This window comes from Diadema antillarum, unplaced genomic scaffold (genome assembly GCF_040938485.1).
Source record: "Diadema antillarum isolate AM-2024a unplaced genomic scaffold, OU_Dant_1.0 seq00000312_RagTag, whole genome shotgun sequence".
NCBI lineage: Eukaryota > Metazoa > Echinodermata > Echinoidea > Diadematoida > Diadematidae > Diadema > Diadema antillarum.
The window spans coordinates 287,679-427,807 of NW_027271332.1; the positions used below are offsets into that span (position 1 = coordinate 287,679).

General features: G+C 38.2%; 1 protein-coding gene across 1 annotated transcript; it reads right to left on the bottom strand.

Annotated features, from left to right (window-relative positions):
- Nucleotides 1-33,643: 33,643 nt before the first annotated feature.
- On the bottom strand, nucleotides 33,644-99,776 carry LOC139730443 (rho guanine nucleotide exchange factor 3-like). Its single transcript, XM_071641282.1, has 10 exons — nucleotides 99,759-99,776; nucleotides 99,074-99,175; nucleotides 41,307-41,471; nucleotides 40,769-40,928; nucleotides 38,687-38,763; nucleotides 38,107-38,196; nucleotides 37,504-37,674; nucleotides 37,070-37,240; nucleotides 36,619-36,805; nucleotides 33,644-33,792 (listed from the first exon to the last, which is right to left on the bottom strand). Exons 1-10 carry the CDS (start codon nucleotides 99,774-99,776, stop codon nucleotides 33,644-33,646), a joined length of 1,290 nt encoding a protein of 429 aa, XP_071497383.1.
- Between the last annotated feature and the right edge of the window lie 40,353 nt (nucleotides 99,777-140,129).

Genomic DNA, 140,129 nt, shown 5'->3' on the forward strand with positions numbered 1-140,129 from the left:
TTTTTTTTTCCTCCCGAAAGGGAAACCTACTTGCCTAAAACTAAAAAAAAAAAATCATTTCTCATTAATCTCAACCAATAAGGCGTTTTATCGCATTTGAAGTTTATCATTGTGAATCAGAGGTCGCAAGGGCTGTGATCAAGTTTATGGATTTGAATATCATTGGGTCAAATTGGAACAGAGCAGACGACTTTAATTATTTTCCTTTTTGATTCCTCAAAGTAGAAATACAGAAGATGAGGAAGCCCTGGTTCTGATGTCCGTGATTTTGATGATGACTTTATTCAATGCTCCTTGGACAAGATGTCTGTTTTTGTTCGATAATCACACAACCTGTATGATACCTCAAAAGCTAGTACGAGCCGGTATCTATATACAGGGTGGCCCAGAGAGAACCGAGCACCTAAGATCTTTTATTTCAGCAATGTTGTGCAAATATGTCATTATTTTGCATATCATTGGAAACGGCCATTCTTTTTTCAATAGAATGACACCAAGTTCTTTAATTTTGGTTAATGCGTTATGATTTTAGGACCATTTTTGTCAACCCTTGCAATTTTCAAAATGTGATCATTTTGTTCTCTCAGAGACACCGAAACCAGTGAGAATTCGGCTTGCCCTATAGAACCAGTAGCGTTCACAATGTGTGGAATGTGGGGCGGACGGTGTGATTGTCATTGTCCGTTATCATTGTGAATGAGACGACCTGTTTGGCTCAATATTGAGATGCTACATTTAGCTATAAAATAGCGAAGTTTATTCAAAGGCATGATTGGCAGTGACGTGAGTTCATGAGTGGCTTGGGAATAAGGCCCGTACTTTCAATTAAGTGTACACTGAAGAATACTATTCTATTGGAAAAAGAATGGCCTTTCCAATAGTATGCAAAATAATGACGTATTTGCAATAATATTGCTGAAATTAAAGATCTTATAGGTGTTCCGTTCTTTCTGGGCCACCCTGTTTAACGCAGCTCCGGGCCGTCAACAGCCCAGCACTGTTCCTGAAACTTACAAACTAAAATAATGGCGCGCTGTGTTCGTTGCATCCTGGATTTGTTCACGAGAACGTCACCTTTTGTGGATTATGATTGATTTTTCATGTGAACAAATTGCACTCATTATATTGGCTCGCTTTCGTGAAGAGTCCCCCCCCCCTCACTATTTCCATCTCATTTTTCACTTTAAATTGTGCTTGCCGATAAGATTGGTGAATTTTATTATTTGATTTTACTTACCCTTCATAAAATTGGTATATAGCGAGCAAGCGCTAGTGTCGAGCCCAGAAATATATATATCGATATAGATAAAGATATAGATATGTATATATATGACTGGTTTTTTTACCATTGCATTGGCAGCTGACAGCCTATGTTTTTGTCAGACTTTCTAGAAACCTTTCACATGGTATGAATCTGTGTATGTCAGAAAGGTTCTATTATTGCAAAAAGTGTGAAACACAAAAGATTCGTGTGTACCTATTTTCATCATTTTTTTTTCTATTATATCATCCGTCCACACAGGTAGCCATGACAAGTTGATTGCAATCAGATTACCTGATGTCTTTCACGTTGCCTTCTTCAAAGAAACACTCTTTCGAAGCCATCAAAATACATTTTGTGCCTTGTTGATTTAATCAAGAGTAGATGTGAAAACACCATCGATTACTGACTTCATTCAAGCATCGAGTCATGATATCATGAAACTGAAATTTTGGGTCGCAAATTGCCTTAACTCCATATCGCCATAGGGCCTCCAGTTGCGTCCTACTTTTGTACTGTAACGATTTCATGTTGAAATAAAAGCTTTATATACTCGAAGGGAGGAAAAAAAAACGATGCCTGTTCCGTTGCTTATTCATGTGTGTGTGTGTGTGTGTGTGTGTGTGTGTGTGTGTGTGTGTGTGTAGGGGGGGGGGGCAATTCGTTAAATGATGTAATGAGTAGCATTGACTTCATCTCTCTTGACAAATTCGGTAATGAGAAGTTAGACGTGGACCATCGGCATGGACACACATTCATCAGCCCATTTCAGACTTTCAAACTGCTTCAGGTCTTTTTAATCTATTTTAATGATGATGATGATAATTACAATATGGTTTTATTTACATCTTCGGCTTTGACGCTTCTTCACCAAAGCGTCCAATACGTTCATTATCATCCCATGTACTAGTATATGCCTTGATAAAAGACTAAAAAGGGTGAGGGCATAAAGGCAAAACATTGTGGGCAAAATATCCTGTCCACAAATGAACACACCAGCCAGAATTCGAATCCTAGACCTCCTAATTCTGTTACACGATTTCAGAGTATTGTAACAGCGACTAGTATTGGTCGAAAATGGGCAGAATATATTTCCTATTCTGTGAAAGTCCCCAAATAAAGTCCCGTTATATGTTGAAGTTTATTGCCATTGGATGCCAAGAGTCAGGGAGAAATTGCAGTCATCAGGCGGAAATCACGGTTAAGAAGTTTACTATGACGAATCACTCCAACACATTTACAGGAATGGATTTTAAGAATGTCTCGCCCGGCATGAGAGGTGACACACGGTGGAGGAATCATGACTGGCTGATACAATAAGCTAACATGACTGAAGACCGTTTCTGGACTGGTTGACTCTCTATCTCTTTTGTTGGCTACTCTCTCGCTGTTCAAACACGGGTTTCACTCTTAGCTGACAAACTCTTCACTCCATCTCCTCTCGATAACTTCTCTCAAGATAAGAATAAAGTCTGTCTTATATACTGCTTTCAAACAAGCTCGGCTTGTTCGAGAGAGATAGAGAGGACCAGTTATGAAGGTCACGAGAAAGACGTTTGTTGCGCTGCGGAGTATATAGGAGAAGGACGTCTTTGAGCACATAGATATGGAGCTCAAAGTCATCGGGAAAGCGAGGACACAAGGGCAGGAGAAAGTCAAGATATAAGAAGCAAGCAGAAAGGGCTGAAGGATAGTGAGAGTTAAGGGCCAAGTGTAAGGGCAAGGACTCTGAATGTTAAGACAAAGTTGAACTTAGGAGAGCAAGGCAAGAGTTTTGAAAGACCAAGCAAAGTCAAAGTGAGAAGGGACAGAGCGAAAATACTGAAGGGAGAGCAGGGTCAAAGCGAGGGAAGCACAGAATAGACATGTGAAGGTCAAGGTTGTGAAGGTTTGCGTTGTCTGCGAGAACTGGAGGATTAAAAATCAATTTATCTATCTATTTATTTATTTATTTGAGTTTTTATTTATTTATTTTATTTATATACTTATCTATTCATCTATTTATCTATCTATTTATTTATTTATTTATTTATTTTTATTTATTTATTTATTTATTTATTTATTTATTTATTTATTTATTTATTTATTTATTTATTCATTTATTTATTTATTTATTTATTCATTTAATTATTTTGACTGCAGTTAGTGAAGCTCAAGCACAGCCGGCGTGCGAGAGGTGTGCATAATGGGGAACAGAGGAGATTTGAGTTTAGCTCATGTTTGACAACACATTAATTTGCATATCTTTGGACAAGATGATATCAAATTCAATTTAATTCAATTCTTAGTATCCATCAATAAAACAGTAATACTTGATAAGAGTATGCATTTGTCATTATGAAAGACATCAACATATTTTTTTTCGAAACACAACAAATTACACAGCTATCTGCTATCATGGATGAAGATGTAATAACACAAGGTTATATCTTACAACGAAACCAAAGCTTGGAGTCCGTTGCACCCTTTGTGCATTAATTGAAACTTGACCTTCCGTCAATTAATATTGTCAAAATTCTGCAACTTTATTTCTCTATTGCGCGAACTAAACGCCCCCCTTTTCCCCTTAATCATTATTATTATTATTATTATTATTATTATTTTTATTCAAGTTCCATATTCCACATTCCATATTCAGGTTTCATATTCCATTTGATTTCGGAGTAAAATATGTATAACACAACATTCAATTTTAGACATAATTTCACAAATGTATAAGGACATGTAATAAAATTATGTGTAAATATGAGGAACCTACTAAAAAGCAATGCTTGCAGGATGTAGGTTCCAAAGAAATAATATCAGCGTTTAGTACAACATGCTAATTACGAAAGATGACGAAACACAAGCGAAAATCGGTATGTCGAGATTATAATAAACTCTACGGAATGTACAAAATAGTTTATGATGTTCAAGTTAAAACTCAGGGATTCAATGCTCCATAAGATTGCACTATTGGTCAAAGAAATGTGGTCAAATGAAGTCACCCGAGCGAGGCATCATTGCGAATAAGAACAGATATATCAAAATGGTCACAGCAAGTAACTATACATAAGATTTAAAAAAATTGGCTTTTAGACTTTGCTTAAAGGAACTTAGAGAACTTGATTGCAGCCGAACAGAATCTAACTCATTCCAGAAAGAAGGACCGGTAGAAGTAATTGTCTTAAGGGATAAATCTGTACGAACGGGGGAAAAGGTGATATGATCCACTATGTCTTGTAGGGTAATTATGAATTTCACTGTTTTTAACAAACATTGAGGAAAATAAACTAGGAAGATCGCCAATGCTCAACTTATACATAAAAATTCCAACGTGAAACAAATACAAATCAGAAACTTTTAGTAATTTACTGGAAACAAACAATTCATCTGTATGATCCAAAAAATGTGAACGATTTATAATCCGCAAGGCCTTTTTCTGAATCAAAAATAATGAATCAATTTTAGTCTTAGAGCAATTCCCCCAGGCCAATATTCCGTAATTTAAGTAAGGTAATAATAGAGTTGAATAGAGGGAATGCAATATTGGCTTGGGGAAGAGGTACTTCAATTTGTGAATAACTCCAACGTTTTTACACAACAACTTACATAAATAGTCAACATGAACCTTCCAAGAAAGATTACTATCAATATAAATACCTAAAAATTTTGTTGAATCTATTTGATTTAACTGCAAACCATTCACTAATACTGAACCTGGAAGAAACTTTATTGTATTACTAAAGACCATATAATTAGTCTTGTTTATATTGAGCGATAATTTATTCGCCTGTATCCATTCAAATACCAGTTGCAGTTCGTTATTCACAGAATCAAGCAACACATAAGGATCTGAGTGAGAATAAAAAAGACTTGTGTCATCTGCAAACAGAAGAAAAGACAGCAGAGAGGATGAGTTGCGGAAGTCATTAATATAAAGAATAAATAAAAGAGGACCTAAGAGGGAGCCCTGTGGAACGCCACAGCAAATCGAACCTATTTCTGAGTCTCTTTGTCTCTAATTTCTCATCACAGAGACAAAGAGATACATACACACCTTTTTACCAAACTGAAATAGATATGATGTTAGATGTCCACCCTACGTTCTCTCCTTTCCCCGACACTGCGTGGGACCAGGGAGGTGAGACGAACTCTTGCACACTCAAAGGTCAACTCCAAAGTAAGATATAATAAAAATGCGTACTGCTCCACTTCCTTACTGGAATGACCTTTAAATACTGCTACTCCGGACAACAGGATGTCTAATTTTATCCACAATCCTAAGATTTCATATGAGTTTTGGGATTATTATTAGTAAAATCATTAATTAGTGCAGATGGTGTTCATTAGTCGGAGCTTCTCATAAACTCTCACTTGTCACGCAACTCAGTTTTAAAGTAAAGTTTAAAATGTATGGATCCGGTGCATGATCTGGACAGCCCAGATGTTTTCTGGTTGGCATCGAGAGAAATAATAACTTATAGACCACGCCCTTCTCGGCAGCCTGTACTTATCGCTCTAACTATACATGTATACGAAATATGCCATAAGAATGTAAGAAGAAGAAGCGCATGTACAAAATATAACCCTTCTTCTCAACCGCTTGGCCGCTAGACTCTGTCAGATGTAGACGATGTAGACCAAAAATCCAAAAAGAAATGTTTGTTCTCGATACGGCTGGGGGCTGGGCCTCGAAATATGGATATATACATGAGCCAAAGTGGAAATCGGTTTGAAAAAAAAGCAAACATACAAACAAACACCTAGATCTGTCGTTCTTACGACATAACACATAATAAGTTTGGAATTCATAGTCGAATTATTATTTTTTAGTTAACCTCTGCACAAGATTTGAGGAGAACGAAATAGAGATTAAAGAAAGAAAGAAAGAAGATAAAAGAATCAGCACAAATACAGAAGGTGATCCGAGAGGATGCTCGGATCACCTAAACACAAAGCACGCAGATCTAAACGATTGCCTGTTTTCATCTCTGTAAGTATATAATTGACATACTTGTTGGAAATTGATACGATATTAACATCTTTTGGTCATATTAGTATTATAAATCAAGCCCTGCGAATTTCATTCTTCTTCTTCTTCTTCTTCTTCTTCTTTTTTTTTTTGGGGGGGGGGGGGGAAGGATGACAAATTTACTTCATCTGTTATCAACCGATTTAATGTTCTTAGTCAATCATTGTATACATCTTTATCAATGACATCATGATCTTAAGCCCCGGTCACACAACACTCCACGTCTAAATCACGTACAAAAAGTTATGAAAATCTGGTGGATGTGGTCGTAAGTGGTAATTTTTTGGTCAATTTTGGTTTGGCCGTGCTTTGTACGGGGTATGGCCGTTGGCGGCTGTTCCACTGCTGAAGCACTGCCTAAGCACGGCTAACCACGTCCAGCCACGTGTATGTGAGCGGAAAAATCCATTTGTCAGTGATAAGCCGCTAAACAAACGATATTTCCCGTGATACCAACGCGTAACACGAGTCAGATAACCGTGCTCTGCCCGTGACAGACCGCTAAACTTTCGCGTCTTACCGCGTCTCCCCAAGTTTTAATCACTGCCAGAACACGGATTATCACGTGTGTTTCCAGTGTGTTGCACGTCTTTACCACGTGTTCCGCCCGTGGTTGTCCGCGGAATAAAATTTTGAGCAGTTCAAAACTTTTTACCGCGTCCGACGCCTTTCCGATTTTTCCCCGCGTCCTGCCACGTCTATAAATCGACCGTAGCTCGTCTTAAACTCGACATCAACGCGAACAACATCGTCTGCTTCACGGGAGACCACTTTTAGACGGGTTTTGGCCGCGATTAAGCTGTAAAGCGCTGTGTGATCGGGGCTTTTCAAAATAACATCATGTGCTCGTTTGTGTCTCTTGCTGAAGACTTTATATTCTCAGATGGCATCGTTGGGACATTAAAGGACATTACCTTCATACACATGTGGATTGAGTGAATGCAAATTCTATTTTAAATTCTAAATTTTCACTTTTCTCGCATAATAAAAGAACGCTTGCCTCTTTCAGAAGGCAGGGGAAATGATATACCCTTAACATCTGTCCCTCGGATAGGACATAAAGTGGAGGTCCCGTGTATGAGAGAGTCACAACTCATGCACGTAAAAGATCCCACTTCATTCATTCATTCATTCATCGCAAAGAGCAGGGTGTTTAACCCGGTGAAGTTGTCCCACCTCACATCCAGCTGGACCCCATGGAAGACCAGCTTAGCATAGCTGAACATGGGTTATCCAGCCATCTTCTCAGATGGAAACGAGCAAACAAACAAACAAACAAACAAACAAACAAACATACGCCAGTGACAAGTCGAGGACACGTGCACTTTTTTGGCTTAAAAAATGTGAAATTCTCTTCATATTTTCTTATATCATGTTACGCACGTGACAGCATGCACTGTAACAGTCTTCTCATCCAGCAGTGACTACGCAGAAACTTTAACAATTCATAACTTTCGAGCGGATTGTCCGATTTCCCCGCACTTTCACTGATGTGTTCTACTAATATTGCTGCATTCACTCAATCCACATAAATGTATATGAATGGAGGTGGACTTGTCCTTCAATATCCAATTTTAACATAGGTTTTGAAGATTTCACATTAAATCACATTTTTCACGGTTTGATGGCGATTTCCCGACACCTATATTCGTAACAATAGCCTTATGGTATGTCTGGTCACTGTCCATGGTCTCATTTATCACACGTGTGTGATTCACTAAGAAATAATAACTTGTACTATACACTGGCATTTTTCTGCCAATACGCCCTCTCTAGGTTTGAGCTCGTAAGGCTGTCTTCCAAAGAAGTACTGTTTACCGAAAACTTGTGATTTTATCGAAGTGGTGGATCTGAACGATTCCGCTAATCTGTCACGTGGTGCTTGATGATGACACAATATTTATCAGATTGCGCTTAAACAACGGCTCAGAGTTACGATTAAAAAAAAAAGAATACAGTGCCCTAAAGTTTAAGTCAAGAAATTGGAGCGATATCTAGAGGAATGTGCTGTGATCTGCATACCCGGTCTGCATACTATACCCTTGCTTCACCAGTACAAAAACAGTAGATAACTGCGTTGATGGTGGCAGTTGTGGTGGTGATGGTGGTGATGGTGGCGGGAGGGGGGGGGGGGGTACTTAAGGTATGATTCCGTAAATATTTGTACTGTTCAGTTATGCCCTGAGTAAACCTTATTTCCTCTTTAATTCGAGTAAAAACGGCATCCTTTTCCCTAAGCCAAATTCCGAATAAAAATCTCCTGAGACAACACGACTGACCACGATTATAGAATGTAAACTACGTTACAACGTGTTTTGTCTTGTTTTGTTTTTAATAAAAACAGGGGCTTATTTTACACACACAAAAAAGTTGATATGATATAGCAACTCTTGCTGGAACGGCAATTGTCATGGTAACGACAAGAATTCAGCTTCCTGATTGGCTGTTGCTATTGGAAGTTGTCATTCCAGCAAGAGTTGCTATCCTAACATGTTTTATAAAATGGGGCCCAGGTCTGCTGCTTCCATATAGGTATAATTTGATGTCTTTGTTTTGTTTTGTATTGTTTTTTTGAGTTGTGAATAATATCAAACACATATTGGCCATAAAATCCTAACTTGCTCAGTGTACATAATCATTTCCTAAAACTGCCATTGATCTGTTCCTCTAATTTTCTGCTTTGATTCACACAAACTACTTTTCAGGGTGTACTAGTAATTCCTAGATCGGAACTATAGAGTAATTACGATAACTGGTAATCATTACATATGAGGTATTTCTCATCAAACAAACCAACAAAACAAAACATCAAATATTACTAGAGTATGGAGAACTTTTCTGATCGTCTGTCAGTGGTCCCGATGATAGCTCTCTATATAAACTCATCCGCAAAGACGATACTCATGTCATGCCAGGACACGAACACCTTTTAGACAACCCCGCTATTGCAACTGATTGACAAATTGCCCTACATCGACGTAAATAATTTTACGTCGATGTAGGGCAATTTGTCAGTCAGTTGCAATGAAAACATATCGACGGAAGAATTTCATGAATTTGAATAACCTCGCCAATGTTATAGACCTCTGTAGTAGCAGGATGGCACGTATTATAGGCACCCTATTCTAGTTGTGACACTGTCTTCGTAGGTATACGGTATGTCCCCCCCCCCCCCCCCCAAATACGATACCCTCCGCAACGATAACTTTAAAAATAGTGGATCAATCCAAACAGAATTTCAGGGTATGAAACTATAACTCATTGCTCACATCTTACAGAAAACCCCATTCAATTTGCTTTAGTGGTCAAAGAGAAATGAGGATTTATGTAGAGCATGCAGGAATCCCTTCCCTCCAAGTTCTGTCTATTGTGTTTACACATTAATATGCAGTTCCAAGAGCATCCAAGTGCTGAACTTAACATAGAAGAATCAGACTCATGACATGCTTTACAACAATCCACATTTCTCTGTGACCGCTTAACCAAACTGAATGAGATTTTCTGCAAAATAGAGCTAGGATATTGTATTTTAAGACACTGAAGTGGCATTTAGACGGTTTAATCATATTGGGTGTTATCAATGCAAAAATCCAGTTGTAATTTTTTATTTATTTTTATTGATTTATTTTTTTAATTTATTATTTTTTTGGGGGGGTGGGGGGAGGGACATGCTGTATATACCAACACAACGCGGTGGCCGTGTGCCTTTTGATGAATAGCAGACGTTTTCGTTCTTCTAAAAGAAAGAAACAACAACAACAACAACAACAACAACAACAACAAACAAACAAACAACAACAACAACAACGATGTACCCTTAATTCCTGGAGAGACCAAATCCGTGGAATTTAGAAAGTACACATTTCCTCGACCTGACTGGTGTAACTTAAGGGTAATATTATTGCCCCTGCTTTCTAAAAAGAGGCAAGTCAAGTGCTCTTTTATTATGCAAGAAAAGTGAAAATACATTCAGTTTTCTTTATACTTTCTTTATATCGTTCTACACATGTGGCATCACAAGCTGTAGTAATCTTTGCATCCACCGATGGCGCTGCACTGTAACTTCAAAAATTCATAACTTTCGAACGGATTGTCCGATTTTCCTCAAACTTTCATTGATGTGTTCTATCAATATTGCTGCATTCTCCTAATTCACAATCATGTAGGCCTATAAAAAGGTGAACGTGTCCTCTAAAGAATGAATACAGCCTTCTACTTACCGGGATGCAGGCAAAGGCAGGTAACAGTTAAGAACTGAGTGAAATGATACACAAAGTGTATAAGGCTAATTAATTTTGATAGTTTAATAGATATTATATATTTGTGTTCTTGAAGCAAGGAACACAAACAAACTTTTTCACGTGTGAACCATTCTTCATTATCTGCTGAATACTTAGACATTACTCTTTGCCATCATTACGCCTTTTGAAAAAGTAAGAATCATTTTACGTAAAGTCAAATGAAGGTAAATAATCGGTATTTCCGTCACGCGAGTGTGGGTGTGTTTGTTTGTTACTCTGATAACGAGGGTATACAACATAGAGTGGTCATCTGTAGTGACGCTCTTTATACCCGGAAGTTATACCATCGCGCTCATCGACGCTAGTATAAGGTCAAAGATATGTGGGAGTATTACTTGTTTTGTCTTTTCTCTCTTTTTTGTGGTTCTTTTTTTTTTAGGGGAAGAACGTCAGGGAAGATGACCTTTTTTTCAGCTGTGGAACATTATGACAAAGTTTTACTAACGAGTAAACAAACCTATTGCATACATGTTGACTGCAACAAGAGGAAAGTATATTCTGAGGTCTGTTGCGAAGTCATTGCTGTTTTGGCTATTGATTCTTCGCAAAAGCTCAATCAAAACAATACCTGAAGGAAAATGATTAGGTGAGTGTACCAATTTTGTTCGGAGGAAAAAGTGAGATCAATTGTGTCTCTAAATAAAGTACGGATATCGATTTGAAATGTTCAATAATGAAAGTTAAAAGCAGTCAAGCAACAAGTGTATTTAAAAAAGAAGAAGTCAGATATCAGCATAAATTCGATCAAAGAATAGAATATAATTTACAGCTAATTTCAGGGGCCAATTTCCTGTGTGTAGTCTGTTTATAAATAGTGTTTCTTTCCATATAGAAGCTTCTTCAATCCATTTCTGCACATCTCTTTTGGGATTTTGGTGTGTTTGCGCCTTGTTTCGTCTTGAATGTGATTATACTCGCCCTCATTGCTTCCTGTCTTCAAGGAATTACGAAGCCGGCGATCCGCTGATGGCATCTTGGCCGCAATAATCAAGCAAGTACATTCACGGCATCAGGTTTAGAAATTCTATTTCTTCGTAGCCTACTTCCCCCGCAGCGGAGATTGCATCGTATAGGGCTCACTGCAATGAGAGAGATTAACTTCCTGAAACCGACAGAGAACTATGGCAAAACAATAACGTTACAAGAACGGTTACCATGGGAACCACATATACTTTGTCAGTGTTTACAAACTTGTATAGTGACTGATCGGAACCGGAATGTCAGTTTGATCGATCACTTTCTGATTTACATAAAAACAAAAACTAAAACCGAGATCGTAATCCGAGAAACACACCAGAAGGTAATATAACGTGAGATAAACATACATACCTTGCATTTGAGCCTATGTTTTCGTTCCGACTTTTAAACTGATAACGCACTGAATAGAATACAGCTTCTGTTCCTAAAATACACCCTATAGCTCCAAAAATAAACCTTCACTATGTAATTCTTCTCTGCTGTCTTTCTATTTTTACCGAAGACGGGATATCTTATCTTACAACCGTCCATTCCTCAATGGATTAAGAATCATTAGCGAACTGGTCCCGTTATTTGAGTGTAGCCTAATCACCCTGTCATTTCGTATCATTAGCATCCTTACCGTGCACACCAAAGACATACTTAATGCTCACGACCGCCGTGGTGTTGTATTGCATGGGCATGATTCAAAATCATATTATGACTTTAATATGACACCTTTGTTTGTGGAATCTCCACTTCTTTAGCAAAAATAATGCAGGTATAAGGGATCATCTGAGGAGGGTATCAGCTATCGTCATTCTTATCTGAAAATGTACATCATGACATTGAATTCATTGAGATTTAATTTTTTTTTTTTTAAGTGTTACTGAATTAAGTCTTTCCCTTTCATGATGCTGGTATCCTAAAGCAATTTACGAATATCATAACTATATTACATCAATAATCTAACACTCGCTATATGGACAGAAATTGAGTTTCGCCTCTTAGCCACTGCAATAATTTTGTGCTTGCTTCTACAAGCGGGAATATAATGGAAATACTGTTGCTGGACGATACTATTTCTTGACATGATAAATTTACAGTCATCTCGTAGGACACAGAATGAGTAAAAAACAAACAAAAACAAACAAACTTACTCGCATGGTGGTTTGATAGTAACGAGTCGGAAACCGTATGCTTGAGACATAGAATTACCTAATCATGTGACAAAGAATGGCAACTTTAACCTGTTAAAGGGTCTGCACAGTACTGGTTGAGGTCGGGATTCATGTTTTGAACATTCCTTAGTGAGATAATGAGAAACCTCTTATGAAATATGAAAGAGCACGTAATTCTAAGAAGGATTCAACGTTTATTTGATGAAAATTGGTTTTCAAATGGCTGACATATCCAAAAAAAAAATGATAACAATAAAAGACTACAGGCCACGCCTTTTATTAGGATCTCTCTGTTTCACCTTGTTTTTGGATATCTCAGCCATTTCAAAACCGATTTTCATCAAATAAACTTTTGATACCCCTTAGAATTGCATGCTCTTTGACATCTCATAGAGTGGTTTCTGAATATCTCGCAAAACGTTAAAAGCTTAATAACCAAAAATGCTTAATTTTAAAAAATCAATTTATTCAAATTCCCCTCTGTTATGTTTTTATCTGAAATTCGTTTATTGGAACGACATGATACACTCTGAATGAATAATCAATTATCATTTACATAATCTACAACTGTTGATTCAACGATTCGCCTCTGAACATTTTTTTTTTGTGTGTGTGTGAATGATATGCTACACGTCTTATACATCGAATACTGTCATGTTCATAGTGTGTGTATTATGTACTTTGAATTAATTTGTAAGACAGTATGCTTGCTTGTGTGTCGTGTAATGTTAATTTCTAAATATGTGTATTCTTTTGTTATGTGTGATTTGGAAAAGGCAGAAAGGCAGCTAAATCCTCACCTCAAGCAGAACTGTACACACCCTTTGAATGTATTTTTGTCAATCTACTCCCACAACTCGGCGCGACTGATAAGTACATTCAGAATTAATCTGAGACAAACAATAACTTTTTCTTCTTTTGACTCTCCAGAAATCATAATAATGATATCAATAATGCTGCTAATAATAATGATAATATATATATATATATATATATATATATATATATATATATATATATATATATGATATTCATGTACATAATGTATATCATTCAGGCTCGACACTAACTTTTCCGTCTGGTGGCTCGACATCGATCTTTAGTGGCGCAGGTCCATGGGCCACCGCTAATGTTGAGCCTTGTACATGCCTGTATAATAAAGCATTCAGTACATCTTTCAGTCTCGTGTTATAATCTAGTTCATGGTCTTTATCAACGGCTAATTATGATTCCGTGCATGATCAGATAACGATGCAGAAAAATTCACGAGAGATTAAAGAAAAAGGGTCGTACGGTTCAATTTTTCCTGTTATTTCTCTGTCTTTTCAGAAATCCCAAAAAAGAGCAAAGAGAAGATTTGAGTGCAACAGGGATTGAGTGTATTTCATGATTACGAACAGAGAGTCAAAGAAGGAAAAAATACACAAAAAACTGGCCTACAAAAACCATTCCCACACAAATTGACGTGCGCATAGGGATACACTTTATGATAGGATGACGAACTGACAGAGAGGGGAAGAAAGAAAGAAAGAAAGAAAGGAAGAAAGGAAGAAAGAAAGAAAGAAAGAAAGAAAGAAAGAAAGAAAGAAAGAAAGAAAGAAAGAAAGAAAGAAAGAAAGAAAGCAGTTTAACATGTTTTTGTAGCCATGAGAAAGACACTTCGCGCAGGGACTTTGCGTACCGGTAGGTGATACACTGTTGCGTCCGGGTTGAAAACTTGATTTACCCCCTCTATTGCCAATTGTCGATCGCATTCTCTTCTCACTCCGGCTGCGGCGTTTTGTTGCATCAGGTCGACATCAGTCCTATTAAGCCCCAGTCACATAATGCTCTGCGTCCGGCGTTACGTCCAAAAAAGTCATTTTTTTCCGCGGACCCCCGCGGATCCTTTGCCGTCACCAAAAATTTGTACAAAACATGCGGGCTAAAAATGCGGGCGATACGAACAGATACGACCAGATGCGAATATTTGCGTCCACTTGCGGATATTCTTACAAATTGGCACATAATAGTTCTGAACACTTGCGAAGAGTTGCGGATATTTTCGGATAGTTACAGATTGTTATGAATAATTATGGACAATTTGGTTTTCTCGTATGATCCCTGCTAAGTCAGTGTATTATGACAGCAAGGTTATTACATTTTGGACTGTCTTACATTGTACATTGGGGAAAACTGAAATTGAATTGTGAAAAAAATCGTATAATCCTTTAATTTGCCTTACAATAATAAAAGATATATGAAATTTTGAACTTGAAGTTTGAATTTTGTTTGTGCAACACAAATATGAATAAACGTCATAAATGTAAAGAATATATGTGACCGTGCATCACAAAACGAATAAAAAGTCGCACACACTGATTTTGTGTGAGGACTGAAAATAGGTGAAATGGGTCAACCGAGCCGATCTTGACTTGGCTACCCTGGGTAGATAAGGCCGTATAATAATAATAATAATAATTATTATTATTATTATTATTATTACTACTATTATTGCTATTATTATTGTCATTATTATCATTATTTTCATTATTATTATTATTTTTTTTTAATTACTAATACTTTCAGTTTAAGCTGATAATCACCTCATTGTTGTTACTCCGGCGGTTTCCATCCTGTTTTTTGTCCCATTCATCACACAACCAGCACGGCTTGATAAAGATTAAGCGCTTGAATAGACACTGTAACTTCAGAGCCTCTTTTCTCAGTTTACACTTTTTTCTGAGTGTGTGCATTCTTTCCAATATTTAGATAGGTTAGGAGAGTCCATTTGATTTGAGTAATACATCATTTCAAAGGATGGCTAGTAACCGATCAGTGGGAATCAGTGGGAATGCTGAGGGATGATTGTTCCAATCCCTGTGGGATTTATTTAAGAGTACATTATAATTATGTCTACTGTTGTGTGAAAATGATTTGCTTCAGAACGGTCTCATATTCAAGTAATGTGCAGATTAATGCCCCGTCACTGACCAGGGACGCTTACCTGGAAACATTAAACTGCACATTACTTGAATATGAGACCATTCTGAAGCAAATAATTTTAACACAAGAATAGATATATAGTGTACTCTTAAATGAATCCCACAAGGCTTGGAACAATCATCCTCCAGCATTCCCACTGATTCCCACTGATCAGTTACTAGCCATCCCCTTTAAAGTATGCGCTTTCAGAATAGGCTCTCAACTAAAATTTCATGCGTGGCGACTTTTTGTGTGTTTTGTGGTGCAGGGTCACATGATATTATAACATCACTATACCACAAATAAAATACAATATAGATCGAAAAGTTAAACATTAGAGTAAGAAAATATTACTTGCAGTCATGGAATAGACAAACTGTGGTTACGCTGTCGTTGTTCAGTGATATTCATGACTTAATGGGTTATGTTAAGGAGATATTTATGATAAAGCAATGCTTATCAAATTTACAGAAAAAAAAAGACATCAAAACTTTCAAACACCCCTCCCACACCCAAGTATAATATCAAGTCATCTCTTGAAGTATTTTTCTGTTTGAATTTCTTGTATGCTGTCATTTTGTGATGCGCAGTAGAGTATAATATTATAGTAGCTGCGCAATATAAATGTCCTTTATTATTATTATTATTATTATTATTATTATTATCATTATTATTATTATTATTATTATTATTATCATTATTACCATTACTATTATTATTATTATTATTATCATTATTTTTATTATTATTATCAAAAAAATGTGTAATACACATTCGATGGAGCGTAAAGTGGGTAACACTATAGAGAAATACTAAATTCGTTCTCATTTCATATAGTTGCCCCTGTCCCACACCTTCCCCGGCCAGAAAAGTGAATAAAATGCTGTCACCCCGCCCCCTACCCAAAATATTGCTTTTTTCGAAAAATACACATTCGAAGAGTACAAGAAAAAAAGTTCAGCACCAAGAGTCAACCGATGTCATGAGTATACATGGTATGGGTGCCACTTAAAATGACCATTAATTGTGGGAGAAATTTCATAATTTGACCATGCAGTTCTGCCTCTCCACCGCTCCGACTGTGTTGAAGGGTCGAAGGGTGTAATTGTCCGCAGCATCCGTAGCTGTCCGTAAATATCCGTAAGCAGACGAAACTGTTGTGATTCGTTAACTTGCGGTTAATTTCGGATACTTACGGCGGACGTAAGCGTACGCAAACGGACGGTAGGTAAATATTTTTGCGGATGGTCTGCGTCCAAGCCACGGGTAGTTACGTCCATTTACGGATAATTACGTTTGGTTACGGTTACTTGCGTAAGTTTGCGTCCCTGGCGTCCCTCTGCGAAATTTTGAACATTTCAAAATTTCGCAGGTTTGGCGACGTCATTTTGCGTGTCTTTACGGATGAGTTACGGACAGTTACGTCTACATACGTCCCTGCGGATGCCTGCGTCCACGCTGCGTCCCCCTGCGTCCACTCATTCGTATCTATCCGCGGCGGACGTAATCCATCGTAAAGCATTGTGTGACTGGGGCATTACTGGAACGGCGTATTATAAAAAATGGTAGTTCTCGTAGGAGTGTTTGTTTTGACTACTGCCATTACCTAACATCTGTGTGGGCAAACGAGCCACGAAGGAGAAAAAAAATGAAAGAAAAGAGGGCTGAACCCCCAAGACTACAAGGTGATGCTATGGAGGAGACCGGACGTACTTCAGAAAAAAATTGAGATGAGAAGAAATTCCGGTGGGGTAGAAGTGTAGGGGGTTTGGTTCCGGAACTCTCACCTGGGACGAAACGCAATGTTGATGCTTTCGGATTTTAATGTCAAAACTCCCAAGTTAGCTATTTTAGATGTACTGTAGGAAGAGGGAGGTTGGAGGAAGGAATTCAAGAAGTATTGTGACATGATGGCGAATTCAAAATAAGCGTAAACGCATAATGCAATACAGAGAAGAGAATGCGAAGTATATCGTTCATTGATTATTCAGAAATGTCAGATTTCAACTTGAAAATAATATTTTTTTTCACACTCTTTGGGCATTGCAATTTGACACAGTTGGCTGAAATTCTCCTTGGGGCAAGGCGCGCATCTTCCTCTATAGCTGTATGTTTATAGAGAAATTCTTGTTTATATCAATCTTTAGTCTTGAAAACATGATTTTGGAATCGATCCGAAAAGCACGTTTAAACCCTTCGGCTCTGGCTCTTGCGAAAGCACGAAGAATCATATTACTACGTTTTGCTTTGTTTTTTTTTTTAACTCTGCCATTATCAGTATAAATAGCAACATGTTCATTATACTTTTTATATCATCTTACCAACCACTTATCATTAAAGTGACTGTTTGAAGCAAAGATAAAGACTCGAAAATGCTGCGATATGTTTACTTGTGAATATTCACCACATTCGCTGCACTAAAAACATTAATTACAAAAGCAAAAGCACAATAAAAAAAACTCTAGAAATGCGCACGGCTATGCCACCCACTTGAACAAAATCAATTGTCACAAATTAATTACATCCAAAATGTAAGTAATATAAAGCAACATAGATATCTTCATTTTTTTATGTATATAGAAATGAAACGAAATACCGAAATAAATGTAACAGAGCATTGAAAAAACCCCCAAACTCCACCTAGTCCTATTAGCATAGATATTTTCCAAGTTACAGCGAACTTACAACCTGATATTGTGTAGGATGCGTTCTACCCACACAGATAAAAGAATCGATAACAGAGTGACCACAATTCATATTTGCCGTGATATAACCTTCGCAGAAGATATAAAAATCAATCCGCGATATATCTTGAAAATGTAGCAAATGAAGCCACATTTTTTGTTTTGTTTTATATTAATAACATAGGCAAGGTCCTGATGGTACGAACTTTCTTTGAGTACGTCAAAGCAACGGCCATTAACAAACAGGCGGGCCTATATTGATCTTGCTGTCTAGCGTTCTAAAATCTTGTAAAAACAAACCAACAAGGAAACGTCTCATCCATGTCACGGGGTTTCCAGGAAGGATTGTTTGAATATAATATAGGGGATTTCGCTACGAACTTAGTGTGTAGGATACGAGTAATTGGACCAAGCAATAAACTATGATAACTTTCTGAAATTCAATAATGAAGGACTGTATCAACGCGTGAAATGTGTCATAAACACTGGTAGGTTATTAGCATACAATTTAGTTTCGTTTCTGAGCTTTGTAATTTATATATAGCGAGTTTTTTGTGTAAATCGTCTCGGAAGATCAGCCACATATTTTCGTTTATAATGGCACTAAAACAAAGGCGACGTTTCGCAATTTTACATCGTGGTTGTTTCAGAGGAAGACTCTTAAAAGGGCTTGAACGCATCCGCATACAGAGTCAGGAAAGTTTGGGGCGGGTGCGGTTACCCAGTGCGTGCAGAATACGAGGGCTGCGACCCAGCTCTTGTGGGAGACATTGGATTACGCTATGTCCATTTTTTTAAGGCAACAGTGTCCTGGCATTATACGCATCAGATTACATTCCATGGTCAAGACCTTGTAATAAGCCGGCCTTCACTGACGAAGATGATTATAAAATGAAAGAAAACTACGTGACAGAAGTTACTTAAAATAAACAAACTAAAATAAACTAAAATAAACATTTTGATATCCTGGCGCATCCTTGGCTTCAGTAAGACTTTGAATGAAATAAGCAAACTTGCATTCAGAATCACTCTCTGCGTCATTCTGAATGCAAAAACGACGCGTCATGGCAAAGTGAAATTTACAGATACCTGTAAGTTGCTTTAAGTTGTTACGTTATTATTGATTTGTTTTAGTGCAAACTTTAAACTCATAAGTCCACTTATATCATTTTTGAAAAAATATGATACACATTAATTTTGTTTCTTCTCCATCGCATGATTCAAAAAAGCAAGAAATGTTGTAGTTCGGACACATCAAAATTAAAGCAAACAAAATAAATTGAGATAGAATTTAAGAAAACTAAAACATGAATTAAGTAAAGACACTGCTGAATGAATTACTTGAAAGAAAAACAGTGATTTTTTTTCTTCTTTTAAAAGCAAAATCGAGGTAATTCTGTGGAAGTTAAATAAATATCTATTTAGATATTTACGAATGATGAAATAATTTGGCTTGAACTTACATATCCTATGAACATGACTAAGCTATAAAACAGTCATTATGTTACTCACAATACAATTACACTTTCCCATATACTTTTACCAAAACGTAATTTCGAAGATATTTTTATTATTTCAACACGTTAATATTCATCCCTTACCTCTATGTCATCATTAATACAGTTATGACGTGTCGACACAGTTCTCGCAAGCATTTAAATTAATCAGTTCGATGATTTTCCAATGTTTCCAATGAAAACACAAGAAGATAATTTCATTATAATTACATTATAACGACAAACATAACTGAATTTCTATAATCATTAGCGAAATTTTTGGATAAGTTTTAACACACAAGTCATGAAATGAATAACTATGCTATACTTTGGGAAAATTTTCTTTTGGCCATGTCAGAATGTATACGTGCATTCATGAAATGTTTTTCTTTTTTTATTTATCTACAAAATATCTCTTTCACAATATTAGTGACTAGACATGCATTGCCGTTTCCGACGTTAGATTGTTTACATAATCGTAAAAAAATACCACCGGTTACAGTATAAACCGTGTGAGCCGACTGAACAAGGATATGTCCCGAATTTGTTATGACGAGAACAAAATACATTCTTCTTTTTTTTTTGTACCAATTAGTGGCGGGAAAAGTTAATACGTACACACCACAGACATCGTCCGCTGCAGTGTGTCTGTTGTGTGTGTGTGGGGGGGGGGGTGCGGACGTCACCAGATAGGTTTATAATATCCTCATCCCGCTTCAACGCCTCGCTATAATAAATGGGTCAAAGTCAGTCTATGGACAAGGTCTCATGACTGAGCTTTATACCAGACCGCCCACCGAAATTCATTCATTACAGGCAAGAAGTTTGAAATATGTAACAAACACAAGTTCATGGCGTGTCTTCTTCCATTTGATTTAATGACACCTCCGTTGAACTATAGTATTATAATTAAACAGACAAGTAAAAAGTAAACAAATAAAAAGCACACATACTCAAACAAACGATCAATGTTGAATCATGGTTAAATCAATGGTCTCTATGTAGAGGAACATTTCGTGAATATATATTCTATAGAAAAGAAAAAGAAGAGACGAATCTTAATTGTAAGTGTTATAAAACGTACAATTTGTAAGAAAAACAAATGTATAAGATTAGTGCAATATTTTGAATCTTTTTGTCAGAGTGGTGAGCGTCACTGGGGGTTTTAACTATAGAACCGCGTGCTTGCTGCTTTAGCCTTTGTCATTCCTTTGGTCTGGTTAGATATAAATCCTTATATAAACGCAACCTTTTCAAACTTTTAGGTCGAGTGTGTTATTGTTATTCATATACATGTAACATGGTTGCAGTCATGCTGAGTTTCTTTTTGTTTTCTTTTTTTCTTGTTTTGTTAGTGGTGTCTAATTGCCAATTTCTCGGTAACATTTTTAGTAGATATTGTTCTGATGAGATCGGTGTTATTGCTTTGACTGGTTGGTCGTGTTATGTCTTTATAGTCGGCTTTGGTGCAGGGTTGTTTTTGAAGGAGATACGACCGTTAAGCAGACGCCTCAAATCGGCTGTTTTCAGTAGATTTCGATGTATTTATTTGACTTTGCATTTTGCAAAGCTGCATGGTGGCCTTTCTAGTTTCCACAGCTTACCAAAATTATATCCCTCGATCTTGTCTAATGACAGAATAGACGTGACATTCGCTTGCGTGCAAAATTAGCGTCCACTTGGATTACTCAGTGTCTTGGTTAAGAAAAGAAGAAACTTTTTTGTTTTCAAGTTTGTCATATTTTCCAATTCATGCCAGAAGGATAATCACCCGCAGAGAGACACACAAATAAAACAGATTAATGAGAACAAAAAAGAAACCTTATCACGGAATGCCTATACGGCTATAGCATAGTGCATTAGCCCTGCATCAAAGGTTCGTGAAACCGCACAAGAGGGGTCAGAAAAATGAACACACGTAAATAATAATGCTGTCTGTATAAAGAATAATCTAACGCATCGTTCTCTCAGCACTGCAATGCATAGGCCTACATAATTATTTGAGCCAGACATGGCGTTTCATTTTTTAATTCCTGTGCTTAATTATGTGCTTGTATGAAACCTTTTCATTCAGTTTTAACACATTGTGACAATTTAAGTTCTTCTTGAGAATAATAATGATTATAACAATACACTGTGATGATGAAAATGACATGGCAAATTACGATTGTCTGTAATCATCGTTCATTTACATTACTCTTTTCACCACGTAGACCATTGTTTTAAATGACTCCTCGAAGAAACGAAAGTGTAACAAGCCATTTAACACTTCTTGTTTATGTTATACCGTGGTCGAGATTTCGAGCTCCACTATAAGTATGACACGATCGTACAGTTCCTTTCTAACATGTACATAGGTATATATCTGAGTATCTTATAGGTTACAAATCAGAAAGAAAAGTACCTAGGCGTGGTTTTGAGACACAATACCATATCTTACCATAATGCCTGTTGCCAATACAGCAATTTTGAGAGCCCTAACATTGCCATGATACATGTAACTATATAATATTATATGTGGTTATAGGTTCGATATTGCATCTGATATGACTGTGTTCACTTTTTTGTTGTTCTGGAAGATTTTATGAATGAATTCCTTTGTCTGTTTGTTTGTTTGTTTTTTGACATGCAAAGGCGAATTTCGAATCTTAAAAGACAGAGAGTTTTAATAAAATCAGCGTAAGTCAAGCAAAATAGCCCAAACTCCAAGAAAGAAAATGATGCTGCAGCGAATACTTGTGAGTTGGATGGCATAAATTCGTACACGTATATTAAAAAATCTACACATACATGTTTATTAAAAAAAAAAGAGGTATAAAGAGCTGTTGAATACATAGAGGCCTTTTTAGATCACTTTATCAACCTGATCCCAGGATCAATGATTACTGCTGGTTAATCGCACAAAATACAAACGTTAGATAGAAAGCAACAACTCATACATCAATAATTCAAATTCATCGAACGAAATCCGTATTCTTTAATAGATAATTCCATCATACCTAATCCCCATACCTTTTGATTATATCATTTGTGCACTAAGATAACAATGACCGCATCATGACAATTGCGTGTGTTTGCTGTATTTACCGACGGAACTATCCATATCCCCACCAACAAGTTAAAAAAAAACAGCCCCCACCCCCATACACATAGGGAATTAATGTACCGTTTTATATAACATCACATTAGTAACTTATCCCACTCTCATCAGACTACAATGTATGCAATAGACGTCTACTTATATCCCACCACACAAGACAAGTGAGAAAAGTAATGACTGACATCACGTTCGCATGACTCTCAAAGACCATCCCACGGGAATTGTCCACTAGATGACATATTTGTTGTTATTGTAAACTGACATTACAAAAAAAAAAGAAGAGAAAACGATCAAAACGATGTTTCCATTTCTCGTCGTGGTCCGATTTTGGTCAGCTCTATTAAAGATCCGCCCACGTTCATGACATAACTTTTCCTTATAATCGTATACACTTTCCGTGAACAGTGTCATCGGAGCAGGGGGTGTTTCATAAAGTTGTGTTTAAAGTTACGAACATCTTACGATCGACTGGTGATCAGTTGTAATGTGCTATATACTTATTAGAATTTCAATGATTCAGCATATGCACAAGAACTGATCATACCAGTCGCTCGTAGTTGTTCGTAACTTTAAGAACAGCTTTATGAAACACCCCCCCCCCCCCCGATCTGTTTTCTACATAATCACCGTTTGAATTCTCTCAATGAAATCATGTCGAAATAGAAAGCAGTCTAGTACATTTTGTGTAGGACACATATTTTATCCGTCGATGTAGACATGCGAAAGAACTCTACTTTGATACCTATCATCGAAAATTGAGCAACCATGTCCCGGTAGACGGTCTGTTGAATATAATCTTGATCCCAAACAGTCTGCCGTATTTCCGCTGATTACATAGTAAATTAAGTCTCCAGCTGATATACCAGGTAGGACGAGCAGACATTGCTTCTGACTCAACGCCATTTCTCTGCTCATTTATTTTCACTATTTTCACCTGATATTGGTCTGCACCGAGTACTGAACGTCAAGACCGTGTGATAAAGATGCTCCAAAGCAGAAAGAACTGAAAAAGACATCAATAAAAACAACAACGATAACAGCAGCAGCAGCAGCAGCAGCAGCAGCAACAACAACAACAACAACAACAACAACAACAACAACAACAACAACAACAACAACAACCACAACAAACCCATTTAAATGCGTTCTGGTCTATTATGAGGGACCAATAGTTCATAATGTATTAGCACTGACTTTAAGTGGGTCTCTATTTTCAACAACATGTTCATTCTTTTTATATCCTAAGACAGGAAAAAAAAATGTTTGAACATTATATCTATATTCCGTAAAGTGTGCTGACCAAAATGATTATCAGCTACGTCTTGTAATCTAAGATATTCTGTTAGAAAATGAAATAAACGTTAAACTGCTGAACGAGAGATGTTTTATGTTTGTCGACCTCCAGGTATGAAGATGCTCTGTGCGGAGGATGAGATCAAAGCATGGAGAAAGCGGGAGGCAGGTGGAATTAGATCGAGGTTGGAAAAAGTCGTGAATGATGACGAAAGCTTTAAGATGCGTTGACAGCAAAATAATCACTCTTATTACCTAATATGTTAATTCAATTCAATTCAATTCAATTTTCTCATCTTTCGACAAGAATATTACTTTCTTTGGTAATAGAGAATAGGGTAAGTGAAACTATATGTGAAATGCAAAGAGTATAAAACATGTAATTGTGGAATCTTGGTTTACGCTAACTCTACATTGTCATGAAAACTGAGATGGTCAAAATCAAGTAAAAAATACGCAAAGTTAAAAAAAAATGAAAGAATCCACTGAAAATACAAAGCTTGAATAGAATGTGGTCCCATCTGAAATAAAAGATGATATGGAAAGTTAACTGTTTCAGTTTTTATTTCGGCATCAGTATTCACTAAATCTGGCTTAATTTTGTTTGAATCATGACCTTTACACACTTGTATAAAAATACTAATATAACATCTATTCGTCAATGCGTGTTTTTTTACCTTTAAAGCCCCCCCCCCCTCCCTATCACATGTAAAAAGATTCACAGATTGCTGCATTTGAATATGGCGAGACAAATGTATATCACACAACTACGAAAGATTGATTGGAAATTATGACAAAGCATTCTGAGAAGACTTTGTAGAATCGACTCTAAATCTTCGACTACTTTGAATCGATGTAATGATTACTTGAACAGGGGCAGCTATAGCTGCCTCTCTTCAAGTGATCAGAGACGATCCCATCGCTTCAGCAAATAGATAGGGTATTTGCTGAAGCAATGGGATCGTCAACGCGTCACTTATTACACAGTGGGTATTAAAATTCCTTTGAGATTTCAGGAGGCAACCCTATTTGAAACAAATAAAGGTAAACAACAACAACAGCAACACCCTTCTGTCACATATGACTGTATATGTCTGTCAGCTGATATGTGATTTGCGTAACACTTGGGAGGTAATTCCCCTTTGAAATCCATCTCTTTATCGAAATCTCCAACGCTTCCTGGAATCCAACATTTTTAGTGGACCGTCGGAACCAAGCGGAACTGCCTGATCCGACTTTCAGAGCATGCGCTTGCGTGATCACAGATACAATGTGTTCATGAAAAAGACATGAATAGACAGACTGTAAGATAATTCAAAACCTGTAAGCACCAGGTATATTCATATACCAGGTAGTCAAAGTGTCATTTTGAGATGTAGACTATATAATAGGTGAACACAGGAAACCGTCGGAAGTGAAACCTTCGGAAGTGCTTGTAATATAGATGTTTCCGGGGGAAATAATCGGATGCCAAAAATACGTCTGCTTTTCATATCCAGCCCAATTATATACCACGGAGAGGTTACACACCTTTTGACACTACATGTGACATTAATGAGGCTCGAAATTAGGACAGCAGTGAAAACCACTAACCCAGAGGCCATAACGTCCAAGCAGATCGAGGGTATTTACGATGGTGTAAAATGTACGAGGCGTGGTCGAGTGCATGTTGCACAACATCATAAATGACCGATAGTAACCTACATCTCAACTAACGTCAAGAACTTAAACCTGTGCATTATCTGTTTTATAAAATGCTTCTATGAACTATGTTTCATTTACCTTCACGGGTAAACATCATTGAACAGCTGACTTTACATGCAGACCTTGCTCAACAGAAAAGATGTCGGCAGAAATGTTCCAAACACGCTCAACACGAACTTAGAAATAATAGTTTACAGTACTAGTAAATAAGTTATTGAACGCGCTTGTAACTGATTGAGTGCGCACTGCTAAAGTATGCAATCGTGACGTCAGTGAGCTTAATTACGGCGAGCCGCTGTCACGCGCGTACCTCTGAGCGCTCGTTACTACCGGTCATTAGTACATGGTCACTGGTAAAAACTTATGCCCGCCGGACATGTCAGGCAAATAAAGGACTGGTCACGTGATTGCTCTCAGCCAATCATTTGCTTAGGATCCATTTAACCATTATATATGATATACACTTAATAATCAGTATTAGTACAATCTTTGTAATTAGTATTAGTAGTCTATGGAAAAAATAAAAACTAATTCCCGGAGGGCATGTTAGGCAAAATGAAAGACTAGTCACATGATTGGTCTCGGTCCCATTTGATTAGGATCCATATAACCATTTTATAACAGTAAATGCCAGCTGGAAGTTCGTTAGCGGTGAAGATTCCTTCAAGCAAGCAGTAATTCAGTCTCCGCCCATTTTGTTGCCGTTTTAACCAGACTGAAAATAACCTTGACAGTCGTTACCTGCTTGATGGTTTATCATCATTCCCACCAGCCCTCTGGATGGCTATTTTTTCACTCCTTGACAACACCAAAGACAAACTCATGAATTTATTAATCCTATTCAAATTGCAATGGATCTATCTACTTCTCTCTCGCCCCTCTCTCTTTACTTAGAATTCATCCATCTAATTGGATTTGTTACCATAAGGGTCTGACGGTCTGACCTATACAAGCTATCAAGTATTACGCTCTATATTATCGCAATCAATTAATCATCAAATTCATCGTAATCAATCTTTGCTGTATCAAAATATTGAAGTCGCCCTTATTCCATGTACGATTCACTCCGAACAAGCTCAGTCTGCCGACAGTAATTCGGTAAATATAGTTCATGGAGAATGAAGGTACACTCTGTACTTGAAACCAATGTGTGTGTGGGGCGACTTGGCGGAGGTATACGGTCTGGCAGCGTTTCTCAACATCCTCATCATCATCACCACCATTAACATCAGCATCATCATTGTGGTCACTACCATTACCGCTACATGTATCTCTTTTCTACATCCTGAAATACTAGTAGTCACGCACATTATTATGACTTGCATTTTTTTTCTCAAATCAGTTAGCCAATATCACCATCTTCATTATCATCATTAATCTTCATATAATTTCATCGATATTCCTATACTCAAATCATCGAAGTCATCTCGATTTTGGCACTCCTTACCGTCGTCCTCGTCGTCAACGTGATCGTCCTCACTCTCATTAGTCGATCTTCTCGTTTCATCAGCTAGTGACAGCTATGAATGAGAATCATTCTGAGGATTAATCTGTAACAGGAAATTCGAAGAAAATTTGTACATTCCTTGTGACAAACAGATTCATTCCATCAATCCTGGTCCGTTAATTAAAAAAACAAAAACAAAAACAAAACACACACAAAATTTTACTAAAAAATTTTCAGCAGAAAGAAAGATAGAGAGATAGAGTGAGTGTGTGTGTGTGGTGTGTGTGTGTGTGTGCGTGCGTGTGTGTGTGTGTGTGTGTGTGTGTTTGTGTAGCCATTGCATTGTGTGTGCGGAGGGAGGAGAAAGATAGACATTGAGAGAGGGAAGGACAGGGAGGATAACAACTCTTGCTGGAATGGCAACTTCCAATATTGCAACAGCCAATCAGGAAGCTGGATTCTTGTCGTCACCATGACAACTGCCATCCCAGCAAGAGTTGCTATCATATCAAGTTCTTATGAAACGAGGCCTTGGTGGGGGCACAGGGAAGCAGAGGAAGAGGGGAAGAAAGACACAGGGATTGGATAATTAGCTCAGATCTTTTGTATTCGAATGAAAAGTCATAAGTGTCTTCGAACGAGAGGAGCGCGACCTTAGTATCAATACATGATCGTGACTACTAGTATACAGTGACCCGCAGTTTGTTATCAAAGGTGGAAAGCCTCAATATAGGGCTCACAAGGTGAAGTTCCAACGAAATTTCGTATGAAAACGGAATTTAAGGCAGGCGTTCATATCTATTTAGATCCAAATGACCTAGCGATTTGGAAATGAGAGACCTCAGGGCTCTTGGAATCTTGGTTTTAGGTGGTTTCTTTTTTCTTTTTTTTCCCCTGGCAGATCGAGAGGGCTCAACGTATTTGTCAACGAATTCCTCAAGGCCCACAATGTATTTCATTGCGAGTCACTTTCCATAAAGAGGACAGCACGGTATGATGCTTACAGGAAAGAGAGGTGAATTACAGGAAATTAAGACAATAAACTATAAAGTGCACGAAGGATATGATAGACTTACAGCTGAGGCCAATGGCAACGAACGCACTATAGTGGTTCGCGGTAAAGACAGCCAATCGGTAAACTTGGTGTCATTATCATTTTTGTTTTGTTTTGCTTTGTTTTGTTTTGTTTGTTTTTCTGTCCATAGTCATGTTTGCTTCAGGAAGGCCAAGGAGGTACCAGACAAGAATACCATACCTCCTTGGTAACGTAAAGCCAATATCATGCATTGGAAACAAGATTTGGTCATGAATGAACTTTTACAGATCTCAGGTGTGAATCCGTCTCACACGGGTCGTTTATATACAATGAGCAAATATTGACTGTTTATCACTATGTGAGAAAAATCATTTTCCATTCAGGTTTGCAAACACTAACTTAAAAAACTCCTACTGATTCAAGTTAATGATTCTTGCAACTTTGCTTTTGTTGCACCTGATAGCTTAATTTCCCCTCATCGACGTAAATAGACACCGATTTTTCAGTGTCTTAGTAACAACAATGATAAAACCATGGCCATACTACATACATACTCGGGTGGGAATCGAATCCACGATTCTACTGACTTCCAGAAAGGCCTCGTACCAACAATGTACTTTACTCAACCTATGGCTTCAGCCCAGTGACGGTTCTGATCCCTTACAGCGGGCACTGCGCATCTGCCGGTATTCAAAATGATTCTTATACGTCGAGTTGCTTTTATTGTAGCTGATAGACATAAAAACATACCCATTTCATCGTTTTCGCCATCCAAATATTAAATGTGACGAAGGACTTCATGTATCTCCTCCTTTATATTCCCTTGAATAACACTAACACCATCACCATGACAACCAGCATCACCGCCCTATTCACATCACTTTCTTTCAAAAGGTCACATGTACCCTCGCTTAGATAAATTCCTACCGGTCTTGATTAAAGGGCCCATGTGATGCAAATGCATGTTTACTTGTGTTGCTTTATGATACCCTAAATATCCTTTATGTGGCCAAAAGAAGATCTAAATAAGTGCCATATGATATTTTTATTTATTTTTTTTCTATCTTTCTTCAGATTACCTGGATGTGCCCACAGAAAAAAAAAAATCCTTCAAATCCAAGATTCTGTCAATGACATAATCTGTCAATCACATAGTCAGTCTAGGGAAAGTGTCTTTTGTTAATCATATTGTTGCTTTGGTGATGATTCATCCATTCATTCATCAATGTATTTTGTGATTTTTCCGTTTTCAGCAGAAACATAGCTTTCTGACAGAAGTCGAATACATAAATTGCATTACAATGTGCAAAAAAAAATAAATGTATACGTTTGTAAAATGTTGACAGATGATGCCGATGACAGAATCTTTTTTTTTTCCCTCTCTTTTTTTGTGGGCATATTCAAGAAATCTGAACAAATATAACAGAAAAATGACTAAAAATATCTCTGGCACATATCTATGTATTCTTTTGGCCACGCAAAAGAGATCAAGGTAAATACATGTAAATCAATGCGAGTCAGTATGCATTTACACTGCATACATTTGTAGGTTCTTTAACTTGATTGCTGCAGTATTAACACACACACACACACACACAAGCAAGCACTTCATCACCCTAACCACCACCACCACCACCTCTGTCACCATAACCACCATCAACCACAGCCACTATCCAATCTCCACAGGTTCGAACATGTCATTCATAACAAACAGAGCTTGTCTGAAGTCGCCAGGTTAATCATCACCATTTCATACACACACACACACTCTCAATTGACACAAGTATAATAGGAAGACAGAGATACATGATTCTCACTGTGCACATAATATGAAACCTTCAGTTCTTTTTAATACGTTTCAATCTCTTTTCAGCATACATTTCTCTCTGACGTAATCAAGTACAATATTTCCAGGGGATTGGTGGGACATAAAGGAAGAAGGGGAAATCTGCGGACTGCTGCGACACAATGTAAATCTATAGCTAGACTTAGACTAATGTAATCACCATCAAGTGCCATTTCGAAGAAAATGTACATGCCTTTGGGGATTACGGCTGTTAAACCTTGAGATTTCAGGATGAGGGGTAATTCTACGACTGGTTACAACTTCCAGAATAAGTTAATGATTTACATGCTGCAGACCACAAGAGTCCATCTGCTCAATACAAGAAATCCAAGTTGATTGGATCCTCTGCACTTTAAGTAACTAGGAGCGGGGTGGGCAAGAGAGAAAAGGTAGTAGATACACGGAATCTTTCCCACATAGCAAGAATCAAATAAAATTCAGATTTTGTAGATTTTTTTATTACTTATATATATCATGTCCTTTGTGGAGAGTTGAACATACAAAAAGGTAAAATGGCAAGCATGGCAAAATGGGAGAAAAATAAACAGCATAAGATTGATTCCACAAAGTCATCCTGACATGTATGAGATCCAAAAGCATATAAAAATGAGCAGAGACCAACAAATATGAGGGTTTGAATTTCAAAGAGCAGTACATGTTACATCTAGCTGAGAGTACAGGAAAATGAACACCATAAAGAGGAGCTATTTAGGATCACTTTAGCAAATCCAAGGTAAACTTGGGTACATTCAGAGAAATGATGAGTGGACAAAACGTGCCCCACAGTCAAACTTTCGGTCACTGCGGGGTCCAACAACTTGCGTCACAAATTCGCTCGTCTAGCTGGGTGCGTCAAATTGGAGGATTTGCTTGCCTAAAATTAGCAGGTCTGTATCCTGGCACACGCATGCATACATTTCCCCTTAGCCAACCGATTTGAAATGCACTCTTGTGCAGATATGGAAATGAGAAGGGTGGGGTGGGGAGGGAAACCAATCCCCAATGAAGACCGCATATCAATTGTCATATTTCCCATACACACATCGTATTTGAAATATGGCAAGGAGCATGTCTAGCCAGTCCATATTGGCCACTTGATATCGAACTATGAATCACGACCAGAGGAGTTTTAAGATCCCACTTCTGCCCCCCCCCCCCCATTTTGCGTTTCGCGTATGGAAAACCAATGATCAGCATGAAACGAGGCAAGAATTTGTGCACTGAAAATCTTGATTGACTTTTGCTTTGGAAAAATAAGGATTGACACATTTCATTCATGACAATAAAATCCCACGTATTCAAAATTGTTGTTAATCATCTTATTCACTAATATTGGAATGACCCCTTTTGAAAATGACAAATACATATAACTATATTTTTCTTTCGAAGGAGTCAAGTCCACATGACTAAATGCCTGATACTAAAGCATTTATATAACTTGCAAATTTGTACTGTGTTCCAGATTTAAGTTAACTGTATAACCATGAGTCCATGGAAAATGTCAAATGCAGCACAATTATGAAATATTACTGTTACTCAAGGCTTAAGAATGAATCACAAGGTCAATTTAAATAAAAACATTCATATGCAAGAAGAAAGCTACAATTAAATGCAAGACAAAGACTTAAATGCATTACATCAATAACTCTGAACTTTTAAGAGTAAAGATATTGACAAGGGGTTATCCAAGAGCTTGCGACTTACTTTGCAAACTTTTTAACCTACTAGAAGATTCTACCTTCCGAAGGGGTCAAAGGTCACCCCATTTCTGATCCTCCACAAATGTGCAACAACATATCACATCAAATGTTGATTCATTTTATTCATTTTTTTTTGTTCTGTTTCTTCTTTTTTTTCTCATGTTCTTCTCTCTTCACAATATTTCACAAGCATGAAATATTTTCTTGAATACATTTCATTTTTGTATAAAACAGAATGACTTCACTGCACATGAAGACAAAAAAAAAAAACCCTCAACACAACAACACCCAAAGATATTGTGCAAAGAGTTCACACAGACTTGGTGTAACAGGATGCCAGATTGAGTAGAGGAATAAACAAAAATTTGACAGAATTTTTTGAAAACTGTGCAGTTTGGTCAGAGTATTGAGGTTGTGAGCCAACATACACACCCAACACACACACATACAAGACACAGAGAAAACAACGAATGACTCTAAAGGTACACACACATCAGTATGTACAAAAGAATGAAATGAGAGAGTTTGAAAGGGGATAGGTGATGAGTGAAATGAAAAAAAAAGGAGGAGGCCTAACAAAAAAGAGAGACAGACTAGAATCAGGTATTCATCAGTGAGCTTGAAAACAAACACAAACTCTTCCTGCTAATTGTATTGGAACAAATTAGAACTCCTTTCATCCCCTTTAATGATGTTTCCTTCAAATTCTTAATCTCGAGTGTGAGCTTTTCAAAACCTCCCTAAAACATGAAGACAATAAAGATAAAAACATCTTTGGAATGACAGATTTTCAGGAAATAATTGTGATTCAGAAAAAGAAAAAAAGTAAGGAAATGAAAAAAAAAAATGGAGAAGACCAGCCAAACCATCATGTGTTCATTCAAAATTCAGTTCAAAGAACGTCCCCTATATGAAATAATTATATATAAACTGAGGCAAGTTGGGGGAGTTGTTTGTCGTACCAGCATACACATACAAAAATATATATAAATATACAATGACTCCATATGAAATTCTTCAATCTCCAACTCTCGAGGAAGGTGCAAACAATTTGACGTTGATTGAACTCGACAACAGGCCAACGAGCGGGGCCAGTGCGGACGTGCGGTGTCAAACGCGACCTTCGTATCCCCGCGTGAGCCACACACAAAAAAAATGGCTTGCCCCGGAGGAGACGATCACGCGGCGGAGACGTGGCGGACGAGAATTCGGTCCGCTGCTTCCAGGCTTTCGATTTTCCTCCTCTCCTGCCTGACCTCCGGCCCTCTTCACTGGCTGGCGAGACTGCATCGTCTCTGCTAGATGTGCGTGAGCCAGTCCATCTGTGTGTGTGTGTGTGTGAGTGTGTATGAGATAGCTCAAATGCACCACCTGAGTGTAACTCCATCTCCTGTCTCCTACTGGATGCAGCGCCATGGTTACAACAGTCCTCTGTTCAGGTCTTCAGAGAGGATCTCTCTCTCTCTTTCTGTCCACTTTCATTTCTTTCCCCCATTTTCCCCCAGATATCCACCATTAATCATCAGAGTTCGTCCTCACTTCATCAGTGAGCATTTCTCTGGCTGTGTCCAGTGGTGGTCAGCGGGGAAAATCTTCGAGGGAAAAAGAGACGAGATGCACGGCAACCTCTCGGCGCTTGCCCCCAGGGAGAAGTGGTGCTCAGACGCAAGTGTCGTCCTGTCGCGCTCTCCTGATGGCGGTGCGGAAGAGCTGCAACCACTGCTTCTTGTCATGTTCGTCTGTGGTGTGTAGCGTGAAGGACTGTGAGAGGCTGGGGTTGGTTGACCGCACCTTGAAGCCATATTTCACTGCAGAACATAAAACACACGGAAAAGCAGGAAATACTAAATTTAGTTCATGGCGCCTCTCTTTCAACTTTTTTCCTTTCTCAGCAAATAACACAGTAATTTTAACACAAAATGTGTCTTACCAGCACTACTACACGTACAATATTGCCCTTACAGTATCAGACTTATGCATACATATGTGTGTAAATGAGTGCAATGAACAAGAGAGCATGAAACAAAGAATCAAGCTGATTCAAGCCAAAGATAACTAGTTTTATGGTACAAGAAGGTGGAAGTGAAAGAGCGAGCAGAGTGAAGAGGTCACAGTGGAGGTCAGACATTCAGATGGTGAGACTTCAAACGAGACATTCCTGCTAGTTTGGTAACTCTAAATATCTTCTTTATGTTTCTCTAGCTCTCTAGATCTCTCTTCAACCCTCAGGACATTGGTCTCCCCGGTAGTCTCCCCCACGTGGGTTTGGCAGCAAAATACTTTTGAGAATTCCCCCATCTAAGGTTACAGATGACCAACGCATGGGTGACAAGCAGCTGAGGTGCTAGAGGCAATGGGTGGGCCGTTTTTACGCTCTATACCGAGGGGAGTGGGAAGGAGTTCGTATAAGCAGGTCAAATGGTGAAACAGGAAAAATTCCTTCGAACTATCAGTGTATGCACATTTCATTTCAGTAAATATCCCATTGTCTTTGTGACAAGGGAGTCATAAGACGTTGCCTATTTTTTTGTCACTTTTTCCACCCAGAATAAGTGCTTTCATTTTATTTTTCTACAATGAAGATAAACACATTGATTGATATCTGACTGCTGAACTTTTCTCAATTCAAGAGCTTGTCTAAACAAAGGCCAAATATGCAGATCTGACTTTCAATTTTTTTTTTGTTTATTGTTTTTTATAATATCAAAGCACTGAAAACCCATGTGTACACATCACTGTCCTCAGAGGTGACACAAATATGACAAAGATTATCTATCTAAATAAAGAAGTTGCTTTTCAGACCATGTCTAACCTACCTATAGAGTCCTAAAGAATCCTATCTATTTTCATTTTGGTACACTGCAAATAAATTCATCATTGACTGGGCATTGACAACCTTGCAATATGAATCCACAATAATATTATGTGGGTGAGAAGAGTAAACAGAATTAACCTCAAGGGGGAGTTAGCCAAGGACCCGAGTGTGGTTTCAAAAAAGAAAGAAAGAAAGAAAATTAAAAAAAAGGAGTCATGAAATCCAAATCAATCCTGTCTTCATGGGCTTTTGGGGTCAATCTAATTAGGATGGGCTGGGTTTTGGGAGGCTCATGAGAGCGGGAGTGAGGAGGGGGGATAAGGGACAGGGGGAAGCAGTCCTGGTGCAACTGGCGGGCACGGCGCGACTCTCGACTAGGAATGGAATGGAATGAAAAAAGTTGCCCAATTTAATGCCACAACAGGAAATCGTTGATGACAAGCTCAAGTGTTTTTCTTTTTTCCCCCCTCTTTATTTTTTCTCTGGGGGTAGGGGGTGGGGATAGGGTAGAGCAGTTGCGTGTTGGTGATAGCTCGAGCCCTAACTGGGAGAAACCAAACCAGCGCCTTGGCCCGAGGGCAGGGGTAAAGCAAGAGCCCTCCTTTAAGAGTGGGTGAGGCCCCTGGATCTGATTCCTTGACGTAATCCGTAAGGGATGACGCGATACAGCAACAATATCTATCCACTGGGTGTGTGGTGGTAATCAAATATAGCTTGAGGCAACAAGTTGGCTGACTGCACTCATATCCGACTTATGAGGTTTAATGACTATGCAATACAGCCAATTTTTTTATCTCGGGGACAATATTTCACTGAGAATATTCGCATTTGCCTAAACTTTTAAGTTTTCTGAGCTTTGAAATGCGGCAAAACATTTTTCAGATTCCCCGAAAACCTAACGAATTTTCTGAAACACTACTGTAGTTTTGCCAAGGTGCACTTGTCGTGAGTTAAAAACAAGGACCAGAAACCCCAAACATCCCCTGACAAGGAGGAAATCAGCATACTCCACATTCCTACCAAACGAACCAGTGAGTTGTTATTTCCCTCTAAACACTGTGCGGGCATGGTCTCGATTGAGGCAGGCATGGTCTCAATTGAGGCAGAAACGAAGGAAAGGACAAAGAGAGGTCTTCCCAGGGTTTGGGTGTCAACTGCATAAGTCACTGGAATTTTTTTTTTATTTTTTACTAGGTAGCAGCAGCCCACACTTCATTCCACACATTCATGCTCCTGTCAATCATTCATTGCACATGAACAAAACTCTCTGGAAGTGCAGAGCAAAGTCGAGGAAACGCTCCTAGGGCTGGCCCCTCCTAGGGGAATCCCCCCTGGACCCCACCGTGACAATGGTTTTGAAGTAAAGGTGCATTCCCCAAATAGCAAGCCATGTCACTGGAGATTTGTAAGGTTCAGCACAGTTTTGTGGGCAGAGAAAACTTCTGTACCTCATTTCATTTACCTTTCCTTTAAAAAAAAAAAAAAACTAACCCAAGCGTGAAGTCTCAGAATACAATGTAGAAATACATTGCATGTGTTTCAAGGATGCATAGACAATAAATATGTAACAGACAAGCCATTTAAGCACTGGCCGACATCTTACACAGTCAGACATCAAAACACTTTGATTTTTCAAATTTTTTAAAACATTGTATGTTTTGTTTTTACAATCATATTTTTGCTCAGGTATCTCTTTACTGTAACATCGAGGCAGGCACATTACAATTGTTAAAAGCCCAAACTGTGCTGCACCTTTAAAACAGATCCATGTAATCCACAAATCTTGCCAAAAAATGGGAGCAATGGAAAGCCTGCTCACCTGATGGCCCGTGCGAGAGCGCCCCCCTGAAGGACCCCGACCTCTTGATCTCTCCGTCTGGAATGTCGTCGAGTGCCATCGTCCTGACGGGAATCGGCTGCCGGTACACCTGGTAGCACTCTCGGTTGTTTCTCGTCGTCAGCCGCGTGACCACGAGGATGTCCTCGAAGAGGAAGACATGGTATTTCTGTAGCGAAACCGTACAAGAGAGCAGAAAACACTTGAGGGCATGTATTCAGGTACATGACTGCGGATTACTGAACTTACAAACTTTTGAGTGCACTACTGAAAGACAGCTCCTACAATGTATTTGAAGAGTTTTGTTCATTGAAACTGTTCCTATGATGTATTTGAGAAGTCTGGTTTATCACGTGACATCCACTGCAAATGAAAAACATGCAGATAGCTGAGATAAAGAGGCCATTGCTGTCTACACAACAACTTGACTTACCGTTCCTTTGCTGTTCTTCAACACGCCACCACAGAGAAGGACCTTCTGGAAGGCAATGAGGGGGTTCCGTTGCCTGTCATCAAGGTACTCAAACAGGTTGATGTAGTGTTTGCATTTCGTCTCTCCCGTCCTCCTGTCGACCTCGCTGAGGATGTCTTCGCAAGCCTTGATCTGTTTCAACGAATCGCCACACACACAAAGACAAAGACAGAATAATAATCATTAGCGACAGAAGTAGATGGTGTCTCTGCAAAAGATTTAACACTGTTCGACAATTAAACAAGATAATTGTAGTCTGGAACAATTTTCACAATGGCAAGCTACATAGAAGGGCGTCTAGTTTTAAAAACTTTGGGTGGTTTGTTGGGTTTAATTTTTTTTAAAACTATCTCATAGAACCTTGATTCTCCATGAAAAAGGTGGTTTGAGCTTACCGCATCAGCAATCAGGATCTTGTCCACGTGATCGGATGGGGTCAGTCGGAGAATGTTCTTGAGGAGGAGGGGGTACTTGACCAGGCGGCTGCGGGGAACGTCCAGGAAGTTCCAGAGGTCAAGCTTTCGGCTGAACGGCGACTCGATGCATCTTTCGAGAAAGTCGTTCACCTGGGATGGACCGAGAATGGAGGATTAGAGAAGAGACATAGACAGGAAGAACTTATCACATGTGTACAGGCTATACGTACATGATAAAATAAGGCAGAGAGAGAGAGAGAGAGTGAGAAATCACACAGCATCTCTCTACTAAATACTGAATAGGGCAATAGGGGATTAGCATTTCCTGAGCAGACTAAGCAAATTATAGATGAGTTATTAATAACGCATATCAGCGGGTCTGCCCTAGAGAGGGCATATCACATGCTGTCACTTATGATTTGCAATGAGACTTTGTTTGATCTTCACGAGTCTTCTGAGGCAGATGACAGTACTGATCTGTCACGATATTTAATACGTCGTCTTTGCTCTTATCTTTCTTTTTTTAATGGTGAGCATACATGGGGGAGGGGGAGGGGAGGGGAACTAGAGGAGAAATCTTACCTTTGAGTCTTGCTTCTTCTCATCCAACAAGGGTTTGGCTGCCAGCTGGTTTGTGCAGTAGTTGACGTACACATCAGTCAATGTTGGAAGCTGTACACGAAGGAGAAATAAAGAGTGTAACATCAGTGGCTTCCATGTTACGTTACAAGCTCACTGAAGACTGCAGACAATTTGCAACTGTACACAACTGTCGCATGTTCGTGCCAATTAGTTGTACCTCGGACCAGACACATTTTGAGGGCATTGACTGCTCTGTGTGTACGTGAAGGCAAACTACAGATAGGGCAGGTTTCTTTCCGTGGATAAGAGGGCACCAACAGGGCAATGGCATTGTTATTTTTCAGACTGTCAAGCGCATGACCATGGGGGTAGATATCAGATACGCTGCTTACAATGCTGTGTGGTGCCGTCAAATTCAGGGTGAAGGTTGCACTTAACACGGCCAATTAGTTTTGCTTATGGGTCATTAAGATAAATAATGCTGAACTTTCCAGTTGGGGGGGGGGGTGGGGATGGATGCAAAGTGCTAAACAACCATGCTCGTTTAGAGACCACAGGATAGATAGAAAAGGAAACTTACCCATTTCAACAGCACCTTGCCAACTTCTTCTGTCATTCCATTCTTTCCTCTTTGTTTGCCCAGTTGAATTATGAGTTCTACATTGGAGACACAAGCAATAGTAGAAAAGAAATGAAAAAAAAAAATACATGAAATACACAACAGTAACAGCTGCTTGGTGGGGGTGCAAAGATAACACACTGTTTACATACATTTCGTTTTCCCCTTTCATGCTGGCATATCATACACTTCCCAAAAGCACGCAGAGATTAACTGTTAGTCTAAACAACCAAACATGAAACGGGAGCGTGTTTCGGCGAATTCTACCCTCAGAATATCAGCCCGTGTAAACCAATCACCCACACAAGGCAGAACTGCCAGGCAAAAACGAGGCACTCTGGACGGCTTCATGAAATCGACACTCCCCAGTTCTAGAAAGTCGTTAAGAGCTGCTCCCATAATCATAATGCGGGTGATGGGTAGGCAGGGAAAGCTATCATCACTGAAAGCCCTTTGGGAATGCAAACAACTCAACAAGAATGGACAAAAAAAAGAAGAGACACCTTTCCAAGACAGGCCCACAATTTTTGACAGCTACAGGGAAATACAGGAAAATCTATAATTTCATGCCATCAACCTTGACATGAAACCTAATGGTAGAGCGAGAAAATCTTAATCTTAAATGCTATCATTGAAGAGGGGTTTCTTACCAATTGGGCATTAAAACTGAATCACTGTTTCAAGATGCTCACTATCTTAAAGACTGCCAGCTTCAAATACATATAATGCATAATCTGAAGTATCTGAAGTATTAAAATCTGAAGTATTAAAATCAAAACAAAATTTATTTATTCTGTCACAGGAAAAAAAAAGATTAAACAAGTTAACTCCTTGTCTAAAAAAAGAAAGACAGGACACAACAAAGAAAGTGTATTATTATTGCTCAACAATGACAGTCTATTATCATTGCTCATAAAGTGGAGGTGGCAATGATTGACACAGTAGAACATGCATGACAGAAAAGTCCCACAGGCAGTTACCTGTCATATAAAGTGTAGGTGAGGATTTACGAGCAAGATACGAGGCCCAGATGTCCTCACAAAATAAAAGGGTATCCACCCGGGCATGAAGTTTCAGCTCAAAATCAATCACACCACGCACAACAAACAAACATCTTGTATAGAGGAATGCACGAGTGCCTCTTGAGTGTCGAGAAGATTTCCCACGTTGGTGAAAGAGAGCTGCCACTGTGTGTTCACACTGATGACAATCACTTCCTCCCAGGCTCTAAGTCTGCCAGGTGCTAAATCTGAGCTGGAAACCGCCTCGGAAAATCATCGCCGTCAATGTCAATCCCCGCTCCCGTCTGGTCTCACACGAAAACATTTCCGATTTTGACTGTCAGCTATTCTGAAATTATGGCTCACCGCAAAAAAAAAACCGACCGGACTTCCTTCCTATCGAGATCCAGTGATAGAGAAGGAAGCGAGAGGTGCGCTTGTGCGTGACAAGGCTGCTCTGCGGATTGACGTAAATGCCCATTGTGTACTCATTAGGCGGTTACTTTTATCACACAAACAACATTACCATACCTATTTGTTTTCCCCACTCGTAGGCTGAGAGATATTTCGGTATGCACTTGAGGTTCTCTGCTACACCGCACACCAGTTGCAACGCCTAACGACAACACCTTATCCCTATGAGCAATGGCTGACTTTGACACTGACCTACAACCATGTGGATGTGCCCACGTAAACATTTCACGCATTGTTTACATTGTCTCCGAGACTACACATATAAACAAACAAACAAACAAACATGCAGAGGCATATCTAAATACTGTGTCATTGTCAAGTCCTGGTGAGAATATCCACCACAGGAATCTCAGCACTCTTCTTTTCAGACAGTCTCATCACACCTTCCGTAAACACAGCAATTAACACCTTTGATTTATGAACATTCCAAGCACACACTCCATCAAAAACAAAACAAAAGAAGAAAAAAAAAATCCCCTGGCAAATATAGGTCAAATGGCATTGTAATTAGGGGAGAGGTAGATGGAAGAGGCAGCAATAAAATATGTCTGAAGTAAATAAAGCTTACCTTCGTGAAGTGGTCTCAGATCGTCAAGGGAACCAAAGATGATGTTGAGCTCTTCCTCGGTCAGCATCTGAAGGGAGCGCATCGAGTCGCGGTACGCTTTCATCACCAGCTTCAGATCCTCTACGAGATCCACCTCACCTTGGTACAGCTCATATATGGCCTATAATCGGGCAAATAGCACAAAATGTTGCATTAACACAACTCCGACATTTCAGAAAAACTCAACAATGATCATAGGTAAGAGCTAATTGCACACAAGAATTGCTGTTATTGCTGGTACATGAATGACAAACTTGTTGTTTTTGCTTTTGTTCCTAAATTTTGTCATTCCCTGCTACATTTCAGAAGAACTTATGCCACTAACCTGTAAATAGCATGATCCAAAATCAAAGTAAACTTTGTTGCTGAACAATCCAATTTTTTAACGCAGTACTGTGGCTTCTTAACCCCACTGTCTGCTTAAAGGGGAATTTACTCTTTGTGGATTGTATAGGACAGAAGGGCAAATTGTTGATATGGCTGAAGACAATCTGTGTACCTCTTGCCGTTTGATTTCAATCTTGGTAAGAGCTCCGTTGATGCTGCCTTGGACTGTCTCGGACCAAAGCTTGCTGTCTCTTCGCTTGGTCGGGGTGGCCTGGGGCTTGCAGTAAGGCTTGATTGTCATACAGCCAGCCTGGCCACTCTTGATGCTCATAGAACGCTGCAAGACACACATCCAAATACAAATACATGTCACAATGTAATCAAGCCACTCCTTAATTACACATTCTAACTTTGTCCCATTCCAGACCAAAAAACAAAACAAAAAATATATAAAAATAGGAGACAACACATAAACAAAGAAACAAAATCAATCAAATTTTTGAACAGTTAATACACAGTTTTACAAAGTGCTGTACATCAAAAAAAAAAAGAAAGAAAGAAAGAAAGAAAGACATCATGAAGAGTTCAGTGTACATGAATTTCCGTAACTATTTCCCCCAATTGTCCAGTATGACGGAGCATTAGGTATGCAAGGGAGTGTTAAATTGACACAAAGAAAATCTTTTCTTGTGGCTGTCATGCACAATACAGACATTAAAAAAAAATTAAGAGAGAATAAAAGAACAGAAGCAAAGTCTGAAAACGGAGTGTCAGTGACCCCAGACCGAACAATGTCTTTCCTGCTTTCCCTGATTTCTGCTTTCCTCAATCAGCAACCCCCCCCCCCCCCCCCCCCATGCATCCACTGTTTATGCTTCCTCAAAACTGCGAGCCAACAAATCTGGCCTTTTCGTTGCACCAACAGATACTGACAAAGGGACTTGGTCTTCCCATGTTTCCCTACTTTTCCCCCTCATAAATATTTGAGCATGGAAAACAAAGAGAAGAGCACTTGTATCCCATTACGTCAGCGATCAAACGCTAAGATGTCAACAGTCCTATTCATCCACAGTCAGACAGTGCTGTAGAGCAAGACTTTTCCCTGGAATGCAGCTGTGTAAGTGTGCTCTAATCACAAAAGAGGAATAATCTGCTTTCACCTTGTTCAAACACCATTTACCCATACATCAACAATGTGCGACAACAGCATGTCGCTGCTTTCAAACAATTAACACATCAAAGAAGAGTGAACTACTGCTGAGTAAATTGTGCTGGTAAACACTTTCAGGTCCTTATGAACAAAAGAACAATGTGAGAGCAGTACATCAACAATTAACAAGCAATCATTAACCTACTCATGTTGTCTTAGAAATGAAAAGTTTGCATTCAAACACTCCAGTACTCGGTGGGAGTAAGTATGCTTGCATGTGTATAAAACATAATGTATATAAGTCTGTGCAATATTCACTCAAAGAATGCCCCATATACACCAATGCAGCAAGCAGTAAATGTTGAGGACACTTAAAGTTACTTTAGGACATCATCCAGGTCCTTCAACTATCAGGTGCAAGTGTACTCCAAAATCCGACTGGGCTTGACGGTAGATTATAAAAGGTAAATATATTCAATTGCAGATATGTATTTGAAGTAATAAATGATGAGAGCAGCTCACAATTTAAGATAAAACAACAAAACATATACGACACAAATCTGTGAAATCACAACGAATGGGAGGATCATCCTCTGTGTAGATAAAGCATTTTCTCTATTAAAATATCAACTCTACCTTCACAAGAGTGAGTAAAAAAACAAGCAGAAAAGAGAAGAAAAAAAAAGTGGTTACAGGATGAAAGGCAAAGCACAACATACCTCGGGATAAAAGTAAAGGGGAGCCATCATGGATGTAACTGCTTCGGCAGAATGCAATCGTACAGTTGAGAGTGGTAAAAATCCAGTATTATGTATTCTCAGGCTCAAGGGTAAGTTTCCCAAGATTTTCCTCACAGGTAAGTCATTCCTTGTGGCACTCATCTACAAATATATGCGCACACAGCCAGTGGTAATGATACAGTATCACATGAAACACTTGTCAGGGGCTCTGCGCCAATCCCTCATTCCACTAGCGGGCCAATCGTGCTTATGTCTTCATTCACCGCTAGCTGCTATCATTTATTCTCTCTATAGATCAACCTGACGGATTATTCCTGTGCAGTCCAACTTCTCAGAAAGCAGCAGTTAGTGAGTGGAGAGAGAGAGAGGGAGAGACAGGGAGAGATACAGAGAGAGAAATTGGGGGGGGGGGGGGGGGACCAGACATATCAACACTGCCATCTGCTAGCTGCTGCATCTAGTCAGGGAGGTGAGACACCCCCCTGATCTAGTGCATAGAGGTGAGCGCACAGGATGGCATACACCATGGAGCCATGCATACACGTTATCACGAGCCAACATTCACGTTGACATGTCAATCACAGGCTTCTCCATGAAGCTACCCATTAGAAGGAACGTAGGCCACACCCCCATGGAATCCTATTGGCTAAATGTGGTATGGGCTATTCCCATTCTGCAGTAGGTGTGCAAGAAGTGCCAGTAGGTGTGCAAGAAGTGCAGTTTTCAGCACTGGTAAATGAAACAGTGCTTGAATGCATGGTGGTAATGCCCGTCTCATTTTTGATAGAATGTTTGATTCTCAACTACATGTATATGATAGTACAATGGTGAACACTATTCAAAAGGAAAAACCATTTAACACATCTTCCCTTTTAAAAGTCATATCAATATACATGGAAACTAAAACCCAAAGACCAATGCAGATTGAGTGAAAACAGCAACATTAGTAGAACACACATCAGTGAAAGTTTGAGGAAAATCGGACAATCGATGCAAAAGTTATTAATTCTTTAAGTTTTGGCATTGCAATGACTGGATAAGGAGACTACTAGAGTTCTTGACGCCGTGTGGACAACGATATAAAGAAAATATAAAGGGAATTCCACAAAAATAATTTTTCATGAAAATTACACATTCCATCAACTTGATGCTGACATATGTTACGGGCAGCAATTATTCCCCCTGCTTTCTAAAATCGGTTAACCAAGTGCTCTATCATTATACGCTAGAAAAGTGAAAGCATGTTTTTTTTTCCAAACTTTTTATTTTCTCCATATCAACATAATACAAAACTCAAAGCATTCATCTCCTTTTTTTTCTTAACATTTCTCTCATAAACATTTACACAAACAAATGTTAAAGTGACTGCCACTTTAAACTGAACTTGTTGAGAGTACCCGATACAGAATATATCACTCGTCTGCATGATAGTCAGTAATTCTTTTCTTCATAGAGTTAAACCTAGGGACTTTGTTTTTTAACTTTTGTACAAACAATTGTTGCTTGATCAAAATCACAACACAATTTAGAGCATCACTTCTCTTTTCTTTAAAACCAAAAATACCAGTAATATTCTTCAGGCTAAATTTCATCTGTGCTCTAGAACCTTCATTTATCCATTTATCCAAAAGTGAAATCCTGTTGAACTTTCTTTATATTTTCTTTGTGCTCGACTAATGTTGCTGCTTTCACTCAATCCACATTTCTCTTTGGATTTTGGTTTTCCTTTAACTCTGCATGTTTCCACCTCAGTGTTTACTTTACTTCTGCATTTCTCATAAAACAACTCTGGAAAATAAAGGAGATGTTTGTGAAATCACTTGGTTATGGATACAGTAAAACTTCAATTTTCCACTATATTTGCATCAAAACATCATCTGTTATATGGTCAATTCTGAATGGCATTTAAGACAAATTTAGCCACATTCAGCACAAAAGTTCATCAAGGTTCACCTGAAGAACTATTACTTTAAACTAGGATGGCATTTCATGAATATTCTGAGTGCATTTGAAATACCAACTGAAGACTCCACAATCACTGGCTCAACTATCTATACACCTTTAAAATGTTACATGCCCTGTATGATTGAGATTTTGTCATCCTTAAAATCATGTGTAATCCTTCAGTAGATCCCATTCGGTTACCCTATCTAGATAATGCTAGGGTCACTTCACATGCGCGCAAAAAAGAAAGAAAGAAAAAAAAAGACATACAAAGTTTGTAATTACCACCAAAAAAACCAAGTGTCCATCTCTTGTGGTGTAATACATCACTTTGGTAATGATAGTTGTCACTAGTGCAACTTGATGGATTGGTTGTAACTTGGATGTGGAACTGGGTCCAAGTATCAGTCCACACAGTACATGCCAGGTCATATTTTAAATGTAAAGCTGGAAGGACATACATATGTGTAGGGACATTCCTCATGATGGCTTTGTTGTTGTCGTCGTCTTATTCTTGTATGACAGCATAATGTAATAAAATCTGCCATGTGATGTAACACAACAGCTACTATGAATATGCCAGTACAGGGGTATTTTGACATGACCCATCAACTGAATTCCAACTGTAAGTTTACATTGCACTATAACTGCAATAACTACCACAAGTTGAAATGATCTACCAACTATCAATACAGAGTGCTATTTGTCTCAAAACACTTGAGTCAGTGCTTCTAATATGTACACACCAGCCAGCAATTCATTAGGAAAACTCCAAGTAGGTTACAAGAAGTTACAGTGGAAGAAGGGCAGGATACTCAACACAAAGTAATGGAAGTGTGAGATCAGAGGTACAACTCTGCACTACCCAACTGAGAAAACTATCATCACATGATGACCACGGAGGCATTCATTTGCTGCCAAATTTTGGATTTTAAACCATATTTCTATGGTTTTAAAGGGATCAGATAGTTTTGGTTGAGACCTAATTTCAGGTTTCTAACAGTTTTGGTGAGATAATGAGAAACCTCTTATGAAATATGAAAGAGCATGTAATTCCATGAGGAATTCAATGATTATTTGATGAAAATTGGTTTTGAAATGACTGAGATATCCAAAACAGAGCGATTCAAATAAAGTGTGGGACCCACATTTTATTACGATCGCTTTGTTTTACTTTGTTTTTGGATGTTTCAGTCATTCCAAATCCGGTTTTCATCAAATAAACTTTGAATTCCTCTTAAAATGGTATGCTCTGCACTATTTCATTCATCGTGTTTTCTTGGTATTTCCCAAAAAAGTTAAAAGCCCAGTTCTCATCTCCACCAATACTGTACCATCCCTAAAAGCTATACATGCTTTTCTCTCTAAACAGTTTCACTATTCATTGCTAGTATTTGATGAGGGAAAAATAAGAACTTTTCTTTCATTTGAGCCACAGTTTGGTCATATGTCAATATCATCATTATTTTAGTCTTGTTGCAGAATCATGAAAAGCCACCAAACTAATAAAGTAGTTGAGTATTCCAGATTTTAAATGGAAAACATTTTTGAAGATATAAATAAAAAAAGGTTTGTCTCAAAAGGAGTATTTTTAAACATTTTTTTTTCTGATTTTATGTTGACTTTACAAATTCTACCAGTTCCATCTAAATATTATCTGCAATGCAGGTGAAGTAGTAAAACCAATAGTTGCTAATTTCAAGGGGACAAGCTGATAATTTCTGTAAATAATAGCTTGGGATTAGAAAGTAAAAAAAAAAAAGATAGTGTAATATTGGATAACATGGGGTTTGATGATTGTTTGTTTGATTGTTTGTTTGTTTGTTTGTTTTTGGAGATACTGAGAAACACCTTCTAAAACCTCCCATGAAATATGAAAGAGCATACAATGCTAAGAGGAATTCAAAGTTTATTCCATGAAAATTGGTTTGAAAATGGCTAAGATATCCAAAAACAAAGATGTTGTAATAAAAGCTGGGACCCACATTTTATTAGGAAAACTTTGTTTTACTTTGTTTTTTGATATCTCAGCCATTTCAAAACTGATTTTCATTTTAACAAACTTAGAGTTCCCGTTAGAATTGTAAGCTCTTAGACATTCCATAATTGCTTTTTAATTATTTTGAAAAAAAGAAGAAGATAAAATAAGATCTGAATCCCCATCTCTACCTAAATTATACTATCTCTTTAAATGTCATTGAGAAATGCTATCTGATGACATCGTTACCAAGCACCGATATCTGAATATGAAGAATATTGATTTGGTACTTTTGTGCCAGATAATTCCCTGGAATCAACCCATCTACATTCCATGGTTGCCATGGGATTAAATTGTGTGCCAGACAAAATGACATCTGCTGGTAGAATTAAACTCGGGTGAATTTGACATCATTTCTGGTTATCATATTCACAAGAAATTCACACTATCCAACAGTTCGGGACAACAACAAAAACAACGACGACGACAACAACAACAACAACAACAACAACAACAACAAAAGAAAAAAAAGGCATAAACCATTCAGTCTGGCATCCTGGAACAATAAGTGGAAATGTGATTATACTGCTTTTAACAGAACACTGTTCTGTGTGTATTTCTGAAGTCTTCCACGGAGACATTCTACCTACTGTTACTTTGCATATAATTGCACATGCCTGTTTTGCTACATAAACACAACATGGCCGAAAAACACAATCAAACACCATCACAAACCAGGCAAAATGAGTGTGGAGACGCCTTTGGTTCCGCTGAAAGCGCTCTCAACCTTGGCGCAACCATCGGGCATGCCAAAAAGGAATGGCATGTGGTGTGTATCGTGTCCCTGGTTCGCCTCCTGTGATGATGTCGCCTATTGCTACTCACAGGAAATGCTTGGAGAGGATTGCTATGGTAAACATAAACACAACCAAGAAAACTACTCTCAGTTTCAAGGGAAGCGTGAGACGTAATCCACATTGCAGAAGGAAGAAATTAACATTAACATGAATGCTGCTGAACAAGAAGCAGGCAGTTGTACAAGCCAACACCAACGCGTGACGTCAAAATAACTTCCCATAACAACTAACTTATTTGGCTGATGTGCCTTCCTTCCTATTATGAGCCTCATATACACTAGTTACATCACTTCTAATGTTCATGCTTAATGTCAGCACTGTCTCGGCAGAATCACGGGCCACATTCTTCCAGGATAAAAATAAACCTGCTTAAATGCACTAATACACCTCATAAACACATGTAAGACAGCTGCCATTGGGAGAATGCATGAAATTAAGTGATACAGGCAACTCATAACGGCTGCAGACCAGAGTGGTCCACAACTGGATAATTTTACATGCTGTATTAAGGAAGGACAAATATCTTGAAATTACGTGTAAATGTACTAGTATTTGTTGCTGAGTGTACATGTATGAAGAATGTGTCTTTGGGGTCCATTGCCTACTTGGAAGGCTTGGGAAGGTCTAAACTGCTCAAGGATGCCAGATACTCTCTGGTGCCATCTTAGGCTGCATTTATCTAATTCGAGAAAGATAATCATGTTTCAAAACAACGTTTATCTAACCTAAATGCATTTCAAAACATGGTTGCGTTTTCTGTATCTCCCGAAAATGCCTCAATATGTTTAGGATCATGATTCTGCCTTAGAATAGTGTCCTGAGCCTTTTGTTGTTGCTTTTGTTGTTGTTGAAATATTATGATTTGACTTTGGTGGATGAGCTGTAATCCAAGGGGGAATAAAGCAAACTAATAGTTCATACACAATATGACTTAACCTTCTTGATCAAACAAATAAGGCAACAATAAAGGGAAAAAGGAGTGGCTGTAATGATTAACTATTTACTTTTGTCTTTTCTTATTGTCTGCCCTCAAAATCTAGTGATTGTCTCACTTTGAGTGCACCATAGTGTGTCATGTGATATATTAATGCCTGACAATAGAAGAAAGGTCACGCCATGGTTGGTGCACCAATCTAAGCCTCTTGTTTTTCATATTCATAAAACGTTCTGTGAATGATTTGACAATGTTTCAGCATGAGAGCCTTACAGGGGTGTGTCCAGTTTTGGTCGAGGTGAGGATTTAGCATTTAATGTTTTGCAAGATATTCAGAAACCACTCTATGAGATGTCAAAGAGCATGCAATTCTAAGGGGTATCAAAAGTTTATTTGATGAAAATCGGCTTTGAAATGGATGATATGGATCAAAAAACAACTTACAAGATGAAACATAGAGATCTTAATAAAAAGCGTGGCCTGTCGCCTTATATCATTATCACTTTTTTTTTGGATATCTCAGCCATTTGAAAACCAATTTTCATCAAATAAATGTTGAATCCTTCTCAAAATTACATGCTCTTTCATATTTTATAAGAGGTTTCTCATTAGCTCACTTTGATAGGAATGTTCAAAACATGAATTCCCACCTCAACCAGTACTGAACAGTCCCTTTAAAGGCATAATTTACCATTTGCAGATGAAACAAAAACCTAGCATTAGTGCTTTAAAATAGTTCTAAAATGTGAGTTCGGGATAAAAACAACCACTGTAAAGATTTGAATTTGTCAAATTGATGTTAAGTGTTGTTAAATATACAAAATGTGAACAATAGATATAATAAAAATATTTCAAGACTGAACCATCTACAATTAAGGTTTACTGAGAAAAATGCAGATATCTCCTTATATTTTAGGCTTTATTGCAAAAATGTTATATGAAAGGATGTTTTGTGGTACGACAGACCTACACAAATGCATTAAATGTCATTTCTTGAAATTTTTTGAAATCACTGTTCCCAAAGGTAAACAGGACCTTTAAGACACATCAGAGCTGTCACAAGAGCATTCAGACTGCCAACCCCCAGTCTGTGATTTACAATCAGGGAGGAGTGGAGGCTCCAATTAATGCACAGCTGTACATGCACGACTCTCGTTTCTTGCACAGTTTTAAGGAGTGGGCAGGGTAGGGGAAGCTTCGCACATTGCACTTAGATGCGTGCTTCCAATTGAACATTGCTTGATTCTGAGCGCATATATATACGTATGATATATATATGAAGAGACTCATTGCAAAACGAGTTAACTCCATTCTTTATAAGTTGAAATATTTGCGATTAAATCTGCTAAAAAAAGAAAGAAAATAATTAGAAAATACAGAATATTTTTAATCAAAGCTTCTAGAAAATTCCCTGTTATGTCACAAGTGAGGTATTGCAGGAAAGGCTTAATTTTGCTCTATCTGATTATGGACTTACTTTGAAATGTTTAAAAATGGCGTTCAGCTCATTTTAAGATAAAACTCTTCATTTGCAGCTAAAACTTTTTGACCAATGCATTCCTGGTTGAGCAAGGTAAAGCTGACCTTGAGCTTCTATTCCTATCTGTCATGGCATGTAGTGTACAAGCACTTTATACATAAAAGCCTACAAAGAGTTTTGTGTTTGATTGACAGGTCATGTGACACAAGACTGTGATGCTGTCATTTAACAGTCGGTGAGGAGACTCATATCATGTCTGAATACTAATGTGAACATCTTCAGAATCATGTTCCAGAAACATTACAATATTTGTATGACTATACAAATGTACATGTTCTTTGCAAATGTGGAATCCATCTCAGTTTCAAGCCCATACAATAATGAGAGTGGCGCTGTGAGTTAACGCATGATGGCAATCTCCTTGTAGTTGTAGATCATTTATACCAGAACTGGGGCAGGCTTCTTGTTTTGTTTTGCTTTTTTCCACCAATATGAATTTACTTAAGTTAGCCAATTATTTTCTTCCTTTTTTAGTAGAAGCTCTATTTCTATTAACTTTTTACATTTTTATTTTTTGGTACGATTGACTCCATCTCCAAAATTCGGATCGAAATCATTGACTGTAAACGTCAATATTTTGCGTGGTTCATTTTTGCACTGAGCAGCTAAGAAACATATTAGCTGGTTCCTGAATTCGCGCTGTGCAATTGTCAACAGATTCAAAATGTGCAGAAAAAATTGTGAAGATATTTTCTCGAGTTTTAGAATTCGTGCTAGCCAGAAGCAGTGCAAAATACTGTGAAAATTAATGTACGGCCAAAATGTATGCATTCACAGTATCTGTACTTTTAATGAAGCGGGTTAAGGTGGAAGATACTGACACCCCAATGGAAAACACACACAAGGCTAGAGCTATGAATGAAAGATTTATCATAGTAGCTGCAAACACTCTGAACAACTTTGAGTAACTACCATGGCAACAGCAAAGACACTTTCACACAGACATCAAAACTACCAAAGATGGTAGTTGGTTTCATTGTGGTTTAATAGATTATTCTGTTTCCACAAATTCATCAGGTTGTTTATGCATAGGGGGCAGAGGAATTGCTAAGGAAATGAAAACAAATATTGACATTGACGCCTTTAATGAGGCTTTTTCATGGCCCTCCATCTCTCCCCACCCCCACAGTACCTGTATGTTTCCTTGTAAAAAGCAAGTGTATACACCCATCTTCAATTTCTGGCATCATATAGGCTTAAGCCACATTCACACACAGGAATCATTATTATCTCCACCATGGGAGTTATGTTTTTGCTGTCATTGGTTTGTTTTTCTGTGTGCAAAATAACTCAGAAAGTTGCAAATGGATTTGGATGAAACTTACAGGGAAAGTTGGTAATGACACAAGAAACAGATTATTGAATTTTGGTAGTGTCGATATGGAAATGTTTATGATTTTTGAAGGATTTCTTTATCTTTTGGCAAATGGGATCAATGAAGTTGGGAGTTCAAGCTGCATGTATTTGGGGTTTGGATACGCGCAATGAAGCGCGTGCTCTGCTCAAGGTGCCGTACGGCATGCAGGAAGCTGATCAAATATGATAAGGAACAAGACACTAATATTGTACTAATATTGGGTGGAAATGAGCTGCTTGGTAGAGGTCTGGGCTCTTCAAGAGGGGATGAATTAAAATCACCCAGCTGCAAATGAAGCAGATTTGAATCTCCAAACTGTGCATGCCTACACAATGACGAGAGCTTGATCCTGGGCAGCAAGTTTGCAAACCTAGTGTGGCATGTTGCATTATAAAATCAACGGCATTGGAAGTTCCTTGGCATTCCCACACATGCACGCTGTACATGGAAAGTTATCACAAAAATTGAAGAAAAAAGAATCAGCTGGACCCATTCTTGCATCGCAATAATGTACAATGTGTTAAAAATACAAATCATCTGTCTTTTTTAAAAGTAAATTTCCACGCACAAAAATGAACTATTTGTTGCATCGCCCTAATTTCAGGTATGAGAAAATATTCTAGACTATCAATTGTCACCAGTATGAAAAACAGAACCTGTACATACAGAATGTACACTCAGCAAAATGAAATTTTGTAATAGTGTTATTTGTTTTGAACTTTCAAAATCTGTTTTCACAGAATTGTACACCTTGGCATTTGAACACCACATTGAGACCGATTCCACAAGAGAAATGTCCATGCAATGGGAAGGACTAAATCTGGGTAGATTTTTCTAATCACATTATATTTGGTTAAAAGTCAGGGAGACGCAGTTTTTATTGAGGTCAGCAGAGTTTTGTAACAGCAGACTAAAAAATAAAAAGACTGTGTAAAGATCGTTCCTGTTGTTCCTTGGGTAATCATGCAAAGGTTCGTGAACTCGCTCGTTTATCTGTCATATCCAATCAGTAAATATCTAAAAAAATGCGCTGACATTCTCTAGATATTTTTGGACAGGAAGGACATTGTCTTACACAACGGCACTATTTACCGAGGCAGATACCGCGAAGGTGGCTAGTCAGAAACCAGGGGATTTATTCTCACGATAAATATTTACCTGCCTCCCGACATACACTTTGGTATACGGCCAAATCTACTTCTCTCCCCAACCAACACCCCCACCCCTTTCTCCACCACCATTCCCTCCTTTTCTTTCTGAATCTAAATACCTGGTAGAAGGAATACAAAAGGCTTTGGAGATGAGTCATACGGTATGATCACAATGCATTTAATTCATTCAGTTGTGACAAATAGAATAGGGGCCTGCATGAAACAACAACAACAACTATAGATCTTTACCAGGCATGTTGACATTTCTCCAGGGTACAAGAGATACACTGTGCTGGATGCAGAATGCATTTAATATGAATGACTCTTGCTTGTGAAGTGTAGTTGCCATAATGATGCAATCTATCTCTCTCCTCTTTTTCTTCTCTCTCTCCCCATCTTTATGTTAAATGTATATGTCTGCCTGTCTATCAATCTGTCTGTCTGTCTGTCTATCTATCTAGCTGTATCAATCTAATCAATTTTTCTATCAGTCTATCTATCTGTCTATGTATGTATGTATGTGTGTATGTAGGTATGTATGTATGCATGTATGTATGTATGTATGTATAGATCTATCTATCTATCTATCTATCTATCTATCTATCTATCTATCTATCTATCTATCTATCTATCTATGGTGTCTTATTGTTATAAACTAGTTACCTCTGCCAAGGGAGGAGGTTATGTTTTCGTTACCGTTGGTTCGTATGTTCGTTCGTTCGTTCGTTCGTTTGTTTGTCCGTGTGCAAAATGACTCAAAAAGTATTTAACGGATTGGGATGAAACTTACAGGAAAGGTTGAGAATGACACTAGCAACAAACGATTAACTTTTGGTAATGATCCGAGAATTTTGGGGGAATTTATGAAGGATTTTTGATATTTTGGCAGGTAGAGTCAATGAACTTGGGAGTTCAGGCTGCGCGTATTTGAGGTTTGCCTGCGCGCGTACTAAAGTGCGTGCTCTAGTTTCTGCTGGGGCGAGGCGCGCCGTGCAGCTGAGGATTTATGACGTAACAAAGGCTTCTATATTGGGAAATCGGGTGACTTTAGCACCGATGCTGTGTGTATGTATGATATCTCTATGGAAGAACAAGGTCAGTGGTGAAAAGCTGCATGCCTGGCGGAGGTCTGCGCTCTCAGAGTGCTTTTCTAGTTATACAGTGCATTTAGTCTAAAACCAGGGAGGTGAAAAGTGTTCCATCTCCCTGCTAAAATGTTGCATGACTGCACTGAATTATAAACAGCTATATTTATAACATGAAAATTTAATCAATGTGGATTGATACAACCATGGTCCTAGGGGAATTCCAGATCTTCAGTAAAAGAAACAGTCTGTATTTGCACATATGTGGCATACCAAATACAAAGCATTTAAAGTTCAAGAAAAAGAAAAGCAAACAACCCACTCAATTTGAGTCCCTAGGGCTTTTTACACTTGCAAATTTTTGCTTAGTCCCATACCAACGGTGGGGCTAAGGGGGGCCTTAGCCCCACCGTTAGTACCAGACTTTCCTTAGCCCACTTTCTGTTTACACTTGTTTTTGCCAAAGTGGGCTATTCCCACCGATAATCCCGTACTATCTGGCCCTGCAAAATAGCAAGGTTAGCACCGCAACTGCGGTGCTAACCCCGCAATTGCAGTGCCAAGCAAGTGAATGTAAACAGAACGAAGAAATAGTCTGAGGCTAAGCGACGGAGACGAAGTCCGACCACCACTGACCAATCAGAAACGAGGTAATCGTGCTGCCGGTGCGTGCGTGTACTTGTACAGTGCACAGCATAATCATGAATATTCATGTGGTTTGGAAAGTACGGGGCTAAGAAATACGAGTGTAAAAAGGTCAGTTTTCTCCTTAGCCCAGGACAAGAGCTTAGTACGGGATTTATTGGCGAGTGTAAAAAGCTGAAAAAATTGGTACGGGACTAACGATAGTCCTGGGTCAGAGAAAGTACGGGGTTAAGAAACACAAGTGTAAAAAGGGCTCCTGTGAGCTAAGTGATGACTGCATTTCCATGACAATGTTAACATGAAGATATCATGTAACCATTTTAGAGGTTGAACTCATTTTGCTGAACATCTTAGAGCACCATTTGACGCCAATTTATTAGCCAGATCTACCCGCTGCAGCACTAAGTGGAACATCGCTCTTTTCTGGGAAGCATCAGGGGCTGATTACTGGGCAAAATGTCATGTAAACTCCATGCAACTCGATGCTGAGTCGCTCTGACGTCCATGCACCGTGAGGGACTGTCCCCATGACAGCATTGTGTCAATTATCAACTCACAGGGAATTCGGGTACTCTACCTAAAGCAAACTGGTCCGGTGGATCCATCACATCCTGGTATACATACCCGCAGGCCACACTCTCCCAGCAGGTGTAATCTCCTGAAATACTATTGCAGGAGTACTTGCTGGTGGGTGATGGTTGGCCTGCAGTTACATGTCAACGGCAGAAGGGCATATCATGCTGCCCCTGCCCTTTTGACTCTCAACCGATGATGACAATTTTCTTTACAGAGAAATATGGATGGTCCCATGCATCCTGATACACATGTCTCTGTATATGTGCCATGCATGTGCCAGTGCATGAATGTGTGTATGTGCGTGTGGGGAATGTGGATATGTGTTCAATGCACAACAAGTTTGGTGTATAAAGCCATGGTACGTCGAGCGTGGGTCACTTATTCATGGGTGATTGAGGATGACCGTATAACATATCTAACTAAAAACAAAACAAAACACATAATACCAATGACAACAAGTGTCAATGAGTTTTAGCTGTTTGCATCAAATTACCCCATTGGGGACAAGCTGATTTTGCTACAGCACATTTCCGTTCAGCCCCAGCCTGGGCATACTTGGGACTAGCCTTCCATGGGTTAAGTACACCCAGGTGTTTTGACAAACACTGTATTTTGAATAATTACAAATGAAAGTCTGCCCTTATTCAATTTTACCTCCACTTATGAGCACAAATTTCTCATAAAATTTAGTAAAAAAACCCAAACAAACAAGAAAAGGAAATTCTGAAGCTTGCTTTTCCTGTCTTTATTCCTTTTTCTTTTTTGAGGTAGTGAGCATATATAACTTGTCACCGCATCTTGTTATGGTGTGCAGAATGTCTAAAACAGGTGCAGGATGCCAAATAAAGTTACCACTTTTAGTAACCCACATACTTGAGTGGGCAGACAAAGTGGGGACATGTACTTCTTTCCATACACCACCAAACTAGAAAACATGAATAAGCCAGTTTGGAGTACTTAAATACCTCATATGCACATGGGCACAAATAAACTCTCTTTTTTTCTCAGTTGGTTAGCCAGTTCGCTAGTTAAAAGCGACATACCACATACGGCTAATATTTCACGTGATTTGTATTTTTTGCAAATTAATTCAAAATCAATAAAAAATTTTAAAACAAACATACAAACCCACAGCTAGGTATTTGTGTGTATGTTTTTTTGTTTGTTTTTATAAAGTTGGTATATAGTTTTTAATCAAGGCACAAGCATGTTCATATCAAACAAGTTATGAAAGTGCTGATCATAGGGTATATGTATTGCCAAGAAGTGTGGCTGTAATGCTAAAAAAAAAAAATATATATATATAAAATCTTAATGTTAGAGATGTAAAAATCATTTCAAGCTTTTTTAAGTCCATGGGCCTATAAGAAAAGAAAAAAAAATGACATGCACATGTACACATCTAGTCACTATTATGGGACTGCTGTTTTCCTGTTTTCATTATGATATAACATAAACTCCTATCTCTCTCTTTCTACCTTTTCTTTGGGGGGGGGGGGGGGGGGACAGATACGTCTCAAGGCAACTGAGGCAAAGAAACAAGTTAGTAATGTACTTTGTTTGGAGATAAACTAACTGTACTTGATGAAGGTGATTAATCATGCATGCATGCAGTCTTCATCATGTGGAAAGGCAGACTCTTGACAATATAACCCTGCCATTCAATATGCTGTCACATAGCAAACAACGTATTCTGAGCCTTCAAAATAATTTTCAAACAAAGTCGTACTCCTGTCTGACCCTTGTATATGTGCAGACATGTGAAACATCTCCTACCATACTGACAGTGAGAGAATCTAGCCAAGTTCTGACTTATTATTCATCTGTTTTTGTTTTTTTTTTGCTTGATTAATTTATCAGATCATTATATGTGCAACGGTAACATGCAGGCATTCATCTTATACACTATTGTATCAAGTTTACAATGATCTAGTTCAACTTATCATACATTGTCGCGAGGGCATGGTTTTGAAATGATAATGATACTTCCGCCTGTGCGCCTTTGCCTAATCGGCGGACGCGATGGCACTTGTACGTCCTTCAAACATGCAGGACATTGCACCTGGGGGGGGGGGGGGGGAGGGTTTCGAACACCCAAGAGAACATTTCACCAGCACTTGACAACAGCTCAGCTGGGAAAAATCTGGATGGAAGATTGTGAATTATTCACTCTCTGGCAGACACTTAATGAGCTCTATGCCATAGGGCATAGGTCCCCGGTGAAGGTCAACTCCAGATTTCCATTCCAACACTTTAATATGCGCTCTTGAAAAACCAAGCCTTGTCTTGTCTTCCTCATTCCCCTTGCTTGCATTTAGCGGTGTGACCCCACAACATAATGAACAGCCACACATGCCATTTTGTTAATTTTTCTTTTCCAACTGGTGGGACACACAACTTATCGTAATGTCTCAAAAAAACCAAAAAACCAAAATAAAACAAAACAAATCACGTGGGATGGATTCTTGCATTGCATGTGAATTGGGATGATTAATGATAACTGCGTGTCCACACACACGTGCGAATCGAAGGTTTTTGCATTGTGCTGCAAAACTCAAGTTTATAAAAGCGTTAATTCGGAGTGTGCGTGGGTGAACGGCACTAGTAAATGTAAGAGCATACATCATTACATGAAGGATATTGGAAAACAGGAAAAAGGCAGCATGATTCTTGCTTCCAGTTCAGCACAGTCTGTTTACCTTTGCTGCCAGAGGGTAATAAGTCAAGTACTGGCAGATCCTGTTAGGTTGTATATTTTTTTCCTCTCTCAAAGGATACAAAAAAGAGAAATCAGTCATCACTGTCACAGAAAGGCATGTATTCAGTGATGACTGAAACAAAAAAGTAAAAAAAAAAAATCTGTGTGTCTTTTCATTTGCAGAGAAATAATGATCCTGATCTTCAACAGCCTGCAGCAGTCTTAAGAAATGTGTTAACTACAATGTATATTGTTGTTCTTGACGTCTGATGAAAGTATAAAAAGAAAAAAATCAATGTACCTTGGTAATCTATACAGGGCATTTTCTACGTATGCATGTTCAAGTGCTCTTTACAATGGAATTATTTATAAAACAAGTAGAGCTTAAGATGTCCATATAATTCTTGCACATTTATTATTGAGATGATGCTCAGTACGAGACTATTGTGGTGCAGACGTCTCTTGAGCTAGATGTGGATGGTTTCACATCTTGTGCAGATAAATCTGGTCAAAAAGGTCACTCGCCATGTTTGTGTCACTGATCTATGGTAACCCTGAAGGATATATACCCCCCCCCCCCCCATTTCACAAACATAATTCCAAAAGCTACATAGATCACAAGCATACGTGCAATAGGATTATACTGTTGGAAACATCATGTAAGGTCATGAGGGCACTCATAAATGTGGTGAGGCCGGCTAAAAGTTATGTGGGCAATTCCGCGGTTAGTAACGTTACATTTTAAGGACATTCTCATGATTTAGATTAGACTCATTTCTCTTTCTGTGGATGTGAAGTCTCATTAATGTCACCAGAGATCATTCTAGTGTAGACCTAGAACAGAGCAAAAAATGAATTCATTTCATGAATTATTTTAGAAGAAAGGTCTGCTTTTAATGCCGGTTAGTAACGTTACAAAAAAAGGACATAAAAAATTGATGAGCATCTTTGAACAAAAAGTTTGCTAAAACTGGCATAGCTTGAAATATATCAACACTTATTTTTCATTTCTAGCTTTAAGGGCAATGTCTACCCCAAATATTCTTTCTCATTATAACTTTGTTTGAAAATTAAGTACAAAAATCATGGTTAGTAACGTTACGGTTAGTAACGTTACGGTTTGTCCAGTGATAACAGAATTGTGTGTTAACTCAAATCATTACATGTTTCCCCATGAGAATGCAAAGTTAAAGCTAAGAAACATCAGATAAGACATGAAACTCTTATTTCAATCATCAAACTCATGCAGTATAGTACATGTACCATTGTACTTGTACATGTTAAAAAAGACTAGAAAAAAAGTTTGCATAAATTACAAACTAAAAAAAAGTACCACTTTTAAAGGCTAGGTCAAGTGATATCCACAGTTTCATAACTTTGCCAATCACTGTTTATCATGACTCACAGTAATTCACAAAAGCAGCCTGTTTTATTGAGCAAAACAGTTAATGTGTTCCTTATCAAGAGTACCTTTAATAAAGGGGAAAGAAATCAAAGAGCAAAAACTAATGTACCGGTATGCAGTATGTACAGTGTATGGCCAATTGTGGTGTGCGTAGTCATTGCACAATAGGAATCCAGCATACAAATGCAATGTTTTATATTATTGTGGAAGTACTTTAAGTCATATGACATTAACTCAAATGATACAGTGTATTAGTTGAATTCATGTTTATTCAAGTCTAGAGACATGTATTTTTTTTCTTTTAGACCAGTTTGAATGTCTAATCTCTGCACTGTTTTAAAAACAAAAGTCTGTTCGCTGTACCTGAAGCGTAATTAACCCCGACAAACCACTGTATGATAATTTCAAATTGGGACAGAAAATTTGAAGTGATGGCCTCAATTGTTTTTAACACTACTTTCCACACAAAATGCTCTGCTGGCCTACAGATTCCATCAATTGCCCCTTCCCATGGGAAGTGGTTAAAAAAAAAAAATCGCTCAATGTGCACCTTGTGAGCCTTCTGTAGTGATGCAAATGCTGTAGACCCCCCCCCCAACATTTCCCGCCACGATTCCGCAACGCGCAAAGATTTTGCCGCATCGTCTCATGACTTTTTTCATTGAAGTCTCCCGCATATTTTGAGACCAAATTTGCGACGTCCGGGTACTCCGTTCTGCAGTTATGTAATGTTTTGCATGAATGCATGTCAACCTGAAAACAGCTCAAATTCATGATATCGCGTGCAAATCCAATGCAAATTGTGTCTTTTTCTTGTTAATTTGATATTAATTAGATTGTTTCCACCTTTGACCAGTGAAATTAATCAATTGTAATGTAGATAAGCTTGAAAAAGCGCCTGCAACAAATTTTGGCAAAAAAAACCAATAGAAAACAAAAGGTAAAAAAACATTAAAATACATAAGAAATTAACAAAACAATAAAAAAACAAAAGAAACTGATTTTGATTTTGCTATTTTTTTTTGAAAGAAAATTGTTTGATGTGTCTTGAGGAACTCTTACACAAAAATTTAGCAATCCTTCAATCTGTTTTATGGAGTTATAGGTGAAAATATGATTTCATACGTAAATTTGCATAATTAATTTCCTAAAAAAAGAAGCAAATATCTTTTTACTGTATGACCACGTAATCTCATGGTTGACATCTGGCTCTATCATCAGGCAAAATTTTGCCAGACCAGGACCTGTCCATTGGAGTCTTATTCACTTATTTCATGGTTAGTAACGTTACAATACACACAGGCTGTGGTTAGTAACGTTACGTGGTTAGTAACGTTACACATTTTGACTGCTGTTCTTTCTAACTTCTATAATGATTAGTAATACTTATTTTTGTATTTCAGTTAGTCATTGGACACAGCAGGAAAAATTGAAATATTATCATTCATAGACACTTTATACTCTCTGGAGGTAAATAATTTCACTTTTTGGTTAGTAACGTTACACGACTGTCCAATGGTTGGAGAAATGCACACATGTTTGCATTTCGAAGACATGTAAGTTGATTTTACTTAATCTATCCATGAAAGCACTGCATTGCCTCTATGAATTCAATATTTGTGGCTAGAAAATGGCATTTACCTTGACTAGCTATCTTCTTTGCTATTATGGAGATTTTGCTGATGAAATTCAATCTGAAAGATTACTTGTTCAAAATTGGTGAATTCAATACCTAAAACTATCAAGATACCCTGAAAAATTGTTTTTCCTGAATTATCAATGTGTTCTTTCTGAAGTCAAACACAAAAATCAAGGAAAAAACCAAATTGAAATTTTATGGTCATGTCCCTCTAACTGCGGAATTGCCCATGTGAACATGATTTGCTGGTATGAATAGGGCCTGCATGAAAGGGAGCACAGTAGTTTTGAAATAATTGGGTGCCGCTTTATCGGGTACACTGCTTAATTGATGTACAGGCTGCACAAGAGGTTCTGATAGATGTTATATACTTACCTAATAATCAGGTAGGCATTTCAGGTAACTGATGAGAAGTTTTCTGGTCAAGACCTGATCTACAAACTATTTTCATTGTTTCCTGCAGAAATTAACTGACATGTCTTTAAAATCGGTGAAGATACAAATTTTGGAGAAACGCTTGCTAAGTAGTGCATGCATGGGGCAGGATGAGAACTTTTTTGAGTGATGTTGGGGCTATAAAATGTAGATTGTCTACACAATTATGCTGAGACACTACAGCTGTACATACCTCTTGCACACATGGAAACTTGGGGCTTCTGTGAAGGCTGTTGTGCAAACTTAGTCATTACCACTTGCATCAGACATGTGAGCTACGACTAAATGGCGACATACCATACAGTGTGTCTGGCAGAGATATAGTAGGTTCATAATCAGTATGGGGTATTAATGACATGAATGAAATGCGCGTTCTCAGTAAATCAAGCAAACTGCTTATCAGGCACGAAATGCTATTCCAAACACAACCCTATTACGTGGAGACTACTGTATGTGATTTTTCTCTAAGCTAGGTGTTGCAGTTGGTCAATTTGTATTTGATTTAAAGGTGAGAACTGTTTTCCAATCCTGTCTATTCATCACATATGTCTATATACTTTATTTGTCTTCATAAAGTGAGTATCTTAACCCGTTGTAGAAGAGTCCCTAGGATACTCGGGCGGGTATCTTAGGGAAATGCATGTTATAGCAAAATCAGTCTATCCTCAGTGGGGTTAATTGGTAAAAGAACAAAATGAAACCTTCATCTTACTGACAGAGCTGTTATGCTACAGAATTGTGTTCCATTAAAGGAATACTGGAGAACAAGAGGGAAAATCCCTCTCGTTACCGCTTACCACAATTTATTACTGTCAGACACTCTCAGATCAACATAAGGCTGGAAAATGACATTCTTTCAACAAAATTAGAGCAAAGCATTCACTTGGCAAAATTTTGCCAAAAATTGAAGGAGCACATCCCAAAATTTTTGTGGCTTATCTTACCAGGGTGAACTATCAAGAAACATGACATTAGGATATTCTTGAGACGTGTCAATGGGATCATGGGTGTATGGACTGAGAAATGGGTAACCTTCAACAAAAATGTCTCTAGAAACCATGATACAGAGGTATAATGAAGGATTGATCAAGAGTAGTGCTTGCCTCATGAAAATTCTGTAGGCCTTTGAAATGGAATTCCCATCAAAGGAAAAGTTACCATAAATCTATAAATACTGAAACACACAAAAAAAGGAACTAATCATTCAGGATATATTGACCATAGAACCAGGAATACCAAAATGTCAGGAAATTGTCAGACATAGATAGCATCATGTGGGCACCCCCCACCCCCACAAAGTCCAAATGTCACTGAAAAATATAAATTTATCTCTTATTCATTCTATTCATGAAATGACTCACTCCTTACTTTCTTGATTCGATACTTTCTTTATGACTTTGCTGCAGGCATAAGTGGGATAAGTTGCCAAACAAACTTGCTGGGGCTGCAGCAGATACTAAGTGGTCTGTAAAAGCCCTGAAAGCTCAAAAATCTCTCCAATGATATACCACACTATTAGGAAGTTTTGTAAGCACATAGAGTCTCCTACTTTATCATGCACTATTATAAATTATGCAAATTGTTCTGTTATGATTATTGAAGATGTTTACAAATAGGCTTAAGAATGTAGCCAATCAAAATCACTTTTACTAAAAGCAAGAGATCAATCACTCATAATACTGTAAACAAATTCTACGCTCTTGTTCAGAACAAATTATCCTCAGACATCTTGACTTTTGAGCAAGTTCTACATGTAGCTGACTGGCATTCACCCATAAAGGTACACAAATAATAGTTCATAGACCCATTTCATAAATTAGATCATGAACAGATTTAAGCTTATGACATTCAGTGAAAATACTGCTCACTCTCGGGTGGTTGGATATTGACAATGTCGTGCATATTTCACCATTGTACTTACCCTTGAGTGTGCTGCATTTCCACTATAACACAGTCTCACCTGTGCATTATGATTTAGTATGATCAGCTTTTACCCCTACTCCAGGAGGGCACTAATAACATACGCAGGAAATACAGTGCCTTCCTCTACGTGGAATTTAACACTTAAAAGGAAATTATCACAGTTGTGCTACACTTACATAACTTTTTAGACAATTTGGCTGACATCACAAATGAGAATATTTCACATTTCTCAGGAGTTTACACAGATGCACATCTCAGCCAACCCACGATCTGGCAAAGAAGAATGTCAATCGCGCATTACTCTGGACACATTAATCAAGCAGTCTTTACTATTACGCGTGGAAAAAAGTTTTTCCTTGTAGAATCTTTCTCAATAATACAAGATAAGAAGAAAACGGGCATGGGTGGATTATTAGGTTTTGAGAAAACTATTCTGTGCGAGGTTGGAAACACGAAGATGTTTCTTTCCCTTCCATGCCTCATTTAAGATGAGTATACCCTTTCTTACGCTACTGGTATTAACAATTAGTGTGGGCAGCTATAATCCTACCGGGTTCTGCCTAGTTTACGTACATATGTTCTCTCTGTTCAAGAAACTTTAATGGATTATTCTCTGAAGGTAGTCATCGCTGTCATGAAAGCAGCGCTTCCCCAGATTCAAACCCTTAGTCTCTCCTAAGAAATGATGAACTAAATGTGAAAGTATCTGCCGGGTTGCAGCACATCCTTGCAAGTGTTCAACATAGACGCGCCGAGCGTCAGACGTGTGCGTGCGTGTGCGAGAGTTGTGGGGGCAGAATCATGTGCGGTTTCCCTGAATGGGACATTAGCTCTCGTAACAAAACAGGGCACATCTACTACGGCAAGATATAATGCTCCAAATGTCCCCTGCAAACGATCGCAAAGAGCAGTACACAGAGGCAGACAAATGTGAAGGACAACATATTAACAAGAGTGCATAATGGCTAATAATGTTTATGGCCCCGGCACAAATTAGACACAGATCTGTGAGTTTCCCAGTCGTCTATAATGACAAAGGGGAATTCACGTTTCTCCTTCCAACGGTCTGTCCCTTGTTGGGTAAGACGGGCAGTGGGCGTGTCCTCGTACCTGGCATGGGTTCAATCCTGTATATCAATTAGCCACAAAATGGGGATGAATTCATGTAGGAAGGTCAAACATGCTGTTATGAAACATCTGAGAATAATTCAATGAAAGATCAATTTTGTAATCTGAAAAAAAAAGCACCAACCCCCCAAACAAATGTTGATGCTCACTCACACCACGTAGTAATGTAGGGCCTAAACTTTTACTACACTTCAGCAGTTCTCAATGGATCAAACGTAGCCGTATACACCTCACATGCATTGGAAATGTCAAAAAAAAAAAGACAAACTAGGGGTTTTAGAGACTTTGACGACAGAAAAAGAAAGAAAGGACAATTTGCCTGAAAATGCAAGCAGCTCAAGCAATATATTTTCATATATTTGGTTACTACAAATTGTACTATTGATGGTTATCAATCATGATACTGTCTGCTAATTAGCCACTTTGATATTCAGATATCAAAAAGATCATTTGCTAAAGCAATCCTGAGCCATGAAATGCCTTTCTCACCCTAAATCTAGCTCATACATAAAGTAAGTTATTAATTCCTCCTTTATAAATGTATGTAGTTGACATCCTGATGAAGCCAAAATGATCTTCCATCTTTTTCATCCCTTTTCTTTCTTTATTTTTTTTTTAAATGTCAAATTCAAGATACCTAGGTATGCTTAGAGTCAGTATTTCTGATAGTTGCCTGAAAGTTCAGTTTCGCTAGGAGACTATTTTGGGTGCGCATTGCTGGATGATTCTCAAAAAGTCATAGTATATGGTGACTGATTACAGACGATTATTTCACATCTCACCAGCACTTAGTTTAGCTTAGCTTAGTTTAGTTTAGTTTAGTTTAGTTTAGTTTAGTTTAGTTTAGTTTAGTTTAGTTTAGTTTAGTTTAGTTTAGTTCATAAATCTCAATCACCCTTCTGAAGTATGCAAGAAACAGGTAATGATAATTTGGGACATGAAATGGAGATGAACAGATAGATGAAATATATCATACAACAGGCACTAGAAACTGGTAACTTTAATAATCAGTAAAACCCTTTACAAACACTTAATATCTACAAGGTGCTATCAGAAAAGGCAAAGTACACCACAACACGAAGGAAAAAAAAGCGTATTGTTTATAAAAAAGAACAAAAAACTTCCTCACAAGATTTCTTCAGTTTCATTGGTCATCGGGAATGATTAAGTAACATATCCATTTTATATAAGCTAGGTCATGTCCGGATAAAAATTTTGTCAATGCTTGCTGGTAGCTTTCGAAAACTGGGTTTTGTAATCCTGTGGATCACTTAACCCGTGAGGACGAGTCCCGAGTATCCCGTTGAGGACGAGTCCCGAGTATACTCGGGCAGATGTCTATGGGAAATGTGTGTTGTAGCAGAATCAAACTGTCCTCGACGGGTTAATACCAAACAGCCAGTAGAGCTGTCTTCACTGTATCAAAGACACAGGGCAGGGAAAGAATTTAAAAAACAACAATAAACTGTAAGTGTTTTATTGATTTGTCCCTGGTCTATAAAGCATCAGTTTCAGGAGCACATGGCAGGCCCAGCGCACCAGGATGAGCACATGTCATGGCACAAGGTAGTATGATACTTAACACCATAGAGTGAGGTCTTTGGGGAAATCATCCATCAAGGGAAAAGAAAGAGCACATAAAACATTCCAGGGTACTGGTCAAGCCCTGCAGGCATGCTATGACAGAGCCCAGGGAGGTGAGACGAAAGAAAGAGCAAAAACGTGGAGGGGGAGGAGGGTAAGGCCTTGCTGCGTGATTATCGACGACAAGTAACGGTTCTGTATTTCCTGTACAAGCAATGCGGGAGATTTGTCAGGCAATAGCATTATTGCCTGGAGGCAAGGCAGCCAATTAACTTTGTTCGGTCGTTAAGTTATCGCCCTGACTTTATTTACATGAGGTCATGATCAGCATCTCACTTTCATGGATACATGTCAAAAACTTTGTAACTCTCTTTGGTGTGTAATCTGAACCAAACTCTCACCGAAATGTTAACATGACTGCACTTTTACAATCACACAGCCTTGTTGAAAAGAGATGTGGCGCTTCCCATTTAAACCCTATGAGATACATAAATCTTTCCTTTTGCATACCTGAACTTCACACTTGTTTGTTTGGGTTTAAAGAGAGACAGCTCTCAAAGCAGCTAGTTATACTGCATTAATTCACATGGCCTAAAATATTTGTACCGGTGTTGCACCAAGACAATGCCTCAGTACAACATCACGACAAACAGTGCCGTTAACAAACGTATCCACATTGCTTTTGCTATCTTGTAACTCCGATGCAGTTCGATGATAGCCCATACACATTGCAGACGGTCGTTCCCCAATGAAGCACATGTTTTGTGTTTGCATACAAATCTTTGGCAGCTTTGCCCACAGACAAAAAAAGAGAGAAAAGAATAGAAGGAACAAAAATTGCCTGCACACATTTCTACCTCTGTTGTCATGAACTGCTACTGCTTTTTATATGGCAGCCCCGTTGTAAAAAAAAAAAAAAGAAAACAAAAGGATGGAGTGTAGGATTAACAAACTGAGACTAAAGTGGACAGGGTGAAGGAAAACGACATGAAGAGTCAGAACCCACACAAGTGAGAGCAGATTGTCATAAGAAATTATAACTCATTCTGTTTTACAAGAATCTTTGGAAAAAATACTATTATCTAAAAATGAATCCATATCCATGACATTCCCATCTTATTTGAGTCTGTACAAAAAAGGCAAAAAAATAAATAAGAGTTTTTAATCATAACTATCATCATATTATTATTATCATTATTATCAATTTCATTATCATTATTATTATCACTATTATTATTATTATTTTTATTATAATATGATAATAATAATTATTATTATTGTTATTATTATTATTATCATTATTATCATTATTATTATTATTATCATCATTATTTTCATCATCATCATTATGATTATCACTCTTCTTCTCGTTATTATTATTATTTTCATTTACTAATTGTCAACTTTAGATCTACCTCATAAAATATGAATTACAGTATGCCATTAATTTCCAGAGTTTTTCACGATATTAACTCATATTCTACATCTTTTCTAGAAACCGACTGACCCCCTCAGTATTGTTAACGGCAGAGTGTTTGATCAGGGAGGTAAATTGACCTCTTGAAGATTTTGTAATGGAGTTGTACTGTGACACCTTCACATTGCCGCCTGTCTCGGTACAGCAACAGGGCGGAAATAAGATGCACCCTAGTTGTATCAATTTGTAACAGGACTGTATCGAAACAACTGCACTGGTGAAGTTTGTAACCAAGGTACACATTCACATTGCCATCTGTCTCGGTACCATTGAGGTACACCACCGATACAGCATCGGGACAAATGGGCAATGTGAATGCAGTTTAAATGTCATTCTGGCAGGAGTCAAAATCTGGTACAGTCGGAAATGAGGTCACACACAGGTAGGGAAGGCCTTGGAATATAGGTCCTACTCTACCAGCACTTTGCCCACAAGGAGTAACAGAATGAGTATCACATGACCTCTGTCTGTTGCGTAACTGAATGAGTGTCACATGATCTCCGTCTGTTGATGAGTGCCACTCAGCGAAGATTCCGGTCTTCCACACCATCCCACCCTAGTCCCTAGCTCTCTCACTGTCCACCTATGCCTTAACCATAACCATAACTGGAGTTGCAGGACATGTGATGATTCATTCCATGTAGCAGTTCAAGGTGACATAATTCAAATCAGGGTTTGGCAAATGCCATGTAATGTCACCTTATCTAACCTACCTATTCTGTAACACTTTTCAAGTAGAATTTCTGAGTGATACAAATGGTATGGTACTATATATGCTGTATGTGAAATTTGAAACCAAATGATACCAAACAAACCAAACAATATGCAGCAACTTCAAGAAAAAAAAGAGGCTTGTGTCATGGCTATTAACAAATTTGTGAACTCATTGATGAATGAGTTTGATATTCAGTGAGAACACTCTTTCTTTTAAAAGTGTAATGGTAAAATTTTCATTCTCATTTCTCAAATACAATAGTTAGCAAACCATGGTCCAGAGGTGTTCAAAGCCATAATGAGCTTGCTTCTGAATGTGCATTGGTCATCTGAATGGCTTTGGGCTGCTGCAACACATTTGAGGACACAGAGAGAATTAGTTTGACTTTACGTTCACTTGTGCTGACAAGCTGCATATGCGTAAAATTTATTGCACATAATAACGCTATGGGTATGTGTCTATGCAGCATTTGTCTGTGTGTCTGTGGTAGAACTTTTGCCCGAATGCCACTGTGAGTTGTTTGATTGACGCACTGCTGTATGAAATGTCATCTGCTGCTTGTAGCGTACCTGGAGGCTCTTTAGTGCCTGAACAGCCTGTTACTCTAAAATTCAATGACGACACTAATGTCAGATGAGACCTTCTTGCAATCCGCAGTGTCTCATAGTATGATGCATCATTGCATTATTGGTGAAAACCAAACAATCTTTTCTAAAGGCATGACAGAGAGGAAGTAGAATTGTTCATTTTTCTTCTTCTATCGTATTCCAGGCTCCAATTTGAATGTGCCTTGGACGGTGCGTGTGTGTGTGTGTGTGTGTATTTTGGATTTGGTTATCATCAACAAGGAAGGGTATAGAGAAATGGGAAGCAATAGGGCATTAAGGCTAGATGATACTACTATGTCACAACAATATTGAGCAACACTGATTCATACGAGGTGGGGGGGGGGGGGGGGGGGGGAGTGGAGGGGTTAAATTCCAGCCACGATACACAACAGCAGACAGCCAGACGCATGGTTTTTGCGGTTGCAGCAGCTGCCCAGTTGGGAGCAGGCACGAGAGCACATTGCCCTCCCAGAGTCAAACGGCGTTCCAGTGAACTGCTAACCAATTGCTTCCACGATCCCTCCACTAGCATTGAATGCTTTCCAGGCTCTGAACTTTTTCAACAAGTAGGGAGTAGGAAGAGGTAGGGCTTAGGTTTGGAAGTGCGGCTAAACACAATGGCCCGAATTCACGAAGGTGGTTTATTTCATTTACACCATGGTTTATGCAAATTTCTTCTGCATAAATACGATTGACAGATTACGCATGCCAACCGATGTCCACGAGCAAAAGAATGCTTATTTTAGACCATGGTCTAAATCTATACCATGGTCTAAAGTTTAAACAACCTTTGTGAATTCGGGTCAAAACGTAGAGGTTTGATTAAAAGCGCTTCGACACATATAGTTAAAAGCATCAAATTAGCAGCGCATTGCATGAAATAGTAGAAATGATTAGAAAGTCTTAACCTGTTACTTTACTTTAGCTCTCTTAATCAGATGATGCTGCTGCATCTTCATGAATTATTCATGAACCAGATGCAAAAGATTGTAAAAATTTAAATTTTGCTAATCAATTTACAATGTATAGACACATGCCATCATTAACCACCATGCTACTTTGGAATGTATCGATGAGATGTAGTAGACACATAAACCTTTAACTTCACCACATGACCATTCCGGCTATGAAGTGTGAAAAGGTTCCAGCTGTACGCCAAAGAGAAAAGAATGGGCGACCCATCGAACAGCAGTCGTGGTATGGTCAGTTAGGACAGAAAGGGCGTTGCACCATCCATGAATGAGTAATACATGGGAGTAATTAGCCGCAATTGGCAGATGATGAACCAAACAGCATTGCCGGAAATTTGTTGGAGCTAAGTATGGTCAACGATATTTTATACAGCTGCAATGAGGAAAACATCCACAAGAGTATGAAAAACACAGCCTAATGAAGCCATATCATTTCTCACCTACATTTCTGTGAACTCTCCCTCTTTGATAAAAAGAATTAGGTAACTTAAAGTTCAAAGGATGCATATGTGATAATGCAACTGCACTTACATTTTACATAGGGGCAGCATTCTTATTTGTATTATATGATTTTTGATGATAGCATAGCACAGAATTTCAAGAACAAGTTCATCTTATACATGTGGATTGAGTGAAAGCAACAATTATTAGTAGAACAAATCAATGAGAGTTTGAAGAAAATCCGATGTTCTGTTTAAAAGTTATGAATTTTCAAAGTTTCTGCACAGTCACTGCTGGATGACAAGTCTATTACAGTTTGTGCTGCCAAATGCATTGAATAATAAAAGGAAAGTACAGTGTACAAGGAGAATTCCGCAAAGTTTCATATTTTTGGAAAAAGTACATATTCCCTCGACTTGTTGCTGATCATGTTAAGAATAATCATTTTCCCTACCTTCTAAAAGTGGCAGGTCTAGTGGTCTTTATCATTATGTGAGAAAAGTAAAAATATGTTGAATGTTCTTTTTATTTTCTTTTACATCATTCTACGCAAGTGACATCACAAGCTGTGGTAGTCTTTTCATCCAATGATGGTGGCACTGAAACTTTAAAGATTCATTTAAAAAAATAAACATTTGAGTGGATTGTCCGGTTTTTCTCAAATTTTCACTGATGTGTTCAACTGATATTGCAGCATATGTTCAATCTACATGTATGTATCAAGGTTGACATGTCCTTCAAGTCCAAAAGATTTTTTTCCCCAAGGATATTTAGCTTGAAAGACAAGCCCCCCTCTCCACCCCCCCCCCCCCCCAAAAAGAAAACAAAAGTCATGTTGCATGCTTTAATACTACAGTTCAGTATGGTCAATTCAATGTTTTCATTTTCAAAACAATGAGAGGTGTATGTTGTTTTTTTTTTTACCTTTCAAGGCTTTTGTGCCAGTCTTGTAGTATCTATGAGAGATATGAAACAGCTGCAGTGTGTGCTGGGGGCAGTGGTAAATCTCTCACTGAGGTGCATGGGCTCAAAAAGTTATCACTGCACTTGGCTCAATGCCTGCAGATGTAAATGACATCGTGCCCTTACAGCAATGCCACTGCAGCTAGTAGTTTGCAATAAGAGAAATTTTCTTCAAGCGTGTGTCATGTCCGCAATGAATGATTTTACATTCATGTAGGCCCTTTTTTTTGGGGGGGGGGGGTTGTATACAAAATGAATATATAGCCTCTACAACATTAAAGGTCCTGTTTAACTTTATGAGCAGTGATTTTAAAAAGTGTTCAATATATATCACATTTGATACATATGTGACCGTGCACCTCAAAACGAACATAAAGTCGCACTGAAAATAAGTGAAATGGGTCAACCTAGCCGAACTTGACTTGTTCATATTTTCTGAAAGAGCGGGTCTTCTTTTACATTATGCTAAAATTTGGTATCATAAAACGGGCAGGAAAGTGTGTTTTTTTAGCAGTTTATCTCGAACATTTTTGGTAGAATAGTGTGATTAGGTGTGTCTTTAGAATCCCTTTTTCAGTTCTGAAAAACCTTGTCCACACTCTTCACTTTCAACTCTAATAACTTTTGAAAGGATAGTGCTACTGCTTTGAAAGTTGGCATTAATTATGGACAGAATATGTTAATGAGGCATGCTTAATTTCAGTTTAATCTGATAATCCCTTTTATTGTTGTTACTTTGGTGGTTTACTTCCTGTTTTTTGTCCCATTCATCGCACAGCCAGCTCGGTTTGGTAAAGATTAAGCGCTTGAATAGACACTGTACTTCAGAGCCTCTTTTCTCAATTCACACTTTTCCTGAGTTTGTGCTTTCTTATATTTAGGTTAGGAGAGTTCATTTGATTTGAGTTATACATCATTTTAAAGCTTAAAGTCTGCTCTTTCAGAATATGGTCTTAACTAAAAATTCATGTCTGGCAACTTTTTGTTTGTTTTGAGGTGCAGGGTCACATATATGTGAAGGTCAGCTGTATCATAGAACATCCTACCTTATACAAAATTTGCAATAAATCCTAAAGTATAAGGAGATATCACTGTTTTCTCAGTAAACCTTAACTGTAGACTGCTTAGTCTGGAAACATTTTTATCATAACTATTGTTCACATTTTGTATATTTAACAATGCTTAAAATCCATTACACTGATTAAATTGTTGCATTGGTTGTTTCTATCCCTATTTCACATTTTAGAACTACTATTTTGAAGCCCTAATGCTGGGTTGTTGTTTTATATATATACAAATGGTAAATTATGCCTTTAAGAGGTGATAACTAAAATCTTATCATGAGAGTTTAGTTTATTAGCAAATGAAAGTTGGCAACAGGGTCACTTGTCTATACATCCATTCCCCCCAGAAGGTGAACATGCCAGACCGTATTGTGCTATGGTATACATGTAGATGTAGTAAAGCACAGTTTTGAATAAAACAGGTGGTACAATGATTGATTAATGTAAGAATTCAACTGCCATTGCACTTTGATAAATTGTTCTGAACTTTTTCTTGTTTTTTTGTGTGTGTTGATATTGCACAAAAGTCAGCAATAGCCATACTATTTCTTGCTTCTTCTTCTTTTTTTTCCTTTTTTTCCAATAGGGGGATTTCCCAAGTTGGCCCTTCAAATTGGTTCACTGCTCTGCCCAGATGGGACACCACACCAAGATATTTATTGCTATCAGTACAAATCCTTTGATTTGATCAAAGTGTCAACAACCATGTCCCTACAAATGATCCTACAAAAAACAAAAACAAATGATGTTTAGTACATGTTGCTGTTTCATGATCTTATACTAACACCTAAGCCATACGCAATCTATTCCAAGATCATACTTCTGAATCATGTGTATCTGCTATCATGTCTCTGCCAAGTTTGATCAGATTCATTGGGATTTCTTCAACCTGTCCACAGAGGCAATGTTTCATGTTTCCCTTGAACGGCCTTTGTAGACAGGTTTGATTGTACAGTAGTCTCTGCACAATCAGGTATTGCTGCATTTAATAAATGACATACTAAGTAAACAGACAGTTCCAATGCATGTTATATTTACTGGATAAGCGGTTAGGCATTTTTGGGTAGACAGGTAGAGACTGAACAGACAAGCCTCATCTATTTTCATTGTTTGTATTTTTATATAAAGCCAATACACCAGCACCATACATTCTACCCTTCCTATACACACAGTGACACACTAAACCCATTGAGGACGAGTCCCGAGCATATTTGGGCAAGTGTCTACAGGAGATGCGTGTCGTGGCAAAAGCAGCCTGTCCTGACACATCATGAAACATATCTAGCCAGAACTCCACAAAAAACAAAAAATAAGGTAGCTCCATTAAGACTCTACCCTTTCTTTGAAATGTTCATGGAAAAATGAACTTACGATCGCTATTAATGGGGAAAACGGAATTTACGGCTGCATGCAAAGTTTATGATGTCAGTTAAGGTGCATTCTAATATGTCATGTTAATATGACTTGTCCAATGTACAATATACTTTTATGACTGGAAAGTCTGCACTCTTGCAAGGAGTGCCTCAGCATGGATTACCGTTTATTAGTAGGGCCTACCCCTTGCAGTTGGTCATCAACAAGGTAAAGGAAAACATGATAATTCCATTGGGTTTGGATATTATTTTCCTTGAAACCATTACAAAAGCCATCGGGGTTTCTGTGAAGGCTATACATAGAGATGCATCTTTAAACAAGTTGCTGTGACATGTACCGTGCCTGCTGTGAATGTGGTGCAGATCGACAGGTTCATAGTGTTTGGTGACTCTGATGTGAAAGAAACATGCCCTCTGGCTAATCTGGTATTTGTATTCCACTTTTAAATCAGGTATAAAGAAATGCTCTGCCCAACACTACCCAATTATGAGAAGAGTACTATATCAAGTTTGACCCCCCCCCAAAAAAAAAAAATAATAATAATAAATAAATAAATAAAAAAAAATGAATAAATGAATAAATAAAAAATAAACAATAATAATAATAAAAATTTAAAAAATCCATGTTTCTTTAATCCCTGAATAAAATGTGGTTTTTACCTTCTATCAATTCTACAATCTTTTGCTTTCTACCAGGTGACCAAAATCTGGTCATATCCTCTTGTATGCTAATCAATGCACACAAAAGTATTGTATTATCACTATGTAGGTTCTAATCAAGTTATTAGTATAACAGGGATGCCAGTTAGAATGAAAGAGAGGGTCTGAAATACAATGCAAGCTACAAGTACTCTGAACATCTAAGGTTCTGAACTTTGAAAGTACCAGGGCCTGAATTCAGGCTTTTGACTGAAAAATTGGCATCCTGGTATTTATAAGCTAATAAATAAAAACTGAACAGGGTTAGGATGGCAGGAAAGTCCTCAGGGAGAAGAGTGAATGTCATAAAAGTTTACACCACTCCTGCATTCATAACAAAGAAAAGAAAAGCAAGAAAAAGATGTAGTTTAGCTTTTAAGACCTCTATCCAGTAAATTGTTCAGTCAGACATGACAAAAATGTATTCTATTGAATAGAAATAACTACATGTATTTCTTGAATGAAAGCTAAGACTACTGAATGTTAAAATTTTGTCCTCAACCTCTGACTTGCATTAGAGCTATTCTTAGATGGGAAAGGTGAATAGTCTTTTCATGGCTTGTCCTTGTCCTAAATATGACTAAATTTTATCAAAGGCTTCTTGATTTATTGTTGAAAACTGCAGCTCACAGCAGCAAACAATAGTCTTATTGAACAGACTCCTTTGAGCAAAATAGATCCCTGGAAGTTATTGTGACACTTAGAGTGAAGCAATCCCTTTGACACACACAGTGACACACACACATCATCATCATCATCATCATCATCACCATCGTCATCATCACCTACATGTAAGCCTACTTCTCATCAATCAGTACTCTATCCAGCAAAGACTTTCCCCTTGAATTTTTGTAGTTGCTGTAAAGTTGTCATGCCCGTTGATGTTGGGCAATATTTACAGGTGAAAAATGAGACCAACGCAGTGAAAGCTGTTACCCAGCAGTAGCGTAATTGGTCTAAGAACGGATACTAGCTCAGTCTCCTCATTAAAACTATGTGGGAGAACGGAAGTGCTGACTGATGACTGCAGGGCAAACACTAAAGATGTTTAATAGCCATTATTTGACTCAACATAATTTGACTTGACTTAACTTAGAACCATGAGTGAAATATAATGGAAATGCAAACAGATCGAGAGTCAAGTTTCTCATTCGATTGTGGTCGTTGCAAGTCTTCCATACTGCAACTTCAACAGCCTTCACAGGCAGCCAACTTTCCACATTGTGTATAAATTATGGGACGTACACTAGAGACCAAGAGACACGAATAAAACATGGATCTGGGCAGGTGTATTCTGAAGGGAGAGACGTTTTCTGGTCTGCACTCTCAATCCAAAGTTCTGTGAAGGCTATTCTCACTTGAAAATACCGCCAAGCATTTAAATCTTAAGGACTCCCTCTTCATTTCCCACTACTCTATGAAACTACTGCTTTAGATGCTTTGGCAGTCTCACTATACTTCAGGTATGTAATGCTCTTGAGCAATAACCCCATCTACCTACAGTATTTCCATCTGAGCAGAGTGTTTCTAAAGCTCGAGGGAGCTTGTCAAGCATTACATAAGTGGTCTGCCCGCATCTCCTGCATGCTTGAGACGCAGAAGTTGGTAGAAGATGGTGTAGACTGCTGGAAATGTTGCGCATCGTAGCCATGGAAACACACCAGATTTCGTGCAATATGAATTCAGACCAAAATAAAAAATGCAAGTTATTGCCCTTGCACTTTGGAGAACCCTCAAGTAAATCTCTCCGGAAGTTTGAAAGTTTGTCGTGTTTCAGCAAACTTTCACCTAATCTCTTCAAGTTTTCTCCATAATATTAAGTCAATAGCAGGAAAGTTACTCCCAATGAAAACACTAAGAAAAGTCTGACAAGAGAGAGGCCTATCAGAATCTTAAATGTTGGTATATTTCTGTAAGTCAGCAAACACTTCCACATATAAAACTCTTAAAATAACCATCTTGGTCCGGTCAATAATGAGGTCAAAATGTATGCTTTTCACACTTCACATCTTCAGATGACATGAAGTCTAATATTTCTGAAGGGTTCTTCATCTGTGTGCATTTTCCAACTAAAGGAGAATACTGTACCACACTGTGTCTGATGTGACTCTCTAAGTACTCTTTCTGGAGGATATTTCAATAGCCGGCCATATGAAGTGTGAGAATTGCTACTTCTTATTTTGTGGCTAAGAACCACTACTAGAAAACATGATAGATTCGTGGCATGAAATTTTTCACGAATTGGAGCTGACTGCCTTTTTTGTGGCATGAAATATTCATGAATTGCCACTGGCATTCAATGCACATAGTGTAGACAAGAACTTTCGCATGCAGTTTAATTTCGCGAATCTTGATGCTCGCAAAATTAAAATGCACGCAAACACTCCTCGTTTTACAGTTCACACCTTTTCTTTATTCTTCAAGATTTGTAGTAGTTGTTGTTGTTTACTGAAGAATCACCTTTAACGTTGACAAGTATGAACTGCTCATGTCAAGGTTGGCACGCTGAATGACCTCTAGGTGAAGACATAAGGAGGTACAGCGAGGCCAAGTGTCAGTCAGGTTTTTAACTGCCTGCTCCTTCCGTCAGTCACATTCAAGTTATCATGCATGGCAGATGAGGCCACTTTAGGAAGCTCCTCTTTCTTTAAGGGTTGCTGGCCCCACCCCCTTCGTCTACCCCCTCCCCCTCCCCAACACCACCCCTTCTTAAGATGACATGAAGAAAAGACTGTGGAAGGCATAACTGTAATATCAAAATTCATACTTTTTTTTTCTTTTTTTTTGGAGGGGGGGGGGGTAAGGTGGAAGATTGTATTGCGGATTTTGAATTATAATGAGTTTCTCAGTCAACATCAGGGTTAGGGGAGATTACATATTCTCTGGAGGACGGTCATCTTTCCCTTGCCAAACCAAAGATTTGGCTCTGTGGGGAAAGCCCCTGATGCGTGCCAACTGAGCTGGGGAGGAGTATTGCTTGGAAGACATACCCAGCTTCAAGTATTATAGCATTTTCTATAACTATTTTTTTTTGGGGGGGGGGATGGGAGGTGGTATGCCAGGATGAATTAAGTTCTCTTGCTTTTGCCTGAGTTGCTTGGGAAGCAGGTAAGGCATTCTGAGAATTGATTCACAACCACACACGGCAAACCTTCGAGGTGAGCTGGAAAAAGAAGTAGTTCTTATCAAAGGGGGTGGGGGGGGGGGGGGTTAATTAAGTAGTAAAATATAAAACAGCAGTGTACAATAACATCCTAAGCCTGCCACTTCCTGTATTCATCAAATAGCCTTGTTATCATGAAGTTTGTGTCATATTCAAATAACTTTGAGGTTTTCCCATACAAACCTAGTATCTTGAATGTCACTTCAGACCTCTGCGAGACAATACATCAGTAGTATTTGAAAAATTCTCATGAACAAAACTACATGAAATAAAATTCTAATTGTAGAGCTATATGCCTGGCCACAAGTTGAAGCCCTCTCAGAAATTCAATTGGACCTGAAGCCAACGATACTTGTATAAACATTCCAATTTGCTAGGATTCATATGAACTAAGTCTAAAGAGGGTGGTACAGATTGTATTAAAGGACAAGTTCACCTTCGTAAACATAAGGATTGAGAGAATGTAGCAATATTAGTAGAACACATCATTGAAAGTTTGAGGAAAATCAGACAATCCGTTCAAAAGTTATGAATTTTTGAAGTTTTTTTTGCAGTACCCGCTGGATGAGAAGACTACTGCAGTGTATGAATAACTTAGATGTCACATGCGTACAACAATATAAGGAAAATGTAAAGAGAATTTCACAAAATTCCATCTTTTGAAAAAAATACACATTCCCCTGACTCGTTACCGATAAATGTTATGGGTAATATTATTCCCCCTGCCTTTAGAAAGAGGCAAGTCAATTGCTCTTTTATTATGCGAAAAAAAGTGAAAATATGTTGAATTTTCTTTTATATTTTCTTTATACTGTTGTACGCATATGACTCACAAGCTGTAGTAGTCTCCTCATCCAGCGGTTCCAACACAAAAATTAAAAAAATTCATAACTTTTGCATCGATTGTCCAATTTTCCTCAAACTTTCACTGATGTGTTCTACTAATATTGTTGCATTTTCTCAATCCTTATGTTTATGAAGGTGAACTTGTCCTTTAAGCCCTTGCAGGGTCAACGACCTTGATAGGGTTTGAGGATGACACACAGACACTTGGTCAATTCCTCACAGCAGGCTATGTGAAAAAAAAAAATCCGAACAAACCAAACAACAGAGCAGGTACGTGGAGAAAGCAGCAGAATCCCTATCAGGCAAACTTACTGTTTTCACTGTGAATTAACTGATACAAAACTATTGCAAATACTAGCACTTTGAAAACAAAACATCAGGAGCATTGTAGCACTCTAGAACAGAGTGTGCAGTGAAGATTGAAAAGGATATATGGGGTTGGCGGAGAAAGAGACGGAGAGATAAAGGCTGCGTTTATCTAAAAAATTTCTGAGGCAGAATCACGATCCTAAACGTGTTTGAGGCATTTTCAGAGGTTAGATAAACGCAACCGTGTTTTCAAACGCATTTAGAAACGCCGTTTTGAAACGCCTTTCAAAGGGCGTTTTGAAACATGTTTGAGACCACTATTGCCGTTCTGTGAGTAGATAAACACAATGCCGTTTTGAAACGCGTTTATATCTCAAGGTCAAATCCCAGCTGTTTCTGGTTGTGCTCTCTACCCATTATTTGTGTGTGACTGATGAGGCATGTTTGGTGGTATGCAGTTGACCTTTACTTCCCAGGTCAAATGGCGCAAAGCAGCTGTGCAGTGGCATCACTTGAATCGCGATTGTATGATGGTTAGATAAACGTGGCACCCTGAGAATCGCATTTCAAACCACGCTTGCAAACACCGTTCTAAACGTGTTTTGAAACGTGATTCTCCCTCTCAAGTTAGATAAATGCAGCCTAAAATACATACACTGTACTTCCTCTATTACAGACCCAGCTAATTTCTAACTGTGCTCACTGAATGATATCAGGCAGGATGATGAAATATAATAGCATACTTTGGTGCATGCCTGTCATGGCCCTGCTAAATTATATAAATATGAAATAAAGCGCATCGCAACCAATGGTAAAAAATATCTTTAGCTGAGCCAAGTGATATGATGTACCAATCTACTGATCCATTACAAGTGGGAACCAGTTGTGAATCCCAATGGGAGAAAATTGGATAATTACACAGATTTTGCTATTCCCCTCCCCCTAGAAATGTCTCCTTCTACACATGGCAGACACATCAATGTAACAACCGACAACACTGAGATTGAATGGCCATGGCTCATGGTCACAGAAATCATCAACAGGCAAAGTGAGATTGCGATTGCAGCTTCATATTCACCTTCTCAAAGTCAACCATTTGTGATAAAGTAGAGGAAAGGGAGAGTGAATATAATGACAATGTATAAGCCAAAATTCTCTGAACTGCATTGACACTCTATACTTTCACACAGTGGTGAAGGAAGTTGATGGTGTACTGTGGTTTCCTCGTCTAGACACCTGACCCTATTAAAAATACTGGCAGATCATCAGTGAAATTTCACAGGGCCTCATTTTGCACAAAGGAAGGGGGACACATAACAACAACAACAGCAGCAACAACAACGAGTACCCTAGAGCCATTGATCTCTATCAAAAGTTTTGGTGATTTTTGACGTTTTAATTTTGCTGTAATCAGGCAGAGCGTTCCAACAGAACAACACAATCAATTTATGTTTCACATGATAACTGCTGACTCCACTACATGAAGAATGAAGTGAAAGCTATTAGAACAATGTTTCTTGGAAACAAGAGTTATTAAAACATGGCATGTACAACATTTGCCTGGTACAACTAGTAAGCCCTTGGTCTGCGTGTGTGTGTGCATGTGTGTGTACCAGTATATTCCTACACCTGTGTACAGCCGTACGTGTGTCAGCATTAAGTCCAACCTTCAAACAGGTCTCATTGCTTTGTCACTGGTCTTGACTACTGTATTAAAAACCAGAAATATTTGTGGCATGAAACTTTTGTGAATTGGATGTGATGGCCTTTTTTGCATCATTAAACTTTTGTGAATTGCCCCTGGTACTCAATGCAGTGTGTCTCAGAGAAATACTTTTGCGCGCATTTTACTTATAGCCAATCTTACATTAGGTCCTCGAATGTTATTACCTGTATGTGTACTATATTTTTTGTTTGTTGTTCTTATATCTTCTGTGATACTCTGTTGCAACTGGATACATACATCTAATGCACTCTGTTCTACAGCCCCATGAGTATCTTTTTAGGTAGAATGAGCACTTTATAAGAGTACTTCTGTCATTATTATTATTATTATTATTATTATTATTATTATTATTATTTTTATCATAATTTGTGGAAAGTTTTGGTCACACAAAAATGCATGGTTCTACAGTACTGTAAAAGTGGATATTTTCGCGCGACTAATTTTCGCACTTGGCCAGGTAAGAAGAGTTTCGCATGTTGTTAATTCCGCGGAATCAAGAAATCATGCACAGGGACATATGGCAAGCAAAAACATTTGTGTGCTCTTATTTTTGCGCTAGTTTCTAGTTGCGCGAAATGAGCGAAAATTTCAACACCGCGAAAATTTCCACTTTTACAGTACTCCATAAACATGGTGATTGATAAATATGGTGATCATTGATATACTGTATCATCAAGCACTGAAGACACATCTCAACACAGCCCTCTCCTGTGTTATGATAAATCTACTCTATACAGGATGATTTGTGGGCTGTTTCATTTTTTAATAGCAGGTAGCAACTCAAGAACATTCCCCAAATGACTAGTCATGTATTTTTGGTTCCGTGAGAGTGTAACACCATATTGTGATTCACTGCAGGAACAATCGCAGGAAGAATCAACAAGACCACTACAGGAAACCAATGCCTTGCGAAGCACCGTCAATGCTCTTGAAAACATAAATTGAAGTTTGAACCCATACAGGGTACCAAGATTATACCTACATGACCGAAAGTAGTGAATGAAATTGTAGTGTCTAAAAGAAAGCTACATAAAAAACTTTTCTTATGTAGCTGGAAGTACAATGTAAGCACAGCACTCACATGCTTTCTGACAATATGTGCACTTGATTTTTGAATAGCACTAAGAAGTTATCAATGTTAGCACAAGGTAAGTGCCAAAATGTGTCTCGCCCATTCACGTAGAAGAAATTATTGTTTTTCTAACTACTGGAAATTCATTGACCCCGCCTACGACCTTTGACCTTCAACTCCGCAAGGGACTTTACCAGCCAAGTTTGGTCACAAACGGACATATGGATCAAAAGTTATGAGCCATAATCGAAACGCACCATAAAATCTTAACATTGGGCCCTAAAAGTTTGTTGACCCCTGTCTATGACCTTTGACCTTGTGATGAACTTCACGTTTGGTAAAATGTGTTATTTTGCATAACCACTCTCCCTCCAAGTTTGATTGAAATTGAAGTCCTCAGTAGAGAGTTATTCAAGTTTTTGTAGCGTTACGGACGGACGGACAGACACCACAGGCGAGTCCTTAGTCTCCCCTCACCTCCGGTGGGCTCGACAAAAACTATGGAAAACTACAATGGAAATAGAAAGTAATGGTCTTTCATATAAGATGTAAATCATCGTCTGGTCTTGAATTATGTGACGTCATGTGATTTCAGTATTTACAAATTATTTACATGTCTATGAATAATGAACACTAAATTACAAAGAAACCTCTAACGAAAAATATCGATAGCCTTTATAAAGAAAGACAATTATCGATTTTTAAATCTTTATACAGAAAAACAATTATCAAGTTTAAAATCTTCATCCTGCAAGCTTTCCGATGGTATATAACTTATAGTATGGTATATTTATATGAAAAAATATCAAATAAAAACTTAATAGATTTGCGCTCTGCGGACTAGTGTGTCATAAACACTATGGATGGGACTACAATAAAGTAGACCTATACATATGTGTACAGCAGTGTTTGATCTCACATAGATGTAGACCTATTCTGTCAGCAGCCTGTATTGTCACAAATGTATACACTAGTAGTTATGTACATGTATGATGTACTGTATGCATGGTTGTTTTAATGTGTATGTACACAGGTGGACCAGATTAATGGAGAACATTCTATGTGGTATAGATATAGTACATACAGGCTGACCAGATCAGTGGAGAATTTTCTAGGTGGTATACAATGTAATTACACAGTACATGCATGTAAGAGGAAATACATTATAACTCACTCAATCTAGAATGATTTCACCCATTTCCAGAATTTTCTGGGAAGTGCTTACATATTTGGCTGAGTGAGGCACTGTCCCTGTAGCCCAATGTGATTGGTAGTTATTTTTGGCAATGATGTTTTGTACATAGATAGGCAGTGAGTCATCCAGGATTCCTGGAACTTGGACTAGCTAGTAGGTTGGAGAGAGTTATAGAATGTGCTAGAAGGGGGTGAATAGATAGTATATAAGCTAGAGAAATTCTGCAGTAGGCAGAGTACCCAACACCTCTGCTCTGAGAGTTACGTCACTTCTGGCTCTGAAGCGACTTGTTATAGTCAGTCCTGTGTTACCTGCTGACCTGCTATGTTTGTGGAGATAATGCCTGGGAGACATTTTGCCTGCAAAGAATTAATGTGCCTACATTGGAGATAGACTCCATATTTTTCTGTCAGTGGACATTGCTACGGAAAAGCTGTGACGGGCTGGATTCCTAGCTGGACAATATTAAGTGAATCATCATTCAACGCATCAACTGGACGTGGTCGTCACAACATTTGGACTCTGCACGTTTCGCCGTGGACGTATATCGTGGATTTTACCCCGGATCTATACTGTGGACTATCGTAACCTGTACCTCTGGAGTTACGTCAGAGGAATCATTCATCGGTGCATCGCGGATCTTTCGTTTGTGCATCGAGCATCGTATTTGGACATTTCCAGGGATATTGCGTGTAATGCGTACGTAAGTGATTCCATTACTGACTTATATTTGTTTCTATTGATCATTATTGTACTGAGGTGAAACCGATTACCAGTCTGTACCTACAATATCACTGTTAATAAACCGCCTGAACATCAGTTGATTGTTTCTTTTGTGCGATCATTCTCGGAGTGATTTTGGTCGTAACAAAATTGGGGGCTTGTCCGGGAAGTGAATTTAAGCCAAAACTTAGAATTTGGAACGTTCCGGAATCTAGAATATTGGTACAGACAAAATACCAGCTGAGTTGATTGTTCACCTGTATATTGTGTGTAATACATCGTGACAATGTCAATCAGTACAATGGATGTTCAGGCATTTGTTCAGAGGACAGATTTGTCCCTCAAAGATTTGCAAAGGTTACGCAAATGTGATTTGACTGCTATTGCACAGCATTTAAATGTTGATGTTCCACAAGGTGTAAGAAAAGCAGAAATTCTTGACTTAGTGGCTGGTCACATGGAGCTCAAAGAAGAAATTGACACTCCAGATCGAGCTCAAATTTCAGATCAAACACGGCTTGAGCTTGCTAAATTGGAAATGAAGGAGAGAGAAAGGGCAAGGGAATTAGAACTGGAGAAAGAGAAGATGAGATTAGAAATGGAAAGGGAGAGGGATAGAGAACGAAGAGAAGTGGAGAAAGAAATTGAAATGAAGAAACTTGAAGTGGAGCAACAACTGAAATTGCGTGAGATGGAATTGACTCATGCACAGACTGTTGGAAATCATGAAAGGGCTCCCTCTGAATTTGATTTGGCCAAGAACATTCGATTGGTGCCAAAGTTTGAGGAAAACAGAGTTGATGCATATTTTGTGTCATTTGAGAAGGTGGCTAACAGCTTGAACTGGCCACAGGAATTTTGGCCCTTGCTCCTTCAAAGTGTGTTTGTCGGCAAAGCAGCTGATGTGTACTCATCTCTCTCTGAAGAGCAATCACGTGACTATGCTACAGTCAAGAAAGCAGTGTTGAATGCTTATGAGTTGGTGCCAGAGGCGTACAGACACAAGTTCAGAAATTCGTACCGAAAACCAGGCCAGACACATGTTGAGTTTGCTCGTGAAAAAGAAATGATGTTTGATAGGTGGTACAGGTCCCTGAAAGTGGATCAGGATTTTGATAACCTACGTGAGGTTGTTCTCTTGGAAGAATTCAAAAAGAGTGTTGCTTTCAGTGTGAGGTCGCATTTGGATGATCACAAAGTGACAAGATTGCATAAAGCAGCCTTGATGGCTGATGAGTATGAGCTGACCCACAGAAATGACAACAGACCACCTTTCAGGAATTTCTCTGGAAATAAGAGAGACAAAAATCAGTCGAGCAATCCAAAGAATGCTGGTTCTGAAAAAGGCACGAGTTCTGAAACTTCATCGGCACCAAAGCCTCAATCTGACAAAGGGTCCAGTACAAGTGCAAATGTCATCAAATGTTTTCACTGTAACAAGACAGGGCATGTAAAGTCACAGTGTTGGAAGTTGCAAAACAAAACAAAGAAGGACATGGGATTTGTCATGTCAAAAAGTGTCCTACCCGAAAACAGTGTCCCGTTCAGTGAAACACAGGCCATTGAAAGTCAATCTCCCAAATTCAAAGATAGGCTGAAGCAGGTGGATGAGAGCTATCGTAGCTTTTTGTTTGATGGTGAGGTGACCCCATGTACTTCTGGTGAGGCAGGTAAGCCAGTAGTCATCCTGCGGGATACGGGGGCCTCTCAGACGTTGATGGTGGATGGTGGTATGACTTTTCCACCAGATAGTGCAGTGAATGCAAAAGTCTTGATTCAGACTGTTGATGGCAGTTATATGTCAGTGCCACTGTATAGAGTGGATTTGAAGTGTGGCCTAGTTTCTGGTCCTGTTACTGTTGGAGTTGTTCCTGAGTTGCCCATGGCAGGCATTGACTTCTTGTTGGGGAATGACTTGGCTGGGGACAAGGTGGTTGTGTCTCCAGTTGTTTCGGATAAACCAGTGGTGGTTGCTGAAACTGAGCAGTTGCAGGAGGAGTTTCCTGGGATTTTCCCAGATTGTGTTGTGACTAGGTCTCAGGCTCGTAGAGCTGTTCAAGATGATGCGGATTCTGTTGATGTGGAGGAGAATTCCGGTGTTTGGTTGGCAGAAACCTTTTTCAAGGATTTGAATGATGGGGTTGCTGTATTAGGCTCCGAGGCTAACAGTGATGGGCTGTTTAGCAAGTCTTCCTTGGTTGAAGCACAGCAGGCAGACTCTGAGTTGAAAGGCTTGTCTCAGACGGCGTGTTCTGAGGCTGAGGCTGAAAAGGTCCCTGAGTGCTATTATGTCAAAGATGGCATTTTGATGAGGAAGTGGAGACCTCCCCATAGGCCAGCTGATGAGGATTGGACGGTGGTCCGTCAAGTTGTTGTCCCTCCTAGTTACCGCGGTGAGATCTTGAGGATTGCTCACGAGTTACCTGTTGGCGGCCATTTAGGCGTCAGAAAGACAAAGGATCGGATCATGAGGCATTTTTATTGGCCAGGGTTGAATGTGGATGTGGCTGAGTTTTGTAAGACTTGTCACACATGTCAGGTGGCTGGTAAACCACAGCATTCGGTGAAACCGGCGCCATTGATTCCGATACCTGCGTTTGAAGAACCATTCAGTCGAGTTTTAGTTGACTGTGTTGGACCATTGCCTAGGACAAGGTCAGGTCACAAGTACCTCTTGACAATCATGGATATGTCTACACGGTTTCCAGAGGCTATCCCATTGCGAAATATCACTGCTAAGACTGTGGTAGATGCTCTAGTGCAGTTTTTCACTAGGTATGGGTTGCCCAAGGAAGTGCAGTCTGACCAAGGGTCAAATTTCATGTCAGGCATATTTCAAGAGGTGATGTATCGTTTGGGTGTGAAGCAGCTGAAGTCGTCAGCTTATCATCCCCAGTCCCAAGGTGCGTTGGAGCGCTACCACCAGACCCTAAAGACAATGATTAGGGCGTTCTGTGAGGAGTATCCCTAGGGGCAGTGATTTTCCGTTTCAAAAAATTGCCTTTTCCGTTTCAGAAAATCATGAATTCCGTTTCAACATGGTGAAAAAACGGAAATTCCGTTTTCCCATATGAATTGTACATACAAAAAATGCAAATTCCGTTTACATGTATTTGCATGCAAAAATGAACAAAAATTAAATGATTGCTATTTGAAGTTTGTGTACCTGTGTAATCGTGTATACATTCATACATGTTATGCATAGTGTATACCTGATGATTTCCAACCTCTGTACATACCACACACCCATGAAGACAAATGAAATGAAACATCAGTATGACAATTTATTTATTTCGACTGTCAAAACATGCACAGGGCTGTCACTTAACTTTTTTCCTTGGTTGCCAGCCGGGCAACCTATAGAGTTTTTTAGGTTGCCAAATGGTGGTTTAACAAATAGGTTGCCACAGTGATAATGTTCGAAGAGTATTGCATAATGTGTAAATCTGCTAGGTTAATTATGGCGATGATAAAGAGGGCTGTTTACACTGCTGTTTACACGACTGTTTACACTGCTGTCTACAAATTAGAAAAAAATATACAAAGTAAAATAAGTCTCTGAGTCTCAGCTAGTGACTTTATGCTAGTCAAGTGTTTTTATTCCTTTGATTAGAAGCTGCAAACAGAATACATGATAATCAGTTTAATAAGCAGTGTTGATAAAAACTTCAGCACTAAAAGAACGATCAATCTACCTAAATCTTTCTTCAGTCAATACATTGTAATCCAGTTAATCATGCCGTGGGACAGTACATATTTGTGCATCACTATCAAAGCCTGGCCTGCAGTATCAACAACTATCATTATGAATGTCCTCTTTCTTGACTTGCTAGTCAAGTGACTTACAGTGTACTACTGTCTAGTCAAGTCTTTTTATTCCTTCAGAAGGTCTAAACAGATGAAAAATTTCAGCACTAAAGGAACAATCAATTCATCTTTCTTCAGTCAATAATCCAGACAAGAAACAAGCACTCATTTCACTCTGATCTTTCCCCATTCTGGCCTCGGTCCCCCCCCCCCCCCCCCACAAAAAAAAAAAAAAAACCGAGGAAAACACACACACATTGCAACACAACAAAAACCTCTCCCCTACACCTTCCCGATTTCCGTGTTTCTGTCAGGTGAAACGACATGTTCAAATACAAAAATAAAACAACAGTAGATATTGATTGAAACTCAACACCCATTCATGCCAGCCAGGCCAGGCTGCCATAAACTTCAAAGCACATTCCGACAGCTGGCTGGTTGGCAGAAGAATTTGCGCGCGCGTGTCAATTTCTCGACTGGAGAGAGGGCCTGGGAACAGCCCCTTTCCCTGTTCATCTCCAACACCCCAGACAGTTCATGACCTCCAAGAATGCGCCAGTACGCGCGGTTTCTTCTGTTGATTGGTCTCTCTCTCTCTCCACCCCACCCATGCCAGTCTGGCATGCATCGTGGGATTTTTCTTTTTTCTGCGTGAACTTGGAGTTCACTCTTCTCTCCTGAATCATGCATTGTGCGCTGTGCTCTACATACACACGACATAGCAGGCAGGCATAGCAAGTCACCACTCCACTCACCTGCTGACAGCTTACCGCGAGCAGAAAACAGTTAGACAGTTAGACAGTTTCTTCTGTTGCCGCTAGTTTTACTACCAAAATACTGGCTTTATCATCACACATTATTCGGCGAGACACACGTTGTGTTTTGGAATATAAATGGACTTTCTTCTATGGTTATGATTGTTGGTGTTGGATCAAACTGAGTAAGTGTTCAACAGTTATTGAAATCGTGACATCGCTAGATCTAACGCCGTTAGACATCGCTAGAACTTGCAACTAACACAACTTGGCTTAGAAACTCAGTTTCCGCAGTCTGTGAATATCGTGGACATGTAATAATGATTAATTCACAGCTTCTGTTGGATTTATTTTTACTTTTATGTGTTTTATTTTGTTAAAAAGTGATTTTCCGTGATTTTCCGTGTGGAATATTTTTTCCGTTTCAAAAGGCCGTTTCCGCGTTTTCCGTCCGTTTTCCGCGATCGCGGAAAATCACTGTCCCTATATCCCGAGGATTGGGATAAGGGCATCCCTTTCCTGCTGTTCGCAACGAGGGACTCCCCAAATGAGTCAACGGGTTTCAGCCCATTTGAGTTGGTGTACGGTCATGAAGTTAGGGGCCCACTGAAGCTCATCAAAGAGAAATTCATGACTGAGGATGATGAGGTCCACCTACTTGACTACGTGTCAAAGTTTCGTGAAAGGCTTTCAAAGGCTTGTGAGGTAGCTAGGGAACACTTGAAAGTGTCACAAGACTCTATGAAGAGAAAGGCAGACAAAAATGCCAAAGCCCGAACTTTCAACCCAGGTGACAAAGTTCTTGTACTGCTGCCCATACAAGGTGAACCACTGAAAGCCAAGTTCAGTGGCCCATACTATGTCAAAAAGAAACTCAATGATGTGAACTATGTGATCAGTACGCCAGACAGACGAAAAGATCAGAGGGTGTGTCATGTAAACATGCTGAAAGAGTACTATGAGAGAAAGGCTAGTCAGCCGGTAGGCGTAGCTCAGGTGGTAGTAGAAGAAGTAGATGAAGAGGGAGAAGCTCAAGATGAGAATGGAAGTGAGCCCTCTAGTGCCAGGTTGTCTAACTCAGAGATGTTAGGGAAAGTAGATGAGGCACTGAACTACCTACCTGAAAATCAGAGGAAAGATGTGACTAGTCTGTTACATGAGTACAAAGAACTGTGTAAAGACAAACCAGGCTGCACCCCTCTGGCTGTACATGATGTTGATGTAGGAGATGCTGACCCTATCAAACAAAACCCTTACAGGTTAAACCCGAGCAAACTGCAAAAAGTAAGGGAAGAGGTTCAATACATGCTAGACAATGACATAATAGAACCGAGTAAAAGCAGTTGGAGCTCCCCAATCGTCATGGTGCCCAAACCGGATGGGTCTCAAAGATTCTGTATAGATTACAGAAAGGTGAATGCCGTGACGAAAACAGACTCTTTCCCCATTCCCAGACTAGAAGACTGCATTGACAGGGTCGGAAATTCTGCATATGTCAGTAAAATAGACCTTCTAAAGGGGTACTGGCAAGTGCCCTTGACCGACAAAGCTAGAGAGATTTCTGCCTTTGCTACACCAGATGGCTTGTTCCAATGCAAAGTAATGCCATTCGGCATGAAAAATGCTCCAGCCACCTTCCAACGGCTGACAAACCAAATCATTGCCGGACTTGATCACTGTGTAGTATACATTGATGACATCCTAGTGTACAGTGACACGTGGGAGGAGCACATTACACACTTGCGGCAACTTTTTGATCGACTCAGGGAGGCCGGATTGGTGATTAATCTGGCAAAGAGTGAATTTGCAAAGGCCAAAGTGGTGTATCTCGGGCATGTAGTCGGTCAGGGACAGGGACAAGTATTGCCAAGAGAAGCCAAGGTAGAGGCTATACTAGGCTTTCCCATCCCCCAATCCAAGAAGGAGTTGCTCAGATTTCTGGGCATGGCTGGTTTCTACAGGAAATTTGTACCAAATTTCAGCACAGTAGTCACCCCCCTAACAAACCTGCTGAAGGGCAAGGCAAAGTACACCTGGACTGATGAGTGTCAAAGAGCCTTCGAGAAACTAAAAGCAGTCCTTGCTAATGAGCCTGTTTTGGCAGCTCCTGACTTCGCAAAGCCATTCAAGGTGGCAATAGATGCTAGCGATGTAGGAGTGGGAGCGGTTTTGCTCCAAGAAGATGAAGAAGGCACTGAACGGCCAGTTAGCTACTTCTCCAAAAAACTGAATGCATACCAGAAGAAGTACTCCACAATTGAGAAGGAGGCTCTGAGTCTCATCCTTGCCCTCCAGCAATACGAAGTGTACTTGACAAATAGCAAAGGGGAGGTCACAGTCTATACTGACCACAACCCCTTGGTCTTTTTAGACCGGTTCAAAATGAAGAACAACAGGTTGTTCAGATGGAGCATGATGACGCAGCCATATGCACTCAAAATCAAACATGTGGCAGGCAAGAACAATGTAATTGCCGACGCTCTGTCAAGAGTGTAACATGAAGAGAGTATCAAAGGTGAAAAGTTTTCACCGCATATCATTACCAGTGTATGTGTTTAGCATATTCAGTAATGTGTGCAAAACAGTTTGATATGATTGTATAAGCTCTGAGAATCCAAGCAATATTATTGTAAATGGTATCCATGAAAAGATAACATGGAATTAATACAGCTATCCAAAAGGCATGTGATAGTATGTGATTATTGTAGCTTGACTTGGATTTTACCTCACATTCATTGTGAATAATAATGAGAAATTGTGAAGGTAAAAGAAACCCTTGCTACGGCAAGGCTTTCTTTTTCCCATGGGGGATGGTGTCACAAATGTATACACTAGTAGTTATGTACATGTATGATGTACTGTATGCATGGTTGTTTTAATGTGTATGTACACAGGTGGACCAGATTAATGGAGAACATTCTATGTGGTATAGATATAGTACATACAGGCTGACCAGATCAGTGGAGAATTTTCTAGGTGGTATACAATGTAATTATACAGTACATGCATGTAAGAGGAAATACATTATAACTCACTCAATCTAGAATGATTTCACCCATTTCCAGAATTTTCTGGGAAGTGCTTACATATTTGGCTGAGTGAGGCACTGTCCCTGTAGCCCAATGTGATTGGTAGTTATTTTTGGCAATGATGTTTTGTACATAGATAGGCAGTGAGTCATCCAGGATTCCTGGAACTTGGACTAGCTAGTAGGTTGGAGAGAGTTATAGAATGTGCTAGAAGGGGGTGAATAGATAGTATATAAGCTAGAGAAATTCTGCAGTAGGCAGAGTACCCAACACCTCTGCTCTGAGAGTTACGTCACTTCTGGCTCTGAAGCGACTTGTTATAGTCAGTCCTGTGTTACCTGCTGACCTGCTATGTTTGTGGAGATAATGCCTGGGAGACATTTTGCCTGCAAAGAATTAATGTGCCTACATTGGAGATAGACTCCATATTTTTCTGTCAGTGGACATTGCTACGGAAAAGCTGTGACGGGCTGGATTCCTAGCTGGACAATATTAAGTGAATCATCATTCAACGCATCAACTGGACGTGGTCGTCACAACATTTGGACTCTGCAGGTTTCGCCGTGGACGTATATCGTGGATTTTACCCCGGATCTATACTGTGGACTATCGTAACCTGTACCTCTGGAGTTACGTCAGAGGAATCATTCATCGGTGCATCGCGGATCATTCGTTTGTGCATCGAGCATCGTATTTGGACATTTCCAGGGATATTGCGTGTAATGCGTACGTAAGTGATTCCATTACTGACTTATATTTGTTTCTATTGATCATTATTGTACTGATGTGAAACCGATTACCAGTCTGTACCTACAATATCACTGTTAATAAACCGCCTGAACATCAGTTGATTGTTTCTTTTGTGCGATCATTCTCGGAGTGATTTTGGTCGTAACAGTATTGTAAACCTCAAAAGTGAATACAAATCCAAATGAAAATAGGAGGTGATGCAAAGGACTGTGGGATATCAGGTCAGAGTTCACAGGCTATAATAAGCTCTATAAATAATGTCATCGTCCGAGCCATTTCTGCTAAGAATTATCCCGTAGATCGCCATTTGCAGCATCTGCGCGAACTACGAGATATCCTGTAGATCGGGGAATATGGGTTAAAACATTAATCATGTGAATATAAGAAAGATAATTCAGAAGGTGACAACACTGCTACATGGCGGATCCAGGAGGGGGTGCACCGCGTGCGCGCCCCCTTTATTTCTTTATTTTGCACTCCTCCCCGTTTCCGAAATTCCTGGATCTGCCCCTGAATACAGAGATAAACGAACAGTCTATATTCATAGGTATAATTTCAAAACACAAATTTGACACAGTTTTCATGTGCCAGTCATTTAGTTTTGGTTGCAGAAATCACAGAGTGGACACCAGTCCCTTATTGTTTCTAAGAATTTCTTATTGACAAATTATACTGAACATGCATCACCAATTTTCTTCAGAATAAAAGTGTACTAGTGCTAGTTTCAAGGACACTATTTCTTGTGTATTACTTTGTATAAGAACACAATCATATAAGATTATTTATTTAATCCCTTTTGCATTAAAGTCAGGAAATATTGAATGGTTGAAGAATAATCTCTCTCTCTCTCAAAAAAAAAAAAAAAAAATCTGAAATCTTACTGAAATAAACCACAAAACTTAGGTAAAAAAGAAATGACAAACCAAGCCCATGTCACTTGAGAATACTCTCCCTTCTTAAACTGAGAATAACAGCTGGATTAGTATTGTTTCCCCCTTCATCATAAAGAAGTTTCCAATCTTATCATTCTGAGGAAAGGTCTGAACTAGTGAATTGTATAGACCTACCTCTACAATATACCACCTTATGAAAAAGATATATTTTTCAGGATTGCAAAAGGGACACATGAACTTTAGTTGAGAAGACATTTACATGTATAACTACATTGTATGGCTTCACAAATTTGTTGTTTGAGTGTAAAAAAAAGTTTTTAATTACCCTCCCTTCCTTCTTAAGTACTATGAAAATTCTAATCCTGCCTTTTTTTTTAATTACCCTCCCTTCCTTCTTGAGGAAGAGATGATGATTCTAATCATGACTTTTTGGGGTTTGTTTATTTGTTTTTTGCTTCTTGCTTTTGACATTAACAGCATCTGGTGCCCTTTTCTCTCCTTGCATTTGACATCATATCCACTATGCTGCAGCATCTATGATCATGGCATAGACATGTGGTGATCTGTGACAGATCAATAAAATCAACAATAAAGCTATTTCTATTGTTGAAACACACAATCTTCTGGCCAGCTAAATACACAGCCAGTACACAAACACACACAATGTATTTCATATATCTGTCTATCTATCTCTTACCTCTCTCTCTCTAAATTGCAGATCTACATCATGAAATAGAGAAAATATCTGGAAAAAAACAAACCATAACCATACATCTGAGGCTGCGTTTATCTAACTTTAGAGAGAGAATCACGTTTCCAAACGTGTTTTGAACGGTGTTTGCAAACGAGGTTTGAAACGCGATTCTCGGGGTGCCGCATTCATCTAACCATCATACAATTGCGATTCGAGTGTTGTCACTGAGCAGCTACTTTGTGCTGTTCGACCCAGGAAGTAAAGGTCAACTGCAACCACCAAACCTGCCTCATCAGTCACACACAAATAATGGGCAGAGAGCACAACCGGAAACAGCTGGGATTTGACCTTGAGATATAAACGCGTTTCAAAACGGCATTGCGCTTATCTACTCATAGAACGGCGATCGTGGTCTCAAATGTGTTTCAAAACACCCTTTGAAAGGCGTTTCAAAACGGCGTTCCTAAACGCGTTTGAAAACACGGTTGCGTTTATCTAACCCCTGAAAATGCCTCAAACGCGTTTAGGATCGTGATTCTGCCTCAGAAAATTTTTAGATAAATGCAGCCTAACACAAAGTTTATATAAAATATTGGGCAGTTCAATAATTACAAATATTACATTTCACAACATTACATTTTAATTGACACAAGTTACAATGACAGTAGACATACACACGGGCAAAGTACATTGTATGTTTCTAGGTGTATTTCATGCTTGGCTAAGTCCACAGACTAAATCTAAAGTGTAGATCTTATGTCAACCATTGTCAATTACTTTTCTTAATTTGCAACACTGATTTATATGCATTGTTTCATTTTCGTGTTGCTGTATTGTTCAACTCTATGATGAAAAAAAAAATATATATATTTTTGTTTTCATTTGCAAACTTGGCACTTGTGGCTCCTCATTCTTGTGAAATGTGAACTTTCTTGTCCCTGGTATGGGATACAAAGGTCATTTGCATGCATTCAAGCATGAAGACTTGATTGTGAATACATATCTTGCAGGAAATATGCATGCTGCCGAGTATCTCCAATGGACGGATGACAGACATGCAAGTGAACATCTATTTGAAAAGAATATTTTTGCAGATCTTGAAGATACATAATAACATGTGTATATCAGTCAAAGTGGGTCCCTTTTCCTTATTTTTTCTTTTTGTGCCTATCAACTTCTCTCCCCTCAATTCTTTTTTTTTTTACCTGCTTTTGTTCTTATGGTCACAATTTCGGACTTTTTTTGCATCAATCATATCACGGTGCACTCTAAATCAACTAAAAAGATCCTCAGACTGACGCATGTTCAAAGTTTTCTGACACACTTGCTTGAATAGTGAGAAGAGAACAAACTGAGCAGCATTGTTTTGTTACTAAAATGTACTATAGGGCAAGAGAACCATTTCCATCTTTAAATTGTCTCTTTTATTTTGTCGTCCGTCACACTACGGGTGTTTACGATGCCCCCGTGAAAAACAAGACTACCTGTGACGTGAGTGGTTCAAGAGAGACTGGAAAATATTTGTGTTGTGCAAACCTGTGCACATCAGCACTGCAAGGTGGAGGGACAGGACATTTGTGAAGGATCCTCATTGTAAAATGGATGTTTTCATTTTTGCAGGTCTACCAGTTATTGCCATCACTTTCACTGTTTGTGACAATGCATCACAAAACCAACAAAAAGTCACACTCCTTGATTTTATCAGGACTCAAAAAAAAAGGGGGTACAGATTAGCCTATTCAATCTTGAGTTTTTCATATTTTCTGAAAGAGCTATTCCTGTACATTATTCATTACTTTTGGATCATAATATGAATGGGAAAGTGTGTTTTCAGCAGTTTTCTTTACCACTTTTTTTTTTTAAAATTTGAGAGAGAGAATTGTGATCGGGTATGTCTCAGAGGCCCCTTTTCATTTCTTGAAAATCTTTTGCATAATCTTCACTTTCAATTCTAATAACTTTTGAAAGGACAATGCTAATTCTTTGAAAGTTGTCGATAATCCTGAACAGAATGTGTTGGTAGAGCATGCTCAATTTCAGCTTAATCCAATAATCCTGTCATTGGTCTTGCTCCAGTGGTTTACATCCTGTTTTTTGTCCCATTCATCGCACAGCTAGCACAGCTTGGTAAACATTAAAGTGCTTGAATAGACCCTTTTACTTCAGAGCCTCTTTTCTCACTTCACACTTTATTCTAGAGTATGTGCCTTTTCCCAAATATTTGGTTAGGAGAGTCCGTTCAAATCAAATCATACATCAGGCCCATTTACACTTGCTTGGAAAAATCGTGATTTTTCTAAAATCGCGACATTTGGGTGTAAGTTGCTAAGCAACTACACCCAAACGCCCTCGAAACATCGCCAGAAAAATCGCCAGCCGGAGTGAGATTTTTTGAAACTTCGCGAAGTTTGAGGCGAAGTTAGCGAGTGTAAACCCAAGCCGCAGAAATATCGCGATTTTTCATCACGTGACTTTCGGTATCGGATTGCACCGGGAGTGAATACGCGCGCTCCCCTCTTTGGAACGTGTAGAGAGTACGTCTGTCACTGGCCAGAGTACTACACACACGGTATAGACAGCTGTGTACAGGTCTAAACGGCCGATCCTCGATCGGCTCGTGGTCTCTCACCTCCCTCTCCCTGATGAAACTAGTACGTGAAAACTACTACATAGCAAACTTGAAGTTCTCCAACCACGTATCATCACCCCATGACGAGTTAACAAAATTATGTTCTCCCAGAAAATGCGTTGATTCAGATTGTGGGAGTGCCCGTACTGCTCTCGATATACATTGTTTGTGGAATACAGGAGTACGTAACAACTGTGAGTTCTTGCTGTCGCCTGATAAAATACCAGTCCTAACTTCCAAGTCCTACTTCTCATTTTCGTCATATCGGCAAAATTTCATGATCCTCCTGAATGCTGCTGTAGATGAAGTTTTACACACCTACTATGTATGTGATCTAATATAGCAAGCTCTATAGTTTTACCGTAAGTAAACAGTCGCGAGAAGCACAAATTTATGTGTGCATTGTACTGATAAAAAGCCCTGCTCAACATTCCAACCAGCTGGCTGTGATCAAAATATGTGTATACTGTATACTGCACTGCAGTGAAAACGAACAGAATAGCGTGCGCTTCCACTCAGCTGCCGTGTTGAAAAGAGGTAAATTACGCATGCGCACTACCGACCAAAAAATCGCGATGTTTCGTGTGAAGCTCAAACTTCGCATGCTTTTGCGCAAGTGTAAACGGTGGACCAAAATATCGCGATTTTAAAAATCGCGATGTTAGTAAGTGTAAATGCGGCTATCCTTTTAAAGCCGAGAGTCTGCTCTTTCAGAATCTGCCCCTAAACTAAAAATCCATGTCTGGTGACTTTTTGTTGGTTTTGTGATGCAGGGTCACATACAACATGTCACACTCTTCACTGTACACATCCTCCTCAGACTGGTGAATAGCAAATATGTGTTAGGAGTAAAAGTCTTGACTTCATACTATCTATTTAATGCCCTGGCGTATCTGATGTGAAGGCAAGGATGCTAAAAATGCTCCTTGTGTACACAGCTTGCCAACCAATACAGTATATAGTGACGCAAACTGCCTCATCAGCAATGCACAGGAGTGCACAATACGACCATTAAATGTTTTGAATACGTCACACTGTTTTCACTTTCTATTTGTTAACCGCTACAATGTAGTACATGTATGTGAATCATTATGCAATTATCTTTCAACACTTTGTTATGATGCAGGAAAACTGCATGTGTAGGCCTATAGTAGCAGTAATCACATGGCCTTATTTATCTAGGGTAGCTTCTTTAGATTTGGCTTTAAAAGAGGATATCCTGTCCTTCATTGGTTCCTGAGGAGCAAAATAATAATAATAATAATAATAATAATGATAAAGAAATAAATCCACATTGTATTGTCACATCACACAGCTGCTGGAGATATTTGCAAAGATTCCCTGGCCCTAATGGACCACTGCCTCTACACATGAATTAATGGCCGAACAATGACTTTTATTGGCAATGAAGCAATCACTTACTGGATTTGTGAGATAGTAACCCTGAGGAAGTGTGCAAACTTTAGCTGTGATCACCAGAAATATCCTGTTATTTGAAGGCATGTACTTCAGCATTTAATCTCAAAAGTCAAATGTTTGTAAACAGTGGTGAGTTGTGTGTAATTGGGAAGTCATGCCTTGTCTGAATGTACGCGGATACATGTATCATGCATGGGTACTGTAAAGCAAGATCTGTTCACCACAGCATAAAATTGAATTGGAGTCGACGGCCTTTTTTGCGGCATTAGATTTTTGCGATTTGCCATTAGAATCTAACGCATTATAGTGTAGACAAGACATCATTCCCTTTTGTAGATCATGTAAAAATGTGATTTATATAGTGATGTCACTTACTGCTTTTGTCAAACAGAGAGGGACACGTGTGACTTGATTGATAACAAGGTGGCTCACCTTGAAATATCGTAGCAGCCACAGGCTTTTTTCAGTAATGACCACAAAATGAGGCTACAGCCAAAGGCAGTGTAGAGACATCTCACGTTTGGTAATTAATCTTCAGTTTGGCACCGTTACCGACCTGACTCGAGATGATCATCAAAAGCGTAGAACTTTATGCTCTTCTCCCTCTTGCAGGGTGTTCAGATGCAAAGAATTTATACTGAAACAGTATAGCTATACCAGAACGGTATAGCTAGACAATGAATTTATACATCTGAACGCTGACTAATGAAACAATGTATAAGGAAATGACAGTCAGAGCATCGTTTTAGTGTATGCAATGATCAGAGATTCCCCAGTGTGGTGTGAGATTTTTCTGGCTTATGGCACAGTTGCCTGGAAACTTTCACCATAGAGTCACAATCTTTTTTCTTTTTTTTTAAATGTTGCAGCATTTCTAGCATCATGAGCTTTCACTTTTATTTCTGCATAACTGGCTCTTCTGTAGAGGATGATGTTTTGAATGTAAGGTCGTCACCTAGATCTGCTAATGAGTGAATAATGGAACACTTTTGAGCACAGAATAAGTGAGATGGCAACTTTTAGTTTGCCTGTCAACCTTTACTTCACCCCTCAACCTTTTCTTGCAAGTACCCAGTAGGATAGGCCTATGTTCAGTTTTTCCTTGACTGTATGATATATTTTTGCATTGCTTGCACAGCTGCATGCGTAAGATAGCTCGTCGGATATGTGGAAATTCTGAACAAACGAAGCTAGTGTCAAGTATGCTTGCTGGAGGTAGTTTTGATCAACTCATGCTGGGACGATAATGCTTCTTGATATAAATAGTCATTCCTCAAACATCCTCTACTGATTTCTGCCGGCCGTATCACCCCTTTTCATGATTCCTATTAACACAGGCTGCGTTTATCATCTTTCCTCAGTTTGAAACGGCTCTCCATATCCACTATCAAAAGTCGTTTCCAAAGTCCTTTGCAAACGCCTTCCAAAATGAGCTGCATTTATGAACTCATCGCCAACACGAAAACTGGCCTTGTCACCTTGCAGCTGCATTTGTGCTGCTATATACAGTGTGTGCAGTACAGCTTTGCGTTTATCTCGCTTCTACAAATACGGTTTTGGCTGAAACCTGTTTCGGAAAGCACAAATTTGTGGTTTTCACAAAGGCTTTCTGAACCCCATCAATCAGATCAGCTTTGTGTTTTCATCTCAAAAAGAAAAGAAAAAAAAATCCCTGAAAACTGTTGGGGAAACAAGTTTCTGCCAAAAAAAAAAAAAGTTGACAAAACTATCCATACACTCTTACCTGCTGCTGTCAATAATAATTGCAAAAGAATTGCCAGGAAAGGATAATAGAACTTCACTGCGAAAATTCAAGACTATATGAAATTTCTCCTTGGAGTGGACATACCTGGAGAGCTTGCCCGACCTTCTTGACCGAAGATACAGGTGACAAGAGATTGGCAAATGATGAAACCTTGACCAGTGACCTGTTGCGCTTGTATCCAGTCCCCTGGAAAAGACAGAGGAAAGATTCAAACAATTATCTATGGTTAACGTTTCCTTAAAAACAACGACAAATAACTGTATGGGGAATCCATTAACTTCAATGTCGTTGTTTTGCATCAATCTACATGTATCTTGTAATTACACTTGCAAAACGGGTTTGAATATTATGTGACTTTGAAAACCCATTGTAATGGATTCACAGCTGTTTTGGTAAAGAGAGAGAGAGAGAGAAGACTAGTTTATTTCTTATGCCATTTATTAATTCAAACAATTCTGCTCAGAGCTGTTTGAATTGAAATTCTATGAACGAGGAAAAGCCAGGTATGAACTGAAGGAAAGGTTTGGATGCTGCATTAAAAGAAATCACAGCAAATTCATTAACATTTAAATTACCACTGGTGGCAAAAACATTAACAAACAAGCAACCATCTGAATCACCTGCTGATATTGCATGCACAGATAGATTTTCCCTTTTTTTTTTTTCCTCTCTCTTAAACCATGTGAAAACAGAACAGTAAAACAAATAGGAGCAGCATTTGAGTTGCGTCAGATGGTTTTATACATCAACTGACATCATTGTGTCTTACTTGATTATCCTGGGACATTATTATAGAGGCAGAGTCAAAGAATAAACATATATGTAATAAATGAGGCACCCAAGCGCTGTGAACAAAATCCACTTTCTACTCTGCTTCTTTGAGTAAAACATGTGTATCTGCCTATGAAATTTCAGCCAAGACAGAGAGAGAGAGAGAGAAAAAAAAAAGTGTTCATCAATATGGTTCTGTATTAAAAGAAATACATGAAGCAAAATTGTACTGCTTCATTAGGACTGTTCCAACACACCCGCAATAAGCAGGTTTTACAAATATATTCAATTCAATAATGTGACACACACAAAAAAAACATAAACTATTGTGATCTACATTGTAACGTACAGATAAAAAGAATCAATAGAAATGATTTTGCGAACAATCTTTAATGAAAAGTACTCCTACTGTATATGCATTCTCAACTTGTTACTGACATAACTTGTTACTTTACATCCATTCTCGACTTGTTACTGACAAAATGCTAATATTTCCCTTGCTTTCTGGAAGAGGCAGTCAAATGCTCTTTCATGTTGCTAGAAAAATTAAGATCATGCTGATTTGTCTGTATACTTTCTTTATTTCTTTGACCAGCAATTGCACTGTGACATCACAAACTGTTGTAGTCTTCCCATAATCACCACTTCATCAGGTAAATTAACAGATGCTCCCTTGACAAATAAAAATGGTAAAGTGGAACATGGAAGTTCAAATTGGGGAGCAAAACAAAGTACTCTATGTATGACTGGTTGTCAGTCGGTCAATGGTTGCTATCCTCATAAACCTCAAAATGATTGTCCTAGTCATAGACAATGTGTCATTCCATATCTGGTATGTAAATTGTTTGTATTTTAACATCTTTTCAAATGATATTTTGTTGTTGTTGTTTTCAAGGTGTTTTTCCTGTTTACCCTGCTCTACATGCTATAAAAGTATTTAAAGGACAAGTCCACCTTCATATACATGTGGATTGACTGAATGCAACAATATTATTAGAACACATCAGTGAAAGTTTGGGAAAAATCAGACAATCCGTTCAAAAGTTATGAATCTTTAAAGTATCTGCAAAGTCACTGCTGGATGAGAAGACTACTACAGTGTATGATGTCATGTGCGTGCAACAACATAAAGAAAATTAAAAGAGAATTTCACAAAACTTCACTTTTTGAATAAAGTACGCGTTTCTTCAACTTGTTACTGACATATGTTAAGGGTGATATTATTCCCCCTGCCTTCTGAAAGAGAGAAGTTAAGTGTTCTTTTGTTATGCTAGAAAAGTGAAAATATGTTGAATTTATTTTTTTATTCTTTCTTTATATCGTTGTATGCATTGTGACATCACAAGCTATAGTAGGTTTCTCAGCCAGCCTTGAGTGAAAAAAACTTCAAAAATGCATAACGTTTGAACAGATTGTCCGATTTTCCTCAAACTCTCACTGATGTGTTCTACTAATATTGCTGCATTCATTTAGCCCACATGTTTATGAAGGTGAACTTGTCCTTTAACTAAGTATTGCTTAGGTATTTAGCAATTACTGATAGGGTATTTGCAAACTACATAGAGAAACCTCACAACACTGAACTCTAATCTGTAATAACATGATACAACATGCAATTCCTGTATAATATATCACAAAAAAAAATGTCTCTTTTGGAACACTTTTTCATATTGCATAGCAACAATGGGTATCCTAAACATTTTTGATTTCCTTCTGGGATTAAAACCGTCTTGTCACTGAATATGCATGGCATCTTGAGTGATTTTGAATTTGTCTGACGCTAGAACAAGCTTGTGTAGCTTTAATAATGGAATTCTGCCAGCAATGGCACTGTTATCAGTGATGATAACAGATCAACAAAAAAGAAAAAAAAGAAAAGAAAAAAGGAAATGATGTCTATCGAGAAGGAATAATAATAGGTAAAAAAACAAGGGAAATAATGTCTATCAAGAAGGGATCTACTCCCCAAGGAATACATGGACTTCAGAATGGAAGGGAAAAAAGAGGGTTCAATGTCCATGGCACTACCCTTCAGCAGGCCCTTGCGCCGCTTTAGGAGGAAGTGGTGGTTGGGAAGGTTCAAGTACAGAGCTATTCTGAATCGTCCTTTTTCAATAGTGAATGAAAAAACAAAACAACAACAAAAGAGGCTATGAAAACAAATGCCTTACTTTGCGGGAAAACAATCGCGTCAGAGTTACTTTCATTCACGGCATTACTATTCCAGCGTTCAGCTAATGTCTCTACCTGGCAGAGATGTCTAGACGTGTCGAAAGTGTGAATATGAAGCATGAAAGAGGTGATATATTCAATTATCAGTTTGTATTATGTAACCACAAGTAATATGCAATTCTTCACCCCGTCAAGTTACTATCAGAGTGTTCAGACACACAAAAAAATTATATCCAAACTGTAGAAAGTGGATTTATGCGTCTGAATTTAACACTAACAAAATGTTGTGTAACAAAATGAGAGTCAGAGCATCATTTTGATCTAGAACTTGATAATAGATACCTTTCATTGCGTGTCTCAACATACAGGCTTAACATGAGCCTCGTCTTGTTTTAAATTATTTTTGTGCTAAAAAAATAGATGATTTTGACACAGCTCACAGACTGAAATCTGCAAATCAAGAAAGCAGTGGTTTATACAGCTTGCAGGTCACAGTGATCACATTTGCAGGACTTAAAATTCTGTGTTGAACACAGGCCAACGAGTGTCAAACCCAGGAGCCAAGCCAATGTGAAAACATATAATAGTAATGTTGCCACACATCTGAAAGGGGCACAAAGATGATTGGCTCCTAATTGGCAATTATTGAATATCAGAAATGGACCAAACAGGCTTGCGTGACCACAGTTCACGCACTGGAATAACTAATTTTCTTCAATAACGTCAATGATACAAAAAATAACTTTGTTTATCACCTACACAGTGATATTCTTAGAACATGAAGAGTAATAGTTGAATCACTTTGGACAAGGGTTTCATGTTTTTGTCATGATTTCACAAAAATCCTGTCACATAATGATGCAAAAAAAGAAAAAAATCTGGGAGGGATAAAAAAACAACAACTTTTGTTAAAAACAGACCAAAAGCCACATTTAGCCATGGGAATAATCAATCTTTGGATCGATATGCAAAGATCAATTTTATTTGCCCTATACACTCAGCAAAAACAAAATGATAATAATAATAATTCGGCATATGAAGCACGAACCTGAGCACCTGAGGGCACAGGCCTAGTGTGGAGAGCTATGCGGAGTGATGTCACAGCTAAACCTGCTCGGGCAAAATTTGGGGAGATTTTTTTGACAGTTTGTCCTACCATGAAAATCATCCTTCCCTGCTGGTATGAAACCATAGTGGTGTGTATACACTTGGTGCCAGCATATTTTGTATGCCTTGAGAGGGCAGATAACCAAGGGAATTTACAATCTATCAATGCCCATATGCTGCAACTTACATCAGTATGTATTTTGATTCTGTGACACTGCTTGGAAATCATTGTAGGGGTGTCTTTGCTCACTATTAACAAGAGGTATTATGACACTAGTAAGCTGGAAGTGACATTCTTTCACAGAAACAATGCAAGAGCACTTGCAAAGTTTGTGACATATATCTCCAAATACAATTCTCTCATCTGAAGAGAGGCTTTCCCAGATTACTGGAAACCTACGTGTAGATTGAGCTGACATTACTTAGGCAGCATCATGCACAGTAAATCTTAAAGGGATGTACAGTATTGGTGGAGATGAGAATTGGGCTTTTAACTTTTTTTTGCAAGATACCAAGAAAACACTTATGAAATAGTTCAGAGCATGCCATTTTAAGGGGAATTCAAAGTTTATTTGATGAAAATCAGGTTTAGAATGACTGAAATATCCAAAAACAAAGTAAAACAAAAAGATCGCAGTAAAGTGTGGGTCCCACACTTATAAGAATCGCTCTGTTTTTTATATCTTGGCCATTCTTAAACCAGTTTTCATCAAATAAACATTGAATTCCTCATGGAATTATACATGCTCTTTCATATTTCATAAGAGGTTTCTCATTATCTCACAAAAAAAAATGTTAGAAACCTGAAATTAGGTCTCAACCAAAACTATATACGATCCCTTTAACCCTTACTTCGCTTTGTTTGCTGAGTGGCACATCTGCAGGAGTGATTCTGATTGGCTCTGATGGCACTGACGTCTAGAAATCTTTTACCAGTGAATAGAGATCCCCTTTGAATCCCTACATTGTACATGTACGTGTTTCACAATAGGCGTCAACCACGTCTTCATCAGACCGCAGTTTACACTTGCAGGCTATTTTGCAGTTTAGGAGAATACTGTTTATGCTGAATATCTTGTGAGGTTTTTATTTTTGTGAACTTCATGGGTCTCTGGTGGTATTCACAAATTCAGAAACACATGAAAATATTGACTCTGATCCCAATATGAACGTGACATGCATGTATATATTTCTCCGTTCGGTATGGTTCTCCACTATCACAAATTAACCACTCAAAAAAATCACGAAGTCCTGAAGTCCCACTATTAAGAATGTACGTCTTCATCAGTTTAAAAACAGCCCACTTGGGAAATTAGCCCGAAATTAGCTTGAAGTCACTTGTACCTTGCATCATTACTCGGCTACATGGTTTGAATCGCTCAGCCACAGAACTCTACTTACAGTTCTGTGGGCTCAGCACGCATTACGAATGATGGGATCAAGACAATTTTGGGTTGATTGAGACACAACCCTACTATAAAAATGGCTTGCTAATTTGCAAATTAAATGCTATTTCACAAACCAGACCAAGATTTGGGGAACATTTTCCTGATTAAATACAGTACAAGTGGAAATTTTCACTCATTTCACACGACCAGAAGCATGCAAATATTTCTGCTTGTCATATGTACCACTACGTAATGTTTTTATTCTGCATTTAATAAAAAAACATTGGAAATTCAGCTTACTCAGCAGCAAGCGCGAAAATATCCACTTTTACAGGAGCAAACTATTTGCCTCTTCATTGCACAAAAGAAAATTCAACATATGTTCACTTTTCCTGCATAATGTAAGAGCACTTGACTGCCTCTCTCAAAAGGCAGGGGGAATAATGTCTACTTCCCCCCCCCCCCAAAAAAAAGAAGAAATTTCTTGGAATTCTCTTTAAATTTTCCTTATATTGTGCATGTGCATGTGACATTACAAATGGTAATACTCTTCTCATCCAGCAATGACTGCACAGAAACTTTGCAAATTTTCAACTTTTGAATGGATTATCCAATTTTCCTCAAACTTTCACAGATGTGTTCAACCGATATCGCTGCATTCACTTCAATAATCCACATGTATATATATATGAAATGAAGGCAAACTTGTCCAAAGTTAATGAAAAAAAAAAGGATTGAAGAACTTGAAATCATGATGCTATTCGGGTATATGATTATGACTATTTAACTGTAGTTGTTGGGTTCAATTTGTCCACAAAAATTGGTTGTTTGATTTTTTTTTCTTCTTCTTCTTCTTTTGATATTCAGGTGATGAATGTTTTGCTTTGTAATTTTGAGAAAGACAGAGAAAGATTGACAGACTGTCTAAGAACCTTCGCAGGGTTTCAGAAGAAATGGTACACATATCAATTAACATAACTTCAATGAAAACAGTACAACAGAGGGATAAACAAGTTGATATACTAGGAAACTTCATTGGGGGAATTCTCTGGACTTTAGAAGACTGTTTACAGAAACTGTGCTGAATCTGATCCGAGTGCACGTCTTCAAAGTAAATTATCTGCAGGTGGGAGATCTCTGTCACTGGACAGACTCACTCGGTGAGAAATAGTTGCACCCACACATTATTGTATGCAGTCCCATCAATGCCAAATCATGCACCATGCCATACCCCTTTCAGACTCGGGCAGTTTTTCAGTGGCAACACTCCCAGCTGAATTTCTTTGGCTGAACGCTCTCTCCAATAAACTCATGTTGAGATGCTAATGAAAACACTTACAAAAATTTCACAGGGAAAAAAAAAAGATAACAAGCATCATATCACCTTCAATCAGATTTGTTTGCGTAGTGATCGGCAGACACACTGCCACATTATCCATGCTGCGGGGGTGACGTGCTTTAAACAGACTCTAGTCAATGTCAGTGGTCCACGTTTTTGCACACATGATTTCTATTGGGCTTCATATTGCCATCTCATAGGGTACAATTGTAGGTGAGGAAATATATTACTCTTATCATGAATAATTTCTTCCCTTTGAATCACCTAAAATTCAATTTGCAGGTAACCAACAAGTAAAGTTGGTGTGAAAGGAACCTCCTGTTAGTAATCCATGCTCTAATACTTACATCTACATGTATATTACTTTTAAAAAGCAAAATTAGTAAGGGTCATCAAACACAAGAGAAACACAAGGAATAAGATACTGTAGAAGTAGAAACTTTCGGTGTGGATATTTTCACTCATTTTGCGCAACCAAAAGCTAGCATGAAAATAAAAGTACCCGGTATACAACTATTTTAGCAAGTCATATGTTCCAGAAGTTAATGTCCTAATTCTGTAGAATTGAAAATATGCAAAATTCATCACAAAAAAAAAAAAATACTCACACAAAAATATCCACTTGTATAGTACTACTTGCATCGTATTGTCATTACTTTCCATAATGTAGTGTATATATTATTGCATTATTGCCTTTGAATATAATCTATGTTACCTTGTATCACAAATCCACAAAAAGGTCACACCGCACGTAGGATGATTTTCCAGCTGGGCAAGAATATTATTCACTTTGGGGCAACTTATCTGATTTGGGTTAAGTTTTTTTCTGACATGGTTATCCATCTTTTATCTCAATTCAAAGTTTGGAGGCATGAAATCTATTATAAAAAGTATCATTTCAGTTTTTGTGGACCCATTTTTTAATTCTCAATTTGATCCTCTCCATTATCCAGCCATGGGGTACCTTATGAGTACTAATATGAAAACCCTACAGAGGCTTATAACCTGTTGAGGACAGGCTGATTTTTCTACAACACACATTTCAAACAGACACCAGCCCGAGTACACTCGGGCTTTTCTTCAAAGGTTAAAAAAAAAACAAAAACAGTCAGCTTTAGGTTTGATACTTTGAAATAATCATACTATGAACTCAGTGCAAGCAGAATACGTCAGGACCATTTCAAAACCCTTTTTTCCCCCCTGAAAAGCAGCATTCCCTCATGCTCATTTTCCATCATGTGTATTATCTTGGTGGGTTAAAAACATTGAAGATCTATGAGTTACAGCTGAAAATCTAATCTTCCAGATTTGTCCTTTCCTAAAAGATCCTAAGAGTTGTGACTAGAAGGACTTGTATTCTCTTCCTGTCCGACAGGTAATGCTATAGCTCTTTCAAGTTAAGACTCACGTCAGACCATTTTTTAATGCTAAAGGTACCAGGTGACACGCACACACTTGTTCATCTTTCTGTGTTATTCCAAAGGGAAGCCCACGCACACTCTCTTCTCACGTCAAACATTTTGACAAACACAGCTGTGAAAAAAAATATAAGGTGTTACAATAACTTCTCTTAAAGGTAACTGTTTTTATCTTTGGGAGCAGTGATTAAAAAGATGTTCGTAATATCACATTTGATGCATATGTGTAGGTCAGTTTATCACAAAACATATCCTACCATGTAAAAATTGTGCAATAACTTAGCCTAGAAAATATGAGGAGATATCACTATTTTTCTCAATAAACCATAACTCTAGATGGGCAATTCCGCAGTTAGGTGGACATGACATGGATAAAAGAAATGTGCCTCTTTATCTTACTCTTTAATTTAGGTATCAACTAATGCCATGGATGTTCACCAATCACTAAGGTCTTTCAAATTCAGTAGATTTTATTTTTCATATTTATTGATTTTGCGAGATCTAAAACCATCATTTAAAATGTACATGTGGGACTGGGGATGCTGAAATTCACTTAAATGCAAATTACAGTGGGTTGCTTTGAAATTTTTTCCTCAAATTTTTGCTAAAAGGTAAAAGATGAATACATTTAAATACTCCAGAAGTCATGTGACATTTTGTCAATTACAGAAGGGTGAAATGACCTGCGGAATTAGGACGGACAAATGTAACGTTACTAACCGTAACATTACTAACCATGCATTTGGGGGTCTAGCTAATGAATTATCGGTCGAACTGCTAAAAATATTTGCGTGAACATTTGTCATGATGCAATAATTGAAATTAATGCAACACTTTGTTTGAAGTAACTTGAAATTTTGCACACTTTTTGTTACAAGACATTGACTTTTTTGTCATGTCCTTTTTTCGTAACGTTACTAACCAGCCCTTTTAGTTGCCATAGCAATTCTAATATTTATTGAATTGTACTCATTCTTTTTTATATCATAGACCTGGGGAGGATGAACATGTTTTAACATGATTTTGAGTTGAAATGAATAAATGGTGATTTAGCAGTAAAAATAAATATCTAAATTTCTTTAAATGTAACGTTACTAACCGCGGAATTGCCCAGATGGTTTAGTCTAGTAACATTTTTATTATGACTATTGCTCATATTTTGTACATTTAACAATACTTCAAATGAATTATATCAATTTTTTACATTGGTTGTTTCTATAACTAGCTCACATTTTAAAACTAGTAAAGCAGAGAATCATATCTAAAACTTGGATTATAGAGCTATTCATAGTACAGCACCAGTGTACAAGTTGTACATACAAAAACTTGTAGAGTTAAAAACATCATTTCAAATATCTTATCATCTCTGAAGTTCAAAGGATCAAACATTATTGAAATATCCATCAGGGAAATCAAAACTTACTCTTGGTGACAGGGCATTATTGTATGCTGTACCAAAATTATGGAATAATCTCCCTATGTTTATAGGGTAAGTAGCTACAATTACTGAGTTTAAGGTCAGGTTTGAAAGTCATCTTTTGAAATCATGTATTCTATGTTTTAATTGGGTAATTCCATGAAGTTGGGGCACAAAGTGTTACATTTTAGCATAACTCAATACTAATTATGCTATACATATATTCTTTATAGGCTTTACATTTGTATTGAGATCATACATTTTCCTAGAAATTTTGTTTCATTCAGACTCAATTTTGATGAAATTATTCCAAAAAAAGTAACGGTGTCCTGTAGCATCGTGACGTGTCCATGTAGCATCGTGATAGTTAAAATCCGGTCCTAAAAGACAAATTAATGCGATAAGCTTGACCAAAATTTGATATAATATACATAATTACTAGATTAGTCAGATAGCTAAATATCTTAACTCTCCTTTCCACAGTTTTACTTTTACAAGAAAATTACACAATGTGTCACTATGCTACACGGTGTCCTACCAAATGTAACAAAAAAGGACACCGCGTAGCATCGTGATACATTTTGTAATTTTCTTTTAAAATTAAAACTGTGTACAGGAAATTTGGGATATTTAGCTATCTGACTAATGTAGTAAATATGCATATTGCATCAAATTTTGGTCAACCTAATTGCCATAATTTGTCTCTCAGGACCAAATTTTAAAATTTCACGATGCTACATGGACACGTCACGATGCTACAGGACACCGTTACATATTGTTTAATAACTTCATCAAAATTGAGTCTGAATGGCACAAAATTTCCAGGAAAATGTGTGGCCTCAATGCAAATGTAAAGCCTACAAACAATAAATGTGTAGCATAATTAATATTGAGTTATGCTGAAATGTATTTTTCAAATATCACGATGCTACATGGACACTGCCCCAACTTCATGGAATTACCCAATTACATATTTGTATAAGTATGTCATTTTGTGATGCACAGTAGAGTATATTATTATAGTAGCTGCGCAATATAAATGTCATTTATTATCATTATTATTAGTTTGAAGCACTAAAGCTGGGTTTTTGTTTCATCTACAAAAGGGTAAATTATGCCTTTAAAATGTTGGCAGAAAGTATGTTCACCTCCTCTATGTCACCTTGAAGAGGTAGAGAAAGATCTCTGACAAATATTCCTCCAGGCACACAGCAGGTAACTAATTAATACAGATTATTTATTGACAACACTTACTTATTTTGTTGTGAGCTTCTACTGTGCTTGAAAAATTGTTCTCATACCCCATCCCCCACTCCCAAATCCGATAATCATGCAAAAGGGTAGAGCCTGCCTCATCACAGTATAACAGAAGTACCCTTTGGAACCAGGTGGGTACACAAGGATATTTGGGAGTGTCCACCAAGTCAGTCATGCTTGGAATAGCATTATAAATATCTTTTTCGGAGGATAGACCTTTAATAAGAAGGGAACTCCCTCCCGCCACCCTGCTCCTGACATATAGCACAATAAAACCCTAGGCATCAGGAGCCAAGGTGATATCACTGTCATTTTCCCCACAGGCAGTCACTGAGATATGGCAGCTCAACAAAGATTAGGGCAAAAGGCTCTGTAAACTCATGGAGAGGGAAAAATTGTGTGATTTCTGCTGAATGTTTAAGTCACATACCCAAAATCTTCAGATCTAATCTTATTAAAAAATATATATACATAAATTTGTTTGAACTTTTTCAATCTTTCTATATTTCTTTGTTCAAGAGGAAAAAAAAAGTGTGATGTCTGCTGAATGTTAATTCACATACCCAACATCTTCACATCTTATATGATTGAAATTGTTTGAAGAATTCTTCTATATTTCTTTGTTCATTTTACTCAGTAATCAGACCCGTCACTTTGCCATTTAAAGGAAACTGAAGCCCAAATATAAATGTGGATCGAGTGAAAGCAGCAATATCAGTAGGACACATTGGTGAAAGTTTGAGGAAAATCAGACGATTGCTTCATAAGTGATGAATTTTCAAGGTTTTGGTGCCATCACTGCTAGAAAAGAAGACTAACCTACAGTTTATGACATCATTATGGACAACAATTCAAAGAAAATATAAGGAAAATTCCACAAAATTTAATTTCTCACAAAAAGGACACATTTCATTGACTTGTTACTGACTTGCATGAAATAAGACATGAACATTGCCTGTGTCAACAGTACACTTCTAGAATCTTCATTTCTTTTCTTTTTTAAAGAATTTGCATTTAACCTGTTCCATATGGGAACCTGGTGGCCTGGGTACTAAGTCTATGGGATTTCAGAATTCAGTATGGAATGGGTTAAAAAGGAAGAGATTTTGGAAGAAATAGAAAGGCAACGCATCAAATGCAATTTGGGCGAATTAATGCAGTCACTTGAAATTCCTTAGATAATGCTTTTGGTGAACTGACTGTCACAACATATAATATTGTAAAAAATGTAGTTATGTACTAACATAAATTCATTTATTTCCTTAAAAACTGAATTGTCTGGACATTAAACTTGATGGTGTTTAATAGAAAAGTGAACTAGGTAGATTAATTGAGCATAATCTTGTCAACTTATATGAGAAATTAAATTTCATTCTCAAAGCAAAACATTTGAGCAAAGAGGTAGTGGTGGAACCCCCAAGATGTGGGTGAGAATTGGTTGCTGATTTGTGCAACTAAAGAGCACAAAAAGCCTCATGTCTGATGATGAACAATTGCCTTCCAGTCATTCCCTAGTTAAACTCATCAGTCATCCTTCGCAGCTCGCCACCGATTGTAAATGCCAAACTTTGTTCCTGTGGGGGCCAAGAGTATTCTGGCCTAGAAACACTCTTAAATGCGGTTCCTGATGTGACCATCATAGCCATCAATCATGTCGGGGATTTCTTCCAGTGGGAAGAAGCGATCTTGACATGATCCGTATTCCTTCCACCCAGTCCCAGATCATACAGATTTGTGCGGGGATCAATTACCTGCCCCACATTTAGATACTAGGATCATCTATTGGCTCTCTATGACATTGGACGGAGGCCAAAAGGCTACTAATTAAAGCGAAGAAAAGGGAGACTCTTCCTATTTCTCCCCATCCCCCTCCCCATTACAGCATGAGTCAGAGTAGGTGTGGGATGCGGGAGATGATTAAGAGAGTTATCAGAATAGGCAGTGCCCTACAACAGGTGGTTCCAAGGACTGGTCACTCATTAGGAACACACAGTACTTTAAATTAATGACACCAAAAATAGAAGGCATAGACATAAAATCATTTTGAAAAAAAAAAAAAACTCAGTAAAGAAACTTCACGAAAAGCTTAAAATATCAATGTATTAATGCAAATGCATCATTTCTAAACCACCCAGATGCATTTGACAGTGAGGCACATTAACTTTTAGGAGAGCTGCCAATTTGAAGGAAGGTGTCACTTTTTTCAAGATATATACTTCCCCAATATTACTTATACTTAGAATATCTTAAACTTATGTTCCAAAAATAGGACAAAGATCGGTATATTTAGGCAAAAAAAAAAAGGACGATATGGCCTTTAATAGCAAAAGAAGATAAACTGACTCTTTTTTTTTTTTTGGGGGGGGGAGATTTATTTTGATGAGCATTTGTTTTATAGGTGACTTCAGATTGCACAGAACTTCAAACACACTGCACTTTCCGCACCATAAAACAACTTGATGATTCAAATAAAAGTTTGTTTTAATGCTTGGTCTATAAACTCCCCCACCCCAAACAAGGAATGGATCAGACTTTTCTCTGCACCTTTAAAAACAAAAAGAAAAGACATGGTATGTTCTTTGCTGATGGCATTGCAGAGATCTAAATTTTCATGCAGCCTGACAAGAGGAATCTGTAAAAATTTGTGGCATTACGCGCATTGTTTACCACTGGGAGCAATTATTTTAAAAATGTTCGAGTTATCACATTTGATGCACATGTGTAGGTCAGTTGTATCACAAAAACATCCTACCACATAAAAATTTTGCAATAAAGCCTAATATATGAGGAGATATCACTGTTTTTCTCAATAAACCATAACTGTAGACAGTTTATTACTGAAACAATCTTACTATAACTATTGTTGTAACTATGTAACTATTTTGTATAATACTTAACATTGATTACCCTGATTAAAATTACTCATATTTTAGAACTATATGAAGCACTAAAGCTGGGTCTTTGTTTCATCTGCAAATGGTAAATGATGCCTTTAAGAGTTATGGCAAGAAACTTTTTCAGGGGAGGACTGTGTCTCATTTTACTAAATGTGTTGTTTGAAGGGCGTGGTGGAGGCCTATATAGTCAGATGGGAGGTACATGTATAAGTAACATTTTCAACCAAACAATGCTACAAGCAGAGACAAACAAACATCATCCTAGAGCCGTAATATTAAAGTAAATCTGGTGTCAACTATCATCTACCAATTTGTATGGTCAACCTTGCTTTTAGTTGACCTCGCATAAGTCAAATAAATTGCCTCACTTGAAGATCTTCTCAAGCCCTCTTCTCTTTATATTCTATTGATTTTAATCCCTCATAGGTTGAAATTTCTCTAAGTTGAAGCTATTTCTTCAAACCAAAATAGATTGGACTTGGCAAGGTTGACTGTAGTTCTCTCTCTGGATGCAAAAACTACACTCTAGTGCAAATGCATAATCATCATGATATGGACCCACACGGAAAGGCAAAGGCATACTGTAAAACACGATATATTCGCAGCATGAAAATTTCGCAAACTGGAGCCGACAGCCTTTCTCGCAGCATGAAATTTTCGCGACTTGCCACTGGCATCCAGTGCATATTGTGTAGGCAAGAACTTTCGCGTGCATTTAAATTTCGCGAATGTTGCTGCTCACGAAATTCACGAAATTAAAATGCACACAAACATTCCTCATTTTACAGTATATTATATCAATACAAGATATTTGATATAAAAATATTTGTTTCTGTCTATTTTTTTGTTCAGTGTGCACTACTGTTCCCATTGTCGTTTGAACAAAAAGCTTTATAGAAAACAAATACAAAAATAATAACAATTCTCCCTCCTACACTGTACATGAACAGAGTCAGTTGAGGAGATATGGGCCTGCAAGATATGATACATGATGCAAGATTCCAAATACACTAAGCAAAGAAAGAAAGTAAACACTTTTTCAAGTTTATCTTTCTCATAGACTATCTGACTAAAAATGGTGTTTTACATACCATGTTAAAGGTAATTTAATTAGCTATCAAGCTAGTAGGTCACTGAAAATGTTAACTTTACGCATGAGTGAACACATTCGTTTTTCTCTTCCAAGGCACAAAAGTAAAAAGTGCAAAATAGACAAGTTGTTATTCAAGCGTATTTGCTCTTCCATATGATAATGAGAACAAAAAAGACAAATTCAACACAATAGAAATGCAAATTAATTTGAAAATATCAACCTATGATCTCAATAATGTCTCTGCAACCTTCCAAAGATAAAGAAAGGCAAAAAATAATGGAGGAAAATGAAGAATCTTCTGTCAAATCCGCAGTCAAAAGACATAAGAGAAAAATTATAGTAACAAAGAAAGTTAAATTTGGAACGCTATTCCAATTTAAGAAAATTTGAAATAGTATTTGGTTCTTGAATTTGTCTCGTGCATTCTTAAATTCCTTCATTAAAAGGTAAAATGAAGAAATTCTGTCGATTTTATCACCTTTACGGCTTACTCCCTATGTCATTTAAAGTTTGAATTGATGGAAAATGCTTATGTTCCACCTTTAGTTTCCGCACTATGTTTTTGTTCTGAATATAAAGGGAAACAAGGGAACGGAAAATTATTTCTGCTGTGTCATTCATTCTAATTGCGTTAAATTGGTCTTTTGTTATCATTGCTATCTTGGAGGGCATTTGCAAATGATTTTCAATATGTCCAATTCTGCAATTTTTACTTTTCTGCCTTGGAGGATAAAAATGAATGTGTTCACTCATGCGTAAAATTTCCCATTGTATAAACCTACCAGGTTGATAGCCAATTAAATAATCTTTGATATGGTATATGACATATTAATTTTTATCAAAATCTTCTATGAAAAATATTAACTGGAAAAAAGTGTTTACTTTCTTTTTTTGCTGAGTGTACTATCATGACATTTGAATCATTTAATGTGGAGAAGAGGCAATGTTTAGCTCGTTGTCAAAATCATGGAATACTGACAACCACTGATAAACAAATTGGGAAAAGAGGAAATTATGACAAACATTGATGAAAATAACAGAGTAGTATTGACATTTAAACTACTAGCAACTCTGCTGTCAAATAAAATGGGGTCTACCCTTTACTATGAATTTAAAAGAATTGGCTCATTTTGAAAATTTTCAGTGTGACAGTTTCACAAAGGCTTGAATAAAAAATACTAACCTATATACTTTATCTGTATTGTAATGACATTGAGCAAGAACATTTACAATCATCACTGAGTGCAGAAGATTCTTAAAACGACTGAAATGTTAATGCTCGCTATGTATTCAAATACACATCATAGTCTTTGGCAGATCTCACACCAAAGGGAAAAATTGTCATAGTGATTTTACACACCACGATATCAATTATTCAACAGCAGGCGCTACTGGAGAATCTTACTGCACTATAAAACAATGCACCATAAAATGTTCTCACCACATTCTGATAGAGCTGTGGCTGACTGTAGCCCTTCCAGCGATAGACATCCCCATTCCACACTCCTCGCGCAGGGAAACAAAGCTTCGAACCACACACCATATCGATCCTGAGGGTCTGAGCAGCGTGGCTGCAGACAGGGAAAGTGAGGCTGCTTTCCCTTTTCCAAAACAATTCACCCCCCTTCAATCGCTCCTGGCTTACCTCCAATCCCCCTTGATTGCGGAGAGGGATTGTAATAGATGACTGGGTGTCAATATAACTCATCATAGAGGAGGTAACCTACAGGAGGTTAGGTAATTAACCACCTCATCAACCCAAATTATGAGTCATTGTTTCATTGGAAAGTTTGGGGTGAGGCTCCTAAGGAATTGGATTGATGATTGGGTTACAATTATGAATAGACGACCGACCACACACACAAATCTTCAATGGGGCTAGGAAGGGTGACTGTGGAGTGCCCCCCCCCCCCCTTCCCAGCCCCTACAAAGACGCTTGTTAATGAGTTAATACCTACAGTTGTGTATCATCATTTTGAGTTTTTTGCTTTGGGCGCAAGTGTTATTTGTAAAGCTCATGAAGCATATATGGTTTAGATTTGGGTTGTCTTCAAACACTTCATCACTGTGGGGCCCCAAATCAGGCATATTTTGAGGGGAGTGAGGAGAAGATGAATAATCAGTTCAACTTTATTTCAAGAAAATTTGTGAGCTATCCCCTGTACTTTTCCCCCACCATCCTCACAAACAAACAGAAAGGCCTTTGAAAACACATACAATACATTCAAGCAAATTACCCACTCCCGGGGTTACTGAATTTCATAACAAACAAAATAGAAAAAGAATGAAATATATAATGCTCGCAGATAAAACAAAGCTTTTGCAACCCTAAGATTTGTCCTTGTCTCACTTTATACAAATAACCCACACACACAAAAAAAACAAACAACAACAACAGATCTCCTATCCTCCACAGAGATGCATCAAGAAACTCCCCCTCCCTCTTGTGGGCTTTTAAAGGACAAGTTCACCTTCATAGACATGTGGGTTGAGTGAATGCAGCAATATTAGTAGAACACATCAGTGAGAGTTTGAGAAAACTTGGACAACCCGTTCAAAAGTTATGAATTTTTTATGTTTCTGCTCACTCAAGGCTGGATGAGAAGACTACTATATAGCTTGTGATGTCACATGTGTACAACGATATAAAGAAAGACTAAAGAAAATTGAACATATTTTCACTTTTCTCGCATAACAAAAGAACACTTGACTTCTCTCTTTCAGAAGGCAGGGGGAATAATCATTACCCCTAAATGTCAGTAACAAGTCAAAGAAATGTGCACTGTATTAAAAAAGTGAAGTTTTGTGAAATTCTCTTTTTATTTTCTTTATATCCTAGTACGCATATGACATCATATACTGTAGTAGTCTCCTCATCCAGCAGTGACTGCGCAGATACTTTAAGAATTCATAACTTTTGAACGGATTGTCCGATTTTCCCCAAACTTTCACTGATGTGCACGACATCGTTGCATTCACTCAATCCTTATGTATATGAAGGTGGACTTGTCCCTTAAATGAGACTCACAGAATGACAGCCTCATTTGTCGTAAAAGTAATGAATACAAATTATGTTGTTGTTGTTGCTGCTGCATGTGTTTGTTCTCAAAAGCAGCCATATGAGTTACACTGTGTAGCCTTGCTTCGGTGCTAAATGATTTTCTTCTTTCAGCAAAGATTTAAGCTCAAGTTGCAATCATGATAAATAATATAACACAAAAGAAATCATGGCAGCCCAGTTTCTAATGCCCTTGCAAAACATGAACAAGTCCAATTACCTAGGCCCAAAATAAGTTCTGACTGCCCATCAACAACAACCGCTGCTGACCAATCCTTACATTCATACTTTATTTGTCTTCAGCAGTTGGCCCTTGATAGAATAACTGGCTATCTATCAAGGTTTTAAATGTTGCTTGATTAATGATATCAGAAGACTTATGATGCCCACTGACAAAAAATAAAAAGAGCTTTTACCAGCACACAAATATTTGTTGCATGAAATTTTCACAAGTTGCCATTGGTACCAAATGACATCATAGTGTAGGCAAAAAACTTTCACACCACTGTAATTCCATGAATCTTGGCTTTTGTGAAATTTGTGAAATCAAAATGCACTAGAATATTTCCAGTTTAACATTAATGATTTATGAGTATTGCCAATTGGCTCACAATGTAAAAATGCTGCTGCTACACTGAATAGATTAAACCCTCACCATGAGAATACAGTTTTCCTTTTAACAAACCTCACACTTTTATCAGATAGCATGCATTTTCTTCTTTTTTCGTTCATCTTCCTCTCTCCAATTACTTCATGGCCCACGTACAAAAACCTGTTATGGTGACCAAGCCTTCTCTTCCATTGCTCCCACTCTTTGGAATAAACTCCCTCTTTATATACAGAATGCCTCATCTGTCGAATCACTTAAATTTCTCCTTAAAACTCACCTGTTTAATCAGTTGTATTTTTTTTTTCTGGAGGCGCACACAGTTATCAATTATTGTACCATTGTATCACGTGTATTTTTCTTTTCTTTTCTTTCTTCTTCTTTTGTTTTGTTAACGCTGATTTTGTTAATGTTATTGTGTTTTCTAGTCTATTTGTATGAGTAGCAAAGTGCGCTTAGAAACGTCAGTATGAAGTGCCATATAAATGCAATTATTTCCCCCCCCCCCCCTTTGGAGGGGGGGGGGGGGAGAGGGGTTAAAATGAAATTAATGATGATCAATGCCCTCTGAAAGTGTCTGATTTGCTCTTTCCTACAGAAGTGCAAACTGTACTACACAGCACTCGAGTCAAGTAAGCTCCACTGGCAGCAGCAGTCACAGAGCACCTGCTAATACTTCACGACATAACAATCACAGGTTTACACACAGCCTTCTGAAGACATCTATCGTCAAGAGTGTCCCTGGACTGTCGAGAAATGCATAGAGTCCTGAATGACAAACTACTCAGAAGCGAGATGAATACAGTAAATGTTGCATGCCATAAGCCCTTTTTACACTTGTGTTTCTTAACCCCGGACTTTCTCTGACCCAGGACTATCGTTAGTCCCGCACCAATTTTTTCAGCTTTTTACACTGGCCAATTAGTCCCGTACTATCTCTTGTCCGGGGCTAAGGAGAAAACTGACCTTTTTACACTTGTATTTCTCAGCCCCGGACTTTCCACGTACACGCACGCACCAGCAGCACTTGATTACCTCGTTTCTGATTGGTCAGTGGGGGTCGGACTTCGTCTCTGTCGCTTAGCCCCGAATTATTTTTTCGTTCTGTTTACACTCACTTGCTTGGCACCGCAATTGCGCTGCTAACCCTGCTATTTTGCAGGGCCAGATACTGTAGTACCGGACTATCGGTGGGGCTAGCCCACTTTGGCAAAAACGAGTGTAAACAGAAAGTGGGCTAAGGATAGTCCCGTACCAACGGTGGGGCTAAGGCCCCCCCTTAGCCCCACCATTGGTACGGGACTAAGCAAAAATTTACAAGTGTAAAAAGCCCTATAGTGTAGCAGAAGAGGAAGACAGCAATGTTGCACTTGTCCTGACCTGTAAAGGAATTAAGAAGGAGATGATGATTGTACTTGACAAGGGGAGGGATCTGCAGACATTGCAGGCACCTATGGGAGACAGACACCTTTGGGAGAGTCTCCTCAACAGAGCTGGAGAGGGGAGCCGAAGGGAGACAACGTGGGCACTGAAAGGCCTTGAACCCTGGACTCACAACGCCTCTTGATCATCCCCATCCATTTCCTTTCTCTCAACAAGCAGCCTTTCCTTCCTCGCGGTGCTCTGATAGGGAAAGATGGGATAATATGGAGTCCATTCCTCTGGCAAATGATCTTGGCAGAGAGTGAAATGCTACTCAAAACTTCCTTTGCAACATGCAGGCTTCTGGTATCCCTGTTACAAGAAAATGCAATGTTCACGCAAAGATCGGACATTTTCTTTGAAGTACGGTACTAGTACAGCACTACAAATGTTAAGTTCTATTGTATGATCTTAAAATGTGGATAATTCACTATCCTTCTAAAAGCACAACTATTTGATTTTAACTTTCATTGGGGATAAACAGAGATGCCAACTTCTTTACATAAAAAACAGAAAGAATATCCTTTAAAGAATCATATTTTTGAGAGGAAAACCAGATTTTCATGAAATCTTGACACCATCACTAGCCTGCTGGCCCTGGGTTGGTAAAATGTACAAAAAAAAGAAAATTTCTCCCTCACGAAAACAAGCAAATACACAAATGTTGCTACTAGAGAACCATTGATGAAAAATTTGTAAAGCATCCACATATTTCCCACCCATTTAGACTCCTCATTTAACGTTTGTTTGTTTGTTTGTTCATTTCCATCTGAGAAGATGGCTGGATGGCCCATATTCAGCTACATGTACGTTAAGCTGGTCTTCCATGGGGTCCTATTGGATGTGAGGTGGGACCACTTCACCGGGTTAAACACCCTACTCTTTGCAATGAATGAATGAAGCGAGATCTTTTACGTGCATGAATTCTTACTCTCTCATACACAGGACCTCCATTTTATGTCCTATCCGAGGGACAGAGTGTTTTGCCTCTTGCTAGAGGGGACGGTATGCTTACACACAATATTGCTCAGTCCAGACTCGGGTTCGAACCCGGGCCCTTAGGATCGTGAGGCAGACACGCTACCGACTGAGCCAACTCACCGCCTATTTGTAAGGGTTGCAGGAATTTAGTAGTACAGCTTTCTATGTGATGAAGCAGTTTTCTGCAGCAGTGTATTTGGCTTCATTTTGTTTCTTTTTTTATTCCAAAGATGAAAGGACGAAAAGATCAAGAGGTGATGTCGTACATATTTCACTGTGTTTATCGTACTAAATGTTACAAAATCCTATTGGTTGGCATCTCTGGACATACAATTGTAGCAATAAAACAAAATGTCAGAGGATTCAGGGAGATAGATGAATGGAAAGACAGATTGATAGATAGATAGATAAAAAGATAGAAAGATAGAGAGATAGATGGAAAGAATGTAGATATATACACACACACAGATAAACACAGAGAGAAATAAATAAGTAAAAAGATATAGAATTAGAAACATAGATATATGAGACAGATATTAAAAAAAAAAAAAAATATATATATATATATATATGGATAGAAGAGGGCTGGAAAGAGAGAGAGAGAGAGTGAGCATGAGAAAAATGAAATGACTAGAAAGAGTGAATTAATATATTTGACGAGTTGTTCCAGAACAGCCCGATAGCAAGACACTTGCAGACAGCCAGCTGGAGCATGCTTGGAAACAAACTGAGGAAACTGCTGGAAAATTGTGTTCGAAATAAGGTAAGACGGCTACGCTACCCCCTTGCAATACTCTCCGTCAAATTGTATTTGGCACCCTTCCATGAGTCACAGGCACCAGTTGCCCATATTTCTGCCAACTGCAACTACCACTTGCCCAAGACAACTGATACCTTTTCCTCTCTAAACTGGGTGAGGAAATGGGCCTCTCAAAATCTCCCTGCGAGGTCATATTTCGCCGAGACTCACTTGTCAAAATATCAACACGGATATCAGAAATGGGGATCTATACGGTCTATGTAATGCCAAGGGGGTGGGGCAATTGCCGTGCATGAAATAATGGCCTGTGCTAGATAGAATTCTTTACTTTATGTCTGAATTACATAATATGGGGATATACATGGATATACTTTCCCTTGGGGATATACATGGATATACTTTCCCTTGGGAAAAACGAAACAAAACAAATTAATAGTGTGCCATATTATGAATAATGCTGCTTTTTTAGTATGGAATTCAATATCAGTTACACATGATTCGAATCCTAGTTCATAGTCAAATATTGAGGATTTAGATTAAAGGCTGAACGGGCTGAAACTTGTAATTATATGGGTTGGTACAGTTTTAGAGTACTTTCTGGCAAGTAAATAGTGAAAAGAAGACATTTCTGTTGCTCATCTAGGCTTACAAGGACAAGGGTTGAACTGGAGCTTTAAAATATGCTTGGAGACAGCTTCATTTCTGATTAACCTAGTAATAACTAGTGTGGGAAAAATTGCTATGCATCAAAATTCAGCAAAATTTGTTTCATATGAGGAAATATCAAAGCAGATTCAGGATAATCATGCAGTCTCATGATATGCAAGGGGCACCCCCCCCCCCCCCATATTCATATCCTTGTGCACTGGGGGAGGAATCAATCCTGATTATTATCATGATTATCACAAGAGAATGAAGTTCACAGTTAATTATACACTCACATTTATTTCAGTGTATTTCATTGTGATATAAACTTTAAGACACAAAACAGAAATCATTTTAAGGTGTAGTGAGAGACTGGTTAGCCTATTTCTATAATCTCTTGATATAGGTCTAATGATGGACAGGCTTTCCTTCCTTCTCTTATTAAGAAGAAGAAGAAAAAAACCTTCACAAAACCAATATCACTGTGTTATATCTCACAGTAATAATACATAACACCTTTGAATAGAACAGACCATGATTACTTCCAGCTTTAGCCTTTCAATTTTCTATCCTGTTACAGTGCTCTTGGTTAACTTGTTCGTTTTAACAACTGATTCTTAATTGAAACTACATGGAAAAGAGGAAATGTTTGGTTTGGAACTAATTTCCATTGTCCATGGGCATTTGGCTCCAGTCTTTGTTTATGACTTTGAGAGATAAGTGACGCACTTGCACTCTGCACTTCTCTACTCCCGATCACTTCCTGGCGAGTGGAACTTGTGGTTCCTACATATATACCACCACCGTACGTGAACATGTGCGTCAAGTTTCCAGAATGCCCATACACTTCCTTCCAACTTCTAATCTATAGCAATAAAAGTGTATGCAATAGTCACCTGCCCCCAAATCTAGGAGAAAGCGGGGGTGGGGGCTTGCCCTAAATGTTGACAAATAAGAATGACAATGGACTATCAGACACTGACTTGGTGAAAATTGAGCAAAACTGTTTCACACAGTTGATTGAGATGCCTCTGATCTTTAAACATTCACTTCATCTGACGTGAAATGTAGTCCTTCAGTTACATTTTGATAAAACTTATTGATCTTGATCGCTAACAAAGGATTGACCTTTAATCTTCTCTTCATAAAAAGAAATATCTTCAAATTAATTTCTACAAATCACAGAATTGTAATTTATTCATGAAATGCAAACATCCTAACTGTAAAATTCACAAGTTTCTGTAGGGAAAATCATCTTAGGCAAATTTTGTGAGTTTTGTAGGAGTTTTAATTGTATTTGAAATCACTTTTTTGAGGCCTTCACTGCTTGGAGGTATTCAAATAGAAAAGATTGTATAAGAGAGGGCTGGATGATATGGGTCAGACCGTATTACCACTGAAATTCCTAGAGGAAGATACAGTCCAAATGCCATTTTCAGCTGAAGTCCACTGACCTTTGACCTTAAGGACATTTGCCCAAATCTAATCAGCACACATCCACATCATGTACAACAATGTAGCCTATCTGGGCCTTGTAATATCACGCAAGTCCCTGGAGAGACATATTGGAGGCCTCCTCATGTCGACTACCGAACTGACACCCTCAACACTTAGCACAAGCATTAACAAAGAAATCCACTCCAAAATTTGTTCAATTGCATAAGAGAAAAAAAAAATCCCTGCAGGACTGATCAAAATCAGTTTAGAAATAAGGAAGTTGTGACATTCTGTAATTTCACAATTTTTAAGTAAACACAATTTCTTGACCAGTTGTTATGATTATTCAAATCAACAAATTGATGTCATGCTCTCACAACTTCTTATTCACTTCAGATACAGAAATGATGATAATTTCATATTTCAGCTGTATAAATATAAAATTTGCCTAAAAAAACACCCAAAACAAAAAAGAATGAATGTAACTTCTGATATATCTTGGTATAGGAATATGCTATTACCGGTATTAGCTAAAAATAACAATTTTCTGAATTTCATAAGTAACATAGGACTGTAAATGAAAAATTGTGAGGGCATGACATCAACTTGCTCATTTGAATTCATAAGGACTGTTCAAGAATTGTTTTTTTTTTCTGTCACTTTTTAAATTGTCATAGTTCTTATTTCTTATCTGATTTTTGCCATTTTTAAAATGTTGTGCAGGGACTTTTTTAATTTTTTTTGTAAGTTTATCTATATTGGGGGTGGTTTTCATCTTAAAAGTTAACCAGTGGGTCCTAATTCCCCAACTCATATTCAACATTGTCTGGGCAACCATATTGCAGTTCTGTATAGATTGAAACTATTTGAACTTTCAAATATTCATATTGGGCCAATTTCAGTTTCCTGATTGCTTGTAATGATTTTGAGCATGACAGTATGTATCATGTTAAATACAATTTGGCATCATTTTTGAACATGGTGTAAAGGCAGCTTAATGGCATCATATCAAAAAGAGTATCTCATGGAGTATCTCATCATAGATACAACAGCATACAAATTGTAGGAATATATTCTGCAGGGCAGTTTCACGGTGGTAGCTGCATGAAGCACTACAAGAACATCTCCAGTTATGCATCATTTTTGTATTGTCCAAAACAGATCATATATGTTCAAAACATCTCAATGACACAGTGTTGAAAGAACACTTCAACCATAACAATTTTGTACTTCAACCATAACAATTTTGTCCCCTACACAATTTTAACGAGGCCTTCATTTGCGTCATGTACAATGTATGCACTTTGCAATCACCAAGAATATATACAGCACAGAATCATCAATAAATATTTTGCAATTCTGAACAGTCAACCAAACGCAAAATCTATCCAGAAAATGGAACGTAGTCTCAATAGTTTCCAGTCGGCAAACTAATTTGTCCCATTAGAGATGAAATGCTTCATCAAGGATATCCTTCAACAGCTTATCTCTTTTAATTCTACAGGTCCAATGGCAAGCTGGTTTTAGCTCAAAATTTGGATGTGTCCATAATACCCACTTAGAGAAGTTGCATTTCAGCCTGATTTTATTCCTCTCACAAAGTTCAATCACAGAAGCATTACCAAACAAACCAACAGGGCATCCATTTTGTATTTGATATCAAAATTACAAGAAATAAAGATCTTAAAAACCAGGTATCATTTTTAACAACTAAATACCTTGACAGCACAAACATATAGAATACACTTGTATAATGTGTCATTCTTTTCATAAGGGGACATCAATAACGGGAGTGGGAGATTTCCTGAGAACACTGCTTGTGACATTTACAAAACGATGCATTTTATCTAACTAATCACAGGGACATTGCACATCAGGTAAATAGATAAAGTGGGCAGGAACTATGGACTCTGTAGGACGGTCCTTCTAAACCAAGACTTAAGGACAACATTTGCAAATAGAGTATCATAGATGAACGTACGTGGGATACAAATGAAAAATGTATCGCTACAGATGACAAACAGTACAATTCAAGGCCAATTAAAAGAGAAACAAAGCAAGAACAGCATGATATCCTTCCTAATGAGCCCAAGTTGCTCTTAATGTGGGTAGCAATCATGGCCAACACTGATTTACCTGAAAATAAAGTGGTGACTTTCACTAACATTGATTTGATTGGTGTTTCTTTGCCTGGGAACAAAAATGACTATTGTCAGAGAATTCGGTACTGGTACATGTAAACTATTACCTTGATATTTACTTTTAAAGTGAAATAAATGAGAAATCTAATATTTTAGACCCCATTCTGAAAGTAAAATATATGTGTGCAACAACGCACTTTTACAGAAAGGCAGGAAAACGTATGCATTTGTAATGAAATCTACTTGATTTTCTAGAATATTACTTTCACCAGAAAAGGGTCCCAGCCAGTAGCGGCCTTAACATCTTTGAATTTTGGTGCCGGGACATCATGGCCATTGTCCTCAGTGTAATTCGAGAGCTGTGATACCAGTAAAAACTAAAGCTTTGTTGCAGAGGGAAAGAGGAGAGTACTTTCATATCAGATGTAGATCTAACTTTCTTCAGAGCTTCTTGTTGATGGTATCACAGATCCACTTTCACGAGGCCACTCCTGTCTCAAACAAATGTCTGATCACGAGTGGAAATTCCACTCACATTTGTGGTAAATATATACAGTCAGTATGATCACTGAGATGGCCACACTGGAAGATCATTCCTCAAAGCTTTACAAGATGTTTGTACATTGTATCTTTTACATGGAGCCAGTGCTATAAAGTTTTGATTACATTTTTGCTTGCAATGATTCCAAAAGAAGTCATGCGATCATCATATTTTTTTTTTCCTTTTGCCTGTCTGGAATGATACAGAAACAATTAAATGAAATCTCATAAAGTAAAACAAAATTGAAAGAGAAACAGTGATAATTTTTAATCCTCTGTCTTCTTTAGAATTTACCATTACGCACTACTGCTACTACTGGGGGGTGGGGGTGCATAACTATCATTTGCAATATCTAATGTTGCATAAATCATACAAAGGCAGTACATTTGATTACCAAGGAAGCAGGAGACCGCCAGCATGAGCATGGCTTGACTGGACTGGCGACCTCATGGGAGAATTATGTACTTACACGTGCCTCTCACAAAAAGGTAGGTTTTTGGACGTGTACGTAGTGGGAGAAAGATGTGGTAGCATAGGACTTCTCTTCACTCGTGGCTTCCCCTGAGAAGCCCACTGGGCGACTGGATCAAGGTTTGTCACGTCTGTAGTGTGACGCCAGCACTTGGTCCCCCTTGTGCTTTATGTAGTCAACAATGACCTTTGCCAAGGACTGACGTTCTCAGATAATAAGCTGACCTTGTAAGAAGCCATTGCTCTTCGAATGGTACATGGTTTCCACCTTTCTCATTCTCCTTTTTCCTTTTTTTTATACTTATAATTTGTTTTATGAAGGACAGAAAACGGGAACTTGTTTTTTGAGGATCTTTGTGAAAAAATGAGAAAGAGAACAAAAAGGAACCACGGCATTCAGTACTACATGTTGCTGTCGTCAATAAGGCAACACACTATTCAGACGCAAATACAAAAAAGCAGAGTACACACATATTAAAGGGACTGTACAGTACTGGTTGAGGCGAGAATTCAGCTTGTAACGTTTTGTGAGATATTCAGAAACCACTCTATGAAGTGTTAAAGAGCATACAATTTTAAGGGGAATTAAAAGTTTATGTGATGAAAATCGGCTTTGAAATGACTGAGATATCTAAAAACAAGGTAAAACAAAGAGATCCTAATAATAGTCGTGGCCTGTCAATTTTATTAGGATCGCTTTTTTGGATATATTAGCCATTTCAAGGCCAATTTTCATCAAATAAACTTTGAATCTTCCTTGAATTACACGCTCTTTCATATTTTGCAAGAGGTTTCTCATTATCTCATTAAAAAATGTTATAAACCTGATCCTCACCTCAACCAGTACTGCACAGTCCATTTAACGAGTAAGTTATCAGGTGGCTGAGGTAGAGCTTCAGAGCTTTGGCTATTCTCACATTTCCCCACAAGCATAAGTAACAGGAATGGACTGACAACCAGAAGCTCTAGCACTATACACACAACTTCTCTCCCTCTCTTGCTGGCACCAGTGGCACCAGAAAATAATTTCATACCTTATTCAGGGATGCCAGGTTAGAATAAAAGAGAGGGACACAAATACATCTACACAGAGCTATTGCACTTTGTACATGAAAGGGTCTTAGTTTTGATACTACCAGGGCCTGACTTCGGGCTTTTGCCAGAAGATTGGCCTCCCTGCTAATTAAAGATGTGTGTACAGACAGAAATGGACTTCACGGAGAGTATACTCACTTCACGTGTACCAAGTACTTGCAATCGTGATGATTGAGAGATGAGTGAAGGGGAGTGGATGGATGAAGACAGGGATAGAGACAGAGTGATATCACTGAAACCGTCAAGTGAATAGCTCCAAAAATTTTAGATTATATAAAAACACTTCTTCACTTTTGTATTTCCTGTATAGAGTCTGAAGGTGACATCAGGAATATGACAATTCTACACATCAGATTTCAAGTAATAGTTATGCAGTCAGAGCCGTGTTCCTTAAAAAGATGCGCTCAAACATAAATCAGAATATCAAACATATGTCAGGAATCAGCCAATCAGAACTGAGTATTTTAGAGGCTTCTGTTTGATTTTTTGACTTATGTCTGATCTCAATTTTTTATGCACACGGCCCAGAACAGGTTTGAGGTCGGCATCTCTAATTGGTGCGATCAGCTGGCTGTCAATCTGCGTCTGGCGCATGGCACAATCTTGGGGATAGAAGAGAGTCTATGTACGTTGTATCACTCACCATGCTAAAGCTCTGCACACTGAGAGTGTCGAGATCTACAGTAGATTCCCGCCGTCGACGAAAGGAAGACTGGAGAAAAGATGAAAACAATAAAGACAACTAGCAGAGAAAGAAAAAACACATGAACATACACATGGCTGAACATGAACATACATGAACATGAACATACACATGGCTGACCAAAGCGTATGAAAGCTGACCAAAACAAATGACACCAAGTTAGTAAAATGCAGAGCTTAAAATACATGATGTAAAGTAAATTATTTATGCCACATGAGTCTTTTGAGGTTGAATTACAGATTCTATTGCTTTTGGTTAGCTGATCCCTCCGAAAACTAGGGGAACTCAATGTCAGTGATAAAAGATTTAACATTTGACAGCGGGTTGTTTTCCTCTGTTCTCTATTTCTCCTATCCACAGGTTCAATGTCATTCCATTTGAGCAAAATTTTTATGAAACATGCAAAACATGTATAAGGTTGGATATGCTGCAACTGCGCCATGTTGTTTCTACCTGTACATGTTATCTGCACGTGGTATAATGTACATATCATATCATGCACTGGATCAGATCCAGTGCATGATCGATCATGTTATCCTCACTGGAAGCCAAAGTAGGACTATAAGAAGCTGTATGAAGCAAAATACAGCACCAGTGCAGTGATGCTGTCGGTAGACATTTCTGTAAACATGGCTTTCTAATAAAATTTTTTTCAGTGCATCCATATCACAGTAAGCAACCTTCAAGATTCATGCCGATACCATGCACATATTTGGTTAAACAACATAGTGAATCACATAAGTGAAGCTGTGGTAGTTGTGCAGGGGGCGGCTCCTTACTGCTTTGTCTACACTATGGGTGCGTTTGAGTGCTCTAAAGCGAACCAAAGCGAACTGAACCAATGCGTACCGTACCAAACTGTGCCAGTTTTGGAGCGTTCGAGCGCTCTGTCGAAAAAGCGTACCTCACGAGTTATTTTTAGAAAAGGTCACACATTTTTGTAGCAAGAATGTCATTCACTTGCGCTTGAACTACTTACACCTGTCCCGAACAAAGAGAATGAAATTTTTGCATTGTGACGTATGCGCATGATACGCGCATTCTTTACAGCGAACTTTTGGTACGCTTTGGTACGCTTTTGGAGCACATTGGGAAGTGATCCACTTTTGGCTCAGTACAGTACGGTATGGTACACATTAGGAGCATTTCAGCACTCCTCTGGCGCGGGTACGGTACGGTACAGTTCGCTTTAGGAGAGCGCTCAAATGCACCCTATGTTTGCTGTGACCACAGCAGCCCTGTTTGCCTGCAATGTTGTCCACGGTGGGACTACATTCTCCTTCTTTTTTTAAATTTTACCTCTGTACTCTAGTCTTGTTCATACTGGGCCCCGTGTCATAAAAGATGCTATGATGGCAACTCTTGCTGGTATGGCAACTTCCAACAGCAACAGCCAATCAGGAAGCTGGACTCTTGTCGTTACCATGACAAGTGCCATTCCAGCAAGAGTTGTCATCGTATAAACCTTTCATGAAATGGGGCCCCGAGTACTTGATCTAATGAACATGTTGCTATCAGATGCTGTTTTCACAGTGTCTGTTCAGGCTAGACTACACATATTTCCTGATGTCCCACTACAGACCTTTGTTGTGTTCATCCCGCTTTACTACAGCCAACAAGGTTTCTCATCAGCACCAGGACTGCCGTGGCAATTTTTTTTTTTTTTTTGACAATTTAAAAATCTGACATGGCATCCACTGCAATCTCGTTGTCACATTTGCCCATCCCATCCCCACGAACTGTCTCACGTTCATCCCGTTTTCTCAATGGTGGCCTGAAACGAGACTGCCATGGCAATCGGGATCATGATGCAAATGTAGCACAAACTTGTAAAAATTTAAAGGGATCGTATAGTTTTGGTTGAGATCTAATTTCAGATTTTTAACATTCTTTGGTGAGATAATGAGAAACCTCTAATGAAATGTGAAAGAGCATGTAATTCTATGAGGAATTCAATGTTTATTTGATGAAAATTGGTTTTGAAATGGCTGACATATCCAAAAAAGAGCGATTCTAATAAAGTGTGGGACCCACAAAAAAATTAAAAACCCAATTCTCATCTCCACCAATACTGAACCATGCCTTTAAGCTTTATTCTGATACTGGGGCTTTTCCAACATACAGTGATGCAGCAAAATAGACCGTTTCTGTAATGTACAAACCATGGATGTTATTCTCATACAGTTTAGTAATGATGCAAATTATTCATCTGCTCCCTGCAATCAAGTTCCAAAGGCAGGAATTAACATTACTGTTACTAGGTACGGCAAACCTCTAGCAAACTTTGTGGTTGTCAAGGGCAACTTTTGTAACACAAAGCAAGGATAGACTTTTAGAATTCATTATCAAAATGATCTCTTCAGAAAGAGAGAAAGTCCTCTTTCCTTTTCAGAGGAAATATTTACCCGCAGACTGAAGCTCTTGATGCTTATGTTATCACCGTCTTCCTCTGTGTTTCTTCGTTTCTGGAACAAGAAATGAAACAACATGTGAACTTTTGCTAAGACAGTAACTGTCACACTGACACAATGATTGCTGATATCTAATTTCCATTTTCAACATATCAAACTCATGTAGTAGGTGAGGAGAGATGGGCAGATGAAGTCAAATTCTACACCAGAGAAAACAATTCACTATATAACAATTGTACATACAGGGCTTGGGCACTACCACCTTTCTCTGGTGGCCCCTTTGGGCCACTAAAATCTATAAATTTAACATTTTGGTACCCCCCTTCCCCCCCCCCCCCCTCCAAACAAAAATATAATGCCAATAATAAAAGGAAATAAAAATCTTAATTTTGAATTTTACCTGCCTGATCAGGCTTCCACAAAAAGATTCAACAACCTTGGCAATTTGGTGGCCCGACATCAATTTTTGGTGGTCCTTGGCCACCGAGCCACGGCAGATGCCGAGCTCTGACATATATGTAACACTCATTGTGGTTGACATTTTATTTCTGGTAATTGATTCAAATTGACGGCATGCATAACATACATTTGTGTCATAGGTACTGGGATCAGAAACTGCAACTTGCCACAGCAAGAGAAGCCATCTAGGTGCAGTTCTGCTCTTTAGAGTGTTGAAAATGCAGTTTCTCATCAAACTTTTTAAAATAAGATCTGATGCAGCTGACTAAATAGATCACTGATGAAGACCATGAATTAAAAACACTGCTCTTTCATACATGACATACCAACGATGAGAAATTCAGTGCTACATATTTGAACAGACATATTTTTCTATTTTTTATCATTTCATCCCTTTACTTTAATTTGTCTTCATCATGTTTTCAACTAACTAGTTAAGATGCAAGAGTTTATCTTTTTAATCAGAATTTCCTGATCTACCACTTACACTGTCTTTTTTTAGTATGACAACAAAAATGACTTGTGAACTTTACAACACAATTACAGTCAAATAGTGTACAGTATCAAAAGGGGCAAAAACTGGTCTACAAATCAATGTATTATGACTGAACTGCTATAATGACTCACATACCCTTTTTCTGAGTGTGTCGAAAAAGGAAATCTCATTTTCCTCATCCATAGAGAGCCTGTGCTTTCGCTTCTTCCGCTTCTTCTGTCAAACAAAAAGACAAAACAAGGGAAGAAACAATGAAAAATACAACTTCATTGGTCATTGTATGGTCAACACAGCAGAGTGTGCCTGCAATAATACATTAAATACTGATAACCTTTCTACTATTATCCCTTTCATAAGTTCAGGCTGAAGATACTGAATTAAATGCCAAAGTCAAATGATCAAAAATATCTTTCCTGATAGCTTGATTATTGCTTTCAACTTCTTGATGTGGGTAAAGTCAAAGTGCTCTTCAAAATATATAATATCATAATATATGGAATTTAAAATGCTTTTGTGAAAATCTCAAGGGACTCTTCGAGTGAAGGTACATTGTACATATGGAACATACCAGGTACTTAAGTTGAATACAAAAAATATTTAAAAAAAAAGAAAAAACATGTCTTATTCTATGACTATCTGAGTAGTTCACGGGGTTTCAGTTTCTTTACTTGCAAAGCAGATACATCTTTAAAAATCTGCTTTAACTACTTTATATCACTAATTTATCCCCCCTCAAAAAAAAAAGAAGAAACTTTAAACACAAAACTCATCAAGAGGAAATGCATCAGAGAGGGAAATAACATGGCTGAATTTTCCATAAAACTGTGCCATTGCTTGCCTGGAGTCAAAGATTACTTCTCTCAACTGTATCCCCACATCCTGTGTTGCTGGTTCAGGAAACAGTAGGTCTAATTTTGGGCAAGACTAGCTAGATTAACCAAAGCTGCTCTATAGATGGCGCTATATAAATCTGATTGCTGTGGATGACTTGTATTTATCTGCTTTTTCTCAGAATCTTTACGCAATAAAAAAGGAACTCCCCATAATCAAAGTGATGTTATTCTGTAACAAAGAGGTTTTCAGCAAAATTGTTTCGAGGGGATGTTTCTACACATATTGACTAGCTTCTGTATGAAAATGAGAATGATCTGCCAGGTCATGCATACGTGAGCACCTATCAAACTGTCAAGGACTAGCTGATTTTGCTATTTCTCATTTCTCACACATTTCCAACAGACAACTGACTGGGTATACTCCTGGACTAGTCGCCAATGGGTCAAATGCAAATGGTCACTATGCAAAAGTCACAGGAGTCTTTTTTATTTGGGGGGGGGGGGGGGAGACAGGGTCAAGCACAGAATTTTACAGTAAGGGCCTAGATTATCATCCAAAACTGGTAAAGATTATATTCTATAATGAAAGAAAACATTACCCATTTCTTGTTTGTTTCTTTTCCTCTTCAACATAAACTTTTTCGAGAGTGAATGCACTCTTTTTCAAGAAACATGAGGGTCGAAATCTCTCTTTGTCAGGATACCTTTCACAGAAATTACCTGATCCATGGTACCAGGCTCAGGCTTCACCACTGAAGTGACACTGCTGACATTACATCATACAGATTGATTTGATGATGAAGGCCCAAAAGGATGCGAAGTAGCAGAGTTTGGGTGAGAAAGAGAAGAAGAAGAGAGAGAGAGAGAAAAAAAAAAGAATAAGTTAACTGATGCAAATACACAATGTACAGTAAGTTAGGTTTTGTTTGTTTGTTTGTTTGTTTGTTTCTTGTGTTGCTGGGTTTTTTTTATCGCACATAAACGAAACTACTTATATTTTGAAGACTTTATATTTATATTTTATTACTGCCCTAACTCAATATGAAAGAAACCAGACAACCCTGGTTTATTGATGAAGCCTCTAATGGATTAAAGTCTCTTCTTTAAGATCCTGAACAGCATATGTAAGGGTACTCATACCACCACCTTTTAAGTTGTGAGCAAATCAGAGTCCCATTTGCACTTCCAGTTCATGAATCAATATAAATGACTTTAAAAAAAAAAAAAAAAAAAAATATATATATATATATATATATATATATAATAAGATAAAATAAAAACTTGACTATCAAAACGAAAGTACAGTGTACATGTACATTGTAAGCCAGATTGTATTTCAATTCCTTCTTATTCCATTCTAAATGAAAAAAATCAATTATCTTTTCAGTGATGATGTAAATACACTGCCATTATATGTCACATATTTGTGAATAGATGATTAGAACAAAATTAGTGCATTACATACTATGTGCATATAGTCACAATAAACATTTGATATTAGGCTGGAATGATTACTATTTGTCAAAGGTATTACAAAATATTGCACTGTGTATGTTATTCTAAAACAGAAACTTTCAATTGATGAATTTGATAATGACCTCATATAATATTGTAGATATACTTTTGTTACTCTGATACATGTCAGACGGTTATATTCTACAAGAAATACCAAATTTTTAAGGAAAATCATTGAAGGTAAGATTATATGCCAGTGTATTGTATATTAATTTGCATGAAAAGTACATTCATGATCAAGATGAAAATTCAATGTTAAACAACTACCGAGTCACCCTCACTTCATTTTCAAGAGCTTACATTGTACTTGGGTCCACATTTGTGCTACCATGTCTACAGTGTATCTCATCTACAACCAAGGTACAATTACATGTACAACTGATGAGAATGGTAATACCAGGTACTGTGGTGTTCCACAACTGGACATTTTCAGCATGTTTGTTCAAAACAAATATCTTTATATTGTGCATTTATGCATAAATGTACATGTGTGCAAATCTTACATCATGAGTGGGAGGTCATACATTTGTACATGTATGCGGTTTGTGTTCTACAATATGTATGTATTTTGGTGCTATCACCCTACAGTGTACTTGTAGGGTTTTTTTTAACATTTGACCATGGCGAGCAAGCTGAAAATCGGTTACAAGTCTGAAGCCAAGAGTTTGTAAATTATCACTCAATATCAGGCACAATTGTATACTGGCCTGACCCATCGCAATGTAAAATGTATACGATTGGGCTATTGCGCAATGCTTATTCATGTCTGCTGAACCCCTCATGGACCATTCTTATACTGGATGGTTAAAGCTATCCAGGTCAGTGTTTCATGTCCAATATTTACTTTGCTTGTGCTGGGTTGATGACAACTTTGTGTTCAGGATGGACTCTTCTGTTGTGCATGGGTTTTGTAAAACCCTGTGAGTTGGTGCTTTACAAGTGTACAATATGTCATGAAAAAAGGGTAGGGTAAGCGCTGACATGTACATGACCGTATCATTGGCATTACCTCGTATGCTTTCATGGATTTCTTTTATAAAGCATTGGTTAATTAGAGTGATTGGTTGATTAATTTAGTAGATAAATAAAATCAATGCTGTTGTATACTTCAACAGCAAAAAAAAAAAAGAAAAGAAAAGAAAAAAAGAATCATTTACAATGCATAATTATTATAATCATACAAAACTTAAATTAGGTGTACATGTACATGTACATGTACATGTACATTGAACAAATGTTTTCTTTATCACTTGAGATATGTCCCAAGATGTTCTTATTTTGCTATGATTATGCCATAATTAATGAGTAAGCCCATCAGATATTGTTATCTTGCTTGATATGGTAATGATTTTTGAATGGGTTATTTATTTCAACTTCAGAGAAAATTTTCGAACATTTACATTGTACAATGCCTACATCTTCCCCTCAAAGTTCTTTATTTTTTAGATCCTTATGTACATTTACTGTAACCTTGCCATTTTCATGTCCATACAGTGAAAATATTGTCCTGAAACGTTTCATCCAAATTTTCATTGAATTGCAATGGACATGTACATGTACAAGTACATGACCAATTTAGTCCATACTACCCATATTGCTGATAAATTGTCATTTGAAAGTATAAATGTTAAAAGAAAACATTTGAAGAATACAATAACAACTATTCCTTAATGTATGGAATGACATACAGATTGGTCTGAAATTCAAACTATTTTTTAGTTTCAAACAAGTTTACATACCATAATACATTGTATGTTCAATTGGTGATTTCTCACACATTTTTATATGAAATGAATCTAACAATTGCTCCGGCTATGTTGTCTTTCGATTTGCCTTAATGTTTTTCCCATGAATCTCTCTTTCTGTGCTTCTCTTTCCTAAAGTAACATGCATGAATTCATTGTTTTTTCATATCCCCTCCCCCTACTCATATCAAAAAGTGATGTGCTGTTTCTTCTTTTTTCTCTGAAAGTTGATATTGTTCCTTGAAATCTTGATTTTTCATTGTATCAAACTATTCTACATGCTTGTTTATGTCTTTGTATTGTATTAAATGTATGATACCACTGTGCAGTTGTTATTTCTATAGATGATGATGTAGAAATTAATAAACTTGAACTGAATTGAATTAGTACTGTACATTTACAAGAGGCATTATATCATAATTGAGTACATGTCTAGAAGGGTCTACAACCTACATGTACAAGTGTAGAGCTGTGCCATTGACTGCACCCTCATGCTGACGTCAGTGCATATAGTATTTGATGAAATATAAAGTTGTACGTACAGTAGTGTACATGCAAATGAATGGTACAGTGGCATATGCTGACAATAAAGGATAAAGAGAAGATTGTTTTCAAACATGCATTTAAACATTATTTATGGTTATGGACAGTTGAGAAGAGTGAAAGTCTGTGGCCCACAAATTGTACATAATGTACTGCACATACAAGGCAATATGTACACTGTGCATTGCTTTAAGGGGTAGTCAGAAGAAAAAGTGATTACCACATACACTTGCACTAAACAGCATCACATCTTGCTCTATAAGGAAACATTTTAAAAGAAATTCAGTACTCACAGCCCAACAAATGCAAATGAAAATACAATTGCCCATACATAGTATGTCTGAGAAAATGGGAGAAAATGTAGGTTGAATGAACATGGGATGTCTCAGTGAATGTACAATGCAGGAAACTGTATGCAGTTAATTTTGCCCCTGGCAAAGATTCTTCCAAAATTGAAAGCTCAGCCCCTATTGATTCCATTTCTAAGAAAACAGAAGTTTGATATTGGAGCAATCGATTGCCTGCCTTTCTTCAATAATTAAGGCCATAATTTTGAAGTCTTGATAAAAGCATGATACCAGCCTGTGCAATATAGTTTTCATGGAAAGACTTCTTTTTTTGCAACAGCCACCTACAAAATGTAATATGAAAAAAATAACAAACAGCTTGGAAAGATTTAGATTTTAAAGACATCTCAGATTAGAGTTTTTTATACTCTATACTTTTTATACTCTATTCGTGGTTGTTAAATGAACCTGTGCACAAGCTTGCAGAGGTAGGGTAGTGTCAGATTGGTAGAATATTACACGTGTAGTGTAGGGTCCTAGCCTAGGGTGATATGGTCTCTGGTGTCCTAGGGTGACGTGGACCCGGTGTCCTTGGGCGACGCAAGCCCTGGTGTCCTAGTGTCCTGGTGTCCATGGGTGACGTGGATGCTGGTGTCTACGTACTGTATTTGTAGGTGGCTGTCTCAAAAAGAAGTCTTTCCATTTTCATTGAATACATTTAAAAAGATGCGCTGCCTGTCAGTGCAGTAGATACTGAATGCTGCACATGCACGGCAAATGCCTCTCTATCCATTTTCAGATTGCATTTCTTTTTCAAAAAGACTGGACCACATCTTTTAATACTACTTGTACTTAAGAGAAATATTATCAAAGTTACAACTGATACATCGGTACTTTCAAAGAATTTACAATGTACAGCTGTACAGTTGTAGCTAGGCTCTGCTAGCAGACTCTACATGTTACTAGAGCTATATTACAGCTTCACTGTTAAAAAAGAAAAAGAAAAAAAAGGAACTTACGTGCTTGCCTTTAATAAAAGAGAAAAAAAATGATGCACAGAAGTTTAGAAATTAGAATACACCACTTGTCCATTGCTTCATTCTAATTCTTGCTTTCTACATCAAGTTTTGTGACAATGAGAACGTGAGATTGCATTAAAAGTCAAATTTTGCTCAATAGATTAGAATTTGGCAGTATCTAGTGAAACTCAAAGTGATCAGACCATCTACGTAGACCTCTATGTGCTGTGATAAAAACTGATACAAGAAAGTTTGTGACCATCTACTATTCCAGACTTCTTGTAAATTGTACAGCCTGTACTACCCTGTAGATGTTCTACTTCTCTAGTGTCTCTTAATTACCTTACCAGGTTTAATACTCACCTTGCATCTTCTGAATAGGCCAGTGGTGATACATGGTTTGGAGGCAAAATAGGGCTCAGCGAGGTGTCAAAAACATGTGTTTCTCCGAGTCTTGGACTAGACCTCCGCTGGGTTTCTCTCTGCTGCTGAATGAAGACTGAGTTGACTTCAACATTCTCAGGCCCACCTGCCTCAACACCAACATTGCATTTGGTGTTGGAGCTGCTGCTGCTACATTCCATCAGTCTTGGACTTGATCTTGTTTCTGCATTCACCATCGAACTGCTACTGCTGGCAACAGCATTCATCAAATTTGTTTTGGCAGCAAGTCTAGGCGACCTCCGCAGATTTTCTGGGCCATTGCCCACCTCCGATTTCTGAATTTCCTGAATCATATTCATGCTTCAAAGTTCACTTCATTCACTACATTAGCTATACGCACCTGATGCAAATTATGCAAAATCTTGTGTGACTGTTTAAACCGGCCACAGCACTAACCATGTACCAAGCAGCTAGGGCAGTGCCAGTGCAGTAGACTTTTAAAATGCTGAATGGTTAAAGTTTATATTCTACTTAGGCCAAATTCTATATTTAGTCAACAGTCAGGACGGTGGTCAGTGCAGTGCGTGGATGAGTATTCTATCTGTTGCATCAAGTGTTCTGCTAAATACATAAAATAGTGCTGCGCTGGCTGCAATGCAACACGAGCCCTGCCCAGACAAGGTAGCGTACAAGTAGCATACGAATTCACGATCACCACAGTCCACACCCACCTCCCTGCTCACACTTGTCACAGACAGAATACACAGAACAAATTGCAGCACATAGGCTCCTCATGAGCTACAGTACAGAGTCTCAGAGACGTCAGACCAGACCACCACACAGAGCTACAAGTACAACATGTAAACCGTCTATAAAGTCTAACTTGTAGTTGTAGTGTTGACTTGTAAAGTTGTACGTTGACATGTAACGAACGTGTGTGAATGGTCCAAACGTTGAACATCAGCTCCAGCATGCAGAGTCAAGCATCCGGTCGAGTTCTAACCAGTGCAGTTCATGCTAACGTTATCGTTAAAAAAAAACGTTAGTCCGAGGCTGGGTCAGGATCATAAACTGCTGACGATCGATCAACCGTGCTGAATGAAATGGTTACAAACTGCTGTTTACTATCCCTTAATTGCTCTTGAGAGTCAGTCTCATAGACGCCGACGGTGCTCCACAAGTTGCTAAGTATTATAGGGGAAAAACTGCACAAATTCGCGATGGGTCAAGTGCTCGATGCCGCAAGTCAGAGCTCCCACATACACACATACAAATACACGGGGCACGTACAGTTGTACATTCATGAACACCGACCAGCTCATTTCAAAACTACCGCCGCACTGATCGAAACATAGCGGAGAAATGAATTCGCTAGTCCACACTGCGATATATTCGTCCCGTGCTTTGTAACATAGGATGTCGTATGTGTGGGGATATCAGCGAATAGGCTCTTATTCATATCATCTACCATATAAAATTTAATGTCAATTCATGTACTTCTTGAGGAAATATTTTGACGTTTATATCAGTATGCCTATGATTAAAAATATCTAATAAATTAAAAAATATCAAATCAAATCAAATCGAATCAAATTAAGTAAAATAAGATATTGCAACATAGGATCTATTATGTGTGAGGATGATGAAAGACAGAAAGAAAGACAAAATTACTTATAAGGATAATACACACCTTCAACTTATTGCTCAATCACCACTCACCACAGACTGTAACTTGGCTACAACAATTGAGGGACATTATTTAGCTGCTGCTGCCTCATAAGCAAGAAGAAGACCACATCTGTTGTAGTCAGTGGCGTATCGGGGGGGGGGGGGGGGGGCAAGGGGGGCACGTGCCCCGGGCGCCAATCCTTGGGGGCGCAAAAAAGAAAAAAAAGGGGGACAAAAGAAGAAGAAAAAGAAAAAAACGAAGAAGAAGAAGAAAAAAGAAAAGAAGAAGCAGAAGAAGAAACAAAAAACCTCGCCCGGAAAGGGGGGGGGGGGAGGGAGAATGTTGGGGGGGGGCGGAAAACCAAATCAAACAAGATAAAAACAAAACATGATGATGACGCGGACAAAATGACAATTTTTATTGTGTTCACACAAGAATTCCATGTTCTGTCAGCTGAAATACAAAAATTTTCGGCTCGCTCACTACGTTCGCTCGCCAAAATTTATATAAATAAAGAAGATAAGAACAAAACGTGATGATGACGCGGACAAAAATGACAATGTCTATTGTGTTCACACATGTCATTTTATGTTTAGCAGGCTAAATGTTTCACGGAGCAGCGGCTGCAATTTCTGTCGTTCTGAAGCGATTGCCAATTGGATCAAAAGAATGCGACAACGGTTTCGAACATACGGGGGGGGGGGCAAAAAAAATCAAGCAAGATAAGAACAAAACGTAACGATGACGAGGAAATATGCAAATTTCGGCTCACTCGCTCGTACATATTAGAGTATCTTTTTCAAGTCCAGAGTTTGTTGGTATAAAACGTTATCTATAAGACCGTCACTATATCTTGATTAGGATTGTAAGATTAAATAAGCAAAAAATGACAAGCAAGAATTCAATGTTTTGTAAGCTGAAATACAAAAATTTTCGGCTTGCTCGCTGCGCTCGCTCGCCAAAATTTATCAAAAAAAAAAAAGAAAAGAAGAAGATAAGAACAAAACGTGACGATGACGCGCACAAAATGACAATGTCTATTGTGTTCACACATGTCAT

Excerpts from the sequence above, each read along its gene's own strand:
- LOC139730443 (XM_071641282.1), bottom strand. Across the intron at positions 41,472-99,073 it reads AGGTCGGGCAAGCTCTCCAG|CGTTCTATGAGCATCAAGAG; the intron begins GTATGTCCACTC and ends TGTGTCTTGCAG. Across the intron at positions 38,764-40,768 it reads TCTGAGACCACTTCACGAAG|AACTCATAATTCAACTGGGC; the intron begins GTAAGCTTTATT and ends TCTCCAATGTAG.